General features: G+C 36.0%; 7 protein-coding genes across 14 annotated transcripts; 6 read left to right on the top strand and 1 right to left on the bottom strand.

The window, feature by feature from the left end:
- The first annotated feature begins 32,600 nt into the window (after nucleotides 1–32,600).
- Nucleotides 32,601–40,247, top strand: LOC133781440 (beta-amyrin synthase-like). Of its 3 annotated transcripts, XM_062220417.1 has the most exons (16): nucleotides 32,603–32,882; nucleotides 34,051–34,236; nucleotides 34,331–34,420; nucleotides 34,503–34,700; nucleotides 34,803–34,887; nucleotides 35,248–35,414; nucleotides 35,655–35,846; nucleotides 36,072–36,185; nucleotides 36,446–36,565; nucleotides 36,773–36,895; nucleotides 37,107–37,205; nucleotides 37,509–37,565; nucleotides 38,080–38,270; nucleotides 38,365–38,542; nucleotides 39,469–39,633; nucleotides 39,963–40,240. In XM_062220417.1, the coding sequence occupies exons 1-16, from the start codon at nucleotides 32,682–32,684 to the stop codon at nucleotides 40,083–40,085; spliced, it is 2,289 nt and encodes a 762-aa protein (XP_062076401.1). In that variant the 5' UTR covers nucleotides 32,603–32,681; the 3' UTR covers nucleotides 40,086–40,240. The 3 variants fall into 3 exon arrangements, with proteins under 3 accessions (XP_062076402.1, XP_062076401.1, XP_062076403.1); XM_062220418.1 differs by lacking the exon at nucleotides 35,655–35,846 and having other exon boundaries at nucleotides 32,601–32,882; nucleotides 39,963–40,247; XM_062220419.1 differs by lacking the exons at nucleotides 34,803–34,887; nucleotides 35,248–35,414 and having other exon boundaries at nucleotides 39,963–40,243.
- Nucleotides 40,248–54,239: 13,992 nt separating this feature from the next.
- LOC133781420 (uncharacterized) lies at nucleotides 54,240–77,760 on the top strand. 4 transcript variants are annotated; one of them, XM_062220393.1, is made up of 7 exons: nucleotides 54,240–54,397; nucleotides 54,763–54,858; nucleotides 55,078–57,842; nucleotides 58,237–58,686; nucleotides 59,467–59,883; nucleotides 61,166–61,559; nucleotides 63,395–63,555. In XM_062220393.1, the coding sequence occupies exons 3-6, from the start codon at nucleotides 57,189–57,191 to the stop codon at nucleotides 61,508–61,510; spliced, it is 1,866 nt and encodes a 621-aa protein (XP_062076377.1). In that variant the 5' UTR covers nucleotides 54,240–54,397; nucleotides 54,763–54,858; nucleotides 55,078–57,188; the 3' UTR covers nucleotides 61,511–61,559; nucleotides 63,395–63,555. The 4 variants fall into 4 exon arrangements, with proteins under 4 accessions (XP_062076377.1, XP_062076376.1, XP_062076375.1 ...); XM_062220392.1 differs by lacking the exon at nucleotides 63,395–63,555 and adding an exon at nucleotides 76,265–76,391 and having other exon boundaries at nucleotides 54,241–54,397; nucleotides 58,228–58,686; XM_062220391.1 differs by having other exon boundaries at nucleotides 54,241–54,397; nucleotides 58,228–58,686.
- Nucleotides 77,761–78,461: 701 nt separating this feature from the next.
- Nucleotides 78,462–82,535, top strand: LOC133783656 (putative disease resistance protein RGA3). The gene is made up of 3 exons (XM_062223303.1): nucleotides 78,462–78,741; nucleotides 78,863–81,610; nucleotides 82,000–82,535. The coding sequence occupies exons 1-3, from the start codon at nucleotides 78,462–78,464 to the stop codon at nucleotides 82,014–82,016; spliced, it is 3,045 nt and encodes a 1,014-aa protein (XP_062079287.1). The 3' UTR covers nucleotides 82,017–82,535.
- Nucleotides 82,536–93,794: 11,259 nt separating this feature from the next.
- On the bottom strand, nucleotides 93,795–107,180 carry LOC133781419 (probable receptor-like protein kinase At5g39020). Its single transcript, XM_062220390.1, has 4 exons — nucleotides 106,232–107,180; nucleotides 106,068–106,115; nucleotides 105,952–105,981; nucleotides 93,795–95,150 (listed from the first exon to the last, which is right to left on the bottom strand). The coding sequence occupies exons 1-4, from the start codon at nucleotides 107,067–107,069 to the stop codon at nucleotides 94,054–94,056; spliced, it is 2,013 nt and encodes a 670-aa protein (XP_062076374.1). The 5' UTR covers nucleotides 107,070–107,180; the 3' UTR covers nucleotides 93,795–94,053.
- Nucleotides 107,181–108,101: 921 nt separating this feature from the next.
- LOC133783655 (rust resistance kinase Lr10-like) lies at nucleotides 108,102–110,352 on the top strand. Its single transcript, XM_062223302.1, has 3 exons — nucleotides 108,102–108,687; nucleotides 108,787–108,875; nucleotides 109,071–110,352. The coding sequence occupies exons 1-3, from the start codon at nucleotides 108,102–108,104 to the stop codon at nucleotides 110,211–110,213; spliced, it is 1,818 nt and encodes a 605-aa protein (XP_062079286.1). The 3' UTR covers nucleotides 110,214–110,352.
- A 16,702-nt stretch (nucleotides 110,353–127,054) lies between these two features.
- On the top strand, nucleotides 127,055–135,253 carry LOC133783698 (uncharacterized). 3 transcript variants are annotated; one of them, XM_062223346.1, is made up of 5 exons: nucleotides 127,055–127,132; nucleotides 127,241–127,298; nucleotides 133,273–133,575; nucleotides 133,664–134,091; nucleotides 134,171–134,305. In XM_062223346.1, exons 3-5 carry the CDS (start codon nucleotides 133,273–133,275, stop codon nucleotides 134,232–134,234), a joined length of 795 nt encoding a protein of 264 aa, XP_062079330.1. In that variant the 5' UTR covers nucleotides 127,055–127,132; nucleotides 127,241–127,298; the 3' UTR covers nucleotides 134,235–134,305. The 3 variants fall into 3 exon arrangements, with proteins under 3 accessions (XP_062079330.1, XP_062079328.1, XP_062079329.1); XM_062223344.1 differs by lacking the exons at nucleotides 127,055–127,132; nucleotides 127,241–127,298 and adding an exon at nucleotides 132,898–133,149; XM_062223345.1 differs by lacking the exons at nucleotides 127,055–127,132; nucleotides 127,241–127,298; nucleotides 133,273–133,575 and adding exons at nucleotides 134,744–134,980; nucleotides 135,064–135,253 and having other exon boundaries at nucleotides 133,883–134,091; nucleotides 134,171–134,653.
- On the top strand, nucleotides 135,134–136,510 carry LOC133783699 (uncharacterized). Its single transcript, XM_062223348.1, has 5 exons — nucleotides 135,134–135,350; nucleotides 135,438–135,611; nucleotides 135,703–135,889; nucleotides 136,007–136,105; nucleotides 136,196–136,510. Exons 1-5 carry the CDS (start codon nucleotides 135,262–135,264, stop codon nucleotides 136,292–136,294), a joined length of 648 nt encoding a protein of 215 aa, XP_062079332.1. The 5' UTR covers nucleotides 135,134–135,261; the 3' UTR covers nucleotides 136,295–136,510.
- Nucleotides 136,511–144,179: the final 7,669 nt, after the last annotated feature.

Below are 144,179 nucleotides of genomic sequence, written 5' to 3'. Positions count from 1 at the left end.
TGCCAAGCCTCCCCACCTATACTGGAAATACCGACCTCAGGGACCATCTGTCCCGATACAACCAGCTCATGACAGTGGCCCACGTCAGTGACGACGGTAAGTGCCTCTGTTTCTCGATCACTCTAGGTGGTCCCGCCGAGGAGTGGTGGAAGAGACTTAAGCCGGGATCCATCCAATCCTGGTCCAGATTGCAGTCAGCATTTCGCAAGCAGTTCATGGCTACCATGAGGATGGACATGTAGATCAGCGCCCTCGCAAATATCAAGCAGCTCCCCTTGGAGACACCGAGGGCCTACATCCAGCGCTTCATTGAAGAAGCCTCCAAAACAAAGGTGGACGACGGACAGCGCCTGGTGGCTTTGCAGTCTGGGATCCGGCCGAGGTCCCCTCTCTGGGATGACATGCAGTGTACCAAGGCAGCTATCTTGGAAGAGTTCATCAGGAGGGCCCAATGATTTATCAATTGGGAAGAGGCCCAAATCCAGGCTTTCGGGTGGCCCCCAGCGCCACAGCCCAGCGCTCAGTCGTTCCCGGGGTACGGGGTGCAGTTCCCGGCACAGTCCTATGTCGTGCCTTCGAACGCCCCGGGACCGGCCGTTACGCCCGGAATCACCTAAACACCTACGGTGTACGGTCCTGTCGCTTAGGGGTATGCCCCGACCCAATCCACCCACTTCTCCGGATATGGAGCTGCACCGGCAGGGCACAGCATCACCCCTGTCGGGGCCCAACAGTCATAGGCGGGAGTGATAGAAGCAAGCGTGAACCCCTCCCGGGGGAAGCGATCTGGCAAAGGCCAGAACTGGCCCGAGCCGGTCAAAAAGGGAAAAAGGGGCTACGATCCCCAATATTTAGAATACACCAATCTGGTGGACACCAGGGAGAACATCTACCTGGCCACAGAAAGGGCGGTTCACTACCAGAAGCCTAGCCCCATGTTCAAGGGGGGAAGGAATCCGAGAGATACCAGCAAGAGGTGCGCCTATCATAAGGACGTAGGCCACACCATCGAAGAATGCCGGCAGCTCAAGGACGAGATCGAAAATCTCATCAAGCTGGGGCATCTCTCCCAATGGGTTAGGATGCCCGTGGGAGTCTCGGGCCTATCAACAGGCCCCAGACAACCCTCGATCCCGGGAGCACCCAGGGCATACCCGCCTCAGGGAGGGTATGCACAGGGGCCGACGGCGCAGGCCCCTCAGGGGGCCCCCGTCGCGCCAGCTCCCGGCCCTGGAATGCCTTACCCATCCGGGGCCGCACCCCCTCGAGTGGATGGGCATGTGGCCACCATCTTGGGCGGACCTCACCTGGGGGGACCATCTAGGAATGACCAAAAGAGCTACCTGAGCGAACTAGACCATGATCAGGAGGTATGCGCCCTTGTCCAGGCCCCGGCTCAGCGCCCGAAGTTGATGAACATCCCTATCACCTTCACGGAGGACGACGCCCGTAACGTCCACTTCTCGCACCATGACCCGCTGGTCATAGATGCACAAATCGCCAACAAGTTGGTGTCCCACGTGTTGGTGGATGACGGGAGCTCCGTCAACCTCTTGTTCAAACCCGCCTTCGCCGCCATTGGCTTGACCGAAGCGGATCTGGCATTGTGCCCAACCTAGATTTACAGCATCAATGGAGACGCTCTACTCCCCATGGGGAAGATCAAGTTGCCCGTTACGTTGGGAAGTGAGTTACAACACTCGTTCAAATTCTGCACCTTTGTAGTGGTAGACTGCCCCACCGCTTACAACGTCATTTTCGGCTGGCCCGCTCTTATGGAATTCGGGGCCATCACCTCCATCTGTCATCTTTGTATGAAGTTCCCTTGCGACAACGGAGGGGTGGGCATCGTCTGGGGAGATCATAAGAGTGCCCGGAAGTGCTACCATGTGTCATCTCGGCTGATATATATGGTTTGGGACGAGCCCGTTGAGGATTTCCTCGACTCGATTCCTCCCCCCTCCTGCTGAGAGGGCGGTCCGGGAAGAGGATGACCTGGACCCGAGGATAGGGGATGACCGCGTCCTAGAGCCAATGGACGAGATAGAGGAGGTATGTATCAGCGACACTGACCCAACCCGGATTATCCAAGTCGGAAAAGATCTGCTAGCGGATGTTCAGGCCGCCATCATCGCCCAAGTAAAGGAAAACCAGGATATCCTGGCCTGGTCTCACTCAGACATGACGAGGATTGACCGCAACATCATCTGCCATGCGTTAAGTATTGACCCAAACGCGACCCCGGTCCGCCAAAAACGCAGGCCTTTGGGGACGGAGAGGGCCGAGGCCCTTAAGCTGGAAGTTGAGAAGCTGTCTTCAATTAACTTCATACACGAGGCTGTGTACCCCGTGTGGCTGGCGAATCCCGTCTTCGTGCCGAAACCAAACGGGACATGGAGAACGTGCATCGACTTCATGGATCTTAACAAAGCCTGTCCGAAGAACTGTTTCCCGCTGCCCCGGATCGACCAAATGGTAGATGCTACGTCCGGGTACGAGATCTTAAGCTTCATGGATGCTTACTCCAGCTACAACCAGATCTCTATGCATGTGGCAGATCAGGAGCACACCAGTTTCCAGACCGATAAGGGGATATGCTGCTACATATTCATGCCCTTTGGACTGAAAAACGCCGGGGCAACCTATCAAAGGCTTATCAATCGAATGTCCCGGGCCCAGCTAGGGCGAAACATGGAAGTCTACATCGATGACATGCTGGTCAAGTCCAAAACTTTCGGGAAGCATGCAGACGACCTGGATGAAGCTTTCGCAGTCATTCGGAAGTACGGGATGAAGCTGAATCCCAAGAAGTGCACTTTTGGCGTGGCCTTCGGGAAGTTCTTGGGCTTCATAGTGAGCTTCCGAGGAATAGAGGCCAATCCAGATAAGATGAAGGCATTGATTAATATGGCTTATCCCCGGAAGCATAAGGACATGCAAAGCCTGACGGGGCGGATAGCCGCCTTGAGCCGTTTCGTTTCCAAAGCCACGGACAAGTGCATCCCGTTCTTTAACGTCCTTCAGGGAAGCCATCGTTTTTAATGGTCAGTCGAGTGCGAAGAAGCCTTTCGTAAACTAAAAGAACACCTGGCCCAAGCTCTAATCCTGGCGAAACCGGTGGATGGGGAACCTCTGTACCTTTATCTGGCAGTGATCGAACACACGATCAACGCAGCACTGGTACGGGAAGAGGAAAGGACGCAGCTCCTGGTGTACTATGTAAGTAAGCGATTGTTAGACGCTGAGTCTCGGTATCCATTGATCGAGAAGCTGACCTTTTTCCTGCTGATGGCATCCCGGAAGATCCGGCCTTACTTCCAGGTCCACGCCATAAAGGTCCTGACCAACCACCCCCTGCGGCAAGTGTTACAAAAGCCCGAGTCATCGGGAAGACTCCTGAAGTGGGCCATGAAGCTAAGTCAGTTCGATATATCCTACGTCCCTAGAGTGTCCATCAAGGGGCAAGCCCTGGCCGATTTCATCGTTGAATGCTCCGGGGTATCTCAGGAAGACAATGATCTCGAGGTCACCGCGGCGCCCGTATGGAAGGTCTTCGTGGACGGGGCCTCGAATGAGAACAGGGCCGGGATCTTCTTGGTGTCACCACAGGGACACCAACTACAAAATGCTCTTTGTTTCCAGTTCAAGGCATCGAATAACGAAGCGGAGCACGAAGCTGTCCTCGCCGGGCTGCGTTTGGCCCAGGAGGTAGGGGTAGCGTTTGGCATGAAGAGACAGGTACGACCCCGCTCAGAACCACGCCTTACTCCAAGAATCACTAGATCTCATCGAAGAGATCCGAGAGGAGTCGCAGGTGCAGCTGAAGATGTACCAAGGCAAGATCGCACGACACTTCAACTCGAAAATCAAGAGCCGAAAGTACAGAACCGGCGACTTAGTCTTGCGAAGAGTCTTCCCTGCTACTCAAGATCCGGGAGTGGGGGTTCTGGGCCCAAATTGGGAGGGGCCGTACGAGATCCAACACGAAGTGTGCCCCGGGACATACCGCTTGAAGCGGCTCGATGGCTCGGAAGTCCCGCGAGCCTGGAATGCGGAACATCTCCGTAAATACTACCAGTAGTCGGGAGAGTGTGTTCCAATTTAGTATTTTCATTGTAAACTGTGTACGCTTCAGGGCGACCCCCCTTCGAATAATAAAAATGGCGTGTACAAAACATCATAAAGAAATATTGTCGAACAATGAGAATCTATCTCAAGTGACCCCAGACCAGTCTCCGCTCACTTGCGGGGGGTATCTCGGGTATAGGCAAATACCCGGCGGGGCGCAAGCTCAGGCTAATTCCGGCTCAGACCAACGATGTCCGGGTGAAACAAACCCCGTAGGACCGAGCCCAAGGCCGGTCCCACCCCGGACTAACAATGTCCGGGGGATATAAATTAAAGAGGACCAAGCCTAAGGCCGGTCTCGCCCCGGACGAGCGATGTCCGGGAGGAATAAATTAAAAAGGACCAAGCCCAAGGCTGGTCCTGCCCCGGAGGAACGATGTCCGGGGGTATAAAGTTAAGAGGACCGAGCCCAAGGCCGGTCCCACCCCGGACTAACGATGTCTGGGGGATATAAATTAAAAAGGATCGAGCCTAAGGCTAGTCCCACCCCGGACGAGCAATGTCCGGGGGGTATAAATTAAAAAGGACCCAGCCCAAGGCTGGTCCTGCCCTGGACGAACGATGTCCGAAGGTATAAAGTTAAGAGGACCGAGCCCAAGGCCGGTCCTGCCCCGGACTAATGATGTTCGGGGGATATAAACTAAAAAGGACCGAGCCTAAGGCCGGTCCCACCCCGGACGAGCGATGTCCAGGGGGTATAAATTAAAAAGGACCAAGCCCAAGGCTGGTCCTGCCCCGGACGAACGATGTCCGGGGGTATAAAGTTAAGAGGACCGAGCCCAAGGTCGGTCCCGCCCCGGGCCAACGATGTCCGGGGGATATAAATTAAAAAGGACCGAGCCTAAGGCCGGTCCCACCCCGGACGAGCGATGTCCGGGGGGTATAAATTAAAAAGGACCAAGCCCAAGGCTGGTCCTGCCCCAGACGAACGATGTCCGGGGGTATAAAGTTAAGAGGACTAAGCCCAACGCTGGTCCCTCCCCGGGCTAACGATGCCCCGGCCTACAACTGATAAAGGGAGAATAAGGTTCCAAAATAAACTCAGCCACGTTGGCCCTGGCCGTTGGAGCCGGGATTAAAAACTTGGCGGTTAGGTTTGAAAACTCGACAAGCTAGTCAGTTGGTCTAGTCCAGGCCGTTCGAACCAGGACCAAACCCTCAATCAATCAGGCGCGGCAGTAAAATGAAATATCTACTCGGAATAACAAAAAGAAATATATATGTGAAAGCCGGAGAAAATAACATAGTGTTTTGGACGCGTACGTGTCTGAACAAGTTACAAAATTACAAAGAAAATGAGACAAGGTGAGCATCCGGGCCTAGGCTTCATCCGCCAGAAGGTCCGCATCTTCCTTCTCCTTGGCCTCGAACTTGGCCCACTTTGATTTTGGATCGGGGAAGACCAGGAGGTTCATACTTTTGTCCTTGCACCAAGCCATGTAAATGGCCTCCTCGAAGGTGACCTCCAGCATGCCCTCTACCTCCTCCTTCTCGTGGCGGGATGCTTCGTGCGCCGCCTTCTCCTCGAGAAAAGAATCACCCAGTTCGCAGACTCGGGCCTTCAAGGTCTGGATCTCCTCCTTGTCCCGGACAGACTGAGCCGCGGCCGCCTCCAGAAGTGTTGCCCTCTCATGGGCCTCTTTTTCTTTTCGGGACAGCCTCTTCCAGTCCGGCCTTGATGCGGTCGAACTCCTCACGATCCGCCTGGGCCGTCCCCCTGGCAAGGGCCTCCTTGGCGGCCTCCCTCTGATTCGCGGCCGCCTCCAGCTCCAGCTTGAACGTCTCCATCTTCGTGGCCAGCTCGGCACTCCGATAGGACAACAGGTCAACCTAGAGCAAAGAAAAGTTAGGAGAAATCCTTATTAACAAGTAAGAAGGGGGAAGACAAAGACGAGTAAAACTTACTGCGGTGGCTTGATGGCGGAGAGCCTGGGAAATGAACAGCACGTCCGGGTTGGTTATCATGGCGTATCGCTTGAGTTGGAGGTTTGACAAGGTGTTCCCCACCTGGTCCAACAGGTCCGCCGCCAAGGGGGTCGTGTCCTGCCCGAGCTTAGGGCAGAAGCCTGTTTAAGCAGCTGGCCAATCCACGATCGGCTGAGGGGCGCTGAACGCCGCCGGACAATCAGCAAATTCAACCTGACAGCGGATCGTCAGGGCCCTGTATGTTTCATCCCTCCAGCCTCGACCATTTTCCCAGGTCCGGTTGATCAACCGGGACTGCTTCTCCCGCACAACAGCCTCCCCCTCCTCGAGTAGAGTCGGGCGTACGGGAAGGACTGGCGCGACGGGGATCTCTTTTGCGGCGAGCCGACTCTCGCCGTGCGACTCATCGGCCAAGCCAGCCCGCCTCATCCGGGGCCTCTTCCCGATGTTGGCCTCTTCAGCGCCGGCATCCAGGCCCTTTTTTCCGGAGTTTTGACTGGCCGCTACACCCGCCTCCAAGTCTATTACCGGGTGTTGGGCGGGGCCGGAGACTGCAGCCGACTCCACGGCTTGAATGGGGACCGCGGCAAGGGCTCCCCCACCGGGACGAAGCTCTGTCCCAGACGCATCCTTGTTGAGGCTGGGTTCCGGGCCCTTCGCCTCGTTTGCTTTCCTGGCCGCCCTGTCCTTGAGGAGCTGCCTCATTTCGTTGGCGGGAGTAGACATGCCGGAGTCTCCTACAAAAGCACAGAAAAGGGAATTAGTATGGAAAACCAGACAAAAAAGAAAAATAAAAATAAATATCAACATCAAAACTAATAATGACCCGGGACGAACCCTCATCTATGCCCCAGGCGCGACTCAACTCCTCTAAAGCGAAGGAATGGACTCGGTCCCCCATGTCGTCCGGGTTCAGGAAATTCCCGTACTGAAGGAACCCGGATAAAAACATAAGGACCTCCGAGCCTACGGGGACGGGAGTCAAAGGTCTCGTCTCCCCGTCAGCCTCGAACACGGGGCCTCAGAGTACTAGCCTATCCCTAGCTAAGTCCCCGACTTGGGGAGCATAAGTCAAGATTAAAGGGGAGTTACCTCGCCCTGATACGCTAGCCCCGGGAGTCCCCGTGTTCGGTAGGGCGTCCTCGAAGAGCTCCTCCGAAGAGGCTGCCTTTGTCTGGGCTTGGTCCTTCTTTCACTGGGCCGCGTCAGCTCGCGCCGCCTTCTCCACTTCTGTAATGTGGTCCAAGGCCAGTTGTTCCCGGATGGCGACGTTCTTCTCGCAGGCGATGCCTCGAAGGTTCGAGATGACAATGGTTTGGGTGGCCGTGAGCATCCCGACCACTCAGAGGTTGTCCGTGTTAACGTAGCCACCTACATCCAGGTCATCCGCGCTCAGCCCGGAGTAAAACTTCCTCCGTTCCATGATGAACTTAGTGAGGGGAGTTTGAGCGAAAGGTCCTGCCACCCGGAGGAACATGATGAGAAACGGAGAAAAAGAGAATAAAAACAAAGAGAAAAAGGATTGGGGAAGCACTTACCCACTCGCTGGAAGTCTAGCAGCAGTGTAGGGTTCTTCTCCATGAGGAACCCGGATGTCATAAACCAATAGTGACAGACGTCCGGGGGATGCTTCCAGGAGCTGGTGGGAGCGGGGTAGCTACCTCGCGGCTTTAGTCTATAGAAGCCGTCCAAGGTCTTGTCCTTGACGTTGACCTGTGGCTCCATCTTGTAGAAATATAAGACTTCCGCAGGGGTCGGCTCCGAGATTTCCTGCGCAATGCAGAACACTCGCCATCCCGCGAGTAGCCGGTACGCTTGCGGCAGGAGCTGGAACGGCGCGATCCCCACATACGTCAGGAATCGCACAAAGTAGTCGTGGAGCAGGAGTGTGGCTCCCGCCCTGATGTGGCCGGCGCTCCAGGCCCCGAACCCCTCTACGGACGTGTGTGCCCGCTCCTCGATCCTGGCCATGCGGTTGTGGAAGAGTCCGGGAGTGGATTCGATGCCCAGACGCTTCTCCAGGAGGTACATCATCCGGTAATTCCGGAACAGGTTGGGCACCGCGTCCATTTCCCACCTGTTACCCTTGGGTGTCCGGGACCCAGCGATGACGACAGGGGCCCTGTTGACTTCTTCCTCGGAGTGGAGTGTGACGCCCGTTGTCATATTTGATGATCTGGGAACAAAGAAAGAAAGCCAAACAGTCAGTACCTAAACCCAAGAAAGTCGGTTAAGGTACGGGGGGTCTCCTAAGGACTGCTTGGAGCCCCTTCGGATCGGGTCCAGGATCACCAAGGAACCACGAGACCCTGATCAGGAATGGGAAAATAGCTACTAAGGCTCTGCCATCTGTCCGGGAAGCATCCGGATATGGAGCAACCCAAACCAGGCGGCCTTCCTAACAACTCCTAAATGTAATCAGATTCTAGCAGCCTAAACATGCGAATTAAAAGAACCGCCTAAGTTCATATATTCATCAAGAAGGTCAGAAGGACTTATTGCGAGTTGTTGGCCGTAGAAGATGGTGGTTGTCCGACGGTAAGAACGACATAACTTCGTCCTTGAAATGGTGAAGCCGGTTCATCAATTCGTCGATAGGGCAGACCCAGGACGTGTTCTCAGGCGGATGGGCAGACGCTGGGGCCGTGGGGAATAGACGACGGCGTAGAGTTAGCAGATGATGGTGGATGTCGCCGGTGATATCGGACATGCAAAGCTTGGGCAAAGCAGATCAATTCTTAAGATGGCTCGAGAGTGTAAGAATGTCAAATGAGCATCTGTGGGGTATTTATAAAGGCCCAAATCCTGGCCTCTGATCCAACAGACAGGTGTCTCCCCATCGGACGGTCCAGAATCGTGTAGGGGCATTTATAAGCCCTCTCAGGCTGGATCCTCGCCATCTCAGATTTAACGGCCCAAGAGGGGCGAATGCCAAAGGTCGCCCCATCCTACGGTCCACCTCAACACAGAAGTATTAATGATGGACCCCCGTGCGGATGGGACGCTTCAAGATCTGTGTTGACACACTAGCCTAGGCCTAGCGACCCTTGAGATGGCTAGGTGACCTTTCAAGGTCGAGACCCATCCATGCAGCAGTCACCTGGTGACACGTGTACCCCTGCCACGAAGCGGGACTTAGGTAAACGTACCCGGACACTGGTAAATGCTCCGGGCCCAACATACGGCCAACGTCACTGCCCTCTGTCACGGACCCACGATTCCAAGCAGGAACTGGGAAGGCAACTGTGGATCGTCCGGGAGCAAGGCAAGCCTCCACCTGGCGGCCCCAGGCGAAGGCTTGCGGGGTAAATGTTATCCCTATTTCCTGACGTGGGCCCAGGACGGTGGTCTAGGCCCATGGTCTGGGCGTTCAAATGTGGGCCCGAGCCAAGCCCGCTCGGTACAGGAATATCGAAGGGGCACCACCCTAGTGCGATTCTGGGCCCGGACGATGTCCAGGATGGTGATCCAGGATAGTTGTCCGGGAGACGTACAGACAGCCCAGAATCCCATTGAAGTATATGTAAAACAGTCCCGAAGTCTGGTAAACGGTCTGGGCCTGTGGTAAACGAAGAGGGACAAAGGTAAACGAACCCGGATCAAGTCGTCCCCAGTTGGTAAGGAAAAGCATCCGTGACCCTGAAGCCGCACCACGACGCGTGGGGGTTGTCCCCACTTTTCACCTGTGGAAAAGGCCACCTCGAGATTGCACGCCGCTGTTTCAGACCTGCACTGACACGTGCTCTGACTGGTTTGGTCCCCTGAATCAGCCTCGTAACTCGAAGTGTCCAGACCAAAAGCACCATTTTGTCGAGCAAAACCTAGTTCTTGGGCCGCCCTATTGGGCCTTAATTAGTCTTGAATTTATGTATGTTTTATCTTTTATATTGGGCTTCCACCAGAGAAGCCAAGAGCATTCGCATCTTTGATGGGCCCGGGTCATACCCGGCCCAGACCCAGTGTTCCCATGAGCCTATAAATACAGGCGATAGAACACTGAAAAAAGGACCCTCTCTTCGACTTGTATACAGTTACTTTGTCAAAACATAGAGAGAAACTCCATTGTAAAAGACTTTCCAAGCTCTATTACAACTGATTCGTGGACTAAGGCTCATTAACGCCCCAACCACATAAAAATCCTGTGTTAATCCTCTACTTTCCATATCATTATTCTTATCTAATATCCATTAGTGTGGTTTCCGAAAACCTCGGTAAACACTTACAGTATACGCAGCGGAATTAAAGAGTCCTTCCTTCAGTTTCTCTAACTCTTGTATCCTCTCTGTTGCAGAGTATTATCAAGAAACTGAACCGATCTTCTATTTTCTTCACAATCTTCCAATATATCCTTAGAACCACCTAGACTAGTGTGGAAAATTCTCAACGCATGAGATAGATATAGAGAGAAGAAGAGAAAATAACAAAGAGGCTTAGAAAATGACTTGTGTTTAGAGAGAATCTAAAACTATCAGAAAATTTGACTTGTGACTTATCAAACTTATGTTTTGACTTCTCTCTAAGCACTCCTTTTATAGACTCAATTAGGCCATTTAATTTAATTAAAAAATCAATAAAATAATAGCCATTTTGAAGCCCTAGGTCGAAATTATCATGGGCTATAGGCCCGTGAAATTTCCCATTTGATTATAAGCCCATTAGACTTAAAATCAAGGCCTGTATTATTTTCTATTGATTTAATTAATTAAATAATTATTTAAATCCTTTATCAAATTAATTATTTATAATTTGAACCTTGATTTAAATTTATTTATTAATTTAGATACCAATTTATTTTAATTAATAAATCTGCCATAATTTCTCTTTTCTTCTTAAAATTACACAACTATGTGAAACTATCCAAAATTGACCTGGTCAACTTTGATAATTCTAATTGATGATTAAATCAATTAATTGAGACTATCTAGATGATTTTATCCAAGGTACAATGGGGACCATGGGCCTATGAAATCAAGCTCCAATAAGTTATCATATTCCTCGTGACTCCACTATAGACTCGCAATTGCACTCTTGAATTCATAGACCGCTCTATAACAAATATAGATACGCTATTAATTATCCATTGTTACAACTATAATTGTCACTCAATGCTCTATAGACAGTCTACAATGAGATAGGACTAAAATACAGTTTTACCCCTCATTGTATTTTATCCTTAAAACACTTAGTTCCTTGTAAATGATATTTCAGTAAACTAATTTAATTACTGAAATGAGATCTCTATCATTTAACACCTTGAACCAAACTAGAAGGAAACCATCGTTTCACTTCTTCATCAGAAGCTATAGATGTTCATATCTATGATTAACACTCCCACTCAATTATACTACCGAGTTCCCAAGATGTAAGTATGGGCTAGTCCGTAGGGTAAACTGGTAACGAACAAGTCAAAGAACTCAAATAATACAATCAGTTAGAATACTAACCACTCAGAATTGAGATTGAATTGACCTATGATCAACTATATGATATGACTAGAATAGATAATAACGGTATGTTTACTTATCTTATCAACTGTCAATATCGATCTTGTCCGATGTAACAAATACATCCGATCTTATCTACTTTGCTAATGTTCTGGAAAGAACATAACACTGTAATGTGTAAGTAGATCATATCGTAGATTGGCAAGTCAGTGTAAATCCGGTGCACTGACTAATCTTAGGACTAACTTATTTTGAACATATAATCATATTTATATTCCACTGTGATTACATCACTATAAATAAGATTAGCTATATGCTTGGGATTTAATAGAAGTTTATATTAAACAAATAATCATGAAAATAAAACATGTGAGCAAAGTGATTGACCAAGTCAAAAATTGATTTATATTCTTTTATTGATAATAAAATGAGATTACAAAGAATTTGAGTTTTAATTAGGGCATAAAACCCCAACACCCACTATCTCCTGCAAGGTGTGGGCCGCCACAGATGGTGAGTAATGTACCTGCCACAGGAGCTGGCTGTAATGTAGAGTCCAAGAACTTTACTTAGCTAATTGTTAGTAGTATTATAGTATATTTAGTGTTATCCTTGTTACTTTGGATTTTTGGTTCAGACCGGGAGTTATTTGGACACTCATAGTAGTACTTATAGATTTTCTAAGTTTAACCTATAGTTTAAGAATATTAAGTATAACCTAAGGTTTGATTAATGTGACTGATATTAAGGATTATATTATTATATTATAAGGTTTAGACATCAACCAATAGGATTTTAAGCACATGTGTTTGAATGGTAATTAAGGATTAAGTATTTTTGAGGATTAAATTAAATAAGGGTAAAGTTTGAATGTTATAGGGTCAGTCAGCAGCTTTGAGTACGTTGAGGGCTTAGTCAAGGTTGTTTACTCCATTCAAACTTAGCTAAAAATGTGTAAATTCGTGTTTAAATATTCAGCGTATGCCGATATATCGCAGCTATAGGGGGCGATATATCGCCGCACGTAGATACGGAAAACACAAATCGATGCACGGTCGCCTCGGGAACAAAGGTCCAGGCGATATATCGCCTATAGGGGGCGATATATCGCCTCCACCAGCATGTTTTCAAATACTTTTGAATTCTTTTCCTTTCAGCCATTCAAACTCCTTCAACAGTCCAGCATCTTTTGAACGAGTCTTCAGCCTCTGCTGAACGATTATTCAAATGATTTTCACCTAAAAAGCCATTATTTTTATTCAAGTAAAATCAAGATATTTTCATTCCCAAACTCTATAAATAGGACCTAGTACCCAGCCATTATTCACCATTTGCTCTAAGTTCAGAAGCTGCTAGTGTTAAGTGAGTGTGAGAGTGTAAACACTTGGTTTGGGGAAAAACTATAAGCTTAAACATCATAAGCTTATCAAACACTTTGGGAAGTGAGTTCTATAGTATTTCGGTGGAGGTTAGATTGATCTTGCAAATCTTTGAGGTAACCAAAACTCTAGTTCCTTTCTGTATTTTATGTTATTTCCTTTCTCAAAACCTTCTACTCAGTCCCCTAACCTTATTCTTATTTTGGTTAGGGAATCCAAGCTCTTAAGCATATAAGTCGGTAAGTATGTTTTTATGGTTTAGTCTTTCCATCTCTTTCATTTCATCTCCTTTCTTTAGACTCACTCTTTCTTATGGTTTTAGGAGTGTTCCAAAAGTCCCAACTCAGTCCATAATCCCGGTAACTTTGGTAAGGAAAATAGGCTAGAATCAACATGTTATGTGCTTATGTTATCTATATGTTTTATGTTATTAAAAGTGTTATGATATGTATATGTGTATGTTTGTAGGCTTGGGCATATGACCCATATGACTAACAAGACCCCAAATGGGTTATGGGCATATGACCTACTTAGCTAGTAGGACCCCACTAATCCCATGGGCATATGCTTGTTTAGTCTATGGGACCCCAAGTAATAATGGCCATTATAATAAGTGTATGTTATATGTATTATGTTAAGTCTTTATGTTTTCTTATGAAATTATGTATATGGTTTTGTGTTAGATTTTCCTTGCTGGGCATTAGGCTCACTCCTTTCTGTTTATGTGCAGGAAAATAAGCTTAGAGGCGGAAAGATTCGTGACGCTTGGAGGATGTGTATCGATGATGAATGGAGTCAAGGGGCCGAGCGTTATTCGATTCGAGGATATAGTCTCCTTTTATGTTTTTATGGTTTTTATGTGTATTTTCCGCATTATTATGTAACGTCTTTTATTTTAAATCATGTTTTGTTTTAAAGACAATGGGATCCCAAAATCCTTCTTAGTATTCTATTTATTTGTAAATAACTCTTATTTTTCAAGTTACTCAATAAATTATGGTATTTTTGTAAAAATGTAAGTTTTATGTATAATTTCGATAATGGTCCAATCAGTCTAGATTAGTGGGTCATTACAGTTGGTATCAGAGCAAACGGTTCCTTCGCATGAAGTTCTCCTCGATACACATGCTCAAAGCTCCGAATCGGACCGCCAAGTAAGTGTTTAAGTTACAAGTTACAAGTTACTTTGTCTATGTGTATTGCTAACAACTTTAGTGTTTGTGTTTCAGTTAAGAATGAACGGAGCCTTAACCTACCAAGATATCCGAGCCATTAAGGCCTTAAAAAGAATAAGGGAGCCAAGAAACACCGTAGGAGCCCTAGAAAGGATTACTCGAAGGTTGCTTTTGTTTCACCAAGCAATAGGTGGCCTTCAAGAGGCTAAACAAATAATGTTAAGATCAACGGAACAATATGTATTAGTAATTAGGTTGTTTAAGGATTTTCATTCTGTAATAGCAGCCTTAGAAGAAATATGGGAAGAAATGCGTGAGGAGGATGAATTGCCTTTAGCCATGAGATACTATTTCCTCTTAGTTAGGTTTACCGCGAAATTTGAGTTTCAGTTCACAAATGAGCAAAAGAATAGGATTCTCACCAACCTTCCTGTAGGACGTTTTGATGCTCATGACAATGATGATTATGAACAAATAGATGATGATATGCTAGATGACGGATCGGATGTAGAAGATCCCGATTTTTAGATTAGAAGTTTTTAAATGTTTGTTTTATTTTGATTGTAATAAGTGAAATTGTTTTTCCAAATGAATAAAACATGCTATTTGAATATCATGTGTGAGTTTGATTTTTTTTTTTTACAATCATAATGAATACTAAATAAAATGAATAATGACTAAGTTCGGTGAGGGTGGATACAAATCAATGAACCTGGTTTCCTTATTGAGAGTTAGGGGGCCTTAGTAGTGGGAACGATTTTACTGATCCCAGCCCTCCCTCAATATGGTTAACTTTGGAACAAAGATAAGTTTCGAGCCTGAGAATTAAGTCATATAGGATTATTAGAAACACACTTAGAAAATAAAGATGACTTGTTTTTCTAAGTTTAGAAACTCACTCTAATAATAATAAAGACCTATATAATCTTTCATAAGAAGTCATAATAAATAGGTCCGAGATATGTTTGTTTTAGAATAAGTTTTTGCCTTAGAGCCTATTAGGAAAAAGTTCTAACATGTTTCTTTTAACTGTTAGAACTCTGCTACGATGTCTCTCCGAAGATCTGCTCGCACCAACGGGAACGCTTCCAACGATGTTCCAGCGACCAATGCGGTCCCTACCGTTCGCCGAAGGGGAGTGCGTGCTACTGCTCGCCGCAATGCGCCGGCACAGCCAGCTGACAACACTGCAGAGATTGCCAGACTGCGACAACAAGTCGAGGAACTTCTGCAGCAACAACGCCAGCAGGCTCAATCTCAGCCTCAGCCTCCGCCACAGCCGCAGCCGCAGCCACAGCCAATGGCCCCAGCACCCCAACAAGTCGGTCCATATGGGGGATGGCCTATGACGAACTACGCTCCATATCCTGTACAGCATATGGAGCCAGTGTACGAGAGGTTCCGCAAGCAGCACGCTCCGAACTTCGAAGGGACTACGGACCCCTTTGAAGCAGAAGAATGGCTAAGGAATGTGGAGCCGATCCTAGCCCACATGAACCTCAGTAATGCAGACCGCATATCCTGCGTCTCATCTTTGCTCAAGAAAGATGCCAGGATATGGTGGGACTTGGTCCAGCAATCCCATGATGCTGCCACCATGACGTGGACCCGATTTGTGGAGCTCTTCCACAAGAAGTACTACAATTCAGCGGCACTTGCTACGAGAGTTGAGGAGTTCACCAATCTGAAGCAAGGGAATTTAACAGTGGCGGAATATGCTCGTCAGTTTGATCGCTTAGCCAAGTTCGCGGCAGAGTTAGTTCCGACCGATTATCTGAGGGTGAACAAATTCGTGAGAGGACTCCGACCAAAGATTGAGATGGGGGTGAAGCTAGCAAACCCGGGAAACACTTCATATGCCGACGTTCTTGAGACGAAAATTGAAGTAGAAAGGTTGCAAGCCAACGTGAGCAAAGAAGAAGCCAGCAAGCCGGAACCTAGACAGCAGAGCCAACCTCAGGCCAGTCGGAACAACAATCAGTCCAGCAACAGTCAGTCCAACAACAACGGTAACGGACAGAAAAGAAGGCATCCTGACAACAAGCAAGCTGACAACAATAAAAGGGCACGACCAAATAATGGGGGAAATAGGTCGGGCTACGTGGAATACCCGCCATGTGCCAAATGTCAGAAGAAGCACTCCGGAGAATGCCGTGCCAACACCAAGGAGTGTTTCAACTGTGGTCAAGAAGGGCATCGTAAAAGAGACTGTCCTCAGCAAAAGCCGGAAGGAAAGAAGGACGAAAAGATGGTTCCTGCTCGGGTTTTTGCTTTAACCCAAGGAGAGGCGGATGCTAGCAACAAGGTGGTCACAGGTCAGGTTTCCATCCTCAATAAATTGTGTCATGTATTATTTGATTCGGGAGCCACCCATTCGTATATTTCGTTAGGAATGATAGATAAACTAGACAAACCTAGTGAAAGATTTAGAACTAGGTTTGCAACCAAGTTGCCTTCGGGCAAAGTAGTTCTATCATCACGAATTGTACGAGGCGTACCAATCAAGATTGAGGACAAGGAACTAGAAGGAGACCTGATAGAGCTGGTGATCAAAGACTTCGACGTCATACTAGGCATGGATTGGCTAGCACGGCATGGCGCAACGATCGACTGCAGACGCAAGAAGGTGACATTCGATACTCCTGACGGCCAGAAACTGTGCTTCATGGGACAAGCTTCAGGACTACGCACATCGTTAGTGTCATCTCGCAAAGCTCAGAGAATGATGGAGAAAGGATGCCAAGCATTCTTAGCCAACATCACGAATGTGGAGAAGGAGACATCACTCAAAGTTGGAGATGTTCGAGTCATACAAGAATTTCCAGAAGTATTTCCCGATGACTTGCCAGGATTGCCGCCAACTAGAGAAATAGACTTCACGATAGAATTAGTACCGGGTACCGAGCCTATCTCTAAGGCACCATACCGGATGGCACCTACGGAACTCAAGGAGTTAAAGACACAGCTACAAGAACTCCTAGACTTGGGTTTCATTAGGCCAAGCCATTCACCATGGGGAGCTCCGGTACTATTCGTGAAGAAGAAGGACGGAAGTATGCGCATGTGCATAGACTACCGAGAGCTGAATAAAGTAACAATTAAGAACAAATACCCGCTACCTCGGATTGATGATTTGTTTGATCAACTCCGAGGCGCAACTGTATTTTCTAAGATCGATCTACGGTCCGGGTATCATCAGCTCAAGGTAAAGGGAGAAGATATCCCTAAGACAGCCTTTAGGACTCGTTATGGACATTACGAGTTCTTGGTTATGTCTTTTGGTCTTACTAACGCGCCAGCCGTGTTTATGGAATTAATGAATAGGGTCTTCAAGGACTACTTGGATAAATTCGTCGTTGTGTTCATCGACGACATTTTAATTTACTCCAAGGATGAAGCGGAGCACGAGGAACACTTGAGGATGATTTTGACGCGATTGAAGGAGCACCAACTCTACGCGAAGTTCAAGAAATGCGAGTTTTGACTCTCACAAGTGGCGTTCCTCGGGCACATCATATCAAAAGACGGAGTTGCAGTAGATCCATCGAAGGTAGAGGCCGTGAAGGATTGGCCTAGACCAAAGAACGCGTCAGAAGTAAGAAGCTTCTTAGGGCTAGCAGGTTACTAAAGAAAGTTTGTAGAGGGCTTTTCTAAGATAGCCACTCCACTCACCAACCTGACCCGGAAGCAACAAAAGTTTAACTGGAATGATAAGTGTGAGGAAAGCTTCCAGTTGCTTAAGGATAAGCTTTGCTCAACACCAGTACTTAGTGTCCCAACTCCCAACGACAAGTTCGTTGTCTACTGTGATGCATCAAAGTTAGGATTGGGATGCGTACTGATGCAAAACGACAAGGTGATAGCCTACGCCTCACGTCAGTTAAAGGAGTATGAACAACGCTATCCAACTCACGATATGGAGTTGGTAGCGGTGGTCTTTGCGTTAAAAATCTGGCGCCATTATCTTTACGGAGAACGGTGCGAGATTTATACGGACCACAAAAGTTTAAAATACTTCTTTACTCAGAAGGAGCTTAACATGAGGCAGCGCCGGTGGTTGGAATTGGTAAAGGATTACGACTGTGAAATCCTATACCACTCGGGGAAGGCAAACGTAGTTGCTGATGCACTTAGCCGAAAAATTTATGGGAACTTAGCAGCCTTATCCGGAATAGAAAAGCCGCTACAGCAGGAGCTTATCAGTGCCGGAATAGAAATGGTTGTAGGCAAGTTGGCTAACTTGTCTATCCAATCAAATTTGCTAGAAGACATACGGAATGGTCAGAGACATGATGGCACACTAGCAACACACATGGATGCAGTCAGAGAAGGCAAGACTACAGATTTCTCAATATCCAGTCAAGGTTTATTGAGATATAAGGATCGGGTATGCGTGCCAAACGATCAAAGTATTAAGAAGACGATCCTAGAAGAAGCGCACAGCACCCCATACTCGGTTCATCCAGGGTCTACCAAGATGACTCATGACATCAAGGCAGTCTATTGGTGGCCAGGGATGAAGAAGGACATAGCGGAGTATGTATCTAAGTGTCTGGTATGCCAGCAAGTGAAGGCGGAGCATCAGCGGCCTGCAGGATTATTGCAACCGCTTAGCATACCGGAGTGGAAGTGGGACGATATAGCCATGGACTTCGTGACGGGTCTGCCAAAGACAAATAAGCAGCATGATTCTGCTTGGATAGTCATAGATAGACTAACCAAGTCGGCTCATTTTCTGCCTGTTAAGACTTCTTATACGGCAGACCAATATGCAGACATCTACATCCAAGAGATTGTACGATTGCATGGAATCCCCAAGACGATAGTATCAGATAGAGGATTAGTGTTTACGTCAAGATTTTGGAGAAGCTTACAGCAAGCCATGGGTACTAAGTTAAGTCTTAGTACAACTTTCCATCCTCAGACAGATGGGCAGTCAGAGCGTACGATTCAGATCTTAGAGGATATGCTACGCGCATGTGTACTTGACTTTGGAGGATCGTGGAACAAGTACTTACCGCTGATCGAGTTCTCGTACAACAACAGCTACCAGTCGACGATCGAGATGGCACCTTATGAGTTGCTATATGGAAGAAGGTGCCGATCACCGTTGCACTGGGACGAGGTAGGAGAAAGGCAGCTTCTAGGGCCCGAAGCTGTTAGGCAAGCTCAAGAAGCAGTAACGCTTATTAGACAGCGTATGCTTGCTGCTCAAAGCCGTCAGAAAAGCTATGCGGATACCAAGCGACGCGATGTGGAGTTCCAAGTTGGAGATCAAGTCTTCCTGAAGATATCTCCTATGAAGGGTGTCAAACGGTTCGGGAAGAAAGGCAAGCTTAGTCCTCGATTCATAGGTCCTTTTGAGATATTGGACAAAGTAGGACCAGTTGCGTATAGACTAGCCCTACCGCCAGCACTAGCCGATAGTCACAACGTCTTCCACATTTCGATGCTACGCAAATATGTGTCAGACCTATCTCACGTCCTCAAGTACGATACCATAGCGCTCCAGAAAGACTTAAGTTACGAGGAACGACCGGTTAGCATCCTAGATAGGGGGATGAAGCAGTTACGGTCCAGGAGCTTTCCTATAGTCAAAGTCTTATGGAGTAATAGTTCTGAACGCGAGGCCACGTGGGAGTTGGAAGAAGACATGCAAGGCCGGTATCCGGAGTTATTTGGTAAGTAAATTTCGAGGACGAAATTCTTTTTAGTAGGGGAGAATTGTAGAGTCCAAGAACTTTACTTAGCTAATTGTTAGTAGTATTATAGTATATTTAGTGTTATCCTTGTTACTTTGGATTTTTGGTTCAGACCGGGAGTTATTTGGACACTCATAGTAGTACTTATAGAATTTCTAAGTTTAACCTATAGTTTAAGAATATTAAGTATAACCTAAGGTTTGATTAATGTGACTGATATTAAGGATTATATTATTATATTATAAGGTTTAGACATCAACCAATAGGATTTTAAGCACATGTGTTTGAATGGTAATTAAGGATTAAGTATTTTTGAGGATTAAATTAAATAAGGGTAAAGTTTGAATGTTATAGGGTCAGTCAGCAGCTTTGAGTACGTTGAGGGCTTAGTCAAGGCTGTTTACTCCATTCAAACTTAGCTAAAAATGTGTAAATTCGTGTTTAAATATTCAGCGTATGCCGATATATCGCAGCTATAGGGGGCGATATATCGCCGCACGTAGATACGGAAAACACGAATCGATGCACGGTCGCCTCGGGAACAAAGGTCCAGGCGATATATCGCCTATAGGGGGCGATATATCGCCTCCACCAGCATGTTTTCAAATACTTTTGAATTCTTTTCCTTTCAGCCATTCAAACTCCTTCAACAGTCCAACATCTTTTGAACGAGTCTTTAGCCTCTGCTGAACGATTATTCAAATGATTTTCACCTAAAAAGCCATTATTTTTATTCAAGTAAAATCAAGATATTTTCATTCCCAAACTCTATAAATAGGACCTAGTACCCAGCCATTATTCACCATTTGCTCTAAGTTCAGAAGCTGCTAGTGTTAAGTGAGTGTGAGAGTGTAAACACTTGGTTTGGGGAAAAACTATAAGCTTAAACATCATAAGCTTATCAAACACTTTGGGAAGTGAGTTCTATAGTATTTCGGTGGAGGTTAGATTGATCTTGCAAATCTTTGAGGTAACCAAAACTCTAGTTCCTTTCTGTATTTTATGTTATTTCCTTTCTCAAAACCTTCTACTCAGTCCCCTAACCTTATTCTTATTTTGGTTAGGGAATCCAAGCTCTTAAGCATATAAGTCGGTAAGTATGTTTTTATGGTTTAGTCTTTCCATCTCTTTCATTTCATCTCCTTTCTTTAGAATCACTCTTTCTTATGGTTTTAGGAGTGTTCCAAAAGTCCCAACTCAGTCCATAATCCCGGTAACTTTGGTAAGGAAAATAGGCTAGAATCAACATGTTATGTGCTTATGTTATCTATATGTTTTATGTTATTAAAAGTGTTATGATATGTATATGTGTATGTTTGTAGGCTTGGGCATATGACCCATATGACTAACAAGACCCCAAATGGGTTATGGGCATATGACCTACTTAGCTAGTAGGACCCCACTAATCCCATGGGCATATGCTTGTTTAGTCTATGGGGCCCCAAGTAATAATGGCCATTATAATAAGTGTATGTTATATGTATTATGTTAAGTCTTTATGTTTTCTTATGAAATTATGTATATGGTTTTGTGTTAGATTTTCCTTGCTGGGCATTAGGCTCATTCCTTTCTGTTTATGTGCAGGAAAATAAGCTTAGAGGCGGAAAGATTCGTGACGCTTGGAGGATGTGTATCGATGATGAATGGAGTCAAGGGGCCGAGCGTTATTCGATTCGAGGATATAGTCTCCTTTTATGTTTTTATGGTTTTTATGTGTATTTTCCGCATTATTATGTAACGTCTTTTATTTTAAATCATGTTTTGTTTTAAAGACAATGGGATCCCAAAATCCTTCTTAGTATTCTGTTTATTTGTAAATAACTCTTATTTTTCAAGTTACTCAATAAATTATGGTATTTTCGTAAAAATGTAAGTTTTATGTATAGTTTCGATAATGGTCCAATTAGTCTAGATTAGTGGGTCATTACATGTAAAGGTGGTGAGCGTTGGCGTGCAGGTGCCTGCTCGTTGTCTCCTTAAGCCACTCGTTGAGAACCTCCTGTGGCTTGCACGTATCTCCTTAGGTGTCCTTATCTGATAAGGAACTCAATCTCATCCTTCAACTAGTTGCACTCATTAGTGTCATGACCATAGTCGTTGTGAAAATGACAGAATTTTGTTGTATCTCTCTTGGAGATATCCTTCGTTATAGGTGCTAGTCGCTTATAAGGGATATTGGAGTTGGTCGCCTGGTAGACTTCTGCCCTGCTCTCGACAAGGGCCATATAATTGGTGAATCTTGGCTCATACCTATTTCCTTTGGGGTGTTTATTTTCAGACGTTGATGGCTCATTGTTCGCCCTTTTCCACCGTTTTTACCATTCTCATTCCCGTTGCCTTTGCCGTTACCATTGGGTTTATCTGACCCGTTGGCGGCTTTGGTGGGATCTTCCTTTGGTCCCTTGTCCTTCGCAGGCGATTTCCCTTCGTTGGCAATCGCATCCTCAAGCTTGATGTATCGATCAGCTCGATCAAGAAACTCCTGGGTACTCTTTACCCCATTCTTTCTTAGGCTGTTCCAGAGGGGAGAATGGCGCATTACCCCAGCAGTTAGCGCCATCATTTTTCCCTCGTCGCCCACTGTTTTAGCTCCAGCAGCTGCTCTCGCATGAAACGCTGGACATATTCCTTTAAGGGCTCTCCTTCTTTCTGTCGTATCTCGACCAGCTGGTTGGCCTTAGTGGGATGTACGTGACCAGCGTAGAATTGTCTGTAGAATTCCTTCATGAACATTTCCCATGATACTATACTAGTAGGAGGGAATTTAAAGAACCACTCCTGAGCAGTGTCAGATAGGGTGGCGGGGAAGATCCTGCAGCGGGCATCGTCCGAAACCTTCTGGATGTCCATCTGTATCTCAAATTTGTTTACATGAGATACTGGGTCCCCATACCCATCAAAATTCGGCAGTACAGACATCTTGAATTTGCTGGGAGTTTCTGCTATAGCAATCCTCTGTACAAATCGAGTCCCTCTCCTCCGATCATACTCAATGTGGGATGTCCGGCTTCCCACCAGCTGTTGGACAGCCTAATTCAGTGCATCAATTTGGGCCTGTACAACGTCTGGGATCTCTAAGGCGACTGGTGCCGGAGGAGTGTACTCATCGTGCCTCTTGCGCCTATCGTTGAGCACATCCCTCAGATCATCATCTTTGCGCCTCTGTTCGCTAGCGCCTAGCCGATCAAAGACGTTATGTTGTCTAGGCTGCCCCCTAACATTTTGGTTCGTAGGCCTATTTTCTCTTGGTGAGGGCTTCCTATCTCCGCATCTTCCTTCATGACCTCAACTAGCATTTCTCCTGCCGGAGTCGGCCTCATTATAATCATCGCCATCACATTGTTTCCTCCTCTAGCTGGCATCTCCCGAGCGTCAAGGGGAGGCCTGCGTTGGTCGGTGGGTCCCTGTGCATTATAATGCTGTGGGGGTCCCCTGACCACAGAGCCTGACTCAGTGTGCTATCTGTTAGCAGAAGGACGTTGCCCCTGCTCGGTGGATTTGACTCATTGGCCATTGGGCGTCTAGGGCTTCGGGGAGGCTGCCCGACCCTATTCTGCCTTTGGCGTTGGGGGTTGCCTCGGCCAGATTGAGGAGGTGGCTGCTGCTTAGGATCCTGAAGTGGGATATCCTGTTGAGTAGCAAGCGGTTGCTTCGGTCTTTGAGGGCTTGTCGGCTGAAGTGGAGGACTTGGGTTTGGGGCCCGGTTTGGTGGTACGTTTGGTGGCTGATCCAGTTGAGAAGCCGGTGCAGCTTGTCCCCGAGCCAACTAAATGGCTGCTTCTAAAGCGGCTGTGGCATCTCTCTGCCGGCGCTCCATATCTGCCTGCCGCTCATTCAGTTCTTGATGCTGACGCTCGATTTCCCTCTGCTGTAGCGCTAAGGTCTCTGCCGCATTCTCTTGATTGGCCCTCAGATTGGCCAACTCGTCCTGTAACACACTTAGTGTTGCCCTTAGCATTTCATGATCCATTTATTCCTTCTCAAAATCCAAGTGTGGCTCATTTTCAGCCACATTTGGAGGAGGAGGCTGAGTGGATGCATCGCCAGAAGTCTGCCCAGTTTTCTTGGATGTCTTAGCCATTTGATCTTCTTGAAGTCTCGAAATAATTCTCTCAATGAAAGCACCAAAATATTGACCCTTGATTTGGCCAACGACACAGAGTCAAAATAACGACAAGAAATGAGATGAAAACAAGAAGAGAATCAAATGGAAAACAAATAACACAAACAATTTATAGTGGTTCGATCCCAATTGGATGGTAATGACCTACGTCCACTTAGTGTTCTTATTGATATTAAAACCCAATATTGTGATCAATGAACTAGGGTTCACGAGTTTCACAAGTCTTGAGGATTACAATCTCGGTGGATAATCACACTATGCTCTTTTCTCTGAATACCCAGATCGAAAATTCCAAAGTCAAAAGTCCCTCCCTTGAGCCCTCTTCTTCTTATTTATAGGTTCAAGGGGGTTACATGGGCCTATGAGCCATAATTACAATTGGATTCACATATCACGGTAATAAAGGAAAATATAATTAGTGCAATTATTACAAGATTTGCGTATCCAAAAGGAAATAAATGAAAGTATGTGACCAGAGTCGTACCTAATCGCGAGACTTGACGGACTAATAATTATGTGGTCGATAGTCGAACAATACTTATTCATTTAAAGTCTCCACGTGTAGGTCAATTCTGCCACGTCATCATGAGCCATTTTTTAGGGTAAACAATTTTTGTAATATTTTATATGTATTTTATATTTTTTTTATGTGTTATTGTAGTATAGTAGTAACTTTTTAATATTTTAAATTTTATTTAGGATAATGTTTGATATTTTAAATAATAAATATTGTACAATATTTTAATTTACATATAATTTATAATTTTTATTTTAAAATTTTAATTTAAAATTTATTTTTTTAAATAAATTAGTTCTTCGTGGGAATTCTCCACCCCAATAGAGGGTTCCCCAACTCGTCCCCAATGGGGAATAAACGGGGATGGGGTGGAGACAGAAATTAAAAATATAAATGGGGACAGAGACGGGGAAGTACTCCCCGCTAATTTCCCGTCCCGTGTGTATCACTACATATATTACATAAATGCAAAATGACAAAAGAAGAAAAGTGAAAAAAAAAAGTCAAAGCCACAAAGAAGTGTTAACTTGTCATATTAATTCTTCTATATGTTATGGTCCAACATGACACATTACTTCTGACATAATTAATAGGAATTTATTAGGAGCACATGTAGTTGTGTCATATATATTAATGTGATACACACAAAATGAGACATAGAATAGTCTAGCGAATGTATGGATAATGGAAACCAAATTAAATGTAAGATATGTCAATTAACGAACAAACTATAAAGTCATCAGCCAGAAAGAAAAGTATTTGCAAAATATGTTAGAAATAGTTCTACATAGAAACAACATGATAAAGACAATCACTTTATATAAATAGTGATGTTATTTTGTACGTTAAGTTGCCCAATACCACATAATAAGATGTCCAATATCTTGGGCACCAATAATACTCCTTAGTATTTCTCTTATAAAAACACGGATACTAGTCATAGACTTATCAACAATTAATTTTATGTTGGAATTCAATTCTATATATTCTTGAAAAATTCTTTCCAATGATAAAAACATTATGAATTGATATTAATTATTACTATTTAGAGTCGGTCTCACTCAATGACCTAAGATTCTACTACAACAAATGATTTTTGTGTCACTGTAGGCGTGGAGCAAAATGAATTTTGGCACTACGTATATCTGTAGTGCAAAAATTTGCTTTTGCGTCACGCCTAGCATGGAGCAAGAAGTCTCTCTCTTTTTTTTTTCTAAAAACAATATATGCAAAAATTCAAATACAAGAACAAAAATGTGAAAACAACAAAAAAAAATCAAATAAAAGGAAGTCAGTTTTAAAAAATACCAGCAACTAAAATAAAAAATCTAAAATCAAACATATAAATTCAAATACCAAAAGTAGTTTAAACAAAAAAAAATTATAGATGCATATATTATAAAACTTAAACTAACATAATCTAAGGTAACCTAACAAATATTTAAACCTATAATTGATAGTAAAGATAGATGAAAATAAAAGCTCAATTAATGTTCATCTTCATATACATTATTAATACACATTACTCAAATTTTTTGTTTTCCAAAATATACCAACATAATAAATTCAAATAAGGTTAGATAATCTACAAAATATACATACAAGGCAAAAAAAAAAAAAAAAGATTTAATACTAGTTAATTTAAGATTTTATTAAAAAAAGGAATTTACTCATTCGGTATCTTATGTTTGCAAAGTATCATTTTTGTACCTTCTTTTTTAAATAATTCTCATATGGTACCTTATATTTTAAAATCATACAAATTTAGTACCCTAGACTTGGATATGATAAATAAAATTTTGTTAATATGATCAAACGGTCATCAAATATATGCAATTAAGTAATTAAGTTTGAATTTGGAACTCATGTAATTGAGAGTAGTTTGATTAAATCGGTAAAATTTATTAATTAAATTTGAGTTTAGGGTATCAAATATGTACGATTTTAAAATATAAGGTATCAAATATGTACGATTTCAAAATACATGGTACCAAATGAGTATTATTGTAAACACAGGGTACCAAAATGATACTTTACAAAAACACAGGGTACCAATTTAAGATAATTATTATTTTTTCTTAAAGAAATAACACTCTAAAGATAAGTTAATTTAATACAAATTATTTATAATTGGTATTTTACTTGCACAAATATATTAACATATCAAATTAATGTTTTAATATTTTTGGATAATATATTAAGTTAAAACACATCCTCAAAATGTGTTGGTTCAACCCTGACAATACTTATTAAATAATATTAAGTAGAATCCGATTTTAAATTTAGCTAAACACCATGTTTGCATTTATAACAAGGCATGATGGTGCCTAACGCCAATTTAATATGATTGGTAGAGTTAAATATAAGAGCATCTTTATTGGAGTACCAAAAATGTGGTGCATTGCTATACATCACTAAAAAATGGGATGTGGCGTCGGTACATAACCGAGGTTTTTTCCATTTGCGTCAATTCTCTAACCAACGACTACTATTTAGGTGTCGCAATTGGTATGGGCATCAACGACGGTTCTTAATCGACAATAGCGTCAGTTTTGCACTGTTGCGTCTATTTTTATTTTTTAAATCATATTTTATTTTACATTCAATTCGTTTATTACCCATAACTGAGTTAAATCTAACATCCAGAATCAAATGCAAATTAATAAAAAACACAACCGAGCTCAATAAATCCAGAACTTACAAAGTCAAATGTAAAACTCAGTATATTCATAATTTACAAATAGAATAAACCTAGTGTTATCCAAAAAACAGGCACGGGTGACGTGGCAGACGTTTTTAAACACGTGGCTGACACCTGGCCGAGTTCTGTTCGAACATCGACCAGTAAGACATTCCTGGCGTGGCAGTTGAGTTTTACTCACGACCAGCATGGTCGTACACTCCGCATATTTCAAGATGATCTTGTGGAGATCATAATGAATTCCGAGATTGTCTCCAATGATTCCTGATTATCCGATTAATTAGGAGAGAATATCTATAACAACTTCATGTAATCCTCCTTGAGCCTATAAATAGAGAAAGATAACTCAAGGAAGGGACTTTTGGCTTTTGTTTAATTGAGGTTATACACTTACGAGAGAATTAGAGCTATTGTATTGCGATTATATTGCTTATCCCTCTCAGGTTTGTGAAACTCATAGAACCCTAGTTCTTTGATCACTCCTTTGAGATCTCATATAAATAATAGCTTAAGTGGACGTAGGTCATTACCAGTTTCTAGGGCCGAACCACTATAATTTCTTGTGTTCTTTACTGTTTTTGTCATTATATTCATTTCAACACATTTGTCCACGTCAAGCGTTTTGACTCCGTGTCAGTTGACCAAAACAAGGGTCAACACCTAGAAATTACAAACTCAAATCACAACAGAGAAACCCTATCAAATGATCAATATCAAACCCATAATTTACAAAAACAAATGAATACAATATCAATCCAAAAACAACACCCCGAGCCTTGAAAACAACCTAAGCCTCGTGAGCCACGCAACATCCCCTCTCCCTCTGTTGACCACCACCACTACCAACGCCGATAACCACCACCACCTGAAAACCAGTACAAAAAAAGATATGAGAGATTAAACACACTATATCCATGCACGAGCCCAATCTCGAGTCTTGGACCCTATAGGCATCGCCTTGCCTTCGTCATCGTTCCTCTGCCTTGTCTTTGTCGTCGTCGGTGACGTGCTTTAGAGGGGTGGGAGGGGCAGCGTGCTTCAAATTTCAGAGAGGGAAAAAGAGTGAGAATGAGAGAATGAGTAATGGTGAGATGAGAGAGGGTGAGAACAGCTGGGCTACTTTCAAATGAGAGAAAGAGATGAGTTAGGGTTAGGTCAAATGGCTTTAGGCTTTTAGTTTCATGTTTTTTTTTTAATAATCAGACCATTGGTGTCAATTTAAAACTCACGTTAATGCCTTTTTTTAAAAAAAATATTATCATAAGCCTATTAGCGTTACAGCATAACCGACACTATTGATATCAAAATTGTCTTGATTGATATCAATATTACTAAAAAAACAGGCTTTTAGGACACTTTTTTAGGGCACTCACCTAGATGCGAGCCCTAAAAACAACTCATGTTCTTTTTAGGACACTCATTGTGAGTCCTTAAAAAATTTCTTTTAGGACACGCTGTGCAAGCCCTTAAAACTGATGTGTGTCCTAAAAGTTTGATTTTTTTTAACAAAAGTTTCTAGACTTTTTATGACACTCATTGAGAGTCTTTAACGAATTTCTTTTAGAACACACAGTGCGAGCCCTAAAAACATACGTGTGTCCTAAAAGTTTGAATAATTTTTTTTAAAGTTTTATTATATATTAAATCATAAAAGAAAAAAAAATACTCAGCCCATTCTCTCTCTCTTTCCCTTGGATTCCCTCTCTCTTCCCCCATTTCTCTGTCTCTCTCTCGCAACTTTCTGCCAGCCACGAACGGTGGCTCTCCGACCACCCCCTGCTTACATGCGTCGCCCAAGCGTCATCCCCGGCCCCTGAAACCCCTAACCCCTAGCCCCACGTGCCCCCTGGCCCTCTCGACGGAGCCTCCAAAGTTCGGCGACTATGTGGGTTTCCAAAACTTTTTGGGAATTTTCCGAGCACCTCGAGCCACCCTGAGCCAAATGACCACCACCACTGCATTCATTGTGCTTTGGGCTTCAAAACCCACTAAAGGGTCAGACTCAATGGTCGTCAGAATTGGAATCGACGTTCGATGGAATCCATGGAGATTCGAGAATTCATGGCTCTAATCTGGCCATTCTAGGCCTTTCCAAGAGAAACCACCACTACCTTGACGTTCCTCGAGCTTTGGGCTTCGAAGCCCAATCATCATTTTCCCGAACCACCACCGTGGGATGGTGGCGTCGCTGTTATTGTCGGAGCTTCGGGGGGAGCTTTGACTACCAATTAATTTTTTAAAAATTAAAAATAAAACTTTTCATGACTCAATGCGAGCCCTAAAAACATTCTTTTAGGGCTCGCAACGCAAGTCCTAAAAGACCTCACTTTTTAAGGCTCTCAAATAGAGGGCTCGCGCCCTGCGAGTCCTATTTTTTTTTTTTGCAAGCCCTAAAAACATTTTTTGTAGTAGTGCGACAACGTCGATTTAGAATTGTCACAATTGATATCAGAAGCATTGATTCTAAACCATTGCTAATGGTTTTCACGAATAGTGTCGAGTAGTGTACCGACGCAATTAACAAAAATTAGCATCAGTTTAAAACTGACGCAAAAAAGCGACGCTAAAAGACATTTTTGTTGTAGTGATATTTAGCACATTTTAGCAAAAGTATCACTCTTATTGTATTCTAAAAAGTGTGCCGAATTTGGCACAAGATATATCATATGCCAAATTTGTCATAACAATAAATGCTACTTTTTTTATTTTACCATATTGCCACTAATTATTAGAATTTATTAATTAACAACTAATGATTAAACATATTACTTTTTTTTTACATATTTACTTTTTTTTTGGGGAATAAAAAATATATTAATTTTTGTATATTATTAAATGAATTATTAACTTCTTTAGTTAATTTGTATATTGTGTATTGTAATACAATTGTAAATATTGAGCTAAATATAACACAGACTTATTTTGGCTAAATTTAGCACAAATTTACGTATTATATTGGAAATGATCTAAATCTCACATATTCCAATTTAAATTATAATCCGATACCCTATATTCGAGTGCCCCTTAGCATTAATATTCCATAATAAAGAAAATATTACATAATAACCATTATCCAAGAATTGAAGTGATTAGTTGAGAGAATCATTATTGTAATGCATTCAATATTGTTGGTTGGCCATTCATGTCGTTTCAAGTCTTCAATATTGCCTTTTTTGACCAAAGATCTTCAATGTAGTTCGCTGCATGTCATTTTCAAATCTTCAATGTAGTTTGTTTTTTTTTGCATGTCATTGCAAATTAACGTGTCTCGAAAAATCCCCATATTCTTATTACAATAGTTGTACTTAAATAATTAAGATCCATTCCTTATACAATATAATAATAATAATAATAATTTATTAATATACATCCTACGTACTACTTGAAATAATTTTCTCGCCTCTGTTGAGTTTTGAAATGTCTTTTTAAAACTAATTATTAAGAGTGAGCTGAGTGGATCAGGAAAAAAAAAAAGGTAAGATCAGAGAGAGAGATATGTGAGAAAAATAAGAAAGTATATATGCTGATGAAAAATAATATGACAATTATAAATATAAGATACTTATGGTGTAGGAGCTTCAAAAAACGCTCTTTATTGGGGTTCTGGTGTATTTCTGACCCGTGAATAATTTTCGGTACAATTTTTTTTATGATTGTGTATATCGTAGTTATTTAAAATATTATGAAAATTTTCAGAAATTTCCAAATAATTTACAGTGCCAAAAACTAGGTTCAATAGACTGTTTTCACTACAATAAAAATTAATATTAGAAGTAGTATAATTAGAGGCGGGCTGAATTCGCCTGTAATGTAAAGGTTATTAGTGGTAGACTCCGCCGCTAATAATGTTTAAATTAAAATATATACATATAAAATATTATTAGCGGCAGAGCTATTATTAGAGACGGATTATCCACCGTTAATGCTTAGGAGTACATATACTTGGGAAAATTCATGGACTTTATTATTTAGAATTATTAGCAGCAGATAATTAATATTATTAGAGATGGATTATCCGCTGCTAATAATATTATTAGTTACGAGAGAATAATAATAGAGGCGGGTCCTGCCGCTAATAATATTATTAGCGACGGGAGAATAATATATGAAATTTTTTTTGCACAACACCTCATTTGGTCCGCCTCTCTTCTCTTCTCCGAAATACGTTTTTGCAGCTTCTCTTCTCCGAACCAACGTGAACGAGACTCATCCTATGTACGTCTTGGCGAAGGCTCGGGACCTATAGCAGGGGCTTAGGACTCTAGGTACGTCTCTCTTAATCTCTATTTCTCTCTCTTTGTGTGTTGTGAGGTCAAGGAGTCATGGGGCTTAAGGAGTTTGGGTCTGGGCTATGAGGACAGGGGGCTTGGGGTTGGGGTTGGGCGATGGGGCTCGGGGGTTTGGGTGATGAGGCTGAGGGGCTATTTTTATGTTTTTTTTTTCAATCATATGTTCTTGATAGTTTTAGTATTCACTACAAATAAAGGTAACCTTTAGTGACAACTTTTTAGTCACAACACATATTTTGTGTGACTAAATGCCACTTTTAGTAACAACAAAAAATTACTTGTGACTAAAAAGTCATACTTAATTACAAATTGTCACTAATGTAGTTTTAGTCACAACCTACTATTTTTAGTGATAAAGCTTGTTGTGACTAAAAATACATTTAGTGACAACAAATTGTGATCTTTGTGACTAATACTTTTAGCCACGGACTTTTTAGTGATGACATATGTATAATAATTTTTCCTTAGTCACAAATTTTTTGTTTTTAGTCACAAAATTTGTTGTGACTAAAACTAAGATTTTTTGTAGTGATTGTTAACATTTTTTGTTGCCTCTGCTTGAGCTTCATTTTGCAGGAGGTTATTGGTGGTGGTGGCGGTTCTTCAGATAACATTATTGTAATTTTGTTCTTAATTTTTGTAGTGGTGGTGGTGGCTTGGACATATTGGGTCTCAACATTATTGTAATTTTGTTCTGAATTTTTGTAGCTAAGTTTATAAAAAATTGTAAAGAAAGTTTGATTGATTGTATAAAGTTATTTTTTTTGTGTTAAGTATAATAAAAAAATAAAATTAAAAAAATCATTAGCAGCAGTCTCTGCGGCTAATTAATTTTATTAACAGTTCTGATACATACATTAGCAGTCGCTAATGTCATTAAATGTTGTAGTGTTTTTATGTACATAAAAAAATTAGTTACAGGTAGAATAATTTATTTTGAACATAGTTTTTGCTACTGTAAATTATTTGGAATTTTCTGAAAATTTACAGGATGCTCTAAATAACTATAATATACATGATCACAAAAAAAAAATCGCATCCAAAACTGTTAGCGATTAGAAATACACAAGAGCCCCCACCAGGAGAGCTATTTTTTGAAGCCGCTACAAATTTTCCCTATAAATATATGTATATAAAATTTATAAATAGTGGTGTACTTCTACGAGCTGTGGACTAAGAAGGTATATATCTTTCTCTTCTAGCTTTGATCTCTATTATATATGTCTTCTATGTTTTAACTCAAAATAGAAAGATTCTTACGTAAATAAATAATAATAATAGAAAAAAAAGAAAGATAATGTGGAAGCTGAAGATAGCAGATAAAGGAAAGGATCCAAACATTTACAGCACAAATGAGTTCGTCGGAAGACAAATATGGGAGTTCGACGCCGACGCCGGCACCGCCGAGGAGCGAGCGGAGGTTGAAGCCGCCCGCTTCAACTTCTACAACCACCGCTATCAGGTCAAGCCTTCTAGCGATCTCCTTTGGCGGATGCAGGTATATAAACCTAGCTAGCCCTAGCTAGCAATATATATCATAGCAATATATATCATAGCAATATATATCATAGCAATATATATTAGTTGAACATCATGATCATGTTCCATATACCTTTAGTAATAACTGCCACTTTTGGTAGGGTATGATGTGATACTACTAATTAATCCTAATAAATGATGAAAACAGTTAGAATTTTTTGAAGTATATATGGTCTGGTCTTTATTAACTATCTCTTTATCTCTCTCTTTGTTCTCCTTTCAATATACCCTTGAAATGGATTTTCAATTTTAGCTAAGGTACAATTTTTGTATCTTTTTTTTTGAAGTTTTATAATTTATTGGCCATTGGCAAGGGTGAAGTGAAAGTGATAGTTTGTAACTACTGTATATATTCTAGATTTGAATTTTATTTATTTATTTCGGTCTACAATGAAAATGGATATTTATGAAAAGCTAGATCTAGACATGACATGACATAAAAGAGTTATTAAATGAAGCATGCTAAAGTATGGCTCGGGCAATATCTTTTTATTTTGAAATATTTGCAGCATAAAGTTTTGAGTTTCTACCCGTCATAAACCAAATTAGTACTATTTTGGTAGGAAAAGTACCAATGTTAGTAAAATAGTTATTCCGTTTATCTTTGTCCATTATGCTCAGTTAGGTACTGATTGAGCCAACACGTGTCACTTCGTAATTGATCAAACTTAAAAATATATTTTTAAATAAAAATTTAGTTAAAAAATATATTTTAAAATAAAAAAAAATATCTAAATTAATAAAATAACTCTCATTTATTTACTAACTTATTTATATCTATCAAAAGTTATAAATTATATATTAAAACAAAAAAAAATCAATTAAACAAACGAAAAAATGGACAATTACTCAAAAATGGGTTATCATTGGTTTGCGTGCATATAAACCCTACATCTAAAACTATATTTCTTGTAATACATGATACCTATATCCTACCACTTTACAACCCCAAAAAAAATGCAATTTTTACCTTAAAAAACTCATTTTTTCCACAAAATCCTCAAGATAACAAATCAAGATACCTTTTTTTCCCCAATATATGAAGAACACATTAAGAACAAGACAATTTTATTTCTTAATAAAACAATGGTACATGTACTTAGTTTTGTTTGCTTAATATATTGCAGTTTTTGAGAGAAAAAAGTTTCAAACAAACAATTCCTCCTGTTAATATTGAGGATGGTGAGACAATCACTTATGAGAAGGCAACATGTGCACTAAGAAGGACAGTCCACTTCTTTTCAGCCTTACAAGCTAGTGATGGGCATTGGCCAGCAGACAATAGTGGCCCAATGTTCTTTTTACCCCCTTTTGTTAGTATTTCAATAGTTTTTTTCCATGATATATGAATTATAGGCTTTATTTAACAACAACATGACATAACATATTTTTTTTATTTGATTGTAGGTCATGTGTTTATACATTATAGGTCACCTTAATACCATTTTCACTAGTGAACATCGTAAGGAAATTTTTCGTTACATACATTATCATCAGGTATAATTTCTTTAAAAAATTTCGGTTTTTTTTATCATTTACAATAACTTTATTGAGCAAATGATCATTTTGTGACATATAGAATGAAGATGGTGGATGGGGATTACACATAGAGGGCCATAGTACAATGTTTGGTACAACTTTTAACTATATTTGTCTACGCATACTTGGGGAAGAACCTAATGATGATCAAGATAATGCTTGTGCAAGAGCAAGACAATGGATTCTTGATCATGGTAGTGTAACAAACATACCATCTTGGGGAAAGACTTGGCTTTCGGTATGCAATGAGTTAAAGTCTCCAATCATAAATCAATAAACTATATATTTTCATATTATTCTTGAATAAATAATGTTTTTTACTTTATTTTATTTTTTTTAGATGTTAGGGCTCTTTGATTGGACCGGTTGCAACCCAATGCCTCCAGAATTTTGGATTCTTCCTCCGTTTTCTCCTATACATCCATGTTTGTACATTTATATATATCTATACAGAGAGTAATTAGTGAAAATGACATCTTTTTTTAAGTTAATTTGCGCTACGGCTTAGTTTTGATAGTTTTATTGCAAAATAATCTTTTAAAATTTTGACCAACTGTCTGAATTTCTGGACCAACTATCTGAAAATTTTCGATCAGCCGTCTGGAGTTTTGGTAGTCATTTTGTAAAAAATTATCTAAACTAAACCAAAATGCAAAATAACTTCAAAAAATAGTTTATTTTGCCAATGACCCATATATATTTCATTAAATATATATCAATAGAAATATTTTCTTTCTTTTTGATGTATTGTCTTAATTGGTACATTTGTTTTTCTAAAATGGTAGCTAAAATATGGTGCTATTGTCGATTGGTTTACATGCCTATGTCATATTTGTATGGAAAAAGATTTGTTGGTCCTATCACACCCCTTATTCTACAATTGAGGGAGGAACTTCATGCTCAACCTTATAATAAAATCAATTGGAGGAGTGTGCGTCATCAATGTGCTAAGGTAAGGTTATTAATTGCAAAATGACATTTGTCTAAAATTCGGCCAGTTTAAATTTTTCGACTACCTGTCTAAATTTTCGACAAACTATCTAAATTATGAGAGACTATTTTGCAAAAATTATTAAAACTAGGCGAGAGTGCAAAATAACTTTAAAAAATAGGCCATTTTGCCAAATGACCCTAAATATATTTATAATCAAATATTGTACATAATAATTAACTTGATTATATAATATTGTAGGAGGATCTATATTATCACCATCATTGGATACAAGATTTTGTGTGGGATAGTCTCTACCTAACTATGGAGCCTCTTTTAAGTCGATGGCCTTTGAATAAACTTATAAGAGAAAAAGCTCTTCAAGAGACAATGAAGCATATTCATTATGAAGATGAGAATAGTCGATACATTACAATTGGATGTGTAGAAAAGGTGATCAAAATATTTAAGAGACTACATTGAGAGTGTTTATTATATGTAAGAGACTACATATTTGTAAAGTAAGATTGAGTTGGATACAAAATTATTGTAATTATTTTTCTTATCATTTACATAAATCACCTATCCAATTCAATCATACTTTCTAAAATTGACCCTATATAAGTATTATTCAAATTATTATTTATATAATTGCCCATTTTTTTTTATTCAAAACAGGTGTTATGTATGCTTGCTTGCTGGGTTGAAGATCCAAATGGAGATTATTTCAAAAGGCATCTTGCAAGGATCCCAGACTACATATGGGTTGCTGAAGATGGAATGAAGATTCAAGTAAGTGACCTCTTCTTTTTAAGTAATTTTGCACTCTGGTCTACTTTCGATAATTTCTTCCAAATGACCTCTGTCTAAAATTCGACCAGATGTTTGAATTTTTCGACCATCTATTTAAATTTTTGACTAGCTGTCTAAATTATGGGATACTATTTTGCAAAGAATTATTAAAACTAAACTAGAGTACAAAATGACTATAAAAAGTATGTGGTTTTGCCAAGGAACCCATATGTAAAATAATTTTACATCTTTGTTTACAGAGTTTTGGAAGCCAATTGTGGGATGCTAGTTTTGCCATACAAGCTTTGCTTGCTAGTAACCTTGTTGATGAAATCGGACCAACTCTAGCCAGAGGTCATGACTTCATAAAGAAATCTCAGGTTAGTACTAATTAATTAAAAACTTTCATATGCAACCCTTTGAAAAAACAAAATTCCTCTTTGTTATTTTAATGAAATGAAAATAATGTAAATCATTATATTGGTATAATATTTATCAAAGAATTATGTAATCGATAAATATTATGTAATCGATAATATTATACATTGGTATAGTAATTATTTTACACTATACACAAAAAATTATAGGTTAAAGACAATCCCTCATGTGACTTCAAAAGTATGTATCGTCACATTTCAAAAGGATCATGGACATACTCTGATCAAGATCATGGATGGCAACTTTCTGATTGTACTGCAGAAGGTTTAAAGGTTTGTTTAATTCAACGAGTAATGATATGTGTACCCAAAATATGCACATAAATATTTTTACACAATGACGTGATAGTTTAGCTTAGCCAATCACATTTATTAAAACATTGATTTATTGTTTTAAAAAGTACTGCCACATCATTGTGTGTAATGTTTGAGAATAAATTTCTTATTAATTAATTAAACTCTATTTTCTCTTTATACATTGCAGTGTTGCTTATTGATGTCGATGATGTCACCAGAGATTGTTGGAGAATATATGGAAGTTGACAAATTCTATGATTCTATTAATATTTTACTTTCATTACAGGTGAGATCCTAGTAACTATATATTGAATTAATAAATTAAATTAAATAGGAGCTATTATTTTTATTTATTTTCTAATAACCTTGTATTTTCATAATTAATTACCATGTTTAAGACAACATACCAAACAACTTTGATCAAAAGACAAATAATTAGATTTATTGATTGAACAAATTCTAAATACTAAAACTATATATATATATTTAATTTTTCCACAATTAGTTATTTGTGCCAAAAGAATAAAAACTGTTTTATTTATCTTCCTATGCATGTTACGAAAATCCAATTTAATTTTACTTGTTTTAGAGTAAAACTGGTGGTGTATCAGCTTGGGAGCCTGCCAAATCACCATCTTGGTTGGAAGTAAGTAGTTGAATATATATATATATATATATATATATTTATAGAGAGAGAGAACGAGTACAATGTTGATTGTTTTTTGTTAATATAGGTGTTGACAAAATTTGGTTTCGGTATGTGGATAGTTATCGATTCAAATTTTTCATTATGACAGTGTATATTGTAGTTATTTAGAACACCTTACAAAATTTTAAGAAATTTGGAATAATTTACGGTGCTGAAAATAAGGTTCAAACAAACACTAAAAAACAGATACGCGTGGAAAATTCGACTGTTTGAATCTTGTTTTCGGCACCATAGATTATTCAAAATTTCTTGAAATTTGTGGGATGTTTTAAATTACTACAATATACATCGTCTGATAGTGAAAAATTAGAATTTATAATTATCCACATGCCGAAATAACTTTTGTCAACACCACTGTCAACACTATAGTATTTCCCTATATTTATGCTAGTTGCAATTTTTTTATTAGGAAACATAATTTCTTTTATGTTTCGAATTAACTTAAATTCAGATGTTAAACCCTGTCGAATTTCTCGAAGAAATTGTTATTGAGCACGATTATGTAGAATGCACTTCTGCTGCAATCCAAGCCTTAGTTCTATTCAAGAAGCTATATCCAGGGCATAGAGAACAAGAAATCAACATGTTCATATCCAGAGCTGTTCGGTATCTTGAAAACACACAGACACATGATGGTTCATGGTTTGCATCATCACTTATTTTAATTAGATCATGTGTTTTCTTTTCTTTCAAAATTTCATTAACAAATTATATTTTTGATGTTGCATGTATATAGGTATGGAAATTGGGGGATTTGCTTCATATATGCTACATGGTTTGCCCTGGGAGCACTGGCTGCAGCTAGCAAAACTTATAACAACAGTCCAACTATGCGGAAGGGAGTAGAATTTCTACTCGAAACACAAACAGTTGAAGGTGGTTGGGGAGAGAGTTACCTCTCATGTCCCAAAAAGGTATCATTTTTACATCATAATATAGGGAAGACATTTCATGTTGTTTTAGTTGTATCCAGTGACACAGCCAGACTTTTGGCAAGAAATGAGACTTTCGATAAATTTAGAATTTTAGTGAGGATTTTCATGTTATTTTCTTTAGTTATATTAAAATATTTAACTAAAATTTTAAATAAATTTTTTTGAAGGTTGGTCTTGAGCATTCACATTGGCCTTATTGTCTCCGTCTTACCCCATTATTTTTTAAAGTGATGTTTGTCCATACAAATAAAAAACAGTGATGTCAGACCTATCATTCACAATAAATAATGATAGTTTAAAGTGTTTTATATTAGTTTTTTAAAACATAAAATAAATGGTTTCATATTTGTTTTATAAAAAGAAAAAAACTAAATTTGTTTGATAATTATATTTTATAACAAAAATCACAAAAAAAAAAACAATATTTATCCAAATAATTTTGAAATTATGTATTAGCTTAAATAATATGAGAAACATAAGAGAGAAAGGGAAATAAAAGTAAGATATAGAGAGAAATTGAAAAAAAGAGCTTAATAGTTGCATATATTAGGTTTGTTTGGAAAAAATATTTTAAGTGGTTTTCTTTGTTTTAAAATATTGATTATAATTTTTTTAAAAGTTAAAATAATTATACAAAAAATATGATATTGAAAAATATTTTCATTTTTTTAGAAAAAAATATTATTTAAAAAGTGTTATCTTAATCACATCCTAATAATTGCATTGGTATACAATTATATATAATTTTGTTTTAGATGATGAATATAATTGTAAAGAAAGTCATTATTAACATATAGTGCTTGAAAAATATGGTGAATGAAGAAAGATGGAGTTTTTTTTTACCATTCATTTTTTATCCTCAAACTATGTATGAATAATTTTTATTTATTTTGAATATGTTAAAGGTATATGTAGCCCTTCCAGAAAACAAATCAAACCTAGTACATACTTCATGGGCTATGATGGGCCTAATTCTTGCTGGGCAAGCAGAAAGAGACCCAACGCCTCTTCATCGTGCTGCAAAACTCATTATTAATTCTCAAATGGAAAATGGTGATTTTCCAGAGCAGGTATTTTTTCTTTAGTTTTGTTTTATTTTGAGTTTTGATAAAGAATATATTTGTGAAAAAAAATAATAGGAAAAAAATATCCTTGAAATATATTTATATAAGTATAAAACTACATAAAATTTAATTCTCACCTCATTTTATTTGAAAATTTTCTATTTTTTGTTTGAATTCAAATAAAAGAAATCAAATCTTTTGGAATTTTTTCTCCTCCTAAAAGTCATGTTCCAGCATAAGTTTGAAGATCCTTTTTCATTTTGCAGAATAAATCATTTCTGGCATGGTTTCTAACAACTAATTAAATCAATGATGTTTATTAAATTTTGATTCAGGACATAACTGGAGTTTTCAAGATGAACTGTATGCTGCATTTTGCATTATATAAAAATACTTTTCCATTATGGGCACTTGCAGAATACCGCAATCGAGTTCCATTGCCGCACAAGACTAAGTAAGAAGAGTTGAAACCAATATATAAAGAGTTCATATATAAAGCTCTTTTAGTATTAATATATATAGGATATTACAGCTACAAACTTAAGAGATTCTATTAAGAAGTCTTTCTAATTATCTCCTTAATTTATAATAAGTTTTCTTCGAAGATTGTGTTTGTATACTATATATTTTAATTTACAATTTGTAATATATAGAATGTCTTTGAAGCTTAATGCTCACTTTCTCTATTTCAATCATTTGAAATGTTAGAACTAGATGTTATGCTTATTATGAAATAAAAAATAATCTCATATATTTAATTTTGGTGTTTCTCAATATATATAGGAGCTTCCTAGGCTAACAATAAAGACTAAATTAATCTCTTTAATATAGGAATCAGACTAAATTATTTTATCCTGCAACTGATCAAACAGATCATCCATCCTTTCCAGAGCATACTTATTCTTAATTGTTAACTTATTCAGTTCTCTGTAATCTATATACATTCTTAGAGAACTATCATTCTTCTTCACAAACAGGACTGATGCACTCATGGTGAGAAACTAGGTCTAATAAAACCCAAGTTCAACAGCTCCTGCAGCTGTAACTTTAGTTCTTTTAATTCTGTTGGGGCCATTCTATAAGGTTTCGTAGACACTGGTTCTGTCCCTGGTGCCAGTTCAATCACAAATTCAATCTCCCTGTGAGGCTGCAACCCTGGTAAATCTTCTGGAAACACATCCAGAAACTCACAGACCAACCTGGTCTCCTCTGGTCCCACTAGTACGACCCGAGTGGTATCTACCACATTGGCTAAGAAGCCTATGCTACCACCTTGCAATAGATCTCTAGCCCTCAACACAGATATCATAGGTACACAGGGTCCATGCACAATGCCAACAAATACAAAATGATCCTCACCTTCAGGCTCAGAAGTTACCATTTTTCTTGTACAATCTGGTTGCCCCATACTTCACTAACTAGTCCATACCCAAAATCATGTCAAAGTCGGTCATAACCAACTCTATCAAATCAATTGATAACTTTCTGCCATCCACTGTCACTGACAATGATCTGACCCATCTCCTGAATACTACTAACTCCCCAGTGGGTAATAAGGTCTTGAACCCCACATCATAATAATCACATGGTCTACACAGTCTATCAATAATTCTACCAACAACAAAAGAATGTGTAGCACCAGAAACAATCAAAACAGTATAAGAGGTTCCATCACTAAAAAACTGACATGTGACTACTGAGGGCCAAGCCTCAGCTTCTGCCTATGTCAACACAAACACTCGAGTTGGGTCCGAGCTGTCCACTTTCCTTGGCTCTTCCTTTCTTGCCCTTAGGCAATCTTTCTTCAAGTGTCTCGCTGTCCCACATAAAAAGCAGGCCTTTGCCCGAAACTCCCCCATATGGCGCCTCCTGCATCTAGTGCACTCAGGAAAAGTCCTCCAGCCCTCACTGCCACCCTGACAGCCTATTGCAATACCACGTGGTCTCCTGTTAGGGCATGGAGCTGGAAAGGCATCAGGAGCCTTCCTTTTCTGATCACTAGGGCCTCCACCCCTACCTGAACTCACAAATGGAGGTCCTACCCTCCTAATGTCTCTCCTGGCCACGTTATCACGCTAGATTTTATTCTCTACGCTCTCAACTGTGAGCGACTTCTCAACCACCTGTGCATAAGTACTCACCCCTGGCACAATGGTAATGTGAACATCCCGGGCTATCCTAGGCTGTAGCCCTTGGAGAAACCTCTCCCTTCTGGTCCCATCAGTTGGCACCAGTTCCCGGAAAACTTTTTCAGTCTATCAAACTTCAAAGCATATTCAGTTACTGACATACTCCCCTGAAGCAGTTTGCTGAACTCTTCAGCTTTTGCAGCCTTGATGGCATCATTGTAGTACTTTTCATTACATAGAATCTGAAACTCTTCCCCATTCAGGGCATTACATTTATAGTTTGGGATATCACTTCCCACCAAATTCGGGCATCCTCCCAAAACATATATGTGGCACAAGTCACCCTCTCAATACTAGACACCCTCATAAAGTCTAGGATGGTGGTAAACATACTCATCCACTCTTCGGCCTTGGTCGGATCTGCACTACCCTCAAAGACTGGAGGGTGCTGTTTCCTGAACCTTTCATAAAGAGGTTCCTATTTATTCCCAGCCTCTAGCGGCTGCTCAACTATTGGCACCATCACAGGTGGTGCCTTTTGTAAAATTTTCCCTGCAGGAACATGTTGTTGTCTCAGGAGGCAGATTTTTTTCTTCCTGCCTCAATACCCTAGCATGCAAATCAGCAAGCAACTGCTACCAATTCTCAGGAGCTAGTTGAGGGGTCTGACCCTGATCATTATCCTGACCTTGTTTGTCATTCTGGCCCTGATCTTCTTGGCCAGCTGATGGTTCAATCTGCCTTGGAAGCATATGTAACGCCCCAACCCCTGGGACCGTTACGGTGTGCCTTGTAAACAGTGCTAAACTCGCTAATCGAGTCTTTTGGCCAAAATCGTGAACTAAGTATGATTAGCGGTTTAGGGATTAAACATTTTGGTTAAGATGTAACGTTTCACTAGAACGTTTAATTTATACATTGGGATCCCGAAAATATAATTTCAGAGTTTATTACAGAAAATATTTACAACAGGCCGTTCTAAGCGGCAAAACAGGGTTCAACCCTAGTTCCACTTTAAACCTCGGCCGTGGCGGACGAGCAGCTGCATATGTACACGTCATCACCTAAGCTCTCCAACTCAAGGATGGTCCAGCTTCCTCTTGCCTTTACCTGCACCACGTAGCACCCGTGAGCCAAAGCCCAGCAAGAAAACACCATATAACATGATATAATATCAACTAGAACCATAGTAACCATTTGGAACCAATGGTCCATCCAGATAGGTGACAATAGCCAAAAGTCACAGTAATGAGCATCGCTCCCTCCAGCCACGTGACGATAGGGTCACCATGGCTCAACTGATAAGTGTTTCTTTCATAAGATTGGTTAGGATAGGTGCATGGTGATTAGTCACCAACATAACCTTCCTCACGACTCTAGAGTCGAAACTATGGACAACGTCCCTTAGCCATGTGACAAACAGTCACCGGGGTCATATACCTTGGCTATAGTCATCTGGTCGTAGACCAGGCAAGCGCTTATAGTTCTCATTGACCTTCCGGTCGGTCTAGCATTAATACCCCATATGAGTCATTCAATGCCGACCTCGATTAGATCCAATCTTTAATCGGCCCGGCGTTCACAACGCACTGCCACTTCTGACCCTTGGGTCGGTAAAACGCGACCAGTGCACAGCCCATGGTGAACTTAACTGATAAGTCACAGCTTCACAGACGGATCTGACACCATTGTCGATTCTGACTAATAAGTCAGCGCCATACACAGGTAAGCCATGCCACCAAACATACATCACATGTCCAATGTCCATAAACAAGGTATTTAGCATGCTTACTAACAGATACCAGTACAATTAGGACTATGCAATAACACAGAGGCTCAAGCTCTGAACAATATCATACCCAGTATACAAAGCATGTCCTAATCACCTGTTTCTCATGCATCATATACAATACATCCAGCAATCTAACATGCACCAATAACAGCCATGCATGTCACGTTTAATAACCCACCAGCATGCATCAAGAATAGCCATGCACGTCATACATAATAATCAACCGACATGCATCAATAATAACCACGCATGTCATACATAATAATCAACCAACATGCATCATAATAACCATGCATGTCATACCCATTAGTCAACCAACATGCACCATAATAATCATGCATGGCATACATAATAATCAACCAACATGCATCAATAATAACCACGCATGCCACATATACACAGGGTGCAGTTTTCTTACCTCAAATCCGAGCTAGAACCAATATAAGAACGACCCTTGAGAACGATCAACCTTTAAGCCCTTAGCGGTCACCTAATCATAACCAAATATGGAACATCATCAATAACATGATAATCAAAGGTTCCACACCAATATCTAGCCCCCAAGAGATCAATCCAAACTAATCCAAGTAGTAGGGACACTCCCGAGGCCCATAGCTAAGTTCCCGGGGTCAAAACGAGCAAATGGGGTGAAAACAGGGCAAGGGCTGCGGCCCTAGCACCTTGGGCCGCGGCCCCCAGGGTTCTCTGAGGATAGGGCCGCGGCGCCCTCCATCAAGGGCCGCGGCGCCCAGCAAGGGTCACTTCCTGACACCTGCTTCTTCGAACTAGGGCCGCGGCGCACAAGAACAGGGCCGCGGCCCCCAACCCTGGGCCATTCCCAAACGTGTTTCAAGCACTCCAAATCCTCCAAAAACATACCCAAACATTCCCCAATCATCAAATCAAAGTTCCCAAGCTTCCCAATACTCCAAAACCCTCAAAACCCAAGGTTCAAACCAACCAAAAACTCAACAATTAACAAAGTCCAATTCTAAGCTTAGAAACTTTAAAAACTTAAAACTTAAAACTTAGATTACCTTTGATTGGGTTGTTTCTCATCAAATCCTTCGGTTAAGAAGCTTCTAATCTTTCCTAGGATCGCTATGCCTCGACCCTCGCTTGATTCCGACTCCCAGAACTCAAGATTTCCTAAAAAAGGCTCAAACGGTAAAACGGTATGTTTTGAGAGAGAACGAGAAGTTTCTAACGTATGTTCTTATCTGTCAAGCTACTTCAAGCTTAAGTAACCTAGTGCCCGGGGTCCCGAAAACACCCCCGGGGACACTATAGTCAAAACTTCTAGAATTTCACCCTGATCTCAAATATTCCCAATCTATCACCAAATAAACATTTCTATTACCCCAAAATTGACCCCGTTATGACAAAACCGCTAATCCATTATATATGAACGTATCATGTCGAATAGCTCGAATATATCTCCATAATAATTAAATCTCATTCACAAATTACAATATGCACCCAATTTACAAATATGCCCTCAATAGGCCAAATTACCAAAATTCCCTTATCATTATAAATACACTCATATGCATGCATTTACCATCATATAATAATATAATTCACGTAAACATGCATATAATCATTAAATACAATAATAAATCAATTATGGCCCTCCAGGCCTCTTAATCAAGCTCCTAAACCTTATTAGGAAATTTGGGGCATTACAGCATACTTCCAAGCTTATACCTTGCTGCAATAATCAATGCGGCCAATTAGGTAGTGATAACTAGACCTCTTGCTGCCTCACGGTCCAAGATCAAGCAGATACTCATTCACATTCAACAGTAATGCTAATAAGCATGTGGATTAATATTCATATTCAAGTATGGTGCTAATAAGCACGTTATGATATTCATAACAATTAACAATGCTAATAAGCATTTTTTGGCATACATGTATCCATGACAACGCTAATGAGCATGTCCTGACCTACATGTCCATACAACAACGCTAATAAGTGGTTCTTTGGCATTCCCAAGAAATATCAGTGCTAATAAACACGCTCTTGTTCATATGCAGCAGTCAAGGGCTGGACCCTATCAATGTATCTACCTAATAAGGCATGCAGGTAAATCATTTATATCCTATTTAAACAGTTAAACACATAACCACATAAATAGTTATCGAACCTTGAGTCGAGTTTGTCTTTAGTGGCGAGTGTACATGCCCAACCTATCTATAGGAACCCTTAACCTTGGCACGCTCTAATACCAAGTTGTAACGCCCTGGTTAGCCAAGACCGTCACACTGTGTATTTTAAATAGTGCTTAACTTGCTAAACGGGTCTTTAGGCCATAAACGTGCATCTAAATGTAATTAATGGGCCAGGGTTAAAATCTTGGTCAAAAGGAATGGATATTTTATTAAAAACGTTAAACTGTACATGGGATCCTATAATAATGTTTACAAAGTTGTGTACAGTCTAAAATGGTCACTACAACTAAAAAATACCAGGGAATCAAGTCATGGGAGAATACCAGGCGCGAGGTTTAAAGATGGTTGCCTATTTAAACAAAACAAAAGATCTATTGGCTCAGTTTGACAAATACACCCTCCAGCAGGTACCTCGCGACCAGAATTCTAATGCTGATGCTTTGGCCAAGTTAGCAAGTGCGAAGGATGCTGATACTTTGAATATAGTACCAGTTGAGCGGATGTCTATGCCCATCATTCGAGCAGAGGAGACCACTATGGTAATCCAGATGGCAGATACATGGATGGTACCATATATAGAGTGATGCAAGGCGTGTTACCAACGGACATAAACAAAGCCAGGTCCCCTCAGCGGCAAGCTGTTAGGTATATCCTGGTTGATGGAATCTTGTACCGAAGGGGATACTCAATGCCACTCCTCAGATGTATTTCAAAAAAGAAAGCCAAAGAATTGATGAAAGAGGTACACGAAGGCTTCTGCGGAGACCACGCTGGGGGGCAAAGCTTGTCAAAAAAGATCCTGAGGTAAGGGTACTTCTGGCCAACAATGAACGAAGACTCGATGGAGTTTGTACGGAGGTGCGATAAGTGCCAGAGGTTCTCCAAAATCCCACGAGCAGCCCCTAATGAGCTTAAACAGATGCAAAGTCTGTGGTCGTTTGCAGTTTGGGGCATAGATCTAATCGGATCTTTGCCCACAGGAAAGGGCGGCGTCAAGTATGTTGTGGTAGCCGTCGACTACTTCACTAAATGGGCCGAAGCCGAGCCGCTCGCAACCATAACGACCAAGAAGGTGTTGGATTTCGTGATAAAAAACATCGTTTGCCGCTATGGACTGCCAAGGAAAATCATCTTGGATAACAACATTCAATTTGATAGTGATTTATTCACTGATTTTTGCGAACGACATGGCATTATCAATAGCTTTTCTTCAGTCGCTATTGTCGTCCTTGACTGATAAGTGCTATTGCCATCCTTGACTGATAAGTCAATGCCTTTCTCAAGTGAGTAATGCAAACAAGCATTCATTAAACAAAAAATATCCATATATAGAGCACTCAATATGCTTCATCAATAATCATGTTTGTAACATAATGGGTGCAGTTTTCTTACCTCAGGTCCGAGCTTAAGATAAATTAAGAACGACCATCGAGCACGATCCTGACCTTGAACCCTTAGCATTAACCTAGTCATAACCAAATATAAAATCCCATCAATAATGAGCAAATAAAGGATTTTGGACCAAGTCCTAGCCTCCAGGACCTCGAATTCTACCAATACGGGTAGTAGATTCGATCCCGAGCCTTAAGGTTTGAAATCTCATCATTAAAAACCTATGCTGGCTAAACGGGACCAGGCGGGCCGTGACTTGCCCCCAAGGGCTGCGACGCGCCTCCCAGACAAAAAGCCCCCCTGTCTAGGTGCTAGGGGTGGGCAGCGACTTGCCCTTGAGGGTTGCGACGCACTATCAAGTCAGAGCCTCCACCATGCCTTGGGGTTTGCATGGGCCACGACGCCCAAGAACACGGCCGCGACTTTCCTTTGCAAACCCAGCACCCCTGTTTTCCTCAGCTCAAAACTCACCACAAAATCACATCAAATCCTTCCCAAAGCCAAAACTAAACCTGCCAAACATTATCAACACACTACCAGCATCAAAACCCAAGCTTTAACACACTTAAAACACTACCAAAAACCCAGTTCCATAACCAAGCTTTCAAGCTTAAGAACAACCAAAACTATAAAGAAAACCAACCAAAAACAGAATTTTTAAACCTCGCCTCAGCTATGGATCAACGCCTCCTAGCAACATCAATTCAATCTTAAACCCTTAAGCCTTAAATCCTTAACCTTAGCCTCAAAACCAGACCGAGAGAGAGAGAGAGAGAGAGAGAGAGAGAGAGAGAGAGAGAGAGAGAGAGAGAGAGAGAGAGAGAGAGAGAGAGAGAGAGAGAGAGAGAGAGAAATCTGTTCTATTTTTGCTTCTTCAGCCAAGAGAAAAAGGTGACTAAGTCACCTGATTTTGCCTTAAATGACTAAAATCCCCTAGGGCAGTTTTGTCATATGCCACCTACCCCGTTAATTATAATTAACGTCTCACAATTCTCGTTACTTCTAATATCCTCATATAATTACCAAATAATTTCCCATTACTAGCTCAATCCTGCTAATGTACTAAGTACCAAATTACCCCTAGGCTCACCCCAAGCCCGGTATTTAACCCCGTTATGACTAAACCGCTAATTTGCTTCCTGGGATCGTCTTCTGCCGAGTAACTCAAATATATCCACATAATAATGTGGTCTCACCCATATATCACATACATGCGCATAAATATACAAATATGCCCTTAACGGGCAAAAGTTATGAAAATGCCCTTCTTATAAGAAACGACCCCACATGCATGCAAGTACAGCCATATAATAATACAACGCACATAATCATGCATATAATCACATAATAACACATTAAACCAATTATTTACCTCCTAGCCCCCTAATTCAGGCACTAAGCCATATTAGGGAATTTGAAACGTTACACTAAGGTAGCAACTATATCTCCTCCTGAGTTGCATTTACCTTAGGTCCTTATTGGTCTTTTCTATGCCTACACTCTCTAGCATAGTGACCATTTTTCCCACACACAAGGCAAGGAACTTTCTCTCCCTTAAACTTGTTTGGGTTGGTTTTTGGACCCAAAGATGTCTCATTACCCTTCTTGTCTTTCCCTTTATTTTTGGGATGTTTTGGTTGTAATACCACATTTGCTTTGGAAGTTTCTCCATTAGCCCCATCCGTAATTCTGTCTTTACATATCGATTCCTCCTCGATTCGAATATGCTTTTGGATTTACTCCAAAGAATAATCCTCATTTTTATGAAAGATTCTTTTCCTATAGCTCCTCCAAGTTGGTGATAATTTTGCCACTATAGCACTAACTTGAAAGGCCTTGGGAAGCTCAATCTTCAAAACTTTCAACTTGTTAACAAGTATTTGTAGCTTATGTATTTGAGGAAGAATATGTTTATCACCAAAAAATTTGAAATCAATATATTGAGAAATTAAAAACTTTCTTCCGCCTTGAACTTTGTCTCAAGTGCATCCCAAATCTCCTTTGGCGACTTGGTCACGGTGTAGAGGTCATAGAGCCTATCAGATAGGGCATTGAGGATATGACCCCTACAAAGGAGATTGCATCCTCTCTTTTCCTTCTTTTCTCCACCACCTTGGGAGTGTCCTTGTCGGATGGCATTGGGAGAGGTTCAAGTGTGGACTCTAGGATGTAGGCGATCTTGAGAGTGGTTAAGAGAAACCAAACCTTGTCTTGCCACCTAGTGAAATTGGATCCATCAAACCTATCCAACCTCACTAGGTCTTGGTTCATGATTTTGATAGTCTCACCTTCCATTGAAACAAATAAATGGGTAACACTACTACAAATCACCCTTTTAGGATACTTTTTTAGGGCACTCACCTAGATGTGAGCCCTAAAAATAACTCCTGGACTTCTCCGTGAGCCCTAAAAACTATGTGTGTCCTAAAAGTTTGAATTTTTTTATAACAAACACCTCCTGGACTTTTTAGGATACTCATTGCGAGTCCTTAAAGAATATTTTTGGGACACGCGATGCAAGCCCTACAAACTTATGTGTGTCTTAAAAGTTTGAATTTTAAAAAATCACAAATTCCCTCTAATCACTGAATAATAAAACAAAATACAAAAATCACTCAATTCACTTTCTCTCTCTCTAGCTCGTCTCTTCCAAGGCCAAGTGGACGCCTTTCCATCGTCGCCCATCGCCACGCGCCGCCCCACTCGACACGCCGTCCCCCAAAACCTCCAACCCCTGAAGCTCAGCCCCTCACGCGCGGCCTAAGGCCCTCAAAGGGCTTGTCAAAGTTTCTGCGATTTTGGGTTTTCCCAAACTTTCCAGTCACCTCGAGCCACCACGAGATGAACCACCACCACCACCACCACCACCATATTCCTTGCATCTTGGGCTTCAAAACCCACTAAAAAATCAGACCCAATGATCATCAGAGTTAGAAGTCAATGTTTGCTGGAATCCATGGTGATTTTCAAACCTTCAAGCGTAGATCTACGCTTTTCCGAGACATTTCAAACTAAACCACTGCCATCATGTCATTTCCCATGACTTGGGCTTTAAAACTCAGTAGTTAGTTTTTCGAACCACCACAGTGGTGGCGCCGCCACTTACTCCGGCCATTCTTTTAGGGCTCGCAATGTGAGCCCTAAAAAATCTCAGTTTTTAAGGCTCTCAAATAGAGGACTCGCGCCCTACGAGTCCTAAAATTTTTTTTAGGGCTCGCAAAGTGACCTCTAAAATTTTTTTTTTTGTACTAGTGTATGCTTTTGAATGTTATGAAATAACATGTTGCCTCAATGGAAATGGTAAAAACCCTTACAACTCTAAGCAAAATAATACAAATAAATAAGGATTTATGACTTAAATTACAAATAGAATAAAAGAAAAAGAAGAGAAGAATAGAAGAATACAACTTTAAACAAAAGTTACAAATAAAGTAATAGTGTTTGTAGCAAAGGAAATAAAAGATTACAATTCTAAACAAGAAATACAAGTAAATAGAAAAGAAGAGTAAGATAAAAAACAATAGTAGAAAATAAAAACAAGAACAAGAAGAAATAATACTCTCACTTACACCACCAAAGTAAAGAGCATTAGGGATCACCAACTTGAACAATGTTTGAAACCTTTGTCGAAAAACTTATTTTCTAACTCAAGCACTAAGGGAACTATCACAATTTGGAAATAGTTCTGTGGAATTATCAAGCCTTTAGGTGTTTTATAGCAAAGTGCTCTAGTAGATAGAAAAATTGTGTCTTACAAGCTTTATGGTTTAAGCATAGCGGTTTAAATTTTAAGTCATTTAAATCTTGTGGTTTAAATTTTAAGCTTTATGGTTTATGTTTTAAGTCTAGCAGTTTAAAGTTTAAGGCTAGCGGTTTAAATTTTCAGCCTAGTTGTTAAAAATTTAAATTTAAATTCTTGTGCTTTAAATTTTAAGTCTTATGGTTTAAATTTTAAGCCTTGTAGTTTAAATTTTAAGCCTAGTAGTTTAAATTTTAAGCGTAGTGTTTTAAAATTTATGTCATTTTAGTCTAGTGATTTAATTTTAAGCGATTTAAGCCATGTTGTTTAAATTTTAAGTTATTTAAGCTTTGTGGTTTAAATTTTTAAAGATTTTGGTTTATATTTTAAGTCATAAGGCTTATGGTTTAAATTTTAAGCTTAGTGGTTTAATCTTAAGCCTTGTGATTTAAATTTTAAGACTAGTGGTTTAAACTTTAAACTTAGTGGTTTAAATTTTAAACCATTTAAGCCCAGTAGTTTAAATTATGTCACTTTACTTTTTATTTATTTTTTTTGTTGTAGTAAATTCATATAATAAAGTAAATTTATTACACAATTGAATTATAAGTTAGTTTTTTCGAATGTAAATTGATTACATAATAAGGTTACTAAATAATAATAAGGTTTAGGATTAGAATTGGGATGGGGTTGGGCCCAAAATAAATAATAAGAATAAGTGTGAAATTTGTAAACAAGTTTATTTTTTGTCATTTTCCCAATTTTTTGTCACCACGGCAATAATGTCTTTGTTATAATCTTTACATCTTCATTTTCTCACTGATATTAAGATAACTGAAATTTTGTTATGAAATTTTTGTTATAATATAATCTAGTTCATTATTGCTGTGGAATTGACGAGGAATTGGCGGGGAGTGCTCCCCCCGTCCCTGTCCCCATTTATATTTTTAATCCCCGTCCCCGTTCCATCCCAGCTTATTATCCGTCGGGGACGGGGTGGGGAATCCCCTATTGGGGCAGGGAATTCCCAAGGGGAACCCATTTATTTAAAAAAATATATATTTTAAATTAAAATTTTAAAATAAAAATTGTAAATTATATGTAAATTAAAATATTGCACAATATTTATTATTTAAAATATTAAACACTATCCTAAATAAAATTTAAAATATTAAAAACTATACTACAAAAACATAAAAGAAAGATATAAAATACATATAAAATATTACAAAAATATATAAAAATTTAAACTGGGCCCGGTCGGGACGGGGAGTGCTATCCCCGTCCCTGCCCCATTTAACATTCGGGGATTGAAATTTATCCCCGTCCCCGCCCCGTTCCCCATTTAGATGCAGGGACCCGCGCCCATGGGGAAAATGTGCATCCCTAAGCAAGACCTTGCGAAAGCTTGATAACTTGTTAATGCAATTACAAAAATGTTAAAAATAATTAAAATAAAATCTTTTGCATGGAAAACATTTCTATGATACTCTATCATTAAAAAAAAAAATTATAATTGTTTCGTTTTACATTTTTTTTCCTTCATTTTTATTTTCTCTACTATATATATATAAAAAAATTCAAATCAATATTTTCAGATTTCTTTTCACGTTACATCTTTTTTTTTTCTACATCGTACTTTTTGTTTATGTTAGCTTAAGTAATAGATTACCTTTCAGTACATTTTTATATCTTATGTTTTTCTAAATTTGAACGTTCCCATCAAGTAACCTGATGGTATCTTATGAATGTTACCTTTCACTACATAATTAATTATTTATATTATTATTTATTATATCATCGTAGTTTCTTTTTCTTTTTGTTTTTCGAATGACCATGAGTAGATAGAATGAGAAATAGAGACGATTTCTAGCCGTGGGGTGGTGGTGGTGGGGAGATGGCGGGCGTGGGGAGGGGCTGCCATGGTTGAGAGAGAGATGGAAGTTTAATGAAAGGGTTATTATTGTCAAAATAATACAAAATCACATATCGTTGTTAACTCAATTAGCGATATACTACACAGCTACAAGTGTGGCATTAGCAAACTGTCACATGTTCAAATTATAGTTGATATGTTTTGGTATCTATACATACCGATGTAATCTGCATATATAACCAATAAATATTTCAAGTAGTCCTTGTTGCATATATCCATACATTAATTCAGTTTCGAATTTAAAAGACCATCATTTGATATATATATATATATGACAATTATTTTATAGGGGCTTCACTTTAAGTCCTGCCGGTGGGACTCTCAGTGTTTCTTGACCCGTGAATAGTTTTCGGTGCGTTTTTTATTATGAACGTATATATTGTAGCTATTTAGAGCATCCTGCAAATTTTCAGAAAATTTCGAATAGTTTACAGTACCGAAAAATAGGTTCAAACATGTTATTTTCCACTCGCATAAAAAAAATTAGTCACATGTGCAACAACGTGTTTGAACTTAGTTTTCGGTACTGTAAACTATTCGGTTTTGAATTTAAAATACCATCATTTGCTATATATATATAGGACAATTCTTCTATATGGGCTTCACTTTAAGCCATACTGGTGAGACTCTCAGTGTTCTCGACCCGTGAACAGTTTTCGGCGCGATTTTTTTTTATGACTATGTATATTGTAAGTATTTAGAGCATCAAACAAATTTTTCAGAAAATTCCAAATAATTTACAGTACTGAAAATTAAGTTCAAATACGTTGTTGCACGCATGACTAATTTTTTTTATGCGAGTGGAAAATAACATGTTTGAACCTAGTTTTCGGTACTGTAAACTATTCAGAATTTTCTGAAAATTTGCAGAATGCTATAAATAGCTACAATATATATGGTCACAAAAAAAATTGTGCCGAAAACTATTTACGGATCGAGAAATACTGAAAGCCCCACCAATAAAATATAAAATGATCGTCCTTATAAAAAAATTATCCATTATATATAAACAAATACCAAATGTGACACAAATAATAATAATAATAATAATAATACAAGAAGAAAAGCAAAGTGAAAAAAAGTATATTGTAATGACAAAACATACCCAAAAAAGTAGAAAATGGAGTCAAAGTCTTTCAAGTAAAACAAAAATACAACTATATTTGAGCGAGACATAATAATATGACACTTGACAATTATAAAATATTAATTAATTTTTGTAATTTTATTTCAAACGGAAAAAAAAAGTTATGATGAGAGCCCTTGTGTGCTTCATAAAAAGCAGGATGTAGTGAAGTGATAAGGTCACCAATAAAATACTGACAATTATTGGACTATAATAATATATATTAAATATTATTCAGTTAAATATTGATGGCATATAATTTATTTATTTATTTTATTGATTAAAATGGTGAGAATTATTGAAGTCTCACCTAACTTCTTTCTCTTTCCATTTATGTTTTCAGTAATTTTAATTCCATTAGTTTTTTATTCCATTATCTTTCTCTTCGTTGTAATATAAAAAAAAACACTCGTCTTTGAATTGATCTTGAAAAATAAAATAAAAAAAATCTTCTGTTGATTAAGCTGCGATTTGAAGTCAGGTACAATATTCCCTATGCTCATTTACTTATCTTGCTCTTAATTTGTTACCTTTTGCAGATCAAGCTCAAACCAAATTTGGGCACTCAATTACATCTTCTCAACTACTATTTTTAATTTTTCAGATTTCAATGAAAGAAAAAAAAATCAGGACTTTTCTTCTGGCTTTAGTTTGCTTAGATCTTTTACTTTTTTTTTCTGAATTTTTCTGAGATTTTGAGAGTTCATCACCTTCTTCCTCTCAAGTCTCACCCAACTCCTTCCTCTAATTCCAATCATTTTTTATTCCATTCTCTCTCTTCGTTGCTCCTCATTTGTTAAATCAAATACTTTTAATTAAGTTTAGTATTATCCTTACTTTTTGCAGATCAAACTCAATTAAATTGTCAACTTTTCCGATTAAAAGAAGACCAAGAAGCATCAAGACTTTTCTTTAGTTTTCAACTGCGCAGCTGCTCTGTTGGTAAAAAAAATATTCCTACTTTGGTTACATCTTTTTTAATTCTGAATTTTCTCAAAATTCATGTGCCCATTACTGTTCTAAACATAGAAGAGAAAAAGAAAGGTGGTGTTGCAACTGATTGAAAGAACTGATTTCGCTCTGTTTTTTCAGTTTGTTAGTGTATATATATATCATGTTTATTGTAATAATTTGTTGATGCTGTTATTGAACTTAATTCAGTAATAAAGTAGTACAAGCCAAATTGCTAGCATGGACACTGTTATTTCAGTTGTCGCCAAAATAGCAGAGTATACAGTGGCACCAATGGGTCGACAGTTGGGTTATCTGTTTCGCTACACTACTAATGTCGATAAGCTCAAAAAACAAATGCAAGATTTGAAGGATGCCAAGGATGGATTGCAACATCGTGTTGACGAAGCCAAGAATAATTGTGAAGAAATTCTTGCAGATGTTCAAAGATGGCTAAGCAGGGTCGATCAAATCTCTGAAGAGGTTCACGGATTTCTTAACGATGAAGGCCATGCAAAGGCTATATGTTCTTCTTGTGGGTCTGTTTTGCATTTGGTGACGCGACATCAATTCAGTAGGAAAGCAAAGAAGATGTCAATCGCAGTATGCAAAGTGGACAAAAATAAATTTGATGGGAAACAGATTTCTTATCGTGGTCAACTAGAAAGTTGCTTCGCAGAACCCAAAGACTACGAGACTTTTGAGTCAAGGAAGGAAATTCTAGCGAACATAATGGAAGCTGTAAGGGATGCTAATAGAAGCAGGATAGGCCTGCATGGAATGGCTGGAATTGGCAAAACTATGCTTGCCAATGAAATTGCTAGACAAGCTGAGAAAGAAAGGTTATTTAGTAAGGTGGTTATCATAACTATTTCCCAAACACCTAATAAAGAAGCGATTCAACAACATATTGCTGATATGCTTGAGCTAAAGTTTGGCGAAACAGATAACACTAAGGGCAAGCGAGCAACACTTCTTCAACAACGATTGAAGCCAGAAAATAAGATTATGTTAATTCTTGACGACATTTGGAAGGAACTCAATCTAAAAGAAATTGGAATCCACAACGAGTGCCAAATGCTACTAACCTCTCGAACTCGACATGTTTTACGCAACTCCATGGGTATTGCTGAGAGTAATGTGTTCTTTCTTTGACCTTTAGACCCACTGGAAGCTACAAGTTTGTTTAAGAAAATCATTGGAGAAATAGTTGAAAATGCAGATTACAGTCCTTTGGCATGCCAAATTGTTGCGGAATGTGCGGGCCTACCAGTTTCCATTGCTACAGTGGCACATGCTTTGAAATGCAATATGGAATTGTCCATATGGCAGGATGCATTGCATCGACTACGGAGTTCGGGCTTCATAGTGATCGAGGGAATGGATGAGAAAGTCTACTTGAGTATTAGGCTGAGTTACGATTTTCTTGGAATTCATGAGAAGGAGGCCAAATCATTGTTATTGCTTTGTGCTTTACATAAAGAAGATGCACAAATACGAGTTGAAGATCTGATGAGATACAGTGTGGGTTGTCGCTTGCTTCAAGGCGTCAACACAGTGAAAGAAGCAAGAAACAGGGTGAATTCATTGGTTGATAAACTTAAATCTCACTGTTTGTTGTTGGATGGTAAAAGTAAAAGTTATGTGAAGATGCATGATGTTATTCGTGATGTTTGCATAGTAATTGCAAAGGAAGATGAGCATAGGATGAATATCATTACTAGTGTTACTATGTATAAGGAATTTGTTGCCCATGAAAGACATAAAGCATCTAAAGCAATTTCCTTTCTTGGCTATGATGATTTTGAAAATCTTCCTAAAAAATTGGAATGTCCCTGGTTAGAGTTACTTCTTTCTAGTTATTCTTTGAAATCAATTACAGACGACTTTTTTGAACAAACTAGGCAACTTAAAGCTTTGGTTATGGGTAATACAAGACTAGAATCATTACCACCATCCTTTCATTTGCTTCAAAATCTCCAAACATTATGTCTAGATTCGTTTAATCTAGAAGACATAGCTGTGATTGGGGAATTAAAGAATTTAAAAGTCCTTGATCTCTCTGGATGTAGATCCATTAAGTTGTTGCCAAAGGAAATAGGACAATTGCAGTATCTGCAACTACTAGATCTACAAGGATGTGATCGTTTAAGAGTCATTGAATCTAATGTCATTTCAAATTTGACACAAATGGAAGAGCTCTATCTGCCATAAAAGTTTCTGGGATGGGAGACTGAAGAGGGCAGTATGAAAGAAAGAAGAAATGTCAGTCTTATTGAGATAAAGAGTTTGCAACTACTGACAGTTTTATATTTGTCCGTATGACAGTTTTATATTTGTCCGTACCAAGTGAAAATATTTTGCCAGAGAAGTTGTTTAGTGAAAAGTTGGAGAGATACCAAGTATCTATTGGAGGTGATTACAACAGGTATAAAAATGAATTTCCAAGGTGGTTGCAGCTAAATCTCTCAAATATGAATGAAAAAAATGCATCTGGACTTAAATCATTAATTAAAAGGTCTGAATATTTATCATTAGAGAGATTAGTGGATGTCACCAATGTTGTTCATGATCTTGATAAAGATGGTTTTCCTAGATTAAAGCATCTAAGGCTTATACAATTAACAAGCTTGGAAATGATATGTCATGGTAAACTCCCAACAGGCTCGTTCAATGAATTGAGAAAGGTGGAAGTGAGGAGTTGTGATAGATTAAAGAATTTGTTCCCTTTGTCCGTCACCAAACTACTTCATGAGATTAGAGTAGAAGAATGCAAGATGATGGAAGAGATAGTCAACCATGGGAGGGAAAGTGAAGGCGATGATGAAGCTTCCCATAACATTGATGAGTCTTTTCAATTACGCTCCTTGTTTCTACATTTTCTACCAAACTTTGTCCACTTCTACTTCTCCAAGCTGAAGACAACTGGCGAGTCTTCACTAGTAGATTATTCAAAACCTTTATTCAATGAAACGGTACAACTCTTTTTGGTCATTATATAATACTAGCTAAATGAAGCTATTTTATGTTTTTATCTGTTCTATTTTGTTGATATATGTTATTAATTTGTGAATCTACATAAATTATCTTTTTCATACAACTTTAGTGTCAATATTCCACGTATAAAGTTTGGATTGATAATTAGTTAAAGAAAATGAGTACAACTAATGTCATCTTACTCTTTCCTTTTATAATATGGCATCAAGTGTTTAAAAATGAAAACATACTCCAAATGAAAATAGATTTCAAATATCAATTTTAAGTTTCGTGCATACACATTTATAATAATTAATAAATTTTCCTTCAGCTATTTTTTTCAAGTATTATATATTAATTAAATTAAATTATTACATATACTAGTACTTGCAGGTTTCATTTGCTAACTTGGAGAAATTGACTTTGAAGAAACTGAATATAGAAAAGTTATGGCCAAAACATCTTCTATCAAATTCTTATGGGCAGAAATTAACAAGTTTAGAAGTTAGAAGCTGTGATAATTTAAAGTATATGTTCTCTTTTACTCTTGCTCAATGTTTTGTAAACCTAAGAAGCTTAAAAGTGGGTGATTGTAAGACAATGGAAAACATATGTGTGACTACAGAGAAATTTGGAGAAGAAGAATCTCAGTTGAAAATGATTTTGTTCCCTGAATTAAAATCTATTGAGTTTGATAAGCTTTCAGCCCTCCAAAGATTTTGTGCTACAGAATCTTGTATGGAATTTCCACTGCTATCAAAGTTAACAATAGAAGACTGTGTAGAACTCAAGACATTTGTTAGCTCTTCCACTATATCAGCCGAAGTTTTCCTCAATGAAAAGGTAATTCTTTAATTAATTTAACGTACAATAAATGTGTAATTTAAGTATTACTTCTTTGATAAACACATGATTTTTTTTAATATAAATGGATAAAGTGACACGACTATTTTATATGTTTTACTTTTAACATATTTCCTTACTTTTCTATTATGAGATTTTTAAGATAGGTGTTATATTTGATTGATTGATTGTTGTGGATTTATTCCAACTATTTCTATTTTAGGTTATTTTGTATTTTTAAGTATTTTCATACTTTTTTTTATACATAAGAAAATTTGAGGTGAAACTCCCTAGTTAATTATTTTTGTAACATTTAAATTTGTAAAAAATTTAACTTTGAGTAACATATATTATGGTGCGGTCATAGATCTTTGCCATTAAAACAAACCAAGGATTAGTGTGGAAGCTACATGGCCACACCTTATCCCAAATCATATTGATTTTATTATATATTTCGAAATCATCAAATCTATTTTAAAGACTTCACATAATCATTAAAAAAAAAACCTCAAAGGTAGTTTATAATATACAAAAATTATGTGAAATCTTAAAAAATATATAATAAAAGTGAGTGACTACTCATCATTATATAGTAGATACTTTTCTTATTAACAAAAAGAAAAAAGAAAAACTATTCTACGTGTTTTTTATTTGTTTTCTTAAAGTATACTAATATTTGTTTCATTATTAAACATATTATTTGTTTCATCGATCCTTTAAGTATATATTATGAGATATTTAATTGTCAAGTGATTTATGCAATTATAATTATCTTTGTAGGTTTCGCTTCCTAATTTGAAGGAACTGGTTATGAAGAAATTAGATATAGTAATCTTATGGCCAGACCAACCTCTATCAAGTTGTGACCTACAAAACTTAACAAGCTTGAAGTTAGAAAGTTGCAAGATAATAGAATATTTATTTTGTTTTTCTATGACTGAAAGGATTGTAAACTTGAAGGAGGTGAAGGTATATGATTGTGTGGCTATGAAAGACATTCTCAGAGGTAGGAAAACAGGAGAAGAAAGACGTTCTTCAGAGAATAACACTTTGTTCGCTAAACTGGAAACTCTTCACCTTTCCAGACTTCCAGTTTGTAAAACATTTTGTTCAGAAGATTCATACATCGAACAAGTATCAGTTGGTGACGATGAGGGAAAGATTATACCAAGATCAAAACATTTCTTTAATGGAATAGTAAGTAATTTATATTTTTCTGCTCTTTATTTTTAACATGTTGTTATTCATTATGTATATTCAAACTCCTCTAATATTTGTATAATTAATATTTTCTGCAATTAATTTTCTAATGCTAATTCTAGTCAATTTGATCCACAACTTAAAAATTAAAATTAATATAAAAGTTTAAATTAAACAATTAAATAAGTGAAACTAATAGTCATATAAATGAATTTTCGAATTAATCAAAAAAATCAAATTACAAAGATAATCTAACTAAAACAAACTATACAAATATAATGTAACCAAAACAGTGTAGTAGAAAATCACAAAAATTAAATAAACTAGAGCATATCTATATATTTTTTTATTTTCGGTTTTATTTATTAAAATATTTAAAAAAGCATACAAATAATATAATCTAACTAAAAATTTAATAACAAATTCTAATAATTAAATTTATAAAGCTAAAAATTACTAAAACAATTTAGTCACAATATATGATATATTGTTATAAACTTAAACTTGTATATATTTAGAGAAAACAAATTAAAAAATTTGTGACTAGTGCTTTTAGGCACGGAGTTTTTATTAACAACATATATAGGGTAAATAGTGTATAAAAAGTTGGTCTTCTAGATTTACATTTAGTAAGAACTGATTAGATATTATTTGTTAATTTCAAAGAACTTAAACTTTATTTTATCAAATTATAAAAAGAAACATATGAAAAATATAAAATATATATGCTCATGTATGCATGACATGTACAAAGGTAATAAGTATGTGATATTTGATGATATATAAAAAGTTTGGGAATAAATTTATATTAAAAGAACTCCTTAAAGTAAAATAAGACTAATTTTACTATTTAGGTGGCATTTGAAGACAATGTCAAAATTTATAAGACAAACATACCACTAGCAAAAGTATGGGAAAAAATTCAAAGAAAAAGAGATATAAAATGAATTTCTCATTTGAAAATTACCATTTAACTTTTTAAAATAAAATAAGAAGATGCCAACGAATCATTAAACCTAAAGCAGGGCACCATGTTTTTCCTCATTGATCAAATTATTAAAAGAAAAATATGACAAAAATAAAATATGTATGATCATGGATGCTTGACATGTAAAAAAATAAAAATTAATTAAATACACTTGAACATTAATTGAGTCTCGAGGGAGTCCATACATGAATTATTTTTTTTAGTAATGTAATTATGTTTCTTATAGTTCCATTATTCTTAAAGTGACGTGAGTAGTAATGCATATGTGTAATTTTATTTGTGTTATTTCAGATTGCATTTCCCAACTTAAAAGAGTTGACTATTTCACATTGTAACAATATGAAGTATCTCTTCTTATCATCTGTCATGGCTCAAATCCTTGTACCACTCAAGACATTAAGGGTATGGGGATGTGAGAATATAAAAGAGGTAATAATCAGTGATGAGGAATCAGGTGGTGGAAGCAAATCAATAATATTTGAAAAACTAGAATCTCTTCAGCTTATATATCTTCCAAACATTATAAAGTTTTGTGATGGAGATGACATTGAATGTCCATTGTTGTCTACACTGGTTATAGAGGGTTGTCCTAAGCTGAAGGAATTTATAAGTAATTCCATGAGCACTGTTGGGTGAAGAAATGGGCATCATGGTAGAATCTAAACAAAATCTCTTCAATGACAAGGTAATATTTAATTGTCTTTGACTTTCGTTCCAATTATCTTTTATTTTTTTATGATTAATTTCCTAATTTACAATCTTAGCATCTAAAATTAATTGATTTAAAATAAAGCTATTTAATTATTTATATAGATAAATTTATTAAAAAAAAGAAATTTTATGCTATTTATTTATATATTTATTTGTCTTTCTCATAAATCACTCGTGCAGAAAAAAATGAGTATTATGGTGTTGAAATTTATTTTTAAAGATGCAAGAAAATATTAAATATTGAAATTTTAAATTAACTAATGTGCCAAAACTATTAATTAAAAATTTATTACCTATATTATAATCACATAATTAATATTTTATTTTGAGAAATATATATTTAATTCCAAAAATAAAATTTATATATAGAAAAATATAATAGTTTAGGTACAAGATAAGTATTTTGTGACTAAAGAGTACTTTTAATCACAACCAAATAATTTTTGTGACTAAAAAATAACATTTAGTCATAAGTTGCTGCTGATAAAATTTTAATCATAATTTATTATATATAGTGATACACTTAATTGCGACTAAATATTTATGGCTTATTTGTAAGAATATAATATTCTATATGTGTTTGTGACAAATTAGAACAAATAGACCATACCTAGCTAAGACTTACACCATCAAGAAATATGTTAAAAAGAAAGCTTACAACAAAAATAATTAAATACAATTTGGTTGCTAAAAATTAATGCATGGATTATCAAATTAAAATTGGTGCCCAAACTTTTAATATATTTTATACTTTTAACGTTAATAATAGAATTAAATCTAAATATAATTTAAACTTTTGACATTTATAATAGAATTAAAAGTAAATACAAAATATGTTAAACATAATAAGGTTGGTGTTATGAAATAATATGTTGCCTTAGTGGAAATGGTAAAAACCCTTACAACTTTAAGCAAAATAATACAAATAAACAACGATTGTTTAAATAATATTACAACTCTTTAACTGAAAATTACAAATAAAATAAAAGAAGTAGAAAAGAATAATAGAATAATACAACTCTAAACAAAAGTTACAAATAATGTCATAGTGTTTGTAGCCAAGGAAATAAAATATTACAACTCTAAACCAGAAATACAAATAAATAGAAAAAAAAAGTAAGATGAAAAAACAATAATAAAAAATAAAAACAAGAACAAGAGCATCTATTACGTCCATGATCATTGACATGAACTTTAACAAATTCACACCTTTGTTATCACTAATACTTTATAAATATTAAAGTAATTGATTATTATTACTAAATTTATTCTTAATCCCAAAATATTTATATATTTGTGCCAAAATTAATGAAAAATAAAATTATGGATTAGGAGATACTACTACTGTCCTGTATTATGGATTAGTACTTTATGAAATATTCTTTTGTCTCTATGATTATATAGGAAATAATATATCAAATAAATGAAAAAGGTTATTACGGGGAGATTGTTTAAAAATTTGGGTATAAATGAAAAAGTTTTAAAAATTGGGTAAAAATTAAACATGCTAAATAAAAATTGGTACTCAATTTAATTTTTAGTACAAAATGTAACTCAGTAAAATTGATTGAAAACATGTAATAAATTAAACTAATTATATATGACATGTTAAATACATATATGAATAATTTATTGAAGATGTAAAAAAATAAAAATTAATTGAAGACACTTGAATGCTAATTGAGTCTCCAGGGAGTCAATATAGGAATTGTGTTTTTTAGTAATGTAATTATGTTTTTTATATAGTCCCATTATTCTTAACGTGATGTGAGTAATGCATGTATGTAATTCTACTTGTTTTATTTTCAGATTGCATTTTCCAACTTAAAAGAGTTGCGTGTTTGGGATTGTAACAATATCAAGTATCTTTTATCATCTGTCATGGCTCGAAATCTTGTACAACTCAATAGATTATGGGTATGGGGATGTGAGAACATAGAAGTGGTAATAGTCAATGATGAAGAATCAGGTGGTGGTGGAAGCAAAGCAATACTATTTGAAAAACTAGAATCTCTTGAGTTTAGAGATCTTCCAAATGTTAAAAAAATTTGTGAAGGAGATGGCATTGAATGTCCATTGTTGTCTTTACTGGTTATACGGGGTTGTCCTAAAGTGAAGGAATTTATAAGTAATTCTATGTGTACAAGTGCATGTATTGTTAGTGAAGAAATGAGCATCGTGGAAGCATCTAGACAAAGTTTCTTCAATGATAAGGTAATACTTAATTGTCTTTGACTTTCGTACTAATTATCTTTTATTTTTTTTTATGATTAAGTTCCTAATTTACAATTTTCGCATCTAAAAATAATTGATTTATAATTTATTTTAAAAAAATTATTTAAATTATTTATATAGATAAATTTATTAAAAAAATAGAAATTTTATGTTATTTATTTATATAATTATTCTCTTTCTCATAAATTACTTGTGCAAGAATAAATGAGCATTATGGTGTTGAAGTTTATTTTTAAAGATGCATGAAAATATTAAATATTGAAATTTAAATTAACTAACGTGTCAAAACTATTAATTAAAAATTTATTACCTATATTATAATCACATAATTAATATTTCATAAGTAATTATTTTTATTTTGAGAAATATAAATTTGATTCCAAAAATAAAATTTATATATTGATGACCTGATAGAAAAATATAATAGTTTAGGTACAAGATAATTTTTTTTGATTAAAGATTACTTTTAATCACAATTAAATAAGTTTTGTGACTAAAAAATAACATTTTGTCATAAGTTGTCGTTGATTTATTATATATAGTGATACACTTAACTGTGACTAAATATTCATGACTTATTTGTAGGAACATTCAAGATGTGTTTTTGACAAATTGGAACAATAGACCTAGCTAGCTAAGACTTAACCATCAAGAAATATGTTAAAAAAAACTTACAATAAAAATAATTAATGCATGTATTAGCAAATTGAAATTGGTGCCCAACCATACTACTTTTAATATATTTTAAACTTTTGACGTTAATAATAGAATTAAAACAAAATATAAAATATGTTAAACATAATAAGGTGGGAACAATTCGCCAATATATGTAAAGTTTTGGGACTAAATTGTATTTAAATTTTTTGTTGTCAGCTTTTTAATGAACATTTTAATGGTGCTAGTCATAGAGATGTATAATATGGAGGACCAACTTGCCAAAATACATTTAGTCACAACATATTAAAATTTTTGCAACTAATTAATGCTTTTGGAGACTGATTTTTTAATAACAACATCTGTATTGTGATGTGTTTTTAGTCACAAATTTTGAGATGTTTACAAAGATATGGTAAAAATTAAGTTAATTTTTATGTTTATGTGCATTCAACTTTTGCTACTAAATATAGTAAGTTGACCCAAAAAGTAGTTGAAAATATGGCAATCCAATAAAATACATATGTATAAAAAAAATATTTTACGATAAACAAAAACATAAAACTCCGATCTCTCACGCCCACACTTCCCTAAAACTCTTTTTTTCTCTCCATTTTTTCTGGCCTGCCACAAGTCTCTAGCTCCAATTCCAGCGGTGCGAGACCTCAACTTTTTATCATCCTCTTTCTCAGTCGCAGGGCCTCATAAGTTTGACCCCTCGCTAGTCACTTCCTTCCACTGCATCGTTGCGACTCATACGTTGTTGTTGTTCTTTGTCAGCAACTTCTTCTCTTTATGGTCTTTTATCCTAATTAGTTCTCTTAATATAAATTTGCTTATCCAAACTTTTATCTATTATTAATTATTAACTAAATTGATAAAGTTAGTTCATTTTTACCCTTAACTTTGAATTTTTTTATGAATTTAATTTTTCATTCTTGATTCTTTATATTCCAGTATTATTTGAATATTAAAATTATTTATATTTTATCTCTAACACATGTTCTATTAGAAAAATATCAAAAATTGGTTACATGATTGTCTTACAAATTGGGGATAAGTTAAAAATTAGCGTATTTAATGAGTACTTAACTAAAATTAGTCTCTAAATATATTTAGTTTAATTCTACCTAGTTTTATCCCAACACTTCCAAAAATACTCTTGACCAACATGACCTAAATAATAGAAAATCTCACCAAATAGATAATATCGCCACACCCTATAGAGGCAGCCATGCTTCATTTCTTCTCTATTTTTTTTTAAAATAATAATAACTTTTAATCTATTTGACTGGTTGAGATTTTTTTTTTTAAAGAAAATGTACTCTTTTTTTTGTTTGTTTAATTTTTTATTGTAATATAAATGGAGTACGGTAACAAAAGAGTATTTTAAAACAAAATGCATGGAGAAAGCCTGCTCAAAGAAGAGGATTGATACTTTTTGATTGTACTCTTGTGGTTTTCATTTTTTAAAACAATATTATTGATTGGACTAGTAGTTTAAATTTTGAGACTAATAATTTAAATTTTAAACCATCTGATCAAAAAATGATTGGCAATGGAATGGCAATACAGTAAGATAGTTTAATAACCTTAACTACTCCCAAATCTTTGAATCTTCCATTAATACAATTCATGCAGGAGCATCTAAAATGTCCATGATCACTTTAACAAATTTACACTCTTTCACACCTTTATTATCACTAATACTTTATAAATATTAAAGTAATAGATTATTATTACTAAATTTATTTTTAATCCCAAAATATTTATATATTTGTGCAAAAACTAATGAAATATAAAATTATGGATTAGAAGATACTACTACTGTCCTATATTATGGATTAGTAATTTAGGAAAGATTCTTTTGTCTCTATAATCATATAGGAAATAACATATTAAATAAATGAAAAAGGTATTATGGGGAGATAGTTTAAAAATTTGGGTATAAATGAAAAAGTTTTAAAATTTGGGTAAAAATTAAACATGCTAAATAAAAATGGGTACTCAATTTAATTTTCACTACAAAATGTGACTAAGTAAAATTGATTGAAAATATGTAATAAATTAAACTAATTATATATGGCATGTTAAATGCATACATGAATAATTTCTTGAAGCATCATGTAAAAAAATAAAAACTAATTGAAGTCAATATATGAATTTTTTTTTAGTAATGTAATTATGTTTTTTATAGTCCCATTATTCTAAAAGTGGAGTGAGTAGTAGTTAATGCTTGTGTGTAATTTTATTTGTTTTATTTTCAGATTGTATTTCCCAACTTAAAAGAGTTGCGTGTTTGGAATTGTAACAATGTCAAGTATCTCTTATCATCTGTTATGGCTCGAAGTCTTGTACAACTCAAGAGTCTAGAGGTATTTAGATGTGAGAACATAGAAGTGGTAATAGTCAGTGATGATGAATCAGGTGGCGGTGGAAGCAAAGCAATAATATTTGAAAAACTAGAATCTCTTGAGTTTAGAGATCTTCCAAATGTTATAAAGTTTTGTGAAGGAGATGACATTGAATGTCCATTGTTGTCTTTACTGGTTACACTACAAGAAAACAAGCCATTACCGGCGGAGAAAACCGCCGGCAATAGTCAAGAAACCCGCCGGTAAAAGTATTACCGGCGGTTGCCGCCGGCAATAATCCGCCGGTAAAAACCGGTCGGTAAAAGTCATTATTACCGGCGGAACTAGCCTCCCGCCGGTAATAATATTATTACCGGCGGATCTCGCCGGCAATAATTTGGTCAGAATTCACGTCTGACCCATTAATACCGGCGGTCTCCGCCGGCAATAATCCGCCGGTAATAATAAAATATATTTTAAAAAAATAATTAATTTTTATAAATTATATATAATTAATATTAAATAACTAAACTTATAATTAAAAAAATTTAAAAATAAAATCAATATTATTTATATTAATAACCAAATTAAAAATACAACTTTAAAATACTAAAATTATCTTTTCAAAAAAAAAAAAACATACACTTAAATTTAATAGTAAATAATAAAACCTAAACTAATTATTATTGTCTTCATCAAAATGTTCATTTAAAAAATCTTCAATATTCGTGCTTCGACTCAGACCTTCATGAGACTGTGGTGCTGGCGGCGAAGGATAATATGGTCGAGGCTGTGGACGAATCAAAGGAGACTGCTGTTGTTGTTGATTCGGAGAAGTGTAGTACTGCTGATTATAAACGGGCTGCTGTGTCGATCCTCCATAATGAGGATATACCGGCTGCTGCTGCATGAACGGCCCAAATTGACCATACATATGTTGTTGTTGCTGCTGCTGCGGTAATCCTCCAAACTGACTTCCCATAGGTTGTGTCTGAGGAAACTGGGAAGAAAGTCCAAACATATAATTAAAAAGTGGCGATTGAGAGGAACCACCAGATATGTTTGGAGAATTTTGTTGTGGTTGCTGTGGCATCGACGACGTCCCCGGGCTTTGATTAGACGTACTACCTTGTTGTTGAGAAGGTAAGAACTGCTGCAATAAACTTTCATAGCGTGGGTCATGGAGAGAAGAATCAGTCTGAAAATTTCCTGACTCGACTTTATCACGCATCTTAACCCACATCTCAGCCAAAACTCCCATCATCTCTGGAGTCACATTAGTAGGAACTTGTGACTGATTTTGGCTTGGACTTTGACTTGTGGAGCTAGATGCTGATTTCTTCCCTTTGCCTTTAGGCCTGTATCCCACTCCTATTTGATAATCAGACCTCGAGCCAAGAATTTTATCCATAACCTGATACTGTATTGATTTAGCAGTAGAACCTTCACTAGAAGCAGATTCAGAACCTGACCGACTACTTTGAATATTTTGCCTCTCCATCTCTTGGGTCATTTGTTCCTGCCAAAAGAAAATGTTAAAAAACCAATATTACTATAATTTAAGATCAATAAAGAAAGAAAAAACTTTAACTTACATGTAGTTCTTTGCAAGTTTCGCTAACCCAAGTCTTCGTAGATTTTTTTATATGAGTATCTTTCCAAGCATCAATAGCATGCTCATCAGGTTCATCCTACAAAATAATAGTGTTAGTTTAATTAATAATATAATAATATCAAATAAAGTTAAGTATTTTACTTACATATTCGTTACGGATCGCTGCCATTGATTTAGAGCCTTGCGTCGACAAATACTTCATTTCCGTTCTATTTTTCTTGTTCTGCGTGGATCGCGCTATAAACTTTGGGCTCAGAAACAAATCGACGATTTCTTTCCAGCTCTCCTTCGAGCACAAGTCAGGAATAGCATTGAGAGCACTATCCAAATCATTCAGATTTCCAGAATAATATTTTTGGAAATGAGAATGCCTAATATTCTTTCTCTCTGAATATCTTTTGCGCATCTCCGTATACAGAGTTCCCATAACTCTTTCAGGTTCTGGATGCCCATCGATATTATAGTAATACTAAAACAAAAATTGTTAGTTTAAATTTTTATAGACTAAAATGTATATTATAAAAAAATTAGGTATTTTTTTTTACCTTCATCTTTTGAACGACCTGGTCTTTATATTGCTGAGGAACATCTTTAAAATCTAAATAATGTCCCGGCAATAGTAATGTAACTTCAGTACTCAATTGACAAACAAAAGCTTGGTGCTCAGTACCAACCACTTTGTCTGTCGCTGGATCAAGTTGCAATTCAAGTGGTTTGCCAGCATCCCGCCTTCGTTTTTCAATATTAACATTACTGGCAGGGCCACGTCCCCTCCTTCTTGCAGGACGATCTATTAATTTGTTTAATACATAAAAATTAAAATATTAGTAAATCTTAAACATTTAAACAGATTGCGATTATAAAATTTAGATATTAACCTGACTCGCAAGTTGAGGGTATCCTGCTAGGATCTGTGGGGTCTTGACCACCACCATCTCCACCGTGATATGATACTATATCAGCTGACATGTCTCTTGTATTCATAAATATTTAAGATTTAATAATAAGAATAGAAATCAAATTTAAGATTTAATATCATCAAATTTAATTAAGTAATGAAATAACATTAAACAAAATCAATATCAACATAAATTGGAAAATACAAATCAAATTCAAATTTTTGTGTTTGTTACAAAGGTAATCATTACATAAAACTAATAATCACTATCACTTCCATCATTAACTAAATTAGCATTAACATCATCTTCACAAAAATCAATTAGTAAATCATCTTCTTCATCTAATTCTTCATTTGCTTCTTCATCGCCTAACTCGTGATCCTCTTGACTAACATTTAAATTTTGTATTGTACTAATGTCAATCGAATTTTGAGTAGGTAGCATAACCAACTCGCCGAGATCCACAGTCAACACAAAATTTGATGAGCTAATATCATGTACCACATCAATGTCTGAATTAGCTTCACAGTTCTCGACGTCCCAAATTTGTCGATGGTTTACCCCCTCAACCACTTTCCACTGATTTCCTCTAAGTAAATCATCGAGATAAAATACTTGCTTCGCTTGATTTGCAAGTATATATGGGTCATCCTTGTACCATTCCCCGCTAGTGTTTATACTAGTAATATTATTCTCTATAATTATTTTTTTCCTTCTTGGATCTGTATTAAACCACTTACACTTGAACAATGTCACAGAATATGTGCCAGTAAATGTTAACTTTAATACGTCTTCAAGTATTCCATAATAGTTAAAATCTTCTGTTCCAGCAACAAATACTCCACTGTTTTGAGTGCTCCTCTTTAAATCTCGTTTGGTTGACATAAATCGAACACCATTCACTATACAACCTTCGTAATAAGCTCCTAAATGATCTGATCCAGATGCTAAAGCTAGCAACTCGTCACCATTATCTAACGATCCAAGCTTTTGTAAGTCGTATATCTAAAAGAATAAATAAAATTATTATAAAATTGAAAACAATACTTAAAAGGATGAAAGAATATAGGGTAGGTTTTTTTTTTCACCTTCTTGTGAAACCATCGCTGAAAATATTTCTTATGTAAAATGTTATGATCTCCATCCTGATATTTCTGTTTGATTTCTTCTAAGTGTTCACTATAAATAAGAACAAAAATTTTGAATCAGTTGAAAGCATTTTCAATGCAATAAAAGCAACTTTTGGGAAGAAACTTACTCCAAATATTTCTGAATTTCAGGTGAATTGTTGTATATGTACCACTCTGCTTGTTCACGAGTCGCACGATCAAGAGGCTTTAGAGTTTCTTTTGTTATAGGTCGACATTGCGATTGAAATACAAAAAGATTTCTTGGTGTCACCTCATCTTCATTGCGATCAAGACGATTAAATCTTGTTTCAACACCTTTGAAATACATCGAACAAAATGTCAAAGCCTCATCTGCAACATAACCCTCGGCTATCGACCCTTCAGGACGAGCTTTATTTCCAACGTAATTCTTTAATTTTTTCATGTATCTTTCAAAAGGATACATCCAACGCATAAATACCGGTCCACCCAGAATTGCTTCTTCAGGCAAATGTAAAATCAAATGCACCATTATATCAAAAAAGGCTGGAGGAAATATGAGTTCCATTTTACATAATATTAGAATAAGATCTTTTTGTGCTTCTTCCATATCGCTAACCTTTATAGTTCTTGCACAAATTTGCCTGAAAAAGTTACATAACTCAGAAATGGTAGTCGATATACTCTTTGAAAGAAACTTGCGAACACCCACTGATAGTAATCGTTGCATTATTACATGACTGTCGTGGGACTTTAAACCGCTGATACTTGTTAAATCAGCATTTACTTTCTTCTTTAAATTGGAACAAAAATTATCTGGAAATTTCACATCTCGAATAAATTTACAAAACTGCATTCTTTGATCAGATGTGAGAACATAAGGGGCATGAGGCTTCATTAACTTTCCGCTGTCATCTTCATATATCCACAACGATTCCCTTACTCCAAACTTTTTCAAATCATGTCTTGCATTAGTGGTGTCCTTGGATTTATCATTATCCAAGATTGTGCCTAACAAACTATCACACACATTCTTCTCCACATGCATGACATCAATGTTGTGTTTTAAAGTGTTCGAAGACCAATAATCAAGCTCATAAAATATGCTTTTCTTCCTCCAATTTTGATCTTCTGCAATACGCCTACGTTTGACACCTCCAAACATCTCGTGTTTTCCAGGAACTTGTGGTACAAGTTTGTTTACTTGTTCTAATATTTCCTCACAAGTAAAACGTCTTGGTGGACGTCTTCTCTCGATTTGTCCGTCAAACTGAGTGTCTCTTCTCATTCGATGGTTACTTGGAAGGAATCTTCTGTGACCAATGTAGGATGTCTTACCGATCACTCGAACAGAAGTTGTGTCTTCATTACACGTCGGACAAGCTTTGTATCCCTGACCACTCCATCCAGATAAATAGCTACGAGCAGGAAAATCGTTAACTGTCCACAATAAGGTTGCACGCAACTTGAACATAGTGTTGGTTATACTATCTCTTGTATCGACACCATTAACCCACAACTCCTTTAACTCATCCACCAATGGTCTCAAGAATATATCCATGTCCTTTCCCGGTGATTTTGGTCCAGGAATAAGAATGGATAATATGAAATTATTATCTTTCATACACATCCAAGGTGGAAGATTGTAGTTAGCCAACACCACAGGCCACATACTATATGCTTGACTCATGTTGCCAAACGGATTGAAACCATCTGCAGCTAAACCTAAACGAACATTCCGAGGTTCACTAGCAAAATCAGGATGTTTGGCATCGAAATCCTTCCACGCTAACCCATCCACTGGGTGTCTCATTATCCCATCGTCTTTTGATTTCCCAGTATAGTGCCATAACATTTGTTTCGCTGTAAGTCTTGAACTGTACAGTCTTTTTAATCGAGGAGTCAATGGAAAGTAACGCATCACCTTATGTGGTACCTTTTTTCCATCCGTTTTTTCAGGAGAAATCCATCTACTACTTCCGCAAATTGGACAAGTCTCTTTAGTTGAATGCTCTTTGTAAAACAAACAACAGTCATGTTCACATACATGAATTGACTCGTACCCTAACCCTAATTTCTGTAATCTTTTTTTAGCCTCGTAGTAGGTTGATGGAATTTTATTTCCCTTCGGAAATGCAAGCTTTAGTAATTTCAGTAATTCATCGAAGATTTTATTCGGAATCTTGCCTCTAACTTTCAAATGCAATAATTTTGCTAAAAAGTTAAGAGAAGATATCCAATTACAACCAGGATATAACTCAGCCTCTATCTCGTCAAACAGATCGTCATAAAATTGTCCCGCCGCAGGATTATTTTCAACTTCTTCGGTTGTAGGTAGAAGGAAGTCTTCGACCATCGGAATCATCTCATCAACATCATCATCGTTGGCGTCCACCACATTGGCAACATCTGCTTCTGCTTCACCGTGATATATCCACTTCTCGTAACCTTGATGAAAACCCCAATCGAATACGTGTGCTTTCACCATAGGTAAAGTTTCAAGCCTATTGTTTATGCATCTAACACACGGACACCTAATTCTACCAGAGGAATCCTTATATTCCGACGCCATCGTCAAGAAAGCTTGTAGACCGTTCCAATATTCTCGACAAGCACGATTTCTCAATGTCGTCCAAGTCTTGTCAATCGCCATCTAAAGTGTTATAAAAGTATATAAGTTTACGATATGTGAATAGTCTTATATTTTAAAGTGTTATTATAAAATGTTTATAATAGTCTATTATAAACATTTAATAGTTTTATGCTATTTTATGTTTTGTCATCATATTTTATGCTATTTTATCTAATTTATCCTAATATTATTTATTTATTTATTTATTATAATCTAATGTTTACTAAAAAATTAATTAGTTAATTATTATCTAATTTTTCCTTTATTTAAATAAATTATTATTATCTAATGTTTACTAATTATTTAATTAATTATTAATTAATTATAATTAAATTAATTAATTACTAAATTAATTAATTAATTATTTATTTATTTAATTATTTATCTATTATCTAATTTTTCCTTTATTTAAAATAAATTATTTAATTAATACTTAATTATTTATTTATTAATATTCATTTAATTATTTATTTATCATATTATTAATTTAAATCTTTCCTAATTATTTAATTAATTAGTTAATTATTATCTAATTTTTCCTTTATTTAAATAAATTATTATTATCTAATGTTTACTAATTATTTAATTTATACTTAATTAATAATAATTAAATTAATTAATTACTAAATTAATTAATTAATTATTTATTTATTTAATTATTTATCTATTATCTAATTTTTCCTTTATTTAAAATAAATTATTTAATTAATACTTAATTATTTATTTATTAATATTCATTTAATTATTTATTTATCATATTATTAATTTAAATCTTTCCAATTATTTAATTAATTATAATTAAATTAATTAATTACTAAATTAATTATAATTAATTAATTATTTATTTATTTAATTATTTATATATTATCTAATTTTTCCTTTATTTAAAATAAATTATTTAATTAATACTTAATTATTTATTTATTTAATATTCATTTAATTATTTATTTATCATATTATTAATTTAAATATTTCCTAATTATTTAATTAATTATTATTTAATTATAATTAAATTAATTAATTAATTATTTAATTATTTATCTATTATCTAATTTTTCCTTTATTTAAAATAAATTATTTAATTAATACTTAATTATTTATTTATTTAATATTCATTTAATTATTTATTTATCATATTATTAATTTAAATATTTCCTAATTATTTAATTTATACTTAATTAATTAATTAATTATTTATTTAATTAGTTATCTATTATATAATTTTTCCGTAAATTAAATAACTTATTATTATCTAATGTTTACTAATTATTTAATTTATACTTAATTAATTAATTAATTAATTATCTATTATCTAATTTTTCATTTACTAAAAATTTATTTATTTAATTAATACTTAATTATTTATTTATTTAATATTCATTTAATTAATAATAAAAAAATTAATCATTTATTTATTTATTTATTCCACATATTTAATTATAACTATTTTAAAAGCTGAATAATTAATATGTAATTAATTGAAATTATTTTTATTTAATTAATTATATAACTACTCTTTTATATAATTACTTAATAATTGTTTACATATATTATTTAATACTTACTTTTTAATAAATACATTTTTAATTATTTAATTTTTATTATTCTCATATCAATTCCTTTCTAAGTTATTAAAATAACTTTTTTCTATAATTTAATATTTATTATATTATTTATTAATATTTTATTTATGTACCATTAAACTATTTTTTTAATAATAACAATTTATTAATAACAAATTTATTAAAATCTAAACTTCATAATATTAAAATAATTTTAATTAAACTATAACAAAAATACATTATAACATTCTAACATTATAATAATAATTTAACAATAATAAAAAATTATCCATGTCCTAATATCTAACAATATTTTCATATACTTTAAAACTAAATAAACAAAATAAAAATGTATGAAATACAAAATTACTTACCTGTAGTCAAACAATAGCAAGATTCAGTACTCCCAATGAAGCTCTGAAATATGAACATATATATATATATATTAGTTGTAAGTTAATGGAATATTTAAATTCACTATATATAATTAAGAAAATTGTTCATAACCAAATATTAACCCAAACTTTTTATTATATATGTATTTGATTAAAAATACAATCAGCCAAAACAAATATGAAAAGATATACATAATATTAGAAGAAAAATATAACTCAACTCAAAAATATAACTCAAACAACATCAGAAAAATATAATAGATTACAATAAAAAATATATAACTACATACCCAGACAGATGTGATGAAATAATGTTGAATACAATCCAAAAAACTTTTGAAAATGGTGGATATTGACTCGGACGAACGGAGGCAAATGAGAGTTTTTTTGAGAGATTTCTGAGATTTTTTGGCACTCGGACGAACGAAGCCGAAGGAGACGGATGGCCAGAATATATAGAATATTATTGCCGGCGGAGGTCCGCCGGCAATAATAGTTCTGCCGGTAATAGTATTTAACGGTAATATTTTTATTATTATTACCGGCGGAGCCCGCCGGCAATAATCCGCCGGTAATAAGTGAAAATTAAATTGGGCGGCAGGTTGACCGCGTGAATGAAATTTGATTATTGCCGGCGGATTGTCCGCCGGTAATAATCGATTTTCTGCCGGTAATAATTAAATAATTTAAAAAATAAAAACAAAATTAAAAAACATGATTAATACCGGCGGATTCATTTTTCCGCCGGTAAAGATAGTATTATTACCGGCGGATTGACTCCGCCGGTAATAGTTCCGCTGGTATACCTGATTTTTGTTGTAGTGTTATACGGGGTTGTCGTAAAGTGAATGAGTTTATAAGTAATTCCATGGGTACAAGTGCATGTACTGTTAGTGAAGAAATGAGCATCATGGTAGCATCTAAACAAAGCCTCTTCAATAACAAGGTATATATATATATAAATATAAATATATATATATATAAATATAAATATATATATATATATATATGATGCGTGCAATATTGCATTATTTAGTAAAGTAAATATTTATTACAATTTTAATTTGATAAAAATAATTTCAATTGTTACCACATTTAAAATACAAATTGATAACATGTTGTGTAGTGTTGTCAATATCTTTATTAATTGTGTTGGTAAATGAATGAATTAATTTATTAATTAATAATGCACTTGTAATCGTTTTTGTTTGTTTTAATTTGTAGGTAATTTTCCCTAACCTAAAGGAATTGGAAATTGATTTGAGTGAAGCAGTAAATGAGATATTTGAGATCATGAGTAGTCAATCTTCTTCAATAATCTCCACCTTTCCCAGACTTTCCGATCTTAGCGTAACTTGCATATCTCGTAATAAACCAATTGCTCTATCAGATTTCATGTTATTCCTTCACAAATATCACAATATTCATACTCTTCAATTTAGAGGCTCTTTTGTGGATGGACAACAACAACAACCGCAACCTGGTGATGAATTGATCAATAATACAAGTTTGATGAAACTACGTATTTACTCTGCTCATAAACTAAATCATCTGTTTGGGGACCCAGAATATGCTCAACCATCACATACTATTCTCTTTCAAAATTTAAAATCACTATCTGTTGGGGGTTGTAGCAAATTACAGAGCTTTGCACCTTCGTTTATGTCTTTCCACAAATTGGAAACTCTGTCAGTATCAGATTGTGATGGGTTGACATATTTATTCTCATCCTCAACAGCAGTTACTCTGGTACAATTGAAAGAAATAAGCATAAGTAGTTGCAGACGGATGAGGGAGGTTATTAATAGAGATTATTATAATCATGATGAGAAAAGCCAAATAGAAGCAGAGATTGAACACCATCACTTTGTTTTCCACACACTGCAGAGATTACAACTTTACCATTTACCAAGTCTCCAAAGCTTCTACTCAGGAAATAAAGTTATGAGTTTCCCAAATTTGCAACAATTATCTTTGGCTAATTGCCCAATGATAAGGAGATTTTCACATGGAGTCATAAATACCTCTGCATCATTGAAGACAATCATGGTTGACTATAAAAAAGTAGAAATCTGGGAGAGAGATTTCAATACAACCGCAAGAAGACTTTGGAAAGAAATGGTAATTAACTCCATTAATTTATTTTAATGTTTTGTTTGCTGTAAATTTTTAGTTATACTTAATTGTTAACTGTTTAACTTGAGAGAGTTAAGTAGAGCATTTCATTAATGTATCTTATACCTTTTTCTTTTAATTATTGTAATATTTACATACCTAGCATTTCATTGTTTATTAAAAATTCATGTCAATTTGTATAATGAGTTGTGATTTTATGATGTTAATTTGCTCATTAGGATGATGATGATGATCAACATTGCCAAGTGAATGCATAAATCATTATCCTATTTAAGCTTCTTCTATATTTTCAACCAGGTAATTATTAATGGCAGCTTCTCTTTGTAAAACTATATACTTTTACAATTTGTTTGTATTTTTTTTATCAACAGTGGCCTTAAACTAAAGATATGTGCTTTTATCACTATTGATTAAAACCTTTGTTTTTGCAATGAACAATCATTGCATTTTCTTTTAGAGATTTTAGTAAATTCTAATGAGACCGAAGTTGCTAAAATGAGGTTGGTTCTTTCTTATTGATTGAGCGTGATATATATATACAAGAGGCAAAACAAGAGTTGCCTAAAATTGCCTCATGATGCACGACGATAATTTGGGAAACAGAGGACATATATAGGAAATGGTTTTCTATAATAAAGCAATCACCCATATATTTTATCCTAGAATAAAGGAAAGGAATTACCCTCGAGTTGGAGCATCTATGTAATGCTCCAAATTTTCTAATAAAGTTTAAGATCTTGATTAGGAAGTGAGGAAGACCATAATTGATTTATTATATTATTAAATGATAATATGCATTTTTATGTGTATTAAATATGCATGTGAACTTATTTCTGATTAATTGAGTGATTTTCATATTTTTGTCATTTCGTACATATTGGCATATATGTAATATATGTATGATGCTTTATTATTATTTGGTTATGCTAGGGTTACCCAGCACGGGACGATCCTAGGAGGTAAGCTAGTGGAAAAGTCACAACGAGATTTACACTTAAATATTTGATAATAAATGGGGAGTTAATAAAATCATTGAGAAATTCAAGAGTTTTTGACTATTTTCTCCTCGGTGTTTTCGGGACCCGAGCTTTAGGATTTGTTTGAGCTACTTAAACTTAAAGTAAACTTAAAGTAACCTTTTAAGAAATAAACTGAAACTGAGGAGGAGAATGTTAGGTTGATTCCTGTTTTTGGTGTTCCGGGAATAGGAAAAACAACTTTTGCTCGAAATCTTTACAAAGATGATCAGATTCAACAAAATTTTGATCTGCGTCTATGGGTTTTCATGGGAGATGATTGTAATACGAGAAAGGTTGTCATGCGGCTACTTGAAGGTGCAGGTGTACCAGCTCGTAATCTTCCGATGGATCGATTGCAGAGGCAACTCCAGAGAACAATAAGCGGGAAGAGATGCTTCGTTGTGATGGATAATATGGTGGAGGATGATCCTCTTGATCGGCACAAGTTAAAAGACTTGTTCAAGGGCTGTGCAAGGGGCAGCTGTGTCTTACAGTTACTCACCACCACCAGTAAAAAGCAGGTTGATCAATCCTATTGTTTGGATCGTTTGACTGAACAAGTCAAACTGTGAGGGAGGAAGTCCAAGAAAGGGAAGAAATAGGGAGAGACATTGCTGCAAAATGTGAGGGAGTTCCTTTATCCCTACGTGTAAATTTACTGATGCAGAAAAAATTGATGAACAAGTGAGGAGTTATAAAGATCTTTTAAATGGGATCAGAGTTGCAAATGGAGAGCGGAGGAGGCCAATTCACTCTTTTGTACCTCAAGATGTGGTTGTCGGGAGGGAGGCTGAGAAACAAGCAATCATAGAGCAGTTGTTGGAGGAGAATATGGAAGAGAATCCATTGGTCATTCCCATTATAGGTATTGGAGGATTAGGAAAAACAGCCCTTGCTCAACTCATTTTCAACGACGACAAGATTGAATCTCATTTCGATCTTAAAACTTGGGTGGTTGTCACTGACGGCGCCTTTGATGTGAAAGCAATTATTGAAAATATTATTCAATCTGTAACCGGTAATTGGCCAGAAGACCTTGGCTTTGACCGACTCGAAATTCTTCTTCGTCAACAAATGCGAGGAAAGCGTTATCTCCTCATTCTTGATGATGTGTGGAACGAGGATGAAGTCAAATGGAAGCAGCTAATAGACTTGCTATCAGACGGTGCACATGGGAGCGGAATTATTGTAACTACTCGTATTCAAAAAGTTGCAAAGATTACAGGTGAGAAGCATCGACATGAGTTACAGATACTAGATGAAGATCAGTCTTGGGAGCTATTCCAGGAAGTTGCCTTTGTGCAAATAGTACATCCAACTGACCCAGAAATTAAAATTGGAAGAAAGATTGCGAAGAAGTGTGGGGGAGTCCCTCTCGTGATAAGGACAATAGGAAGTATGTTGTTTACTAGAGATCCAGAAACAGAGTGGCAGCCGTTCCATGATAAGGAGCTTCCAACGATATTAAAAGATGTTACAACAACAACAACAACAACAACTGCTCTTGGTGTTAAAGCAGTTCTTGAGTTGAGTTATGGTCATTTGCCATCTCCGTTGAAAGAATGCTTTAATTGCTGTGCACTGTTTCCTAAAGATTATGAAATTGACGTAGGGACGCTCATATCCTTGTGGACGTCGCATGGATTTATAGATCCGAGAGGGCAGCAAGGTCTCGAGAAAGTAGCTTATGATTCTTTTATGGATTTACTTGGAAGATCTTTCTTTCAAGAAACTAAGACGGACGAGTTGGGCAAGATAACAAAATGCAAAATGCAAAACTTAATGTATGATCTTGCAAGGGAAAAGGCTGGGAAAGTTTATGATACTTTACGATTACAGGACCACAGGTCTAATGATGGTTCGCTTAGTCATGCATCGTTAGATTTTCATTTCGACTCATCCTGGCAGTTTCCAACTGCATTAACTGAATCAAAAGAGATTCATAGTTTGATTTTTCCTAGGCAATTTCGATGGCCAATTGAATGCAGATCAAGTGAGTCTATTTGTGATGTAATTCTACAATTCAAGTCGTTACGAATGTTGGACTTGCACAATTCTGGAATTAAGATATTACCGGATGCTATTGGTGAGTTGATAGATCTATGTTATCTGGATCTTTCTCAAAATGTGAATATCAAGTCACTGCCGAGTTCTATTAGTAGGCTAAAAAACCTGCAGACTCTGAAACTCAATCATTGCAGCAATCTCCAAGCATTGCCAAGAGGCATTACGATGTTAAGCAACCTAAGAAATCTCGAAAATGAGTCTTGTTATTGTTTGACTCATATGCCGCAAAGACTACGTCAACTATCTCAACTTCGAAGATTATCAGAATTTGTTTTGAGTAATAGCCTTGGCTCTCTCTCAAACAAAGGTGGCAAGCTCGACGAACTACGTAATCTAATCCACTTGGGAGGCAATCTCAAAATTAAAAATTTGAGCTGTCCGAAGAGTGATCAAACAAAAGAAGCAGAGTTGAAACACAAAACAGATCTTCTATCTTTAATTTTGATTTGGGATATTAACGCTTCTGTTAATGAAGCTGATTATAAGACGGCACTGAAAGAGCTTGAGCCACATCCAAATCTCAGAGAACTATCTATATCTGCTTATGGTGGGAGCGAGTTTTCACGTTGGCTTCTATTGCTCAAAAATCTTGTCAAATTATCTTTATCAAGATGCAATGGATGTCATTGCCTACCGCCACTTGACCGCTTGCCTAATCTTAAAGTATTGGTAGTAGATGAGTTAATGAAGCTGGAATACATTTTGGAAAAATCATCGCCAATTGAATCAAAAACACCGTTTCCATCCTTGAAAGAGCTTCAACTTACTAATTTGCCAGAGCTAAAGGGATGGAGGAAAGGTGCATCAGAAAATGTTGAAGAAGAAACTACATTTACTTGTCTTTCTAAATTGGTTGTTGAGAATTGCCCCAAACTGACTTCCATGCCTCCTTTTCCATGTCTAGAAGAACTACTAGTGCTGCAGAACACTAGTTGGGAGCCTTTCAAACGAACTACTCTCTTTAAATTGAGGGCACTACATATCATTGATATGCCCGATGGTGATCATAATATGTGGCAGTCCCTTCCCAGCCTCCGTTCTGTGACATTGGATCATCTTGCTGATATAAATGATCATCTTGAAAGACTTCAACAAGTGACCAGCCTGCAGCAACTCCATATATGGCGCTGTGACAAGTTAGAGGAAATTCCGAGTTGGATCAGCAAAGTCAAAACGCTCAAGACAATTTCAATCAAGCTGTGCCCCAATTTGTTAATTTCGCCGGAGGGAATTAACCTCTTAACCTCTTTAAGAAAGGTGGAGATTGAGGACTGTCCTCGAGTTTCTCACATCGAAAACATGCTTAAAGATCCATCATACACTTATTCAAAATCCTCTACTGTCTCAGGTATTTTGCTGATCGATCAGCTTTTTTTTTTACTGTTAGTTAAATGTTGTTCTCTTACTTTTGACATTATCATGAATGGTAATACTTAGAATGTTCTTGACATTGTGGAATGCCTTATTGCAGCTTCTTGCATCGGCTATATAATCTCTTTGGGGTTTTCATATTTAAAAAACTAGTCAATTTATACTTCAAAGAAAGAAAAAAATGACTTGTCAATATTACAGATTCTTTTGAAGCATGAGGAAACCAGAGCTGGATATATAAAGAATTATTTTTTGATCAGCAAATTTAAAATTATTTGCTTTGGGAACCATATGGAAAGCAATCATTCTTATAGCTGATCATTATTATCATCAACTGATTTCTGTTATATATATATATATATTCAGGAGGCTTGCGTGGTTGATGTTCTTGCTTCTCATGCCTCTTTTCTGGATTCTCCAAGCTGGTGGCTTCTGGCTTCGTCGGTTTGAATTGATTTATCCTCATGTGAATAACCACTTTGTACTTGTGTCCAAGGATTATATTTGTTCAATTTGTTTGCTTTTTGGTGGTGTGAGCTTGAGTTGTGTGTTTAGTTTAGTTTAGTTTAGTTTGTTTTATACGTCTTTCTTTATTTCTGACTTTGTATTATTTTCTTAGTTTCATGAATATATGGGTACTGCCTTGGGGCTTTTTCAGCATATGATTATTTTATGATGCTTTTTCCCCTTGGTAAGTCCGCTTTTAATTTAAAAAAGTTTCAATTAAGTCTGGAGGAGACTCTTGATAACATGTTGCAGTTTGTTACTTGGAAACTAAAACAAAAACTAAAACTAACTCAATGAGCTGTCCGATTCTGATTTGGTCCTGTATTGCTATTAAGTTCCAATGTGTAATCTTGTTCATTCCTAATAAAGGCTGTGTATTTTGATAGATTGAGGGCGAAAACTATATATGGGAGAGTTTATTTTCTCAGAATACTGGTGTTTTGAGAGAAATTTGTGTCTGCATTTTGGCCTCTATGGACCTTACATAAGTATAAAATTAGATTATGCAGCTCTCTGCACCAGTTATATACAATTTAATCCAGGATTTATACATTTTTGGATCATGTGTTTTGTTCCATTACCAGTTTGAATCTTGTGTGGAAGCTACATGACCACACCTTATCCCAAATCATATTGATTTCATTATATATTTCCAAATCATCAAATCTATTATCAAATCTATTTTAAAGACTTCACATAATCATTAGAAAAAAAAAACCTCAAAGGTAGTTTATAATATACAAAAAACATGTGAAATCTAAGAAAATATATAATAAAAGTGAGTGACTACTCATCACAATTTATATAGTAGATACTTTTCTTATTAACAAAAAAAAAAACTATTCCACGTGTTTTTTTTATTTGTTTTCTTAAAGTATACTAATATTTGTTTCATTATTAAACAAATTCTTTGTTTCATCGATCCTTTTAAGTATATATTTTGACATATTTAATTGTCAAGTGATTTATGCAATTAGAATTATTTTTGTAGGTTTCGCTTCTCAATTTGAAGTAATTGGTTATGAAAAAATTAGATGTAGTAATTTTATGGCCAGACCAACCTCTATCAAGTTGTGACCTATAAAACTTAACAAGCTTAAGTTAGAAAGTTGCAAGAGAATATAATATCTATTTTGTTTTTTTAAGACTGAAAGACTTGTAAACTTGAATGATGTGAAGGTATATGATTGTGTGGCTATGAAAGACATTCTCAAAGGTAGGAAAACAGGAGAAGAAAGACGTTCTTCAGAGAATAACACTTTGTTTGCTAAATTAGAAACTCTTCACCTTTCCAGACTTCTAGTTTGCAAAACATTTTTTTTCAGAAGATTCGTGCATCGAACAAGTATCAATTTCTAGACTTCTAGGTTGTTTGGCATATGTTAGGATGATGATGATGATCAAGTTTCTTTTATCTTTTCAACCTGGTAATTATTAATGGTATTAATGACAGCTTCTCTCTGTAAAACTATATACTTTTACAATTTGTTTGCATTTTTTATATATAAATATATAATAAATTCTTTTTTTTTTTGTATTTAATATCAATAGTGGCCTTAAGCTAAATATATGTGCTTTTAAAAGCTCTGTTTTTGTTTTCTGAACGTAACTAAACATTATTTGGATAATCTTTGTGGTATTTGGTTATTGGGCAGATCTCAAAGGTACTTGAAGAGCTTGAGAAAGCAGCAGCTAAAGCTTGATCACTCACACTTGTTTCAAATGTATATTATTTGTTGAGATTTTTCTTTTCTGTTCCTTTTTAAATTGTTCCTTTTCAGTCCATGTACCAGGTCACCTCACCAAACCAGTCTTTGATCAGATTTTGTTACCTTTTTATAATATATGGTGTGCTCTGCTCATCTCATCACCAGCTCAACTATATATATTTAGCTCCCAACTAAATAGGCAAAGAAATTGATATATAACACAATTGAATTAGTTGCTGGAAAAACTAAAAGAAATTCACAAGTAACATTGTGAGAAAAAGAGGTTATATGCGGGTCTCAATCTCAACTCTCAACTACATCTTAATTAAGGGGTCCTTATGCAGCTGAGAACCAAACCTGGGTTAGACTCTATTTTCACAATCCCTCATCTAATCTAGTCAACTTTTCTCATCATTTCGGCTCAAGTACTCAGCTCCAGGGGGACCACAACTAGCCAAGAGAGTAAAAGAGCATCTATTGTCATCAGATTCATAGCCAACAAAACGACTCGACGAAAATACCAAACGAGGGCTGGACCACGTACGGTGCATGGGTTCCCCTCATCCCAGTGTGCCAGCTCTCAATGCAGCCCCACAAGGACGCCGCATATCACTACAACATGGAGGCCCAAGATACATGCCCAATTTAGCTCGACTCTATTGCAATCCAGGAGCAAATGAAAAGCTGGGAGAGGGACTTGGCTCAGCTAGTTGAAGAAGCTCCAGTGCCTGAAAAAGGCACATGCAACAGTCGAGCTGAAGAATAAATAAATAAACAATAGAAATTTCTAAATTTGTTTATTGTTGGAGAATTTTCGACAAAATGAGATCCCAGTAAAAAAATAGTCTTAAAATAAACATAGCAACAATTTTTATTGACCTGCCTGAGATCTCCATCGATTATATGATTCTTACAGGATACACACTTTTAGAATTGGATTGAGTCTCAACTTATTGTATCTGTTTAACAAATTTCATATTTTATATGCATAAAAAAGATAAAGAAAGGAATGGGCAACTAAAGGAAGAATGAGAAGATAATATATGAGTGTTGCTATTTGACATTTTAAAGTGTCTAATACCACATGATATGCTACATTATGGTTGGTTAACGATATTTTATAATAATTTTTATTAAATTTAAATATGTGGGACTCGATATTAAATTGTATCAATAGTTGTATGTCACATTCTTGTGATATATATAATAAAAAAAATACATAGAAAAATGAGAAAACGGGAAACTTGTAATAATAATTTTTTTAAAAAAAAAACCTCACTCAATTTTCTTTCTCCTAGTAATAATTTAAAACATAATCACTCTCAACAAAATTAGTAAATCCAATCACGGACATTGCAGGACATACATAAACAAGAGTGTTTGTTTCAAATCACACCAATACAAACCAAAAAAATATGAATAGAGGAGTACATAACCATTGTAGCCGAGAGGAACTGGATAAAAAGAAGTTTTATATGGAAGATGATGATGAATATTAATCCATGAAAAAACTTGCATGAGAAAAGGTGGTCGTCTATTATTACTAGTTTCTATAGAGCATTTAGACAAGTCAAGGTTGACTTGTTTGACCCAAGAATCTTCCACACCATACTCCTTCATTGCCCAAATCTCAATCAATCCTGGTGTCCCATGAGTCATGGATGCAAGGTTTTCACATAATGTACTTATAACTTGCCTAGATTCAAGACTTGTAACACGATCTTCTTGTTGAGGTGATTTTATGAGCTTGAAAGTCTCCTTGTTTAAATCAAATGCAACTATCCCAAACTTGCATTGCTCCATGTCCGGATCTAGATAAGTCAAGCTCCAATGAATGCAGCCATTCAAGACAATGGAACAATCATAGTTCTTGTAAATTAAAGAAGAGTAAGGAAACAACCTAAGCAATGGAATTGTTTTCTATTTATTATTTCGCAATAAACTAAAGCCGGACCAAAATTAGTGTGAAACAAACCAAAAGGACAAGATTTGAGAACTCGACCTTTAAATATATCTAATGGTTTGGTAACCACCACCACTTTGAAATCATCTGTTAATGAATCGTACCCTATTCCGACTCGGAATCTCTTGTTCTTCCAATAAGAATTCAAAGGAGGAAGAGGAGTGGGGAGTTTCTTCATCTCCTTTCTCATAGGGTTCCATAGGCAAATAGTGATATTATTATTATTCGGATTATATTTATCGATGTTGAATTTAGACAAACAAAATATACCATTATCGTAACCTTCCACAAATAGAGATGATTTACTCCTCCCCTGATCATCATCTACAAGCGGTAGTTTGATCATTTATTAGACAAATGACTAAAAACCAACATATTAATTTTGTTAAATTTAATGACATTTTAAATATATAGCATCTCAGCTCTGGAATCTAGCAACAGCCAGAGAAAGAAAAAAGTAAGAGGATCTTACTACGATGCTAATGTTGAGAGAAAGATCGCAATATTGCGATTCAAGGGGATTACCCATATGAAAGCGGAGTTTGATCCAACGCCTGGATATAATGGTGAGAGAACTAAAATATCAAAAAGTACGTAAGCATTTTTCTTTTCATTTTGCATTAAACTTCTCTAATCTGGATACATCATTAATTTGTTAACACGTCTATTACTATATCCACTGCATGTCACAAATCTCATCATTTCAATATATTATTATTACTATTTGAAATTTAATTACAGTAAGTACTGTATGTATATATTGAATATACTATTAATTTTCTCGGTACACACTCATATACACACAACACAGCATAAATATATATATATATATATATATATATATAAATTTGATAGCACATCTATATATATGTGATTACTTGCATTTTTTCTTAGTGATTAAGAATAGTTAGTAATGTACATATAGACAAGTATATTGTTTTCACTCTATTCTTCATTATTAAATAATTAAAAAAATGATTTAATCTAAATGACTAATCTTCAGGTATTTAAGTGTGAAACACGCATTGTCAACTGACAAAGATGTTGATCTTCTTTCAAGCTAGACAATGGTCTTCGATTGATACGATTACATCAAGCTGGATTATTGTGGGTCTTGAATTGTTGTTTAGACTAACAGTTCAGATTTTCCAGGATTGTACTCTTTTTCCTTTCTAGAGATTTTTCCCAATGGGTTTGCTCTTTCAAGGTTTTAGCCAGACATTGCTATAAGTATATTACAGTGGTTTTGTTTTGGCAAAATTGTGTGTGATCCTATATTTGTGTTGTACTTTAATTTGGCTTTGTATTTTTCTGTATTTAGAATATGCTTTATTTTTCCCCCCCATCTATTGGATGGAATACTTCTCTTTGAACTTGATATTTTTCCTTTCTCTTATTTTTACCCCAAAAAAAAAAAGGGTTGGTTAGTGCTCTTACTAGATAAGCAAAAATATCATAGTTTTACTGTTTCTCTTTTATATTAGTGCACTGTTTCTCTTTTATAGTTGTTTTGAACTCAAATTATTATGACATTTGTAGTTTCAGTAATATATACACACTTTATTCACATGTCAGGTATTGGTTTTGAAAACAACTCCAAAGTACTAGGAATGAAATGAGGGAGAAAATAGCAGAAAAGATGTAAAGAAAGATTGATCTTTGACTTGCTAAGGCAGGAGTTTTGCCCCTCTCAATATCCCATTGTCTAATTATAATACTTATTGTTTCTCAACTCAATGCAAAAACAAAAGACACTTCTACCGATAAAACCAAAGTAACATACACTATTGCCATCCCTCTATTGCCATTAATTTAGATAAAATTTAACTCTTTTGAAAGTGATGAGGCATCAGAGAATAATTAAACTAAAGCAAAATCAGGCTATTGTAAAAGAGGACAACTAAACCTTCTTGTAATCATCAATCCATAAATTAAATGTAAATAGGCGTAAGATGAGTAAACATTGGATGTATATATAGCAAATTCAGGGTATCTTATTTATTATTTTTGTTTTGAGAACTACTTTGTGAGAATATCTCTTTATTGTAAGATAAGAATGAGTGTTGTTATTTTACTTATGGTGTTTTTACTAAATATTGATTAATAAATTAAATTATGTGAAACTAATAATAGAATGTCACTTTCATATGGTGTTGGACACTATTGAAACCAGTTAGCATTTCTCAACGAGAATTCATAAAATCACTAATTCTTATTGGTTTGCTTTCTTTTATGAATTCTGCTAGAACTGAGCCTTTCGCACTATGTCGAGTATCCATCTCCATACACCGTACTTATTTCGAACAAAAGTAGCTGGTGTTGCTGGAGGCGATGCATCAAAGATCAGGTATATATGTAATTTATCATATACATATACATGTATATGTATATTTATATTTATATATATATTTTGATTTAGAGTGAGTAAGTTTTTTGACTGATCAATTGGAATAATATATTCAATGATCATTTATTACTCTATATTTGTATTAAATAATTCTAAGATTAAAAATTAAAATTTATACAAATTAAAATTCTGAATTTATAAGAATTTGCTTACATAAATAAATATATGCTTCTAAAATATCTCATCAATGCAATATTAATTTTCAACAAAATATCTCATCTCAATATTTAGTAATTTGAATTAATAATGTAAATGCTGGTTATTATGTTATTCTCTTGTTGTTTTATTATTGTGTTAGTTTTAATAATTTAGAGCTTATATATATTTATACATATAATTTAGGAAAGATGGTGAGTTGGTTGATGAGATTGTCATTCCTATACAAGTGAAATCGAAATCTACATCTTCAACTAAGGAAAACTTAGTTGGAGCAGACAAAGCCATTGCATATATCAAGAAATTGTTATCGAAAACTACCAAAGGACGAATTTGTGGCATGGGTGGGTCAAAAGTAGCCTATTGATCAGTATATTAGTATAGCCATTCTCTGTAGCTGACTCTGTATTGTTCTCTTTGATTATATATCTTAGCTAGCTCACAAGTAAAGTAACCAAAACTTATTTCATTTGCAACTTTTATGCTCTCTAAATTTTCTCTTTAAATTTTCCCGGATTTTTCTCTATTCAAGTATAGTTAAATGCATAATATGTGAATTAAGGAATTAACTAGTATATTAGAATTTAACTTATTTGACTCAGGACACATAATCCTTCATAGTTTTCGAGTTCAACCTAAACTAGAAAGTACTTTCAAACAGATACAATATTATAACCATCTTTTTCATAGTTTTCTCATTCAAGGGCAAACAAAAGAGGCTTAAATTTTATACACCATAATGATTTTTCATAAAAAGAAAATTCTAGTTCCTCATTTATCATTTATGCTTGTACAATTATCTTCTTTGTTTCTATTAGAATGGTTAAGAAAGTAACTAGGATGAAGTTCCAACTCAAAATCAATTGGTAATGAGTGAAGTAGCTCAAATCTTATAAATGGTATTAAGTTTCCACATACTTTCAATGTGAGATTCCCTAACTATTATTGCTCACTGAACTTGGACGTCTCGATCGCAAATGATTCTTTAGGTCTTTTCGGCTCACTATCCCAGAATCACAAGTGGGTCTTTTGACTCTCATTTTTGGATTTGGATCGATACTTGTTAAAATTTTCTTTGGCTCGGATAACATGTTAGAATGTGGAGTGTGGTTTAGAAAGTAGCTAGGATGATGAGGTGTATGGGAAGAAGCTTGAGATTCCAACTCAAAACCAATTAGTAACAAATGAAGTAATCTGTGCTCTTAAAAGTATTAAGTTTCTACAATGTTGACTGCCTTTTTCGTTATCAACCTAATCTGAACTTTAAAGAAATTAGAAGAAAAGAACACAATGAGTTTTACGTAGTTTAGTCTATAAAAGAGCCCTAGTCCACGAGTCTTTAGTATTTAGTGAGCTTGAAGCTTCAATGGTGGTTCTCAGGTAGCATTTAGAGTGCTCTGAGTTACTAAGTTTTCTCTCCAAAAATCTCAACCTCCTACAAGGAGATACTTCAACCCTATTTATAGGGGCTGGGGTCATTAATGGGAAATTAATACAAACTCTCCAATTATTTGGGGCATTAAATGTTAAATTAATACAAAAGGTTGCACTAAAGAAAGAGCGGGCACAGTTGGATTGCACGAGGCCCATTGCAGAAAATTGCTCACCAACTTTATGGGGAACAGGACTCTGACGGTGTCAGAGATTGGCTGCATGTTTCTCCATGTCATGCGACGTTGTGAGAAATATCGATTGTCGAGTGTACGAACTCTACACCACAACTCAAAGCTCTCCACAACTCAAACAATCTTCTGGTGGCCCATAGCTGCAATGATTGACACCTGGCAGTCCCTCTAGATCCTGAGGAAAAAATTCAAGACCTGGAGGATTGGTAAATGAAGAAGGCGAGAAGGCCACTAGAATGGTCATCGAGGCATGGCCTCATCTAGAATCCACGCCTTGGAACTAGACCACGAGACGTGGTCTCGCTTGGAGATATCCGCGCCTCGAGGACATACCTCGTGGTGTGGCCTTACTTGAGGCATCCATGTTTGGCCAGTCTACAGTAATTCCTCCCCTAATGACTGCCACGTGTCAAGTGGTGAAAACACAGATAAGATACACATTTCGATTTTTGATTCTCTAAAAATCTGACCATATATACACCACTAAAGAAAATAAATATTTTTTGAATGCTTTGCAAGTATGTTCAAAATTTTCTTGTTCCATTAGCCATTTCCATGACATCGATACTCCAAATTAAAGTTTAGGGTATATATATTTCGTGTTAGTTTTTTCTTAGATTTATGATATTTTGAAAATTCATAAACTTTATGTATATGTGTTTTGTATATTGATTATAAAAGATTTGTGATATGTTTATTTATTTGAATTTTCTTTTGTTTGTTGGCATATTTTAGAGAAAAAAAATGTACACGAGCAATATGTGTTGGTAGTGTTTGTGCAACAAAATGTACTTTTGACGATAAAATATTTATGACATTTGTTTTTCAATGTCGTCAAAATTTAGTTAAGATGCTATTTTTTTTTAATGTTGTAAAAGAGTGTCATGAAAAATAATTTATGATATTTTTAATAATAAATGTTATATAAATTTGTATTAATGATACAGTAAAATTTTGTTGAAAATATTCTAATTATAAACCTTTTAATTATTATTGTAATATTTATGATGATATTTTTATTACACACATGTCATTTTTAATTTAAATTTTGTTAATGTGCAAAGTATAGAGTTATCTTAGAATAAATTTGATCTCTTACAAATTAATATTTTAATTTATACATAGTAAATATCAATTAAGGAAACTTACAAATAAAACCATAAATAAATAAAAAATATTAAATCAAAGTGATGCATACATAAAGCTGTAAATATGGGCCGAGCTTTCTAGCACAGCACGAGCCTGGGAGGCACGAGTACGACACGACACGAAAAAATATGGGCTTGGGCCAGGCACGACACGAATTGAAAATTGGCACGGCACGGGCCTGAGCACAGCATAGCACGACAAGCCCGAAGGCACGACACGAAAGCATAAACAAACTAGCCCGAAAGCACGACACGATAAAAAGCCCGATATTTTGACATTAATAATGATAATAAATTTTTATTTGTCAATAAATTAAAATTATTATAAAAGTCTATTATTTTTCTCAATTTTATATTTTTATAATTATATTAATTTATTTTAAGATTTGTGAGTTAAAATTTGTAGTATTTATTATTAGGTATTCGAATTCTAATAATTATCTTTGATATAATTTTGTGCAAAATATTGTTAAAAAGTATATAAAAATATATAAAACTATAATTTTAACAAAGATATGTATTTGGATTGGTGTTGAGCTTATTGGTTGTTAAAGAGGAGGTAGAGGGTTCAATTCTCATTCTCACATTTTTTGCCAATAATAAAATGGGCCTAAAAGTGGGGCCGAATAAGGAAAGTGGGCCGGCCCGACTTGGGCCCGACACAGCACGGCACGACATGGGCCGGGCCCATGGGCCGTGATGGGCTTACTCTTTCAAATATGGCCCGGCCTGGCACGAATTGAAATATTCTAAGTTCTTGAAAATATTTCATAGATTCTAAGTTATCAAATCTAAACTTTGAATCTATCTCCCAAACATAGAATTTTTCTTGAAACTTACATAATAATTCCCGAGCCTAGTTTGTTAATTATTATACTCGAACAATTAACTAGGGAATTTTTATCCTTAATTCTCAATAATCAGATTTTGATCTTAGAATACCTAATCCCAAGCCTTGCAGTAACATCCTAAAGTTTCGGGACCAAATACCACTTTTTGTCCCCTTTGATTACAAATTGGTAACCAATAGTAACCAGTTCAAGACATGCATGCTCATGCACGTGACCACCTGAGTATGGACTCCCTCTCCCACGGCAGCCTCCATGACCAACTCGACTATGCTTGGACCCAAGGTTCCTCACCATGGCCACCACGACTTCATCCCTACACCACCAAGACCACTACCTCGGCCACCTCTGACCGTCACCACCACCACCGGTCTCCACCACCAATCACCGGCAATGCTAATGGACTGCGCATACCCATCACCCACAAGCACTAACAATCCTCGAAACATCTCAAAGTTCAAGATTTATCCTATAAAACTATCCCTAGCACTTTAATGGGTGTCTCTAGCCCCAATAAACTGATTAGAACCATGTACAACAGCTCAAAAATTCATATCCACGATAAGGAAGCGAAAAAGAACAATCGGAAACATAAAACTACGAAGGAAATCTTTGAATATATACCTCTTATTGTGGTCGGTTCTTGTTGTTTTCTTTCTTCTCCTCAACTTAGTCCAAAACACTATGAACACAACAAAACCATTCGACATGAATTTGGTACTCAGAATCTAAGAGAAAAATCAACGCAAAGTAGGTTCGGACTTACGTTATTTTTGTATAGGCTATTCTTGCACCGAACTCTCAAAACACTCCCTTCTTTCTCTTGCTTTCTTCTACAATCAAAACAGAGGTTCTAAGGACATGTCTAAGGTCCGTAATCCAAAGAAAAACCAAAGAAATGACTCACCTTACCTTCTTCTTCTTGGACCCGAAGTGGTCGTACACTACAAGAACACAATGTGTTCTCTTCCTCTAACCTCTCTCAGTTTTCTCTCACGTTCAAAGATGGCTGAAACAAATGAGGAAAAACAACTGTTCTAATTCCCTCCCTGGTAACCTCAGACAACTTAAAGAGAAAAGTATAGCTTTATTGATCTGTATATCAAGTTCAAAAAATGAATGAAAAACTAGTACATTACAGAGTTACATTGCCTTATTAATACATATAGGCTATGAACCGAACATAACAGTCATGGCTTACTGGACAAAGGAATGACCAATAGAATAATAAACATGATACACGTGGATATGTATTAGTAGGCATCTATGATATCTACAACAATACCAAGAGCGCCAAGGAGAATTGGGAGACCTTGGAAAAGAAATATAAAGCGGAAGAGGAAGGTACAAAGAAATTCATTATTACTCAATAGAGTATATGAAATTTAAGTTTCTTGATGATAAGCTCATTCTCCCTCAAATTCATGAACTACAAATTATTGTGAATGCATTGAAAGAAAAGAAGCGAGGTTGGAGTATGTGAAGTCTCAAGATCAAGGACAAACATCTTTATCAAGCCACTCTAGAGAGAAACTTTACTCATAGTATGGGTGTAAAACATAGCAAGATATTATATATATGGAATCATTAAAAATATAGATTATTGTAGTGATCCCAACATACATATGTCGTGTATAATGTGATCATCATACACGATACCTAGAAAGAATATCTGAGAGATCCTCATCAGAGAAAGCGTATTGAAATACCTTATTTTTGTCAAGATAATATAAACCTTCATAGTTCAAAAATATATAAGCTAAATTACTAGCAGAACTTTAAAATAGAATCAATATACTTCAGAGTAATTATTTCTTTGACACAATGCATTTTAGCTTTAGAGTAATGCCAATACATATTTAATACTTGGATACAATATAATACAAGATGCATGGACAAGTATGCAATGCATAAAAACATAAAAAGTCAAAAAATTGTTCCAAATGGTGAAAAATAAAATGTAGACTACTTAAACACAATAACTGAATTGCCATTGATGAATTTTAAAAAGAATTTTCAGGAAATGATAACGAGCATGTTATATAACCTGTATTTGATCATGTATCTTCAGTGGTAGCCTCGGCGTTATTATAAGATTCTTGTGGATACAAGCAAGGCTTTGGAGGCATTTCTAAACATTCAACATCACCCTCTAACATCTCTATGACTTTGCTCATGGAAGGGCGATCACAAGGCTTCAATTGTATACACCATAATGCAACCACAATCATCTTTTTTGTTATTTCTTCTTCATGTTCCTCATTTGTAATGTCTTCTTGTTCTATCATCCGTTCTTTCTTGACATGGTCATACACCCATAAAGGAAAATAGATTTGGCTTGAATGCTCTGCTTGTGTGTTCAAGTTTTTCCTTCTACTAGCCATTTCTATCAACAACATTCCAAAACTATATACATCTGCTTTGTGGGAGACTCCTCCAATGTTTTTGTAAAATAATTCTGGAGCTATGTATCCAGTGGTTCCTCTAACTGCAGTTAAAGACACAATGCTATTCTCCAAAGGGCATAATCTTGCTAGACCAAAGTCTGAAATCTTGGGAATAAAATTTTCATCCAAAAGAATGTTGTGAGGTTTAATATCAAAATGCAAAATTTGCATATCACATCCTTGGTGAAGATACTCAATACCGCGAGCAATTCCAAGTGAGATATCAAATATTTTTCCGTCGCATAAGGAATTATTTATTTCTTGGTCTATCAAAAAAATATGGTTATTCAAAGATCCATTGGGCATGTATTCATATACAAGAGCACGCTTTGAACCTTCCACACAAAAACCTACTAGTCGCACAACATTGACATGGTGAATCCTTCCAATAGTAGAAACTTCATTAATAAAGTCTTGCCAACTACTATTTTTGGATTTTCCCAACATCTTTATTGCCACAAAATGACCACTACAAAGCGTTCCTTTATATACAGAGCCAAATCCTCCTTCACCTAATTTAATTTTAAAGTCTTTAGACATCTTCTTAATATCTGAATATGCATATCTAATTGGTATGAGATTGTTTTGACTTTGTAGAAACTTTTCAATGCCATCGTACGCTGACAAATGTCGTCTACGCCACTTATAAATGACAAGACCAATCATAAATGAAATTCCAATTGTTGTTCTTGGTGCTAGAATCTCAACTGCAAGGATTATCAGAATAATAGTATATAAAAATGTCACTCTTATATATAATAGTATATATGATTACATAAAATTTACTTATGTTCGTCCAAACTTATACACAACATATTAACCTCATATACATATATTCATATTTGATTAGTGGGGCTAGTATTCCTTTTGGGACTAATCCCATTCATATATATTTTTATGTATGAAAACTAATAATTTGAATACGAAAATAAAGAGAAATATTTCAATAATAAGACAGTATGTTTTGAACGTGATAAGAAAAAATTACATGGGCCACCATATATAGAGGCGTATTGGAAATTAGTATGATACTGTAAGTATAGCACACTAATTTTCACTTAGTTCACTAAAAACTACGTTATTAATTTAGAATATAACATGACTAAACTCATTTAGACTTGTAAGACTATCTCTATAGATAGAACCAAAAAGGACAAAAGAAAATGTCAGAAGCGAAAGCAATCTTCATCTATCCTAAAAGTTCGAAGAGGGCATCTAATAGAAAGGAAAAGAAGAACGACTCCTAGAATAAGAATACCAAGGGAAAGTGTTGTTAATGTGGAACTAAATATAAACAAAATGTATTATACATTATATTATTAAAAAAAAATAACAGTTTTATAAATGTAATTATTTTCTAAATAAAACTAAATATATGTAATTATTAATTAAATTATATTTATCGTACAATGATTTAAAACAAGAGATAGTGAAATTAGTAAGGGAGATAAAAAAAAAACCACTTTTTATGAAATATTCAAGTTTTGAAGTTTATACTTTTTTTTCTTCTTCCAAAGTATGAAGTTTATAACAATGGATAAATCTGTTGTGTAAATTAAAGACAAATGTCTTAGGTGCATGTAGGATACTATATAACAGAATATACCAATCTTATGATTGAATCTTGTCATATATAGGTTTGTGTGTGATTGGATAACTATAACTTGGGACAAGATCCACTCAAAAAAAAAAAAAAAACAATTTTAGTCACAACAAAATTTGTTGGAAAAAATTAAGTGAATGAGAAATTGATGCCTTTAATGATTCAGCAAATCACTTTGGTTAAAGATGAGAATATCATAATATTGTGTGATTTATTCTGATTGATTTTAGCAAATCACTTTGGTCAAAATTGAAAGATCAGAATATTGTGTGATTAATTCTGATTGATTTTCAGAAAATTACTTTGGGTAACTACTGATATTACCAGAATACGTGATTAATTCTGATTTATTTTCATAAATTAAGATTCCAGATTTGTTGGATATTTTGACATTAATGCACTTCATTCACACACATTATCAACTCTCCATGAAGCTTATAAAATGATGTTTTTCCTCTCATTCTGAGACACACAGATACAAAGTATCACACACTTAGTATCTTTCTCTCTTCTGTCTCTATAGTATTTTCTGGTGATAGAAGGAATGTTTGTTTCGAGTTTGCCTAAGCAGACGCAGTGGTGCCTTCGCTCTGCTTGATAGCTGTTGTATCCTAGGAAGTGGTTGCTCACGAATCCTTTAGCACCGTTCAGGTAGAGGGGGCAAATCTACTTTAAGGAAAGCATGTTTTGCGTTTCTCGGCTTTGGTTTATTCTTTATATTGTATTTTTGTATTTCCATTCTTCAATTAAATATATTAATATATATGTTTCGTTCTTCTCTACTATATTATTTCTAACAATCTTAATGCACATTTCGACTCCTTTAGAGAAGACAAATAGGTTGAAGGGCGGAAACCAGTTTGGGTTTTCTTTGTTTTATATTTAATTGGTGCCAGTAACTTTATACTTATATATGCACTTATCCAATTCTTTTTATTTTTCGGTACCTATTTTTTTTTTCATATTCTACTCAATATATATATATGTGCATGAAAATTATATAGATTCATATATATGGCATTGTGCATAAAATTTTCTTTGTAGGTTTCGTTTATCTTATTTGTCCCATGTTATATTTTATGTCTATATATATGTTTCATATATAATTGTCTTATATTAAATTTTATGTTCTATATATATGTTTCATATATAATTGTATCATAATTAAGAGATATTCATATATAATTATTTCTATATCTGTTAATTTCCTTCTGTTTCATATTCATGTATTGAAATTATTTAGATGAAGAAAAAATTGCTTAATATATTTCAATTGGTGGAAAGTCATATTTCGTCTATAGTATATGTATGTTTTTTTTTTCTTTTATTATATTTTATCTATATACTAACATTAAGGGAGTAGTGTTACATTTTTTTTCTTCTCTGTTTCTTTCTAAGATGAGTTTTGCATATTTAAATTATTTATAAAGTTAAAATCACTTTTTAAATATATATATACATAGAAAATTATAAATGTGATTAAATGTCTCATTATTAATGTTGTCTTTAGTACCTATCACATGTGTATACTCACCATTCAAGTATGATGTAATTGCTAGCTTTCAATTTTTTATCTTAAAACGTAATTGCTAAAAGTGCAATTTTTTTTATTTCACCATTCAGATATGGCTGAAAACATAGATGTTATTCCTACTTGTTGACGCCGTTTTTCGTTAACTTAAAAAGAAGAGCAATTAAACAGATATTATACCAGAGAAAATGAAATAGGAGATGAAAACATGATTTTTTTTACGTGGTTCAGCAGTTTAAATCTGCCTAGTCGACGAATCTATGTTATTAGAACTTGGAAGTTCTTATGGAAACTTTCAAAGAATAGTTTCCCAGCGTTTCTCCTCAAATCTCAGAAATTTCGTTCCTTACAAATGGAGTGTTCTTCTCTATTTATAGAGAAGGTTTCTGAATTCGTTCCCACATATCTCGGGAAGATATTCTGTAAATCAAATGATATAATGTCTTTTAATGCATTATTTTCTACGTGCATGATAATATCCCCTAGAATGTGGGATTGGATAATTTATTACATTATATCCCTTAAATATAGGGATTTTATAACAATAAATACATCCATACGTACCCGACTGACTTTGATTTGGGCTTATTACGCCTCCGAGATTATTTGTCAATCACGAACTTGTTATTCTTGCTTTGTCTTTGCTCCCAACAAGTCATTGATGGAGTCATCATAATCGAGCTTATGTTTCTCAAGCTCAGATCATTATCACTGAGAACTAGAGATACACCAAAAATATATACAAGTGTTGAACCCTTTGCTGTTTCAAGCTTACCTTGACAGCTGGAAGCATCTTCGAAGCTATGTACTTTTCGAGCACACGAGATCGTCGTTTATAGCGAGACCGTCTGACGGGAGGATCATATGATGACTGTGCACATTTCGAGCCTACACCTAACAAGGCTAGATTTTGGGATCACTATTCCCCATGCTCGAAATCTGAGTGTAACATTTTGCCCCCTCAAAAGTATCAGTTCGAATCCTATGAGAAGGAAACTTTTGAACTGCGCTCCTTGGACACTTTATCGTCTAATGGACACGTTTCAGCTAAGGGTTGCTCAATAAGAGTACTCAAATTCTTTTGGTATTGTGCCCACATTTGTTCGCCTGCCAACTTTATGCCGCCATCATCACGTTTGTACCCGTCGGTCAGATCAGATACCAAATCTGGCCAATGGCTCAGATTAGCCCGACCTTTGACCTCCTTTTGCGTTTTGCATATATATATATATAAATAGATATATATAGCTTCATCTTCTCTCCTTCTTCACTTTCATTTTCAAACTTTCAGAAAGAAGAAAGAAAAACCAGAACGCAAACATTGTCTTGTCCTCGTATGTTTTCCAAACCGAGAAAACAAAATAACCTTGGATTGCTCAACTCCATGAGATCGTTCTTGCAACCACTCCTCCGGTCATCAATCTCTCTGTATCCGTAAGCTACCGTGTGTAAGTTTCTGTTTTTGATCTCGTTTGTTTATACATATTCTGCTTTTACATTTCTGTGTTCTTGTTGCAACGTAAGCATATTTATTAGTTTTTTCACTAGTTTTATAAGAAATTTCATAGCAATTAGTAATCCCAATCACATTTGTTTAGCTGATATTGTGTAAACTCTAGGTTCAAAAAATTTCTGATATCATGGGTTTCAAACCCAGATTTAGGATAGAGGATGCAAATGTAGACATTTTTTATATATAGTTTTTAGACCACGGGTGACGTACCGTGTAGACCACGAAATAAGGTACTGAATTAGGGTTTTAAATTGCATGTTTCCCAAAATTAGCACATTTTTGAGTAACCGCCAACTTTTTCCCTAAAAATCCGGGATTCTTTAAAACAAATCCACTTTCCCTTTTCGCGTTAAATACATGCTCGAAGCCTGAATCCTCCAATGGCTCGAGGCTCCTTCAAATCTTTCAATTGAGCTTATTCTATGACTTTGAGCTTTCGAGCTCGAATCACTTAGAATTTTATTCTCTGTTCCTTGTGTGCTTGGCCCTCACCCTTTTCTTTCTTGTTAGATGTCGCAGAATCTTGAAAGGCAATGGGGGTCAGTGCTCGCAATTCCCTATTCTCGAGCTCACTTCTGGCGTCAAATCGATGAGGTCTAGGAAAGGAAAAGGAAAAAACTTCGGGTCGCCATCTATCAAGACCCAGACCCCGAGCTTAGAATGGTCCCTCTTTACCCCAAGCTCAAAGTAACTGTCGCCTTCAATCCAGGAGACCTCATTTTCTCAATGATGGAGACATTAAATCGCCCATCCACCTCACAACTAGCTGCCGTTCCTACCTCGAGAGAGGAGTTTTTGAGGCCGAGCATTATTGGAGCTCGGTTTCTTCATTAGGACAAATCTCTAACATCCTGGCTTGTCACAGCCTAGGATTGTCAGGCTCGTTGAGGTGCCGAGCTTTTACCTCCAACGAACGAAGCTGCTATGCCCCGGGAGATGGCCATCCCGACAAAAAACTGAGGCTCGCGGCCTGGAGTTGCGAGCATATGAAGGCAGGGGCTCTTTTACCCTTGAAGTCCTTTTTTAAGGACTTCTAGATTTTTTCGGGCTCCCGCCTTTTCAACTCCAGACCAATTCATCCAGGGTCTTGTCAGCCCTGAGGTCGATGTACCACGAACTAAATTGGCAAGGACCTTCACCAAGGGAGATCATGTGTCTGTTTTGCTTGAAAAGCAACCCCTCCCGAGCTAGGGGAGGAGACGACTTCTATTGCTTGTTGAGCTATCCCAAGGAGAAGAAGATCTTCGAGGGTATGCCCAACAATCCTCCCAACTTCAAGTCGGCCTTCTTTTGGACAAATGGCCTGGCTGCTTCAAAGTTTTATTCATTAAGACGAATTCGTAAGTATACGACCCATTTCCTTTCATGCCTGTCTAACGTTTAGACACGAAATAATTATAATGTGTCTGACTCTTTAGCCAATTATCATCGTCCTACCCCTACAGATGCAATGAGGGAGCACAAAAAAATTCTGCTTCAGCTGCCATATGGTAGGCACTCCCTATCTTATCTTCTCCGTGAAGATAAGATTTGAGCCTGCGGTCTTCTAAAGCAGGACCAGTCAACAGACGACACCGCCTATCGGAAGTACACCATGTGGGAGCATGTGCCCCTCCTTACTGATAAGCTTCCTCTAAGGCAGAGGTCAAAAAGCTCAAAAGCACAATCCTCAGCTCGCCATCTCATTAGTCCGGGCTCCGGGAATGACACCAACAATGAGGCCTCGAGCTCGAGTGACAGAGGTAAAGTCATTCTCAGCTCGGCCATGTGGTCCCCTTCCCAGTTTCAACATAGATCCGGTGTCTTTGGTATGTTTCCCCAACATATCTAAGCCCGAAAGGCATGACATTGTAACAGTACAACCCTTTATCTATTACAAAGCTCATATGCTCTTGGTCCGGTGCATGCATGGCGATCTGGTTATATCCATAATAAGCATTCATGAATGACATAAGACCGTGCCCAGCTGTGGCTTCTACGAGCTGATCGATCCGAGGTAGGGGAAAGCATAGGTTTGTTGAGATACAAGGGTCGGATATGTGTTCTGTAAGACAATGCGTTGAGGCGAGAGATTCTGGATGAATCTCATACTACTCCTTACTCTTTGCATCCAGGCACCATGAAGATGTATCAAGATGTGAGATTGATGTATTGGTGGCCTGGGATGAAGAGGGATATAGTGGAATATGTGGCAAAGTGCTTGGCATGTCAACAGGTCAAGGCTGGGCATCAGAGGCCGGCCGGGTTATTGCAGCCTCTGGATATCCCAGAGTGGAAATGGGAGGACATCACGATGGATTTTGTGGCGGGACTACCCAGGACTGTTGGTCAACATGATTCTATTTGGGTTATAGTGGATCGCGATACCAAGACAGCTCACTTATTGCCAGTGAGGACTACATATATAGTTGACCAGTATGCAGATCTCTATGTGAGAAAGATCGTGCGCCTTCATGGAGCGCAGAGTTCGATCGTGTCAAATCGAGACCCTAATTTTACTTCCAAGTTTTGGAGAACTTAACAGAAGGCCATGGGAACACAGATGAAGTTCAGTACTGCTTATCATCCTCAGACAGATGGACAATCTGATAGGACGATCCATATATTAGAAGACATGTTGCGAGCATGTGTGCTGGACTTTGGTGGATCCTGGAGCAAGTATCTACCTTTGATAGAGTTTTCCTATAATAACAGTTATCAGTCTACCATTGGGGTTGCACCTTATGAGATGTTGTGTGGTAGGAAGTGCAGATCTCTTATTCATTGGGATGAGACAGATGAAAGGAGATACTTGGGTCCTGAGGCAGTTCACAGGACCAGTGAGGCCATTGAGAATATTAGAGCTCGGATGCTCGCTTCTCAAAGCAGACAGAAAAGTTATGCAGATCCCAAGCGCAGGAACGTAGATTTCCAAGTGGGAGACTACGCCTTCCTTAGAGTCTCGCCATGGAAAGGGGTGAGAAGGTTTGGGAAAAAGGGCAAGATGAGCCCTAGATTTGTAGGTCCATTTGAGATCCTAAAGAGGATTGGGCAGGTGGCTTACAGGTTGGCCTTACCTCTGGCATTGTCGGTCGTGCATAACGTGTTTCACGTTTCAACTCTTTGAAGGTATGTATCTGATGTGACTCATGTTTTTAGCTATGAAGATTTGGAGCTTGAGGCAAATCTCTCCTATGAGGAGCAACTAGTCCAGATACTTGATAGAAAGGACAAGGTCCTCAGGAATAAGACGATACCTTTGGCTAAGGTATTATGGAGGAACAAGAAGGTTGAGGAAACGACCTGGGAGCTGGAATCAGATATGCAGAATCAGTATCCCAAGTTGTTCAGGTAAATTTCGAGGATGAAATTTTTGTAAGGAGGGGATAGTTTTAATGCCCCAAAATCCCTAATGCAGTGTAATTGTTGGATTAGTAGGTCGGGAGGGCCGTAATTGATTTATTATGTCATTAAATTATTATATGCATGTTTATGTTAATTATATTATAATATGATGTTAAATGCATGCATGTGAGTCCACATTTCATTGCACGGGCATTTTGGTAATTTAGCCCGTTGAGGGCGTAATTTTATATTTGTATGCATGTCGGTGACCTATTGTCGAGGCCACATTATAATGTGGATTTGTTCGAGCCATTCGGGATGAGACGATCTTTGAGTGCAAATTAGCGGTTTAGTCATAACGGGATTAAGTTTGGGGCTCGGGGTGAGTCTCGGGGTAATTTGGTGATTAGAACATTGCCGAGAATTAAAGGGTAATAGGATATAAATTATTGGTATTTGAGAATATTAAGAATAACGGGAATTGGAGGGTATTAATTATGATTAACGAAATAGGTGGGAAATGACGGTTTTACCCTTGGGAGCCTTTAGAAAACCTTAAATGACCTAGGGGCAAAAAGGCCTTTAGACCTTATGATATGTTTTAAGCCATTGACGGCTGTGGAAAGTTATATAAAAAAAAGCATAAAACATTCCTCCCGTACCTCCTTTCTCTCATTTTCTTTTGGATTTTTGGAGCTTTTCTTGAGGATTTAAGTTAGGGAAGTGGATCTTGAGGGCTTGGTATTGTGTTCCACCTTTAAAGAGGGTCCTAATCTGAGCTTGAGGTAAGTTTCTATCAATTAAAACTCTAGTTTTGCTCTATTTTTTATTTAGATTTCAACTTGGTTTTCTAGGTTGGTTGATGGGAATTGATGGGAGTTTTTGGCTAGGGTTCCTTGGGTTATGATTCCTAGGACATGTGTAGATAGTTTTTGGGTTCAATTGGGACTTAAAATGAGGTTTGGAAGTGTTTGGTTCAGGTTGGAAATGGTGGAGTTGAAGGGAAAAGTTTCAGGGGCATTTTTGGCTGTGTGTAGCGCTACAGCGCCAACAAGTGGGCACTACAGCGCTACTCAAGGAGGAGTTTTTGCTGACTTAGGGGTTGGGGCGCTAGGGGGATAGCGCTACCCTGCTTCTTTAGATTTTGGTTTTGGGCATTTTTAAGGGTTTTTAGCTTGAAGTTTCAATCCATAAGGCTCGGGATCGAATCTACGCACCGTTTGGGTACAATTCGGGGTCCCGAGAGTGAGGTTTAGGTCAAGACCCTTTCATTGCTGATTTTCTTTAGTTGAGGTTATAATTGGTTATGGCTAGGTAACCTCTAAGGAATCTAAAGGTCAATCATTCTCAAGGGTTGTTCTGTTACTACTTCTTGCTCGAACTAAAGCTAAGAAAACTACACCCCATATGTGACATGAATGGTTATTATTTAGGCATGTTGAGTGTTTAAATGTGGACAGTGATTGCATATCAAATGCTTAGCAAATCTTGCTTACTTGTGAATGGCACTGACTTACTAGTTAGAATCGACAATGGTGTCAGATCCGTCTGTGAAGCTGTGACTTACTAGTCAAGTTTGACAGCGGTACTGAGCAATGGTCGTATGTTACTAACCTATGAGTCAGGAGCGGCATAAGTGTCATGAACGCAGAGCCGATAAATATTAGATCTAATTGACATCAGCATTGAATGACTCATCATGAGTATTAATGCCGGATCGACCCCAAGTTCGATGAAAACTAAAAGCGCTTGCCTAGTTCTATGACTAGTCACTCAGAGCCAGGGCCAGAAGGCCCAGGTGACCGTATTGTCACATGGCTAAGGCTACGTAACCTACACTAGTGACTCCATGGTCACTCATTTTTTTTATATTGGTGACTCGCTCATCAGTCACTTATCCTGTTTAAGCTAATGATTCAATCACTCACTTGTAAAGGGTGCGGAACCCACGTTAGTGACTTACACATTTTTCACTCATATGTTTGGGGCTATAAGTCTTGGATGATTATTATGATCATCATTTGATATTCATGCAGTGTTGAGATTTCTTGCTGGGCTTTGGCTCATGGGTGTTATGTGGTACAGGTAAAGGGAAAGAAAATCCCACCCAGCCTTGAGTGGAGAGCTTAGGTGGCGATGTGTACATATGCGGCCGCTTGACTATCACGAGCAAGGAGTTTCTTAACCCTAATTTTGCCGCTAAGGTCAGGGAGTTGTAAATTTTACACTGTAATGACCATTTTGGATTGTAAATAACTTGTAAACGTTTTTATGGGCCCATGAACAGTTTTATGTTTTAAATAAAATATATCATTTTCTTTTTATTGGTTTTTCACCTTAACCTACTAATAACACCTAGATGCACGTTTATAACCAAAGAACTCGATTAGCGAGTTAAGCACAGTTCAATGTTCACAGTAACGGTCTTGGAGTAACCAGGGCGTTACAATTTTCTTGTGATAAAGGAAGGTTTGTTTGGATTTCGCCTAAGCAGACGCAGTGGTGCTTTCGTTCTGCTTGATAGTTGTGGTATCCTGGGAAGTGGTTGCTCACGAATCCTCTAGCACCGTTCAGGTAGAGGGGCAAATCTGCTTTAAGAAAAGCGCGTTTTGCGTGCCTCGGCTTTGGTTTATTCTTTATATTGTATTTTTGTATTTCCATTCTTCAATTAAATATATTAATATATATGTTTCTTTCTTTCCACTATATTATTTCTAACAAAATTTATGACTAATACTAAAAAAAAATATTTAAAAATATTATCTTAATTATGTCAGCTCTAAAAAGTCCGTAGTTAAAAATATTAGTCACAAAAATTATAATTTGTTGTGACTAAACGTGTCACAACAAACTTTATTACTACAAGCAATAGGATGTAACTAAGAATATATTAGTGATAATTTGTAACAAAATACGATTTTTTAGCCACAAATAATTTTTTGTTTTCACTAAAAGTGGCACTTAGTCACAAAAAAAACTCTATGCTGTGACTAAAATGTTGTCACTAAAAAATTAAAAGAATTAAATAAGTGAAAGAAAGGGTTCTTATAGGATTGAGATAGTTGTTTGAAGGATAGCTTAATGGTCAAACTTGTAATATACTCCCACAAAATCTAAGAACAGAGTTCCTTTCAAATTCACATCACAATAGTTAATTATTAAATAACTAATGACTTGAGTTTTGTTATTTGGCATGTGTCCAATAATGCTACAAAAGATAATTGGTACAATTTAAGATCAAGTTCCACTTACTCAAATTTGAAATAGAATATGTGGTACATGATATTATATTACACCAATTGCAATTTACCACAACTTGCGGTGATGGACCATAGCAATATTCCAATTAATTATGTCATTCTTTTCTACTTTAACTATTACTCATATATCAATTAATTATATCAAGCGCCCACAACAACATATAAAGCACATATAATACTTTTTGAATACGTACTGGTGTAGAATTTTACGCAAAAAAATATATAAAATAACTAATTAAATAAATTATAAATTAAAAAATAGTTAAAGATCTCTTACCAATCTGCTTCAATCTTTCAATTATAAAGGCTGCAAGAAAAACAAGAGAACAAAAGGTGATTAAAAGGGGAAAATCGTCGGTGATTAAAACGATATTTGTAAGGTAGAACTCTCACCAGGAATAATATTATAGAGCAGAAAATCTTTGATTATATCCCACAGCCCTGCGTCATCCAATATAGAAATACACATGTAAATTTCTAATAACATTAATTAACTAATCCCAAAGCAGTTTATGTGGTATATAAATATTAGTATATAGAGATGAATTAGTCCTTACTGCACAACATTAAAAATCGAGTCCCTCCTATTGAGAAGCAGGACATTTCATCGATGTTGCGAAATGGCCTTACGGTTTCTTTTTGAGAAGCTGCATTGATCGCCATCTTTGGCAGATACGACAACTCAAAGCCATTGGTAAACTCATCGTGGATGTTTCGGTAGGACATCTTCTTCCTCTTCTCATCGCCATCTTTGGCAGATACGACAGCCGAGCGGACTATTTGGCAGGAGTCGGCGAGATCAGAATACTTGAAGCCAGAAGCATACACCACATATACGAACCGACCTTTGGGATTTTGCTTGGAGAAAGTAGAGCTATTTATGCAAGGAGCTGTGTCTATGTACAGAGAATTATTGTACACCTTGTTTTCACAACTCAAGTATAATACAAACTCTGAAAGTTGATATCTTCTAAACTTGTCACCGTTTCTAACCCTGGTTTCTAGTTCAAAATCATAATAACGGAAGCTCTCTGTCAGTTGCATAGGGATGGATGAGCAATCACCCTTGCGGAGATTAGGGTCCACAAGTCTAATTGTGAAGTTCTTTGAATTGATCGCCCGAACTAAGCCATATCCGTAGTGGGTAAACAACTTGTTGTTCTCGCAAGAAAGATCAATGAAATCCTCGTAGCACGCCCAGCTTGGTGCGCAGCGGGAGCTGGATGGATCTGTTTCTAGTCGGAAAGGGAAGACTATATTGTGGACATCTCCACAAGAAGAAGAAGAACAATTAGCAGTAGTCATAGTAGTAGTATTATAATTACTACTATGAGTACTGCTGATCTCATGGAGTATAGTTATGATCGTGATCAGAATAAGATGAAGGGCTTCCATTTCGCAATTATATATGTTTGTGTACCATTATTCTAAAGCAATATTTATACTAGTAGTCAAGTCAACTGCTATACAATTGGAGAAAACGGATTGATATATATAGAAAATTACATCTTTTTAAAATCTTTCTTCTTATAACGCTCCAATGATTAAATACATAATGATTTAAATTAAAAGCAACTTTATTTAATTTATGGACTTTATTCAAGTGTCAAGCTGTAAAATTTCTTTACTTTTACAATTGAAGAAAGAAAATATATGAAAATTATTTAGTGTCACCATCATTTATTAAAAAGGGTGTAGAAAAGTATTCGTATGATCAATAATTGTTAAGAAATTTCATAAAGAAAAAGACAAGAGAAAAGTATTCATATGAATAATTGTTATGATATTACATAAAGAAAAAGACAGACGAGAAGAAAAGTATTCGTATAAATAATTATGAATAAATTTCATAATGAAAAAGACAGAAGAAAAGTATTCGTATGAGCAATTGTTAAGAAATTTCATAAAGAAATAGACAGATATACGTGTGAAACTTAAACTTCCTTTAATTATTATTTTTGTGTTAAAAAATTAAAACTTTGTTTATACTTTTATTATATGGAGAGAAAAATGAAAAGTGAAATAATATGGAAGAAAACGTATGAACCACTTTCACATTGAGTCTTACATTCACCAATATCTTTCGAAAAAAAATTCATTATATTTCACTCCCTACGTACCTATATTTTATTTGGAAAAATTAAGTCCTTTTTACACTTCTGATAATTTAAAAATAATAATAACAAGGTATTTTTCTCAATATTATAAATGATTATTAAAAAAATGTATATAATTTATAATGAATTTTTTTTAAAAAAAAAAATCTTTAAAAATTAGAATAATTTATTAAAAATTGATACTGTACGTTATTCTTCACAAACAAAAAATTTTGGAGGGCTTGATTGGAAAATTATATGTATGAGGACATCAATCCTGCTAACAAGATATAATATCAATTGTTTAGTTAATATGTCGTAACTAGTAATGATGGTGAGCATGGTCACCTCTCGTGGTGGTTTGTTGTTGTTTTCCATCATCATATTATTATTAGGAGGAACAGCCGCGAGGAGGTGTTCTCATGACGAACCACCGATTAGATTCCCTTTCCGAGTCGTAGAAGAAGAAAGAAGTGGTTCCGTATTCCCAGTCGAAACAGACAGTCATGCCTATCCAGTCGGTTTCGATATATCCAATCAGTTTCTAAACAGACAGTCTTCCAAGTCTTCCAAGTCATGCCCATCTGCCACTTTTCTGAATCTTCCAAGTCTTGATGCCCAATTAAAAGTAACAAACATAGACTATGTTTCACAGGAAATCCAAATGGAATATGATCCAGATATTGAATGCCTTTTGACACTACTACTGCTTTCGGAAAATAAGATTAGTAGTAGTCGACCATTTAAATTTCCGTTCCAATTGAAATATGATCGTCGAAAGAATTACACAAGCTACGCTGTCTTCAATTGCTCTTACACAAGCCATATTTTTTCATTCCAAATTCGCTTTGCAGCCTTAGATTGTTTCCTTCTAATGATGAGATTAATGAGGATTGGAACATGGGCTGTACCAAGATGTACGACACTCAATCTATTCCAGACAACATAAGGCCGTCATATAGATATAGTGATTCGACTGTTGTTACAACATTGACATGGGCCAAACCGGATTGTAGATCTTGTGAAGCCAATCGCATGGGATGCAAATTTAAACGACATAGCCATGACGAAGTTGAGTGTTTCCACAGACCTATACACAAAAAAGGTAATTATTGCTAGAGATTACTATTATTTTTAAACATATAGTCATTATATTATTAGCTATTAAATAATGATAATTTTGTTATAAATATTTCAAAACAGATGCAGAAATTGTTTGGCAAGTGATCGGACGTACTATATGTGAGTTTGGACTAAGTCCAATAAATATTAATTTAACTCTCTCTTTTCACTGCTACTTAGTAAACATATATATATATATATATTCTTTTATGTGTTTAATTTGCGTGCAGTTGTGGTGTTAGCGGCGGCAGCTGCATCATTTTATCTTTACACAATATACGAAAAAGATAAAGAATATCGGATAAGAATTGGAAAGTTTTTAGAGGATTATATTGCTCAAAAACCATCAAGATATACTTATTCTGACATTAAGAAGATTACAAATCGTTTCAAGGATAAGTTGGGCGAAGGAGCCTATGGAACAGTGTTCAAAGGAAAGCTTTCCAATGAGATTTTGGTAGCTGTGAAGATCCTAAACAATTCATCAAAGGCAAATAATGGAGAAGAGTTCTTGAATGAAGTGGCTACAATTGGTCAAATTCACCATGTGAACGTGGTTCGCTTGGTTGGATATTGTGCCGAAGGATTTAGAAGAGCTCTCATCTATGAATTCTTACCAATTGGTTCGCTTCATAACTATATATCCTTAGAAGCCAGTCGAAGTGGAGACCGTTCACCACTTAGTTGGGAAAAATTACAAGAAATTGCCATAAGCGTTGCCAAGGGAATTGAGTATCTCCATCAAGGTTGCGATCAACGAATCCTTCATTTTGATATCAAACCACACAATGTATTGTTGGACCACAACTTCAAACCAAAAATTTCCGATTTTGGGTTAGCTAAGTTGTGTTCTAAGGATCAAAGTTTGGTATCAATGACTACAGTTAGAGGAACTGTAGGGTATATGGCACCAGAAGTATTCTCTAAAAACTTTGGAAATGTGTCCTATAAGGAAGATGTTTACAGTTTCGGAATGTTGTTGTTGGAAATTGTAGGAAGGCGGAAGAATACAACTGAAACAGATGAAATTTATTATCCAGAGTGGATATATAATCTCTTAGAAGTAGGAGAAGATCTTCGAATACAAATTGAAAACGAGGAAGACAACAAAATTGCTAAGAAACTTGCAATTGTAGGACTGTGGTGCATCCAGTGGCACTCAGTGGGACGTCCAACGATGAAAGTTGTTGTCCAAATGTTAGAAGGTGAAGAAGCTCTCCACATGCCGCCAAATCCATTTGTGTCAACAGGCCAATCAAATACACATACAACGATACCATCAAGAATAATGACGCCTGAGTTAGAAACAATTGTTGAATGAATGCAATGGCTCTGTGTTATGTAGTTTATTTTTTTCTTTGTGTTTTCCCTTTAGAATATGATTTTTGTTCATGTTGTATAAAAGTAATGTAAGGAACAACAATAAAGTAGTATGTTTAACATCTCGCTATTGTGTTTAACTATTACTTCATGAATCGATTGAACTATATGAGTAAACATTAAAGTCTATGTAGGACGCCCTTCATTTATGAGGGGTTTGTTTATCTAATTAGTCCACATCTGACGTGTTTTGAACCAAAATATTCAATGAGTTATAACTTCATTAATCATAAATGACTTTGGTTTGGTCTCTACTCTCTACCAATTATATAAGAGCAATTATTTGACACCTTAAGGTATAGGTAACATTAATGACAACGAGATGAATCAAAATCCTCTGTCGAATTAGTGTGCCTTGTATTGTGTCTAACCAATGAGATAAGGGTTTGCTTACTCTGTAATTCATGCATACATTAAAAGATTTTTCAATCACGTGTATAAGTCAAATTAGAGAGCATATGCTAAGACTTTTGCTTCTTATTTCGACTTATCCATATTTCAGATCATCATTAATAGTCTATTTTTTTTACCATTCCCAACACCACACATAAGTATCATTTTATCTTATTATAAGGGAAATTTGAGTTTTTATGCTTAACGAGGGGTTCTAAGTCAAAACAAAAATGCTAGGCATTTAAATCATTTAAAAAAAATGACAATTCTTTTAACAATACGAAAAATATCCCTCTTATAATTTTTCTCATCCACTTCCTCTTCTCTCTTCCCTCTCTCTCCCCTAACCCATTCATCTCAACTCCCTCTCTAGAAAAAAAATTCATGGGTAAGGTAAAATATAATAGAAATCAATGTAACAACAAGTATTCCTCACTTAGGTCACTAAAATACTACATTCCGAACAAATCTGGGCATGGTTTTTGGGATTTTTTGCGATTTTTTTCAGATCTGAAACTTTGAAATCTGCAGAAAATCAACGTCGTTCGAACCTCCATCGAACCACCATCGAGCAACATCGATTTTTTAATGAAAAATCATGCCTAGATCTATTCGAAATGCAATATTTTCGTGTCCTAAGTAAGGAATATCTGCTATTACATTGAGCTCTCTTATATTTTACCTTACCCATTGATTTTTTTTCTAGAGAGATAGTTGAGAGGAATGGGTTGAGGGAGAGAGAGGGAAGAGAGAAGAGGGAGTGGATGGGAAAAATTATAGGAGCGGTATTTTGGGTATTGTAAAAAGATTTGGTATTTTTTTCAAATGATTAGAAGGCCTAGCATTTTTTTAATTTTAGACACTTCATTAAATATAAAAACTCAAATTTCCCTTTTATAATAACAAAGACATGGTTTTAAATTCACCCGCATTAATCTAAGCACTCAAAACCAAATATGTAATTAACAATATTTTCAAAAGTCTATTTTCATTATTTACTCCTTATAACATATCATAACAGTTTTGTCTAAAGAGACCAATAATCTCACTACATAAATCAATTTCTGGTTTTATATTTTGTTTCGTGGAAATAGACACTTTTAAAATTAAGTCTCATCCTAAATTTACTGAGCTGATACTTTGTCATTTAAAAGTAGAGGACCAAGAGTTACTTAATAGTAGAAGACCAATACTTTAGTAGTGAATGATAAGGTTAAAGTGATAGCAAAAATTATCAAAAATTTGACCCGATTGGAAATACATGTACATATGTCCTGTATTAATTTTAAAAATCATTTAAAAGAAAACCTTAATCTCATAGAAACTTTAACTAAAGTGACTTGGATTGTGTTGAAATTTCAAGCGTGTTCATCACTTTCTTTATTAATCATTCATATATTTTCATGATATTGCCTATATATATATATTAAAACATTGACTAATAGAACATGACTTTGTCTATAGTCATTGTATGATTTTGTCTTGGTCATTGTTCGAAAATGACAAAGCAATTAATGCATTAACTCTTCTTATCAACAATTGTCTTATTCGTTTCATTAAATGAACTTTATGAAAGTGGGCTCCTATTAACAACAAGTGTCTAGCCTCTTCTTCTTCATGGATACTTCATCAATTATATCATCGTATTTTTCACAAATTATACATCATCTGTAACGACCCACTAATCTAGACTATTTGGACCATTAACGGATCTATACATAAAACTTACATTTTTGCGGAAATACCATAATTTTATTGAAACTTGTGGAAACAAAGGTTACTTTCATAAAATAAGTAGGATATGGGTACCCATCGTCTTTAAAACAAAAACAACTTAAAGTAAAAAGGGTTACATAGAAAATGCAGAAAATACATTTGAAACCATAAAAAAACATAAAGAAGACTACATCCTCGAATCGAATAACGCTCGGCCCCTTGACTCCATTCACCATCGATACACATTCTCCAGGCGTCACGAATCTTTCCGCCTCTAAACTTATTTTCCTGCACATAAACAGAAAGGAGTGAGCCTAATGCCCAGTAAGGAAAATCTAACACAAAGTCACATACATAATTTCATAAGAAAACATAAGGACTTAACACAATACATATAACATACACTTATTATAATGGCCATTATTACTTGGGGTCCCATAGACTAAACAAGCATATGCCCATGGGGTTAATGGGGTCCTACTAGCTAAGTAGGTCATATGCCCATAACCCATTTGGGGTCTTGTTAGTCATATGGGTCATATGCCCAAGCCTACATACACATATACATATCATAACACTTTTAATAACATAATCATATAGATAACATAAGCACATAACATATTAATTCTAGCCTATTTTCCTTACCAAAGTTACCGGGATAAAATGGACTGAGTTAGGACTTTTGGAACACTCCTAAAACCACAATGAACAAGGGTGAGTCTAAAGAAAGGAGATGAAATGAAAGAGAATAGGAAGACTAAACCATTAAACGAAAATATGCTTACCACCACTTAAGTGCTTAAGAACTTGGATTCCCTAACCAAAAATAAGAATAAGGTTAGGGGACTGAGTAGAAGGTTTTGAGAAAGAAATAACATAGAACACAGAAAGGACTAGAGTTTTGGGTTTACCTCAAAGATTGCAAGATCAATCTAACATCCACCGAAATACTATAGCACTCACTTACTTCCCAAGTGTTTGATAAACTTATGATGTTTAAGCTTATAGTATTTCCCCAAACCAAGTGTTTACACTCTCTCACTCACTTAACACTAGCAGCCTCTGAATTTAGAGCAAATGGTGAATAATGGCTGGGTACTAGGTCCTATTTATAGAGTTTGGGAATGAAAATATCTTGATTTTACTTGAATAAAAATAATGGCTTTTTAAGTGAAAATCATTTGAATAATCGTTCAGCAGAGGCTGAAGACTCGTTCAGAAGATGCTGGACTGTTGAAGGCGTTTGAATGGCTGAAGGGAAAAGAATTCAAACGAATTTGAAAACATGCTGGTGGAGGCGATATATCGCCCCCTATAGGCGATATATCGCCTGGACCTTTGTTCCCGAGGCGACCGTGCATCGATTCGTGTTTTCCGTATCTACGTGCTGCGACATATCGCCCCCTATAGCTGCGATATATCGGCATACGCAGAATATTTAAACACGAGTTTACACATTTTTAGCTAAGTTTGAATGGACTAAACAGCCTTGACTAAGCCCTCAACGTGCTCAAAGCTGCTGACTGACCCTATACATTCAAACTTTTACCCTTATTTAATTTAATCCTCAAAAATACTTAATCCTTAATTACCATTCAAAACATGTGCTTAAAATCCTATTGGTTGATGTCTAAACCTTATAATATAATAATATATTCCTTAATATCAGACACATTAATCAAACCTTAGGTTATACTTAATATTCTTAAACTATAGGTTAAACTTAGAAAATCTATAAGTACTACTATGAGTGTCCAAATAACTCCCGGTCTGAACCAAAAATCCAAAGTAACAATGATAACACTAAACATACTATAATACTACTAAACAATTAGCTAAGTAAAGTTCTTGGACTCTACAATTCTCCCCTACTAAAAAGAATTTCGTCCTCGAAATTTACTTACCAAATAACTCCGGATACCGGCTCTGCATGTCCTCTTCCAACTCCCACGTTGCCTCGCGTTCAGAACTATTGCTCCATAGGACTTTAACTATAGGAAAGCTCTTGGACCGTAACTGCTTCATCCCCCTATCTAGGATGCTAACTGGTCGTTCCTCGTAACTTAAGTCTTTCTGGAGTGCTATAGTATCGTACTTGAGGACGTGAGATGGGTCTGACACATACTTGCGTAACATCGAGATGTGGAAGACGTTGTGACTATCGGCTAGTGCTGGCGGTAGGGCTAGTCTATACGCAACTGGTCCCACTTTGTCCAATATCTCAAAAGGACCTAAGAATCGGGGACTGAGCTTGCCTTTCTTCCCGAACCGCTTGACACCCTTCATAGGAGATATCTTCAGGAAGACTTGATCTCCAACTTGGAACTCCACATCGCGTCGCTTGGTATCCGCATAGCTCTTCTGTCGGCTTTGAGCAGCAAGCATACGCTGTCTAATAAGCGTTACTGCTTCTTGTGCTTGTCTAACAGCTTCGGGCCCTAGAAGCTGCCTTTCTCCTACCTCGTCCCAGTGCAACGGTGATCGACACCTTCTTCCATATAGCAACTCATAAGGTGCCATCTCGATCGTCGACTGGTAGCTATTGTTGTACGAGAACTCGATCAGCGGTAAGTACTTGTTCCACGATCCTCCGAAGTCAAGTACACATGCGCGTAGCATATCCTCTAAAATCTGAATTGTACGCTCGGACTGCCCATCTGTCTGAGGATGGAAAGCTGTACTAAGACTTAACTTAGTACCCATGGCTTGCTGTAAGCTTCTCCAAAATCTTGACGTAAACACTGATCCTCTATCTGATACTATCGTCTTGGGGATTCCATGCAATCGTACAATCTCTTGAATGTAGATGTCTGCATATTGGTCTGCCGTATAAGAAGTCTTAACAGGCAGAAAATGAGCCGACTTGGTTAGTCTATCTATGACTATCCAAGCAGAATCATGCTGCTTATTTGTCTTTGGCAGACCCGTCACGAAGTCCATGGCTATATCGTCCCACTTCCACTCCGGTATGCTAAGTGGTTGCAATAATCCTGCAGGCCGCTGATGCTCCGCCTTCACTTGCTGGCATACCAGACACTTAGATACATACTCTGCTATGTCCTTCTTCATCCCTGGCCACCAATAGACTGCCTTGATGTCATGAGTCATCTTGGTAGACCCTGGATGAACAGAGTACGGAGTATTGTGCGCTTCTTCTAGGATCGTCTTCTTAATACTCTGATTGTCTGGCACGCATACTCGATCCTTATATCTCAATAAACCTTGACTGGATATTGAGAAATCTGTAGTCTTGCCTTCTCTGACTGCATCCATGTGCGTTGCTAGTGAATCATCATGTCTCTGACCATTCCGTATGTCTTCTAGCAGATTCGATTGGATAGACAAGTTAGCCAGCTTGCCTACAACCACTTCTATTCCGGCACTGATAAGCTCCTGCTGTAGTGGCTTTTCTATTCCGGATAAGGCTGCTAAGTTCCCATAACTTTTTCGGCTAAGTGCATCGGCAACTACGTTTGCCTTCCCCGGGTGGTATAGGATTTCGCAGTCGTAATCCTTTACTAATTCCAACCACCGGCGCTGCCTCATGTTAAGCTCCTTCTGAGTAAAGAAGTATTTTAAACTTTTGTGGTCCGTATAAATCTCGCACCGTTCTCCGTAAAGATAATGGCGCCAGATTTTTAACGCAAAGACCACCGCTGCCAACTCCATATCGTGAGTTGGATAGCGTTGTTCATACTCCTTTAACTGACGTGACGCGTAGGCTATCACCTTGTCATTTTGCATCAGTACGCATCCCAATCCTAACTTTGATGCATCACAGTAGACAACGAACTTGTCGTTGGGTGTTGGGACACTAAGTACTGGTGTTGAGCAAAGCTTATCCTTAAGCAACTGGAAGCTTTCCTCACACTTATCACTCCAGTTAAACTTTTGTTGCTTCCGGGTCAAGTTGGTGAGTGGAGTGGCTATTTTAGAAAAGCCCTCTACAAACTTTCTATAGTAACCTGCTAGCCCTAAGAAGCTTCTTACTTCCGACGCGTTCTTTGGTCTAGGCCAATCCTTCACGGCCTCTACCTTCGATGGATCTACTGCAACTCCGTCTTTCGATATGATGTGCCCGAGGAACGCCACTTGCGAGAGCCAAAACTCGCATTTCTTGAACTTCGCGTAGAGTTGGTGCTCCTTCAATCGCGTCAAAATCATCCTCAAGTGTTCCTCGTGCACCACTTCATCCTTGGAGTAAATTAAAATGTCGTCGATGAACACAACGACGAATTTATCCAAGTAGTCCTTGAAGACCCTATTCATTAAGTCCATAAACGCGGCTGGCGCGTTAGTAAGACCAAAAGACACAACCAAGAACTCGTAATGTCCATAACGAGTCCTAAAGGCTGTCTTGGGGATATCTTCTCCCTTTACCTTGAGCTGATGATACCCGGACCATAGATCGATCTTAGAAAATACAGTCGCGCCTCGGAGTTGATCAAACAAATCATCAATCCGAGGTAGCGGGTATTTGTTCTTAATTGTTACTTTATTCAGCTCACGGTAGTCTATGCACATGCGCATACTTCCGTCCTTCTTCTTCACGAATAGTACCGGAGCTCCCCACGGTGAATGGCTTGGCCTAATGAAACCCAAGTCTAGGAGTTCTTGTAGCTGCGTCTTTAACTCCTTGAGTTCCGTAGGTGCCATCCGGTATGGTGCCTTAGAGATAGGCTCGGTGCCGGGTACTAATTCTATCGTGAAGTCTATTTCTCTAGTTGGCGGCAATCCTGGCAAGTCATCGGGAAATACTTCTGGAAATTCTTGTATGACTCGAACATCTCCAACTTTGAGTGATGTCTCCTTCTCCACATTCGTGATGTTGGCTAAGAATGCTTGACATCCTTTCTCCATCATTCTCTGAACTTTGAGAGATGATACTAACGGTGTGCGTAGTCCTGAAGCTTGTCCCATGAAGCACAGTTTCTGGCCGTCAGGGGTCTCGAACATCACCTTCTTGCGTCTGCAGTCGATCGTTGCGCCATGCCGTGCTAGCCAATCCATGCCTAGTATGACGTCGAAGTCCTTGATCACCAGCTCTATCAGGTCTCCTTCTAGTTCCTTGTCCTCAATCTTGATTGGTACGCCTCGTATAATTCGTGATGATAGAACTACTTTGCCCGAAGGCAACTCGGTTGCAAACCTAGTTCTAAATCTTTCACTAGGTTTGTCTAGTTTATCTATCATTCCTAACGAAATATACGAATGGGTGGCTCCCGAATCAAATAATACATGACATAATTTATTGAGGATGGAAACCTGACCTGTGACCACCTTGTTGCTAGCATCCGCCTCTCCTTGGGTTAAGGCAAAAACCCGAGCAGGAACCATCTTTTCGTCCTTCTTTTCTCCCGGCTTTTGCTGAGGACAGTCTCTTTTACGATGCCCTTCTTGACCACAGTTGAAACACTCCTTGGTGTTGGCACGGCATTCTCCGGGGTGCTTCTTCTGACATTTGGCACATGGCGGGTATTCCACATAACCCGACCTATTTCCCCCATTATTTGGTCATGCCCTTTTATTGTTGTCGGCTTGCTTGTTGTCAGGATGCCTTCTCTTCTGTCCGTTACCGTTGTTGTTGGACTGACTGTTGCTGGACTGATTGTTGTTCCGACTGGCCTGAGGTTGGCTCTGCTGCCTAGGTTCCGGCTTGCTGGCTTCTTCTTTGCTCACGTTGGCTTGCAACCTTTCTACTTCAATTGCCGTCTCAAGAACGTCGGCATATGAAGTGTTTCCCGGGTTTGCTAGTTTAACCCCCATCTCGATCTTCGGGCGAAGTCCTCTAACAAACTTGTTCACCCTTAGATAGTCGGTTGGAACCAACTCTGCTGCGAACTTCGCTAAGCGATCGAACTGACGAGCATATTCCGCCACTGTTAAATTCCCTTGCTTCAGATTGGTGAACTCCTCAACTCTCGTAGCAAGCACTGCTGAATTGTAGTACTTCTTGTGGAAGAGCTCCACAAATCGGGTCCACGTCATGGTGGCAGCATCGTGGGATTGCTGGACCAAGTCCCACCATATCCTGGCATCTTTCTTGAGCAAAGATGAGACGCAGGATATGCGGTCTGCATTACTAAGGTTCATGTGGGCTAGGATCGGCTCCACATTCCTTAGCCATTCTTCTGCTTCAAAGGGGTCCGTAGTCCCTTCGAAGTTCGGAGCGTGCTGCTTGCGGAACCTCTCGTACACTGGTTCCATGTGCTGAACAGGATAAGGAGCGTAGTTCGTCATAGGCCATCCCCCATACGGACCAACTTGTTGGGGTGCTGGGGCCATTGGCTGTGGCTGCGGCTGCGGCTGTGGCGGAGGCTGAGGCTGAGATTGAGCCTGTTGGCGTTGTTGCTGCAGAAGTTCCTCGACTTGCTGTCGTAGTCTGGCAATCTCTGCGGTGTTGTCAGCTGGCTGTGCCGGTGCGTTGCGGCGAGCAGTAACACGTACTCTCCTTCGGCGAACGGTAGGGACCGCATTGGTCGCTGGAACATCGTTGGAAGCGTTCCCGTTGGTGCGAGCAGATCTTCGGAGAGACATCGTAGCAGAGTTCTAACAGTTAAAAGAAACATGTTAGAACTTCTTCCTAATAGGCTCTAAGGCAAAAACTTATTCTAAAACAAACATATCTCGGACCTATTTATTATGACTTTTTATGAAAAATTATATAGGTCTTTATTTATTATTAGAGTGGGTTTCTATACTTAGAAAAACAAGTCATATTTATTTTCTAAGTGTGTTTCTAATCATCCTATATGACTTAATTCTCAGGCTCGAAACTTATCTTTGTTCCAAAGTTAACCATATTGAGGGAGGGCTGGGATCAGTAAAATCGTTCCCACTACTAAGGCCCCCTAACTCTCAACAAGGAAACCAGGTTCATTGATTCGTATCCACCCTCACCGAACTCAGTCATTATTCATTTTATTTAGTATTTATTATGATTGTGAAAAAAAAATTTCAAACTCACACATGATATTCAAATAGCATGTTTATTCATTTGGAAAACAATTTCACTTATTACAATCATAACATAAAAGTAAATAAAACAAATAAAAACTACTAATCTAAAAATCGGGATCTTCTACATCCGATCCGTCATCTAACATATCATCATCTATAGCCTCATAGTCATCATTATCATGAGCATCAAAATGCCCTCTAGGAAGGTTTGTGAGAATCCTATTCTTTTGCTCCTTGGTGAATTGAAATTCAAATTTTGCGGTGAACCTAACTAAGAGGAAATAGTATCTCATTGCTAATGGTGATTCATCCTCATCATTCATTTCTTCCCATATTTCTTCTAAGGCTGCTATTACAGGATGGAAATCTTTAAACAACCTAATCACTAATACATATTGTTCTGTTGATCTTAGCATTATTTGTTTAGCCTCTTGAAGGCCACCTATTGCTTGGTGAAACAAAAGCAACCTTCGTGTAATCCTTTCTAAGGCTCCTACGGTGTTTCTTGGCTCCCTTATTCTTTTTAAGGCCTTAATGGCTCGGATATCTTGGTAGGTTAAAGCTCCATTCATTTTTAACTGAAACATAAACACTAAAGTTGTTAGCTATACACATAGACAAAGTAACTTGTAACTTGTAACTTAAACACTTACTTGGCGGTCCGATTCGGAGCTTTGAGCATGTGTATCGAGGAGAACTTCATGCGAAGGAACCGTTTGCTCTGATACCAACTGTAACGACCCACTAATCTAGACTATTTGGACCATTAACGGATCTATACATAAAACTTACATTTTTGCGGAAATACCATAATTTTATTGAAACTTGTGGAAACAAAGGTTACTTTCATAAAATAAGTAGGATATGGGTACCCATCGTCTTTAAAACAAAAACAACTTAAAGTAAAAAGGGTTACATAGAAAATGCAGAAAATACATTTGAAACCATAAAAAAACATAAAGAAGACTACATCCTCGAATCGAATAACGCTCAGCCCCTTGACTCCATTCACCATCGATACACATTCTCCAGGCATCACGAATCTTTCCGCCTCTAAACTTATTTTCCTGCACATAAACAGAAAGGAGTGAGCCTAATGCCCAGTAAGGAAAATCTAACACAAAGTCACATACATAATTTCATAAGAAAACATAAGGACTTAACACAATACATATAACATACACTTATTATAATGGCCATTATTACTTGGGGTCCCATAGACTAAACAAGCATATGCCCATGGGGTTAATGGGGTCCTACTAGCTAAGTAGGTCATATGCCCATAACCCATTTGGGGTCTTGTTAGTCATATGGGTCATATGCCCAAGCCTACATACACATATACATATCATAACACTTTTAATAACATAATCATATAGATAACATAAGCACATAACATATTAATTCTAGCCTATTTTCCTTACCAAAGTTACCGGGATAAAATGGACTGAGTTAGGACTTTTGGAACACTCCTAAAACCACAATGAACAAGGGTGAGTCTAAAGAAAGGAGATGAAATGAAAGAGAATAGGAAGACTAAACCATTAAACGAAAATATGCTTACCACCACTTAAGTGCTTAAGAACTTGGATTCCCTAACCAAAAATAAGAATAAGGTTAGGGGACTGAGTAGAAGGTTTTGAGAAAGAAATAACATAGAACACAGAAAAGACTAGAGTTTTGGGTTTACCTCAAAGATTGCAAGATCAATCTAACATCCACCGAAATACTATAGCACTCACTTACTTCCCAAGTGTTTGATAAGCTTATGATGTTTAAGCTTATAGTTTTTCCCCAAACCAAGTGTTTACACTCTCTCACTCACTTAACACTAGCAGCCTCTGAATTTAGAGCAAATGGTGAATAATGGCTGGGTACTAGGTCCTATTTATAGAGTTTGGGAATGAAAATATCTTGATTTTACTTGAATAAAAATAATGGTTTTTTAAGTAAAAATCATTTGAATAATCGTTCAGCAGAGGCTGAAGACTCGTTCAGAAGATGCTGGACTGTTGAAGGCGTTTGAATGGCTGAAGGGAAAAGAATTCAAACGAATTTGAAAACATGCTGGTGGAGGCGATATATCGCCCCCTATAGGCGATATATCGCCTGGACCTTTGTTCCCGAGGCGACCGTGCATCGATTCGTGTTTTCCGTATCTACGTGCTGCGACATATCGCCCCCTATAGCTGCGATATATCGGCATACGCAGAATATTTAAACACGAGTTTACACATTTTTAGCTAAGTTTGAATGGACTAAACAGCCTTGACTAAGCCCTCAACGTGCTCAAAGCTGCTGACTGACCCTATACATTCAAACTTTTACCCTTATTTAATTTAATCCTCAAAAATACTTAATCCTTAATTACCATTCAAAACATGTGCTTAAAATCCTATTGGTTGATGTCTAAACCTTATAATATAATAATATATTCCTTAATATCAGACACATTAATCAAACCTTAGGTTATACTTAATATTCTTAAACTATAGGTTAAACTTAGAAAATCTATAAGTACTACTATGAGTGTCCAAATAACTCCCGGTCTGAACCAAAAATCCAAAGTAACAATGATAACACTAAACATACTATAATACTACTAAACAATTAGCTAAGTAAAGTTCTTGGACTCTACATCATCATTACGCGTTTTACATATCATATAGTATTGACAAGTTTTCTTGATTGATGTAAGTTGAATCGACAACAAAAATAATTGATTTATAATAAAGACGCAAATCAAACAAGTATGTTTACAATAAATATCATATTGAATATTAACATTATAAATCCTAGTGTCTAAATTAATTTCCCAAAACTGTCCAATTATTTCTTTCTATCTTGGACCATTAATTATCAACTTTTTTTTATACAAACATGTATATATATATACATGCTACTTAATAGGTACATGCCTAATTGTAATATTTGTGTTATCCTTTTTGTTGAACGAAAAGATTCTATTTGTGAAATTTTAAAATATAATTAAAATCAACACATTATAAAACTTTGATGAAAAATAAGTTGAATAATATATTTGTAGGAATTATACTACTTTTTTTTATTATGTTTTATTTTCTTTTTGATACCAAAACATTGCTTAGTATTAGTTAGTTAAATAAATTAATGTTATATGTTTATAAAGTTATTTTTTTATTAATTAACGAATATTAGATGTCCACTGTTTAAAATAAAATAAAAAAGATCAATATTTATTTTTTAATATTATTTAAATCAAATGAATTTAATAAAATTTTGACAAAAAAATGAACAAAAAACTTTTGACAAAACATTTTGGTGAATTTTGCTATGACTTTAATCTTGCAGTAAAGCTCACGACAAAAGTCTTGGTCTTCTACCAAATACCAAGACCCACTTTAGCCGTGAGCCTTACAATTAGGTTAAAGTCATAGAAAAATTCACGAAATTTTTGTCCCACCAATTGGAAATATAGGTATATATGTCTTGTATTAATATGAAAAATAATTGAAAAAAAAACTTATATATTTATGTAGCAATCTGAACTAAGGTCACCTGAACTAAGGTCACCTGGACTGTGTTGAAATTTCAAGCGTGTTCATCACTCTCTTTATTAATTATTCATAATCTTATTGACTTGAATCATCTAGGCATTCTATTGTGTTTATTATGTGATCCAAGTTTCGTGACATTGCCCATACACTTCCTCAAAATATGGTTTTTTCTGCTTTTTTTTCTTTTCTTAATACATTGCGGTTTTCAAGACTAATGCGAACTGTAGTTTATTCGACTGCAGAGAAATGTTCACGAAAAAACCGCAAATAATTATATTTATAATACTATTTTTTATATATATATTTATAATTTTTTTCTTTTCATATATATTTTGATTTCGAATTAAATAATTTTCTTAATACCAATGTAATTATATTTATATTACTACATTCAATACCAAACTATGTTTAAATTTTTAATATAAAATTTTATCATACACCTATTTTTTCAAAATTATTATCTAAATAAACATAATATATAAATTAAAATTAAGAAAAACATTCACATATTATTACTAATTAAAAGATGTAATATAAATATATATATATTTACCTCCTACAAACAGAATGGAGAGTACAAGAGCAAAAATCCGAAATGAGAGAACCCACTACACCAAATACCACTTTCCATAACACATGAATATAATACTTATGAAAAAATATTATATGGGGCAACTTAATGAAAAAGGGAGGTAAGTTTTTAGTCATCCCGCCACTTAGCTTTTTTTTTTTTTTTTTTTTTCAGATTTCCTTCAACATTTCTTCAACAATGAACAGAGACCCATTTCCTTCAACATTTCGACACAAAGAACTGAGACCCATTTCTTCGACTTGGTATGGTCTCCGAACTCCTCTCTCTCGTCTTTCTCTATCTCTCCGTCAATCCGTTTCCAGTCGTTGGGCTTCTCGGATTCGTTCTTCTCTTTGGTCTTGGCAAGCCATGTACGTATTTAGTTGTAGATGTTAAATCCCCTGCTTTGACTTTTAAACGTTTTTGGTTGAGTTTTATGTGTTTTTTCTTTCTGGGATATGATTAGAGTGGAGTTTTATCTTATGGTTAAATTCTTGGCAAGAACTGATCCATTGTTTTATGTTCATTTTGTTGCAATTTAACTTCAGGGCTTGGTTTGAGGAGCTACGAAAGAAGCGAATGGCAGAGTTGAAGCAGGCTTTAGAGCATTCAGAAGACTCAATAGGGTTTGTCCTTTTGTTTTTGCTAACTTTCTATTTCAATCTTGTTAAAATTAAAAGAAATATGTTAACACAAAAAAATGCAATGTGTATATATTCAGTTTCTTTTTAAGCCAAACTTCTCTTAGCACTCATAGCTCGCAAATTACTTATCCTTTTTGGTATTCTGCTTAAACACAGTCTTAGCTATATTGTCAAAATGAGCTTAAGTGGTAATACTGAGATCTAATTAAGCCTTTAAATAGAAGCATGAATTCTTAATTACCATATAAGAGGATGTGGAACTAGTTTTAGTTGGAAATAGAAAAAGCTTAAGTTGGAATGTTTGTTTGTATTGAGGTTCAAGGTAGTGTAAGGTAACTGTGGTCTATGTTACTCTTGAACTAATGGTCAATGCTCCACAAGTGTATGACAAAATGATGCAAAGAAACTGTATATACATTATGAGCTTGAACAGATAGGATATGATGTATGAGCTCTTTGGTTTAATGAAGTATTCAAGATAGTTTTAGATGGTGAGCTATATATTTCTTGGCTAATAATATAAGTCTTGAGACAGAGAAAAGGAAGAGGAGATAGAAAAGATGCATAGTCTCAGTGAACAATATACGTTTTAAAATAGTAGTTAACAATGTTGCTTTGTTTAATTGTTATTCTGTAGAAAAAAATTAAAGCTCCCATGATCAAGGATATGATTCAAATCCTTTTGTCTCTTAGTCTAATTGCTCTGTTTTTATGGTAATCAATTAGTTCCTAAAATACACATTATCTAAAACGTACCTCTGTTATTTGGAATAGAGTAAAGGAGATTCATTATTTTGAGCTTTTCTTTTCAAGTCTACTTGATTTAGTAATGAGTGAACATGATTTAGCTCTGAGCCTTCTATTGCGAATCCCACGGTTTTCTTCTCATCTTCAAGTTCAGTTAATATAAAAAAAAAAAAAAAAAAAACTCCTACATTTGGTCTTGCAATTCTGTTGAGATTTAGGAAAGTCTACTTTCGATAACACAGTAAAATAACTCTATTAAAAATGTATTATTGTATTCATTCTTTGTTATATTAACTGTTCTTAGATTAATAATATATAAATATATGTTTACCCAAACAGAATAGTCTACATTTCTGTGTGTGCTGTGTTTATATATATATATGTATACATAAAAGAGTTATATTAACTGTTCTTAGATTAAGGGCAGTACAGTACTGTAATTATGCATTTGATTTGGTTATCAAACTTAAAGTTTTATCTATTGTTTGAAATTCTATAAAATGGTTAGGCCATATGAAGAATGGCTATAATTATAAGCTTATAAGAACAATTACCATTATTGAAAACCTTTCTGTTGAGTTTTAGAGAAACATACGTGCTTTCTATCTAAACTAATTTTCAAATTCTGTTGAAAATTTTTGCCGTCAAAAACACTAAGATGCTTTAGCACTACACTTGCAATATGTTTGATAATTTGAGTTAGTCCAATTTTTATTAACTTAGTGGATGTAGGTGTAGCTACACTCTTCTTAAGCTTCACTTAGTGGTTGGCATATTAATTTTATTTTTGTTAATAATGAATTGTTGACAATTATAAAGCTAAAAGTACTAGTAGACTATTTGTAATGACCCAACCACTCTAGACTTTGGACCATTAATGAAAACTACACATAGACCCTAATCCTTAATAGAGCTTACAACTGTAAAGATCATAACTTTATTAAAACTTGTAAAAAACAAATTGTTAAACTTACATAAAATTTAAAGTAGGATATGGGATCCCATTGTTTTAAAATTAAATCATAACATAATGGTACTTAAAAGAGATTACATTAATAAGTGCGGAAAAATACACATAAAACCATAAGTAAAGACTTCATCCTCGAATCGAAACTCTCGGCTCTTTGAATCCATTCCGCCTCAATACACATTCCCCAAGCATCCACAAACCTTTCCCGCCACTATAGCTATTTTCCTGCACATATAAACATAAAAGGAATGAGCCTAATGCCCAGCAAGGAAAATCTAACATATAGTCATATACATAAAAATTCATAATGCAACATAAAAACATACCATAACACTTATGTCACATACATACTATAATGGCCATTATTACTTGGGGTCCCATAAACTAAACAAGTCATATGCCCATTAGATTAGTGGGGTCTTGCTAGCTAAGCAAGTTGTAATGACCCACTAATCTAGACTATTTGGACCATTAACGAAACTATACATGCACATCCAACGTCTCCCACTGGGAGACATGCCACGTGTCCCACATCTCCCAGTGGGAGACATTGGATGTGCTCCCTTCATATATGACCAAAAAAACTTGTCTTCCTCACATATCATCACCAACCCGAGAGCATGCAAACCAGATGAGAGAATTGGGGCTGCGTTTTTTTAGGGTTCTAAGGTATGTTTTTTATTTTATTTTATTGATTTTTAGTTAATTATTTTGCAAATAAATCATAGGTTTTGCATTAGGATGAGTAATATACATGATTTTGTGTTAGTTTTACATTTTTATGCATTTTTTTTATATACATTGTATGTTTTTGTGGTTTTTCCATGGAAGTTTTTAGGGATTTATGATTTTTTAGGCTTTTTTTAATTTAACCTATCACATTGTATATATTTCATTAGAGTATATATGTTCATGATTTTTTTAAATTTTTATCATTTTTTATTTCAAAATTTAGATATATTTTTGTATATTTGATTTTTTTTTTTAAATTGTAACTATTTTGTTATATATATAGCTATGTTAAAATAAATTTATTAAATAATTTATAAAATAGAAATATATGAAAATTTTTATGTTTTGTTTATTATTAAGTTTTTAGGTTATGAAATTTTATATTGATTTTTTGTTGAGGTTATAATTAGCGGCACATTGAGATTTTTTTTATTTGTTTACCAATATCATTTACTATTATTAGATATTTAGTGATATTTGTTTAGTAATTTTTAACATATTAATTAATTTAATTTCATAGGTTGTGATTTTTGTGGTGAGATTTTAGAGAGTATTTTGCATCAAAATTCCAATATCAATCACACATTTGAGGTAATTAAGTTTCTAAAATTACAATAATACGTTATATATTGCTAAATATTTAGTGAAGTTTTATTTATTATTTATTAATTTAATTTTATTGGTTTGTGGATTTAATAGCGAATTTGATTACTAAGTGAAGTAACTTTGCTAGCTTTTGGATTAAAGATTGCAAGAGGTACATATATATTCTCTTACTTCTACTTTTAATATTATTAAACAAATGTTAGAGGAGTTTGAATATCTTAAATATTCATCCATAGTGAAGTAGGTTCTGAGTTAAAATTGTGTGCTGCAGTGATAACGGAAGGTTGAGAACTTGTGTGTATTAGTGAAGTACGTTCTGAAAAATTTGACTGTGTGCTGCGGAGCTATAAGGAAGAAACTTATTGTATGTTGTTTGAATTGTTTGTTTTGCTATTCACATGCAGATGGTTAGGTCACTATTATAGGGGAAATGCTGCCCGATTTTATCTAGGATAATAAACAATTAGTTTTATATAGACATTCTATAAGGAAGAAACTTATTGTATGTTGTTTGAATTGTTTGTTTTGATATTCACATGCAGATGGTTATGTCACTATTATAGGGGAAATGCTGCCCGATTTTATCTAGGATAATAAAAAATTAGTTTTATATAGAACTTTATCACGTGCTTATTTAGTGTTGTTTCTTTTCTTTTCCATAGACATAGGAGAATATATGGATAAACAGTGGATGTCAGCGAATAGGTTATCTGCGGAATATAGGAACGGGGTCGATTTGTTCTTAAGGTTTTGTTCGGAAAATGTGAAAGACCCAAATTTTACTTATTGTCCATGTCTTAAGTGTGGAAATGTTAAAAAGATGGATCTTAAAAAGATTAAAGAACACTTATATTTCAATGGGATCGACAAGAGTTACAGAATTTGGTATTACCATGGGGAGATAGCTCCGATTGCTCCAACTCTGCCAAGTAGACCAAAAGGAGTGAGGAGGAATATAGTGGAGGAGAACTGGGATCCATTAGATGAAATGATTGACGACGCACATTATGGATCAGGAGTAGACCCAAATAAGTTTGAGACACTCCTTAATGATGCCGAGAAACCAATTTACTCTGGTTGTACAAGATTTACAAAATTATCTGCGCTTCTTAGGTTGTACAATCTAAAAGCTAAACATGGCTGGAGTGATAAAAGCATTATTGAGTTATTTGGTTTCTTGAAGGAGTTATTGCCTGAAGTTAATGAAATTCCAATTTCATTTTATGAGGCAAAGAAGACGTTATGCTCATTAGGCATGCAGTACGAAAAAATTGATGCATGTCCTAATGATTGCATATTGTATCGAAATAGTTTTGCAGACGCAAAATCGTGTCCTACTTGTGGTGAGTCACGATGGCAAAAGAAAAGAAATGGTGACGATGTCAAGGAAGGAGTACCTGCCAAAGTTTTGTGGTACCTTCCGCCAATTCCTCGTTTCATCCGATTGTTTAGAAATGCCGAACATGCTAAAAGTTTGTCGTGGCATGCTAATGAAAGAATAAAGGATGGTAAATTAAGACATCCAGCTGACACCCTTGCTTGGAAGAGAGTTGATTTGAAGTGGCCTTCTTTTGGAAATGAATCTCGTAATATTCGTCTAGGTCTTTCGACTGACGAGTTTAATCCACACGCATCCCTTAGCAGTAAGTATAGTTGTTGGCCTGTTATGCTTGTTATTTACAATCTACCCCCATGGTTGTGTATGAAGAGAAAGTTTATGATTTTGACCTTGTTGATATTAGGACCTAAACAACCTGGTAATGATATTGACCTCTATCTAGCTCCTCTTATAGATGACTTGAAAACTTTGTGGGATGAAGGGGTTAAGGTTTATGATGCGTATAGGCAGGAAGAATTTAATCTTAGAGCGGTCTTATTGTGGACAATTAATGACTTTCCTGCTTATGGAAATTTATCTGGGTTTAGTGTGAAAGGATATAAAGCTTGCCCCGTTTGTCAAGAAAAAACATGTTCTGAATACTTGAAACACTCTCGGAAAATATGTTATATGGGACATAGGAAGTTCTTGCCTAATACGCATAAACTTCGGACTTGGAAGAAGGCATTCAATGGTAAACAAGAGTTTGAAGAGGCTCCTGAGCCATTGAATGGGATCCAAGTACTTTGTAATGACCCACTAATCTAGACTAATTGGACCATTATCGAAACTATACATAAAACTTACATTTTTACGAAAATACCATAATTTATTGAGTAACTTGCAAAATGAGAGTTATTTACAAACAAACAGAATACTAAGAAGGATTATGGGATCCCATTGTTTTTAAAACAAAACATGATTTAAAAGAAAAGACATTACATAATAATGCGGAAAATACACATAAAAACCATAAAAACATAAAAGGAGACTATATCCTCGAATCGAATAACGCTCGGCCCCTTGACTCCATTCATCATCGATACACATTCTCCAAGCGTCACGAATCTTTCCGCCTCTAAACTTATTTTCCTGCACATAAACAGAAAGGAGTGAGCCTAATGCCCAGTAAGGAAAATCTAACACAAAGTCACATACATAATTTCATAAGAAAACATAAAGACTTAACATAATACATATAACATACACTTATTATAATGGCCATTATTACTTGGGGTCCCATAGACTAAACAAGCATATGCCCATGGGATTAGTGGGGTCCTACTAGCTAAGTAGGTCATATGCCCATAACCCATTTGGGGTCTTGTTAGTCATATGGGTCATATGCCCAAGCCTACAAACATACACATATATCATAACACTTTTAATAACATAAAACATATAGATAACATAATCACATAACATGTTGATTCTAGCCTATTTCCTTACCAAAGTTACCGAGATTATGGACTGAGTTGGGACTTTTTGGAACACTCCTAAAACCATAATGAACAAGAGTGAGTCTTAAAGAAAGGAGATGAAATGAAAGAGATGGAACGACTAAACCATAGAAAACATACTTACCGACTTATATGCTTAAAAGCTTGGATTCCCTAACCAAAATAAGAATAAGGTTAGGGGACTGAGTAGAAGGTTTTGAGAAAGGAAATAACATAAAAATACAGAAAAGAACTAGAGTTTTGGGTTTACCTCAAAGATTGCAAGATCAATCTAACCTTCACCGAAATACTATAGAACTCACTTCCCAAAGTGTTTGATAAGCTTATGATGTTTAAGCTTATAGTTTTTCCCCAAACCAAGTGTTTACACTCTCACACTCACTTAACACTAGCAGCCTCTGAACTTAGAGCAAATGGTGAATAATGGCTGGGTACTAGGTCCTATTTATAGAGTTTGGGAATGAAAATATCTTGATTTTACTTGAATAAAAATAATGGCTTTATAGGTGAAAATCATTTGAATAATCGTTCAGCAGAGGCTGAAGACTCGTTCAGAAGATGCTGGACTGTTGAAGGAGTTTGAATGGCTGAAGGGAAAGGAATTCAAAAGTATTTGAATTCATGCTGGTGGAGGCGATATATCGCCCCCTATAGGCGATATATCGCCTGGACCTTTGTTCCCGAGGCGACCGTGCATCGATTCGTGTTTTCCGTATCTACGTGCTGCGATATATCGCCCCCTATAGCTGCGATATATCGGCATACGCTGAATATTTAAACACGAATTTACACATTTTTAGCTGAGTTTGAATGGAGTAAACAGCCTTGACTAAGCCCTCAACGTGCTCAAAGCTGCTGACTGACCCTATACATTCAAACTTTTACCCTTATTTAATTTAATCCTCAAAAATACTTAATCCTTAATTACCATTCAAAACATGTGCTTAAAATCCTATTGGTTGATGTCTAAACCTTATAATATAATAATATAATCCTTAATATCAGACACATTAATCAATCCTTAGGTTATACTTAATATTCTTAAACTATAGGTTAAACTTAGAAAATCTATAAGTACTACTATGAGTGTCCAAATAACTCCCGGTCTGAACCAAAAATCCAAAGTAACAATGATAACACTAAACATACTATAATACTACTAAACAATTAGCTAAGTAAAGTTCTTGGACTCTACATACTTGAGAAGATGTCTAAAATTGTGTTCAAGTTAGGGAAGCCCAAAGTTCGTACACCTACAAAGATGAAACGTAGTCGCAAGGCCAAGGTTGTGGAGGAGCCAAAAGGGTGTTATAAAAAGAAATCTGTTTTCTTCAAACTTGAATATTGGCCTTTCTTACTTATACGTCATAATTTAGATGTTATGCACATAGAGAAAAATGTATGTGATAGTTTGATTGGCACTTTGTTGAATATTCCTGAGAAAACTAAGGATGGAATTAAGGCTAGACAAGACTTGGTTGCAATGGGTATAAGGGATGAATTGACTCCAAAACCAGATAAGAGACGAACATATTTACCTCCTGCAGCTTACACTCTTACTAAAGAGGAAAAAATGGAAATTTGCAGATGTTTGTTTAATATAAAAGTTCCAGACGGATATTCCTCAAATATAAGGTCATTGGTAGACATGAAAAGTTGTATTCTGACTGGCATGAAATATCACAATTGTCATATTCTAATGCAACATTTGCTACCAGTGGCCATTCGATCTGTGTTGCCTAGGAGAGTTCGAGATGTAATCACAAATTATGCTTGTTTTTCAAGTCACTGTGTTGTAAGGTGATTGATCCGCTAAAGTTACCTAAGTTAAGAGATGAAATTGTTGAGGTATTTTGTGAGTTGGAGAAATATTTCCCGCCGGCATTTTTTGATATAATGATCCATTTGACAGTTCACTTGGTTAGAGAACTAAGATATTGTGGTCCAGTTTATTTAAGATGGATGTATCCATTTGAGCGATATATGAAGATTCTTAAGGGGTATGTTAGGAATAGAAGTCGGCCGGAAGGATGCATCGTCGAATGTTATATTGCAGAAGAGGCAGTTGAATTTTGTTCTGAATACATGACTGGTGTACAGAAAATTGGGTTAAATGATGTTGAAAATGTTGAGATTCAGAGTCGTCGTGGTAGCGTTGTATGCACAGTAAGTCGAGATCTTCTAGATGAAGCGCATCGTCTTGTGTTGCAGAATATAAATGAAATTCAACCTTATATCGAGTGAGTTATATTCATATAATACATTAAGTTTAAGTTGTGTAATTTCGTATATTCAATTGTTTAACAGCATATTTATAATTGAAGGGAACATTTTAATTGGATAAAGACCAAATTTCCATCCAAGTCAAGGAACTCAAAATGGTTACAAGACGAACATTATCGAACTTTTAGTAGTTTGATAGAACAAAAGGTAAATTGTGTTGATTATTGAAAGTTGTCATTAATTAGTACTTAATTACAAGATGACATTTTTGGTTGTTTTTGGTATGTTGATTTGATAGGTTGTGTCAGAATTACAAAACACATCAAATAAGGTTTCAGACATTGTTAAGTGGATTTCTCGAGGACCTTAAGTTAATGTCATCAAGTTTTCATCATACATGATTAACGGTACTCTATTTAACACTAGGGAGCGCGATAACAACAGAAACACACAAAACAGTGGTGTTAGCCTTGTTGCTAAAACTATGCAAGTCTCTAGTGCAAAAGATAAAAATCCAGTTGAATGTGATATGACTTTTTATGGAGTAGTTAATGAAATTTGGGAGTTAGATTATATCACAACTCGAGTACCTGTTTTCTTTTGTGATTGGGTGAAAAGTGACAGCGGCATAATATATGAAGATTTTGGTTTCACATTAGTTAATCTAAATCGAATTGGGCACAGATCTGGTCGATTTATATTAGCTTCACAAGCGAAACAAGTATTTTATGTGAATGATCCTTCAGACAACCAATGGTCAATTGTTCTTCCAACGCAAACAAGAGAATGGAACATTAAAGATGGTGATTTACATGATATACCTCTCGAAGAAGAACTTGTCACATTCACTGCAATAGACGATAATGACGAAGTTGACGATGATTGTATTTGTTTCCGTGAAAATGGTGAAGGATTGTGGGTTGATGATAATGGGTCTTGAGGTACCATTTAATAGGTTTCATATGTTTATGATATGTGAAATTCTTAGTTGTTATCACAATGTGTTTCATCTTTGGATTATGAGTGTCCAAAATTGTTATAATAATGATATTTATGTTTCACAGATGGAGGCTGATCCTTTTGGTGGTAGTTCTGATGAGGGAGAGCAACACCCTAATTCTCAGTCAGTGGAGCAAGAAAATAAATCTGTGAGAGGACGTACATGGATGTCTAGAAACACCAAAAAAAGGAGTGAAGGACATCTTACTCCTGTTGAATACAATGAGTATGGTCAACTAGTGGGTGGATCTAGAAGTAATGTTTCATCACAGCTTGGATCAGTTGTTCGAGCAACTGTGTCCATCAACATTAACAGTTGGAAAGATGTTAGTGTGGTGGATAAAAATAAAATATGGGACACAATGAAGGTATATTTTTATTAATTATATTTCATTTAATGTTTTTAAAATATATATTATTTTGATAATATGCTTCTTATTACTTTCAAACTTGCAGAAAACTTATGATTTTGACCCCAAACAAAAGCAACAGATGTTGAAGGATGTGGGAAAGTACTTCCGAAATTGGAAGACTAATCTTACTAGGGTACACGTTTACGATGCTTTGAAAAAATACCCAAATGAGTTCCCGCCAGCTTTGCCATTTGGATTTGAGAATGTCATAACTCCGGATGAATGGTTAACATTTGTGAACTCAAGATTAACTCCCGAGTGGCAAAGAAAGAGAGAGGAGATGCAAAATTATCGAGCACTGAATAAATACAATCACAAACTCTCTAGAGGAGGCTATGTGTGTATTGAAGAGATGTTAATGGAACAAAGTGGGAAAAGTCTGACTGAACTTGATAGGGCAGACTTATGGAGCATGGGTCGTCGGAATGCAAAAGGAGAGCTAATTGGAGAGGCGAGATTCAAAAAAATATTGTAAGTGCTCATATTTAATAATGTTGATATGCAAATTATTAGCTATTATATATAACTTTCTATGAATATTGTTTCACAGGATCATTACCGGCAACTCCAAGCTGAGGGTAAATGGGCACCTGATGGCCCTGATGATGTGCTGATGAGGGCGTTGGGCACTCCTGAGCCTCGAGGACGTGTTAGGGCTGGAGGACACGGTGTGTCCCACTCAGTATACTGGAATACTCCAACACCTACCTCAACGAAAAATAAATCAAAAGCCTCTTCTTCGAATGACGACATTAGAAAGGAATTTGAAGAAAGATTTCGAAAACAAGAAGAAGAGCATCGTCAACAAACACAACGCCTAGAAGAGCACCTTCAGCAACAAGATGAGCTCTTGAGAAAATTATTGGCCCAACAGAGCGGATCAGGATCTAACGTTGGAGTCCTACCAGCGCCATCATCATACTATGTGCCTGACCCACCAGTGCCACCAGCGCAGGCGTCCTACTATACTCTAGACCTAGTAGTGCCTCAAGCAGAACACCATATTGTTGCACTACAACCGCTTTTGCAAGAGGTAATTAAACTTTCTTGAATATTCTGAAACCAAATAAATTTCTTTACTGCTTCAACATGATTATTTGTATATAATATGTTTCTTACGCAGGGCCGAGCATGCCAATTAGCAATTGGTTCGGTTTCAAACATTGTTGCATCAGGTACACTCATTGAAAGAGAGGCAGGCAACAACTTCCAAGTTATGATTACGAGTGTTCTTAAGCCAACCTGTCCTCTCCCTTTTGCATATCCTGATTTGGACATGTACATAGTTGCTCAGGCCATTGGGACGCCAATAGCGTGGCCTAAGGATTTTGTCATTATATCTGAAGATGTAACTCATGAGGTGATGCCATGTTTTTACATAATTATCTTTACAATTCTATATTTGTTTGTAATTTTTTTAATTGTTGATATAATTGTATACAGACTCCCTCTACAAGTAGGACCAAATCACAACGACCAAGAGCTCCATCAACACAACAACCTTGAGAAAGAAGACGACAACAAACTCCTCCAACACAATTGGCCCACACTCCATTGGAACGATTACAGAATATCGTATCTCATTGGGATGATGGCGAGTGTGTCAATCTAGGCATAGAGTCTGAAGTTTTTGATCAGGATATGTCTCACTGTTATATATTTAAGGATGACATACTTCAGTTTGCTCGAAAGGAGAAGATTGGACAAGCAGTACTCGTCAGCTACATGAGGTATATATCTCACAAATAAGTTTGTTCATTTAATTTTCTAATTTGATTTATTCATTCATATAACAATTTTTCATATTTTTGTATTAGGTTCATTTACAGATATGTGGTACAACAAGGTCGCCAAAATAAATTTTTATTTGTCAATCCTAATATCGTCGCCACTCAAGGGAGTTCATTCGACGATCATGTTCAGAATCTGTTCAGACGTTGCAATGACGTAAAATCAAAAGAACAAGTTATGCTTGTCCCTTGGAACCATGGGTAAGTTTAAAAACTTGTCATTTTTCCGACCCATATCAATAATTTCTTTGTTTAACATTTGAGCTATAATTTTTTTGTTTTTCTTATACAGTGAACATTGGATGTTGCTTATTTTGGCACCATATGCATATAATGTTTATTGTTGTGATCCGGTGAATTCAGAGCTAAATAACCGTGAAGAGATTGTATCAGTGATCGTCAGCGCTTTCAATCTTTTTTTCTCTATGAATCTTCCTGATGTCGAGATCCCTGATACTCTACGCATTAAGCAACCTCAGGTAAGTAACTTTAGCAGAAATTTTTGAACATTTATAATAATTAAGTAGAATAACATGTATGCATTTTTTAAAAAGTTTCAATTTAATAATAAATTACTCATATTTTTAAATAATTAGTGTCCACACCAACCGGACAATGTGGCATGTGGATACTACTTAATGAGGATGTTGAAGGATTTGATTGAACATGCGAGTCCTGGGCATTTCTTGAGAACGGTATTATTAATTAAAATTTACAAATTATTTTTGAAACTATAAATGTAATCAAATAATTAATTAATATATTTTACTTTATATTTCTTGCAGCTAACAAGCACATCATATACAGAGGCACAAATTGATGAGTTGCGACAAGAATGGGCGACATATATGTTGCCGATAATCCAAAGTTACCAACCTCGTTGATAGGTTTTTTTTTTTAATTTTTTAACTCTTTCTTCATACACAATGCAATATTTGTTCATTTTGAATATTTCTAACAAATATTGTATTTCTTGTATATATCTAACAAATATATTTTTTTCTTTCAATTTAATTGATTATTAAATTAATTTAAATTTAGATTAAAATAATTTCAATTTAAATTAATATTATTTCAATTTAATTAATTATTAAATCAAATTAAAATAATATTAATTATAAATTTATTTAATTTATTTTTTTTAAATGTAGGAGACTTTCAATGTCTCCCAGTGGGAGACGTGGGAAGTCTCCCACCTCTCCCAATGGGAGACGTGGGATATATACCTACAATGACCCTAGCAACAACGTCTCACTAAGTGCGAGACATTGTAGACTTCCAATGTCTCCCAATTAAAGTCATAAAACATCTATTTTGTTGTAGTGACAGCCATGACGAATCTCGGATTTCCAGCCAAGATTCTTTGTCCATGCAACAAATGTCACAATCTAAGACATCAACTTTTAGACGAAGTTGTCGAACACTTAGTTTTGTGGGGCATGGACCAATCTTACAAAACATGGTTTCATAATGGGGAAGATCCAGTTCAAAGCAGCACGAAAAACACAAGTTTTGAATATGATTTATTTCGGGCAGCGAGAGTATTTTCAAGTAATGCCAATGATTTTGGTGACGATAACAATGATGCTGATTTTCATAGTCTATTAGCACATGCTGAATCTCCATTGTATGAAGGATGTTCAAAGTATACAAAAAAAATTTCTATCGTTGGGCTGTATAATCTAAAAACAAAGCATGGAATCTCAGATGTTGGCATTAGTGAGATGTTGGAGATTATCAAAGAAATGTTGCCGAAAGATAATCTCCTACTGACATAAATGTATGCAGTTAAAAAGTTTCTAAAGATGTTTGATCTGTGCTATAAGCATATCCATGCTTGTGTCAACGATTGTTGTTTGTATACAAAAGAGAATGTTGATGCCCAAGTATGTCCCACTTGTCAATATCCAAGATGGAAGCAAAATGAATAGACAACAGAGATTCTACAAGGGCAGCCTGCAAAATTGTTGAAATATTTTCCTATTATACCAAGGTTTCAAAGGATGTTTAGAAAAGAAGAGACGACTTTAAGCTTAAAATGGCATTCAACAAATAAAAGAACAGACGGGAAAATGCAGCAACCGGTAGATTCAGAGGCTTAGGATGCAGTTTATGAGAGATGGCCAAATTTTCAACTTGAACCTAACAACCTTCGATTAGGACTTGCTGCTGATGGGATCAATCCTTACAAAAATATGAGTTCTACGTATAGTTGTTGGCCTATATTGCTTGTTGTATATAATTTTCCACTTGCGTTGTGCATGAAGGATGAATTTACCTTTCTATCTATGTTGATTCTTGGACCTAAACAACTCGAGAATGACATAGATATTTACTTAGAGCCCTTAATAGACGAGTTACTAGAATTATGGAATGGAGTTTATACATATGATATCTCTACAAAGAAGTTTTTTAATTTAAGGGCCATGTTGCTATGGACCATAAATGATTTTCCAACTTATGGAAACTTAGCTGGATGTGTGACTAAAGGGAAGTATGGTTGTCCTGTTTGTGGCGAGCCCTCAAATGTTGTTTGGTTGAAGCATAGCAAAAAAATTTCCTTTTGCAATCATATTCGATTTCTACCACAAGAACACTGTTACAGAAAGAAGAAATATACAACAGCTGGGGCAAGGGAAAGAGCACCACAATGTCCAATTATATTGACAGGTGTTGAAGTAGCTGAGCAGTTAAGCAAAGTGACTAATGACTTTGGAAAAGGAAAAAAGAGGAGTCGTGGTATAGACACAGAAAAAATCTGGAAGAAGCAGTTTATTTTTTTTAGGCTGCCTTATTAGGAAATATTAGTTGTTCGTCATAACCTTGATGTTATGCATGTTGAAAAGAATGTTTGTGAAAGCATACTTAACACATTGCTCGATTGCAAAGGAAAATCTAAAGATCACTACAACTCGAGATTAGATTTGGCAGAGAAATGAATTATGCCTCATCTCCATCCGTATGAAGAAAATCTTGTTACTCGTCTTCCTGTTGCAGCTTACACTCTATCAAAATCTGATAAGAAGTTGCTTTGTGAGAGGCTATTTGACTTGAAATTGCCTTATGGATATAGCTCTAACATTAGAAACTGTGTAGATGTGAAGAAACAGAAGCTGACAGGACTTAAGTCTCATGATTGTCATGTGATTATGCAACAACTATTGGCTATTGCTATAAAAGGTTTAATGGAAGAAGGTTGTAGAGAGACAATTCTTCGGCTCTCTAAGTTTTTCCATGGATTGTGTTAGCGTGTGGTTGATAAGGAGGAAATTATGAAATTGGAAGTAGAAGCCTTTGAAATTCTTTATAAACTAGAAGAATATCTCCCTCCTTCTTTCTTTGATCCAATGATTCACTTGGTTGTTCATTTAGCACAAGAAGTTAGACTTTGTGGTCCGGTGCAATTTCGATCGATGTACTATTTTGAGAGATATATGAAAGTATTGAAAGGATTTGTAGCAAATTATGCATGGCCACAAGGATGTATTAAAAATCGCTATCTTGCTGTTGAATTTGTACGCTTTTGTGAAACATTTTTAAAGCAAAATGATAATTAAGATAGTACATTACTAGAAGAAAATCCACTATCAGCAGTAGAGTGCTTTGAGCTTGACCGATTGAACTTGGCAGTAGCGCATCGGTATGTGTTGTTTAACTCAGATATTGTAGAACCATTTCTCAATGTCCATATGGATGAGCTGAAAGAAAGGCACTCAAATTTGAATAACAATCAAACTTTGTTGTGGAATCGACATTCTGAAGGGTTCCCGTTATGGTTTTATGAAAAGGTTGTATTCTATTGCCAAGATAAAAGTTTACGTTTTGTTTTAGTGTACAAATTTCTTACAAGTATATTTTTATTTTCAGATTTCTAACTTGAACAAAGTAGATGACATGTTAGCTCAATTGGCTGAAGGTCCAAGTCGCGGTGTCACTTCCTATAAAGGGTACATGATTAATGGAATCGATTTCATAAAAAAGGAGCTGAAAAAACAACTCAAAACAATGGTGTATACTTGGAAGCACATGACAGTGGGCAATTGAATGATAAAGAAGAGTCTTTTTGTGTTATCAGGGATATAATTATGCCTGATTATCGTACTTTTAAGGTGCCATTGTTTTGGTGCGATTGGATGAATATTCGAATGGGTGTTAAGAAGTCGGAGTTCTATACGCTTGTAAATTTTAATATAGGACAAGCTCAATCCATTAGGGATCCATTTGTATTAGCTTCACAAGTGAAAAAGCTTTTTATGCAAGGGAGAATGAGTCAAGTAATTGGTATATAGCATTAAGGGATTCAAATAGAGGGTGTTTTGGACTTGAATCCAATGAAGAAAATTGAGTTTTCTGTTGTTCCTTATGTACTTTGAATGAAACAAATCTGCTTACACTTTTTGTATGTAATTTTGGTGTATTATTACTCTTTTGTTGAATGAAACAAATCTGGTTTTATTACTCTCTATGGTGTAACGACCCGACTTTTCTTAACTAGACCCACCAAACACGACTATGACTATTCGGGATCGGGTCAACTGCTCAATACAAGGCCTTGCGAGGGTGGATCCCCATGCAGCCGTACAGTGGGGTTATCTACCAAGTTAGTAAAGTCATCGTGTTTTAGCGGAGTGTACCCCTTTGGTACGGGAGGTGAGTATTCTCTGGGCCGTGGAGGCCACATTGGGATTAAGACCCCACAGATAACATGATGGCTCAGTTATATGATTTTATTAAGTTACACAACACTTTGACTTATGTGAATATGCTAGATGTGTTGCTCAGTTTGCAGTTTCTAGATATGCATTTCTATTATGAAAAGTTTATTTTGAATAGTAGAATCATGAGTTGTAGCTAGCTTCCTTACTGTGCGTTATAGCTCATCAATTACTCTGTGTGTAGGTAAGGGCAAAGCTTAAGGAGCAGTGCAATGAGCTGGAGGGGATTCTGTCTGAAGTATGCATACTGTGAAACAACTGACTTGCAGGGTTGTCAGGGTTCTCTTAAGTTTTCCGCTCATTCCAATAACAGTTTTATCAATTTTATGTTTACTAGTTTATCTAAAGAAAGCCATGTGGCTACAGACTATTTCTTAAGTTACGTTTAAACTACATTTTGTTTTTTAAAAAACTACGGGATCCCATCCAAATACTATTTTATTTCAAATGTAAAATTTTCCAAAGTTTACTTTAAAGTTTATTTAGTTTCTAACGTCCAATTTTTACAAAAGTTGACCCTAAGGGCCCAGTTGACCGCGAATAGTCATAGTCGTGTTCGGTGGGTCTAGTTAAGAAAAGTCGGGTCGTTACAGCTTTTACTTGGATGTCAAAGAAGCAACCAATCGTCACGCTATCAACTTGTGAAGCTGAATATGTTGCTGCAACTTCATGTGTTTGTCATGCTATATTAACAAACTTGCTGAAAGATTTGAATGTGCCACAGAAGGAGCCTATCGAGATTCATGTTGATAGCAAATCAGAATTTGCACTAGCAAAGAATCCTGTCTTTCACGAAAGAAGCAAGCACATCGACACACGTTATCATTACATACGAGAATGCATTGGAAGAAAAAAAGTGAGGTTGGAGTAAGCGAAGTCTCAAGATCAAGCGGCAGACATCTTCACCAAGACACCCAAGGGAGAAATGTTCGCCAAGTTACGAAGCCTTCTTGGAGTCACAAATCAAGTTTAAGGGAGGATGTTGAAATATTAAACTTGATTTATTATGGTTAGTTTCTAGAATTTTCATGAATTTAGAGTTTCTAGAGTTTCCATGTATTTACTAGAGTTTTTAGTGTCTTCATATATTTTTAAGAATTTCTAGAATATTCATGTAGTTACTAGAGGTTGTTGAGTCTTTAGCATTCTAGAACTATCATTTCTTAGTTAGAATTATCTAGAATAATCTACTAGCTAATAATTTAATTGTGTTTCTAGAAAAGTCCATAGATTCCTATAAATAGAGATGTAGTCCCACCATTTTGTATCAAGCCAAAAACACAAGTTGAGTTCTATAAAAAAGCCTCTTCCATCATGATATTATCTCCCATATTAACAATATTAGTTTTCAACAAAGTCTTCAACTTCTCTCCCAAATTCATCTTAATTTCAACAAGCTGAAATTTCGTAATTAAATAATCGCGTAGTACATTTCCTATAAATAGAGTTGGGGCATGAAAACATACTGTATCTATGACTTCTTCAGCAAACACCTTGCCACCAACATCAGTTCCAGTTTCAGACGTTGCTGTAGACTCTTCTATCACTTGTGTTGTGTGCTATATAGGGAGACATCGATGCAGGAGAGGTTCAGAAAATGAGAGGAAACACAAATGAAAGTGATACTTTTATAACTAAGTCCAAAAATATTTGACAGATAGCTATAAATAAGCAGTCTGAAGTCAACTAGGAAACTATTTTTTCTATAATTCAAACTCAGATAAACTCTAATAAAATCTTTATAATATATGAAAGTAAAACTGCAATCAATTTCTAATTACATGAGCCACGTTTGGAATCATGCAATAATCTAAAATACATGCAATGAAGCAGCAGTTCAGCAGATACATATTAAAAAGTTAAATATATTAATTACCTGTTCTACACCTTGAACTGGGGACCTTTCCTTTCTGGAAGCATCACCATGTTCCGCTTCAGCAGCTAATCTGTCATGGACGTCCACAACATCCTATTAACAATGGCAAACGTGAGAAGTAGTGAAACCATGATCAATCAGTCAAGGGTAAAGGACTTGTCACTACTAAAAAAAAGCGACTCCTAATTTTTTATTTATTTTAGAGCCTTAAAAGGTAAGGTTTTTTAGGACTCGCAACTCACATTGAGAGTCCTGAAAAGTTTTATTTTTAGTTTTTAAAAAATTAATTTGTGGGTTTTGAAGCCCAAAGAACGATGGTGGTCGCCGGCCGAGACCCACGTTGGGGCTCAGGCGACGCGGTGGCACCACCATTCAAAGGTGGTGGTTCGAAAAATAAACTATTTGGTTTTAAAGCCCAAGCCAAGGGAAATGTCGTGGTGGTAGTGGTTTAGTTTGAAATGGCTCAGAAAAGCTCAGATCTACGCTTGAAGGTTCGGAAATCGCCATGGATTCCGACAAGCATTGACTTCCAACTCCAGTGACCATTGAGTCTGATTCTTTAGTGGGTTTTGAAGCCCAAGAAGCAAGGAGTATGGTGGTGGTGGTGGTGGTGGTTCAGCTTGTGGTGGCTCGAGGTGGCCGAAAAGTGCCCGGAAAGTTTGGGAGAAACCCAAAATTGTAGAACTTCGAGTGCCCCATTGAGGGCCTTAGGCCGCGCGTGAGGTGCTAGTCTTTGGGGGTTGGGGGTTTCAGGGGATGGTGCGTAGACTGGGCTGGTGCGTTGTGGTGGCCAGCGACAGGAAGGCGGCCGTTCGGCCCTGGCAGAGACGACACATGGAGAGAGAGAGGGATCTGAGGAGAGAGAGAATGTAGAGTCCAGAAACTTTACTTAACTAGTTAGATAGTAGTATAATAGTAATAGTAGTATTATTGTTATGACTGTGGATTTTTGGTTCAGACCGGGATTTATTTGGACACTCATAGTAACACTTGTAAATTTTCTAAGTTTAACCTATAGTTTAGGAATATTAATTTTAATCTAAGGTTTGATTAATATGACTGATATTGAGGGTAATATTTATTATATTATAAGGTTTAGATAAAACCCAATAAGATAATAGCACATGTCATGTGTATGTTTAATAATGATTAAGTATTTTTGAGGAATAAATTTATTAATGTCAATATTTGAATATCCTAGGGTCTATCAGCAGCTTTGAAAACGTTAGGGGACTTAGTCAAGGCTGTTTACTCAATTCAAATTAAGTTAAAAATGTGTAATTTCGTATTTAAATATTCATCGTATTCCGATATATCGCAGCTATAGGAGGCGATATATCGCAGTACGGGGATACGAAAAACACGAAACTTCGCACGATTGCCTCAGGCATGCCGGCCTAGGCGATATATCGCCTCCTTCAGTGTATTTTGAAAGCTTTTGAAAATGTTCTCAATTCAAATCTTTAACCTCTTGATAAGTCCAGCATCTTTCTGAACGAGTCTTCAGCCTCTGCTGAACAATAATTCAAATATTTTTCACTTAAAAAGCCATTATTTTTATTCAAGATTAAATGAAGATCTTTTCACTCCTAAATTCTATAAATAGGACCTAGTACCCAGCCATTTATTCATCTATTAAGCTAAGTTCAGAGGCTGCAAGTTGCTAGGTTATTATTGAGAGTATAAACACTTGGGTTGAGAATTATAAGTTTTATTATTATAAGCTTACCAAACACTTGGGAAGTAAGGTTTATAGCATTTCGGTTCAAGGTTTAGATTGGCTATAGAAGCATTCAAGGTATTCCAAACTCTAGTTCATTGGTATTATTTTCTTTAAGTTCTTACAGTCTTCTACTCAGCATTCTAACCTTATTCTTTATTCTTGGATAGGAAATCTAAGTTCTTGAACATAAGGTTTTTGGTAAGTATATTCTTAATGGTATAGTTCTTCCATTCTTTTCATCTCATTCTCTTTAGTATACTCACCCTTCCATTTATTGATTTTAGGAGTGTTCCAAAGTCCCAAAACTGTTCTCATATCCCGGTATCTTTGGTAAGGAAAATAGGATAGGATTTATGTGTTATGTTATATGATTTTATATGTTATGATAAATGTTATCTTATGATTATGTGTTATGTAATATGCTATGTTAAGTATGTTTGTAGACTTGGGCATAT

Source organism: Humulus lupulus, chromosome 6 (assembly GCF_963169125.1).
Source record: "Humulus lupulus chromosome 6, drHumLupu1.1, whole genome shotgun sequence".
Taxonomy (NCBI): domain Eukaryota; kingdom Viridiplantae; phylum Streptophyta; class Magnoliopsida; order Rosales; family Cannabaceae; genus Humulus; species Humulus lupulus.
Note: the sequence above shows the minus strand (reverse complement) of the source record. Positions and strands in the feature narration are given on the sequence as shown.

Coding starts and splice junctions, on each gene's coding strand:
- LOC133783698 (XM_062223344.1), top strand. CDS start 133,072: ATGACGAAGTTGACGATGATTGTATTTGTTTCCGTGAAAATGGTGAAG. Junction 133,150..133,272: donor TGATGATAATGGGTCTTGAG/GTACCATTTAAT, acceptor TATGTTTCACAG/ATGGAGGCTGATCCTTTTGG. Junction 133,576..133,663: donor AAATATGGGACACAATGAAG/GTATATTTTTAT, acceptor TCAAACTTGCAG/AAAACTTATGATTTTGACCC.
- LOC133781419 (XM_062220390.1), bottom strand. CDS start 107,069: ATGGAAGCCCTTCATCTTATTCTGATCACGATCATAACTATACTCCAT. Junction 106,116..106,231: donor TCGATTTTTAATGTTGTGCA/GTAAGGACTAAT, acceptor TGGATGACGCAG/GGCTGTGGGATATAATCAAA. Junction 105,982..106,067: donor GCTCTATAATATTATTCCTG/GTGAGAGTTCTA, acceptor TTTTTCTTGCAG/CCTTTATAATTGAAAGATTG.
- LOC133781440 (XM_062220417.1), top strand. CDS start 32,682: ATGTGGAAGCTGAAGATAGCAGATAAAGGAAAGGATCCAAACATTTAC. Junction 34,421..34,502: donor GTTACATACATTATCATCAG/GTATAATTTCTT, acceptor TGTGACATATAG/AATGAAGATGGTGGATGGGG. Junction 35,847..36,071: donor CAATTGGATGTGTAGAAAAG/GTGATCAAAATA, acceptor TATTCAAAACAG/GTGTTATGTATGCTTGCTTG.
- LOC133781420 (XM_062220392.1), top strand. CDS start 57,189: ATGACAGTTTTATATTTGTCCGTACCAAGTGAAAATATTTTGCCAGAG. Junction 57,843..58,227: donor AACCTTTATTCAATGAAACG/GTACAACTCTTT, acceptor TACATATACTAG/TACTTGCAGGTTTCATTTGC. Junction 59,884..61,165: donor AACATTTCTTTAATGGAATA/GTAAGTAATTTA, acceptor GTGTTATTTCAG/ATTGCATTTCCCAACTTAAA.
- LOC133783656 (XM_062223303.1), top strand. CDS start 78,462: ATGGGAGATGATTGTAATACGAGAAAGGTTGTCATGCGGCTACTTGAA. Junction 78,742..78,862: donor TCAATCCTATTGTTTGGATC/GTTTGACTGAAC, acceptor TTACTGATGCAG/AAAAAATTGATGAACAAGTG.
- LOC133783655 (XM_062223302.1), top strand. CDS start 108,102: ATGGTGAGCATGGTCACCTCTCGTGGTGGTTTGTTGTTGTTTTCCATC. Junction 108,688..108,786: donor AACATGGGCTGTACCAAGAT/GTACGACACTCA, acceptor ACCGGATTGTAG/ATCTTGTGAAGCCAATCGCA. Junction 108,876..109,070: donor CAGACCTATACACAAAAAAG/GTAATTATTGCT, acceptor TCACTGCTACTT/AGTAAACATATATATATATA.
- LOC133783699 (XM_062223348.1), top strand. CDS start 135,262: ATGTCTCACTGTTATATATTTAAGGATGACATACTTCAGTTTGCTCGA. Junction 135,351..135,437: donor GTACTCGTCAGCTACATGAG/GTATATATCTCA, acceptor TTTTTGTATTAG/GTTCATTTACAGATATGTGG. Junction 136,106..136,195: donor CTGGGCATTTCTTGAGAACG/GTATTATTAATT, acceptor TATTTCTTGCAG/CTAACAAGCACATCATATAC.